The sequence below is a fragment of the Elephas maximus genome, chromosome 11 (assembly GCF_024166365.1).
Source record: "Elephas maximus indicus isolate mEleMax1 chromosome 11, mEleMax1 primary haplotype, whole genome shotgun sequence".
NCBI classification, from domain to species: Eukaryota; Metazoa; Chordata; class Mammalia; order Proboscidea; family Elephantidae; genus Elephas; species Elephas maximus.
Window position 1 is genome coordinate 32,683,652 of NC_064829.1, and position 123,586 is coordinate 32,807,237.

Genomic DNA, 123,586 nt, shown 5'->3' on the forward strand with positions numbered 1-123,586 from the left:
CACCGCAGGTTTGAAATGGAGAGTCTGGGCGGGAACATAGTGGGGTGAGAGTCCCCCGGGGTAATATATTCAGTAAGAAGGGGAGAGAAGGTAGCTGGGATGGAACCCTGAAGGGTATCAGCATTTAAAGGGCAGCTAAAAGGGAGCATGAGGAGATGATGAGAAACAGCAGAGAGACAGGTAGGAATGGAGTCAGGAGAGGGGGCTGTCAGGGAGCCAAGGGAGAAGAGTGACTTGAGAAAGAGAGTAGTAAGAAATGGTACCAAGACGTGGTGACAGGAATGATCCATTCATTTGTGGAATCGTTTCGTTCAATATCCACTGAGAGTTCACTGGCGCTAATTACTCTGGAGTGCTTGGAAATCAAGGGTCTTAAAATGGGACCTTCCTGTTTCAGTGGTTAAGAGCTCGGCTGAATCCACCAGCCGCTCCTGAGACTCCACCAGCCGCTCCTTAGAATCCACCAGCCCGCTCCTTAGAATCCACCAGCCGCTCCTTAGAATCCACCAGCCCGCTCCTTAGAATCCACCAGCCTGCTCCTTAGAAACTCTGTGGGGCAGTTCTACTCTGTCCTATGGTGTAACCCTGTGAGTCTGAATCAACTCGATGGCAATGGGTTTGGTTTTTTGGTTTCAGCCTTAGCAGGCAGAGGCCCAAAATAGCACATACACTCCAAAACGAGGTGCTAGCTGACCTAAGCAGAATGGCTAAGGAGGTGGCTAAGACTTTTATTCCAACACCCACCCCAAGGGCATAAAACAGATGGAGTTCTTAAGACTAGAATACGACACAACCTCCCACTTCATATTTTAAAATTTCTTCCCTTAGTTTCTGTGAAACAATTTCTCCCGGTCTTCTATCTCTTGATTTCTCACATTGTCCCACTAATTCCTCTTTATCTACCTACTCCTGCTAAATGCTTTTATCTCCAAGGATTTAGTCCTCCTTTTTTTTTTTTTTTTTATATTACATGAAGGAGTTCCTGGGTGGTGCAAATAGTTAATGCACTTGGCTGCTAACCAAAACGTTGGAGGTTCTAGACAACCCAGAGGGACCTCAGAAAAAAGGCCTGGCGATCTACTTCTGAAAAAATCAGCCATTGAAAACCCTATGGAGCACCGTTCTACTCTGACACACATGGGATCGCCATGAGTTGGAATCGACTTGACAGCAACTGGTTTCATATGTGTGTGTGTGTGCATGTGTGTGTATTGTGCTTTAGCTCAAGTTAATTTCTCATAGAAAAATTTATACACATTGTTTTGTGACATTAGTTGCAATCCCCACAATGTTATAGCACACTCCCCTTTCCACCCTGGGTTCCCTGTGTCCATTCAACCAGTTCCTGTCCCTTCCTGCCTTCTCATCCTGCCTCCAGACAGGAACTGCCCATTTGGTCTCACGTATCTGACTGAAGTAAGAAGCACACTCCTCACGTGTATTATTTTTTGTTTCATAGTCCTGTCTAATCTTTGTCTGAAGAGTGGGCTTCCAGAATGCTTTTAGCTGTGGGTACCAAAACGTCCGGAGGCCACAGTTTTGGGGGTGCAACTGCTTAGATTACATGACCTCCTCGGGCTCATTCACTCTCATAGCTTCATATATCACCACTGTGTTTTATGGCTCACAACTCTCGCACTCCAGATCCAAACTGTCTCCTTGGTTTTGTACTTAGATTTCCGATTGCCTACAAGCAGCTCCAAGTTAGATAGCTCATGGACTCATCAAACTTGTATCCTTCATCTTCCCTCTAAAATCTTTGTGGGTGTTTCTTAAAATCTTCAATATACATTTACCATAAAACCCAGCAATTCCATTCAGAGATGCTTATCCAAGAAAAATGAAAACATATGAATACACAAAGATTTTGTAAACAAATGTTCGTAACAGCATTATTCATAACAGCCTGATACCGTAAACAATGCAAACGTCCATTAACTGATTAATGGAAATGCAAAATGTGTTACGTCCTTACAGTGGAATATTTATTACTCAGCAAAAAAAGGGAAAAAATACTGACCACACAAAACGTGAATCTCAAAATCATCATGCTATGTGAAAAAACTCAGACACAAATTCTATATATTGTGTAACTCCATTTATGTGAAATTTCTAGAAAAAGGCATAACTATAGCAACAGAAAGCAGAGCATGGTTGCTGGAACCAAGGATGGGAACAGGGATTGCCTATACGTGGGCATGAGGAAATACTTTGGAGTGATGGAAGTGTTATAAAATTGTATTGTGGTGACGATTACCCAATATGGACTTGTTATGTATGCATTGGTTAAAACTCATTGAAGAAATACACTTAAAAATGGGTGAATTTTCTAGTATGTAAATTTACCTCAATAAAAAAAAAAAAAGCTGCTTAAAAAAACCGTTGTGGAGTAATATGTAATGTGCATAGAATAACTCAATCCTTTTAAAAATAAACAAAGATGCAATATTTGTCCATCTGTAGAGCCCAGAGAAAGCTGTGGAACAATGTGCATCATCACATTAATATTGGTTGTCTCATGAGGTAAAAGAGGGGAATTTAAGTATTTTTCTTAAGTATACTTAAATATATTTAATAACAACATATTTGCAATTTTTTCTTAAAAAACTAAAAGGTAAGACAAAAACAAAAAGGGCAGCACAAGGGAACCAAGCAGTGTTAGGCATTTACATATGGAACGAGATGGACTGGACGCAGTGGCTGCAACAACGGTTCAGACATAGCAACAATTATGAGAATGGTCCAGGACTGAGCAGTGTTTCATCCATCGCTGTGACTCAGAACCAACTCGACGACACCTAAAAACAACACAAGAGTAACATCAGCAATTGAAAAAATGAATCAAATTAAAAATTTTTTTTCAGCTAAATACTCCTTTAAAAATAAGAGAAAATGTCTGAGAGAAATCCAAATGAAAATAAGACTGTTCCCTTTACTGCAAGAAAAGCAGTAGTAGAAATGAATGCTTTTGTGTTAAGTAGCAAAGTTTTCTTGAGGTCTTGAAAAATCAAAAGTTTATAAGCAGAATTACATGGCCAGCAAAAAACAAAGTAAAAATAAGAGTAACCAGGTCCCGCTGGATATTCATTCATTGTTATTTATTCCTGTTTTCAATCAATATTTTTTGAGTACTTGTATGTGCCAGGTGCTGCTCTGGGTCAAAACAAAAAACTCAAACCTGTTGCCATTGAATCAACTCTGACTCATGGCAACCCATGTGTTTCAGACATGGTTTTCAGGGCTGTGGTCTTTCAGAAGCAGGCCTTTCTTCCGAGGCTCTTCTGGGTGGGTTTGAACTGCCAAACTTTTCTGCCAGTTGTCCACTGCCTAACCATTTGTGCCAGCCAGAGACTCCCCAGACAACAATAAACATTTATTTAGCTTAAGAGCTTGCAGAGTTCAGCTGATCTGAACTAGGCTTGCTTATGCATCTGTGGTCACCTGCTGGGTGGCTCCGCTGATCTTGATTGGAGTCACCTGGCATCAGCTGTGGTGGCTTGGCTTTGCCTCACGTAGCTCCCACATTCCCCTGGTAGGCAAGCCTTGGCAGGCTTTCACAGCGAAGGCAGAGAGATACAAGTACTTTTACAAGCCCCTGTATGAGTTACATATGCTAACATCTCATTGGCCAAAGCAAGTCACATGGCCAAACTCAGAAACAAGGGACAGTGAGATGAACTGGGAAACCACACGGCAAAGGGGTATGGAGTTACGGAGGGGTAAAAATTTGAGGCCACTAATGCAATTAACCTACCACATCTGTTTACCCTTTGTTCTCACCCAAAAGAAAATGTTTTCTATCAACAATTATATTTGACAAATGTTGGACCCTACGCCTTCCATTTGGATTTTCTTTTTGTTGAAGCACACCTTCTATGGATGATAAACTCTCTTGGTCTTTGTAAGCCTGAAAATGTTTGTATTTTGCCCTCACCTTTGGAATTGTAGTTTAGCTGGGTTTAACAGTTTTTCTCAGTACTTTGAAGACAATTTCCATGTCTTTTGATTGTTGCAGAGAATCCTCCTGTCCAAATCTTATTTTTTAACAGGCAATGTACCTTTCCTCTTTTAAAAAAAAATTTCTAAACAACCATTAATAATGTGTCTAGATATGGATTCATTTTTATTTGTCCTGCTTGGCCTTAGAATTCACTTACTCATTCAATTGTGGGAAATTGTCAGCTTTTAACATATATATTGCTTTTCCACCAATCCCTTCTCTTCCTTCTTCACGAGTCCCATATTAAAGCACTGCATTCACTTCCATCTCTCTTAATTGTGCCTTCATATATTTATCTTTTTCTTTGTGCTCTGGAACAGTTTCTCATACCATCACCTAATTCACAAATTTCCCGTAACTGCGTCCAGCCTACAGTTTATGCCACCAACTGAGCTTGTTTTAAGATTTCTAAATGGTCTTCATATGCACCTGCGGTTGACTTTCTCCATGTTTTTGCTTTGTAATTTCTTATCTGTTTGAGGATTGATGTCGATGGATGAAATCTCTCTTTCAGCACCCAAAACATACATATTTTCAAACCTGTCACTCTGTTCTATAAAATTAATTTATCTAGTACTTTCTGCTAGGCAATTGTAGTAACATATTTTGAAAATTTAGTTCATGAGCTTATTGAAAGTGGGAAATTTGTCTTTTTGTCTCTCTTCCCTGCCCTTCCTTCTATGCTTCCACCCAAAGTCCCCATCAAGTCCAGAACCATGTCATTCAGCACTGCAATAACTTTAAGGATGTTTTAGACCTAATTACTAAGTCTCACAACAGCTTAGTTCAGTTGCTGATCAAAAGGGTATCTTTTAGCATCAGTGGGAGGCATTGGTGGTTCAGTGGTAGAATTCTCACCCCCCAGGTAAGAGACCTGGGTTCAATTCCTGAACAAAGGACCCCATGCTCAACCACTACTCCCCCTCTGTCAGTGGTGGATTGCATGTTGCCATAAAGTTGAACAGGTTTCAGCGGATCTTCCAGACAAAGACAGACTAGGAAGAAAGGCCTTGTGATCTGCTTTCAAAAATCAGCCAATGAAGACCCTACGGATCGCAAAGATCCAGTCTGCAACTGATCGTGGGGAGGGTGCGGGGCCAGGAAGTGTTTCATTCCATTGTACCTGGGGTCGCCACGAGTCAGGGGCCAACTCAACAACAGCTAACAAGAATAAGCAAAATTAGGCTCAGATTTCTCAAAACAAGGTCTCAGGTAGTGGTTATCAGCAGCAAGCTTTTTTTTTTAAGTTTCTTTTTATTAATGGGAACAGTGCAGGGAAAGCTCCATTCCAGCCTCTGGCTTCAAGCTATAAACCCGATTTTGTGTAATTATTTTTAGTCTCTATTACTCCATAGGAACCAATTTCTCAAGTACCACTATCAGCTTCTAGACTCAGAGCCCTGGAGGCCCATGGCTTTGGTCTCACTCACCAATTTACATTTTTATTCCATTTCTGGTCCATAGAGATGTTTAGCTTATTTTGAACCTAACTACCTCTGGTTTGGTCTCTTTTAGTTTTATCTATTACTATCATTATGTGTTTGAAGAGGGTGCACCAAAACATGAAACAGTAAAGCCTTCTTGACCGGAAGCCTACATGGAATATTCATATGGACACACACACACACACACACACATTAACAAGACAAATGAAACCCATACCCGTACTCTCTGGTCTTAAGTGAATGAAGAAAAAAACGGAATTAGTTTTCAATGTCCAAATACATTAAGTCAAAATGTGTAACATATGTTTTTAGTGATACTGATGATTAAACATAAAACATTACTCTCCTCCACTGAACTACTGCAAATTATGGTTCAAGGTCATTTAATCACCAGCACATTTAGGTAGATTTTATTCCAAAGAACCAAAAAGACTTCTGTGCCACTGATGTGCAGCTTGAAATTCAAGTCCTTCTTCTGAAAATCCAGTTATATTAAAACTCAAAATTCTTTTTGGGGGGTGTGGAGGATGAATGACTTTCAGAATAGCCTGAGAGTTGTGAATAAAGAAAAACATTGCTGTGTTTATTTAGAGAGTATTACCCCTTGGAGCCAGCATTTGCACTAATGCATTTTACATTAGCGTGCCGCATCAGGAAATCCTGACTTTTTGGTGCCAAGGGGGTAATTAATATCAGTTCATGTTTTCAAAATGGTTGTGTTTATGTGGGAATGAGGACTGAGCACTAACATGTAGAGCTTGAAGTATGAAAGCTTGCTGTGAAGCAAGATCTTGAGAAAGAATGGAATACTGAAATCGGTGAACAGGAAATAGGATTTCTATGGATAGAATGACATTAGTCCTGAAAAGAAAGCCACAATCATTACTTCCTTGCTCTTAATTAAGCATTAACAGAAATAATCCCCTAAGTTAGCTATATTCATAGAAGATAAAATCCTTCATAGCTATAAACAGTATTTTGATTCACTGATCTCAGTTCCTCAAAGTTATAAAATTTGGCCACATGTATACAATACTAAAAAAAAAAAAAATACCCATGCCATCAAGTTGATTCCGACTCATAGCGACCTTACAGGACAGAACAGGGCTGCTCCATAGGGTCTCTAAGGCTGCAATCTTTACAGAAACAGATCGCCACATTTTTCTCCCACAGAGCAGCCAGTGGGTTCAAACCGCCAACCTTTTGGTTAGCAGTCAAGTGCTTAACCACTGTCCCACCAGGACTCTCACATGTATACAATGGTATCCCACAACAGTATGTGAAAAATAATCACTATTCTAAAATATTCTTCCACAGTGTTATACCTCCTGTAGACCAAAAAAAAAAAAAAAACCTTTATATTGATCCAAGCGGAATAATAAGAGCCACTATAGGTTTTTTTTTATAGGTATAAAATCAAAGTGGTTTTAGTATATCAATTTTTCCCCCAAAGAAAAGTTGACAGGGATACTTAAAATCAAAGTATATGCATCATATAGTGAAAGCCAGAAAATAGCAAGGAAGCATCTGAGGAAAAAATCCAAAGAACTAAAATGAGAGAAGGCCAAATACGAGAATTAATGAGGTCCTACTTAGCCAATTCTCAAAATACGTACTCAGAAAACATCCCATTTATAAAATTTGTAAGTATACATATGCCAAAGAGATCATAAAGTATATTTTACCAATACTTTTTTTTTTTTTTGAAATTAAATCTATTAATTGGTTCTTACATACGCCGTTCTCATTCATTCAAGTGATGGAAAGCAGAGGATGATTTTAAAATACTAAAGAATTTTGTTCTACATCATTAGTCAAGAATATGACCTGAATGACTATGATGTACACTACACACACAATAAACTAACTTGACATTCCTAAAAAATATGATGCCATACAGAATTTACTATAGGGTAGTATGAGCTGATTCTCCACTACATGACCCTACATTACCATACAGGCTTTGCTGGTTTAAGGAGAGTCCCCAAAATACAGGGGCCTTAACCTTTTTGTGACCCATGGCTACCACTTACTTTTTCGGCCTCTGGGGTTTACGAGTGACAGTACCTGCTGCCGGCACGTGCCTGTTTTTACAAGGTATTATATTGGAGCCCTGGTGGTGCAGTGGTAAAGAGCTCCGCAGCCAACCAAGCCCTCTGAAGCAGTTCTACCCTGTCCTACAGAGTTGCTATGAGTTGGAACTGACTCAACGGCAATGGGTTTGGGGATCTTCTTTCTTTTTGATATGAAGTGGTGCTGAATTGTTGAATTTTTAGTAGGAAAAACACAAATTTTGAAATTTTTTAATTTGGTATACATATATACCTCTGGGCTCTGGGGGTAGAATTTGGGGTGTCAAGGGGTACATATATGTACCTCTGGATTCCAAGGGTACGATCTGTGGGATGAGGCATAAAACAAAAACCATATTACCAACCAAAAATTCAAACACACTCAATGATTCAGCATACCCTCCATTATAGAAAACACATAGTACCAACAAAAAATTAAAAGAAAAAATAATTGGGTCTTGAAAGTGTTACTTTTCTCTCATGTTAAAGTCCAAGCTCGTGGACAGTACAGAGGAGCAGACTTGATGAAGTCACACAAGGACTTTCGACTCTATCCAGTTGCAGTGCCAATTTCCAGAGTATTTTTCAAATCTGTAAGGTCAGACTCCCAACCGACTTATCATGTCCCAGTTCACTGAATGGGAAAAGAACGTGGAGCACACCTTTAAGAGTATAACCTAGAATCTGCACAAATCACTTCAGCTCATATCTCACTGGCCCAAAGTCATACCTAGCTGCAAAGGAAGCTGTTAAATGTAATCTCTAGGTAGGCAGCCATGTACCCACCTAAAACTTGGGGGTTATTTTTAAAAGAAGAGAAAGAATATTGGGGGATGATAAGTATTCTCTAAGAGATTCTGAGAATGGTTTCTAATTCAATGTTAAAAATGAAAACATACGATTTCTGAATAGTCCTCACAGATCATCCAAGGTGGTGTTTTAAAGAGTACTTATCTTTTAGACATCCTCATTAAAATATTTCAAAACCCTGGTGGCATAGTGGTTAGGTGCCACAGCTGCTAACCAAACGGTCATCAGTTTGAATCCACCAGGTGCTCCTTGGAAACCCTGTGGGGCAGTTCTACTCTGTCCCATAGGGTCACAGTGAGTCAGAATTGACTCGACTGCAATGGGTAGTGGTAATAATGGTACTAAAATATTTGGGGATTAGATGACACATGAGCCCTGGTGGCACAGTGGTTAAGACCTATGGCTGCTAACCAAAAAGGTCAGGCAGTTCGAATCCACCAGGTGCTCCTTGGAAACCCTATGGGGCAGTTCTACCCTGTCCTGTAGGGTTGTTATGAGTCAGAATCAACCTGACAGCAAGGGGTTTGGGAATTTCTTGTTTTGTTTTGTTTAGATGACACAAGATTGGTCATGAGTTACTAAGTGGGTAAGTTAGGGAACTAGTACATGCGGGCTCTCCACTTTGGTGTATGTTTGAAAAATCCATTTAAAAAGTTAAAAACAAATCCAAAAATAATGTGCCACTGTAACACTAAATAACAGTATTAACAATTTAATTAACAAACCACTAACCTAGCACACTTAAGTATTTTTAAATGTTGATCAATAATCACCCTGCTCTTTTTTTAGTAATTTATTATTTTGCTTCTACAATTTTATGGGATGGTATGATATTTATTATAATACATTTTGATAAAATAAATATTTCAATTTTAGGATATGTAATCTATACGGAAATACCAAATTTGGTAGAGGGCTACTGGTAGTTATTCTCTTACTAAGTATCAAAGGAGTAAGGTAATTTTTGTCACCACCAATTAAAAACTTCTACGAAATAGGACTGTTATAAAACAATTAAACCTTGCAAATGCACTAGTCTCCAGGAAGAAAGTCCTGGAGGAAATTCTGCTTATTAAAATTGCAATTTTAGTTTCCATTAAAAGGAGAATAAGACAACAGAAGACGGGTTGGCAAGACAAATTATTTCTTAATGTCAGTTGAGCTTACTTCAAATGAGATAACATATCTACACCAGGTTGGGTTCAGTACAATTTTGTCTCCTCAACTCATTTATCTAATTCAGTCATCTTGATTATAGCCTCACGGACTTCATTTTCAGAGAAAGAATTCTGTAACAAACAGCCTACACAACATGCTGATTACTGAACAGTTAATTCTAATTAACTTGGGCACGGGAAGAGAATTTTGATCAAGTCCTAGAATACAAATATAGTCTGCTTATACTAGTCTAACTTATATAAAAAACCCACAGCATAGTCTCCAGACAAAACAAGACTCAAAGAGATCTAATTTAAAGAAACAAATGAGAAAATTAAAATCACAAATAATTTATTCTTCCGTTAGAGTTGATACAGTTTTAAATAGCAACAAAGTACACAGTGGTGGAAAATTGGCACAGAACCTACAAGTATTTCAATCACAATAAGGCTGTCCATGCTTCATCTGTTCAAACCTTGATGTCATTTTCTACTGACCAACTTGAAAAAAAAAAGCAAACCTATTTTGATATGAAAACACATACACACTCTCGCTCTGTCTCTCACACACACAGACACACTGAAATTCCTTCTTTTGATTACAGTATGTTGAGAACAGTACATTTTGCTTATTCAAATTTATGGTACCCCTTCTGTTTCATTTCCAGTTAGATGTGAGAAAAAACTAATTCAATTATAAAGAATACATCTTATTCCCTGGGCATAGGCAACTGTGATGAAAATAGCAACTTACCTTTGGGCTAGATGTTTTCAGATTATGCCTAAATAATCATGGTTAAAAACTTCTCTATGCATGCTTTCTCGCCCAATACAATATCCCTGAATTTAGTTAAAATAATCAGGCACAGGACAGTCTCAAATAATGATTAAATATGCCATGCTAATAAACAAGGTGATCTAGCATGCAACCTCTATGCTTTTAATACAGATCAGAATAAAAACCTCATCAACATCTCTGTCTTATACGAACCAACATAAAAAAGGGAAAAGCATAAATGTGTCCCTTTATAAACGGTATTAGTTCCAGTTAAGAAAGTTGAAATAAAGGTTTGTAAAGTCTCCTGAACTATTTTACTATATAAACCAATTACCTTTTAATGTTAAAAAATAAAATTACTGGATCAATGTTGGCTCTTCTTAGATATCATTTATAAAATTCTTTGATATTACTTACTAAATTCCCTGATTGCTCAAAGTAAAATTAATACTTCCATTTTCAGTTATTGCTATTTTAGGGGAGGGAGGATTACCATTTCATCTCCATGAAACTGTTACCAAAGATTCTTCAGATCCAACATGAAGTAATTATTGCCTTACGTTTTAAAACTATATTATAAATGATCTTTATAAAAAGGTTTTAATCCACAAAACTGGAAGGTTTCTAAAAAATGTCTTTTTAGTCAAAACTGTATCACAGTGCCCTTGATTATCTAATAGATAAAAGGGATTTGAATCTCCTCTATAAGAACATAACAGTGGACATATGGTGTGCTTTGTCTCCTCTCTCACCTTTATCTTTATAGTACACCATTTTGAGACCAACACAATCAAGCATCTACCATGCTCCAATCCATGTTAACAGGATTTCTGATTCTGCCTGGTGCGTAGTGTACTGCCTTGCATATTCACATGAAATAAACATAATATACAAAATATTGCTGCTGTAAAAAGTGTACATTTCCCTCTTCCCCTTACAAAAGAATCTGTGGAAAAGTATTAAATTCCCTTAACCTTCATAAACATACAAAGCTGTTCACACCTTTCAGTCTGTAACAGTCCATTTGAAACAGTTCCGAAATCATTGCAAATTGGTTATGTCATTGCATTTTCTGTCCAATGTTGCCATCTAGAGTAGAAATGTGAAATCAAGAGTATTTCTGAGCTACTAAAGCCTTTTACAACTAAGCCACAAAGGCTGTTTACTGAAGAAACAGCCTCATATCCACAAAGTTTTTCCAAAAACTAGATGGAATGAAAAGATCTCTTCACAGGAAGGTGTCCACAGTGATGAGGTGACAATATGGCTGCTAATAGGTACTGGCTATTGGAATGTTAAGTACTTTTTCACTGCTGGTAGTTTCCATACTGTCCCTAAAAAATAAATTTAAAAATGTAATTAGATAATAGTTTTGACCATAATTCTACCATAATAGTTTAGCATAAAAAAATATATAGTTTAGCACAGAAGATTATAAAAAAGTTATTTTTAACACTGGCATACTATAAAAGCAACTGCACCTACAACAAAAAAAATTCAGGTACACAGTGTCACACCATAACTTCTTCTGAAAATATATTAAACTGTAAATTGATTTCATAATTCTAAATATGCAAGAAACTAGCAAACAGCCTTTCACATAGCAGGAATGTCAATGTTTGGTGAATTCTGTTGAACTGAATTAAGCAAGAGTAAATGAGAGATTCTATTTCCTAAACTCTGATGTAGTATTAGTTTTGTGACAACTTTATGACTGCTTAGCTATTAATTGCTATTAATGAATTAACAATAGCAAGCGGTAAGTGAAGATGGAAAGCTATCTTGGAGACTGAGGGTCAAGAACCTTTTACTCATGCTAAAGAATCTGAGCCTTTCCCTGAGGCCAACAAAGTGCCAGCAAAGGTATTTAGTTAGGCAGCTAGGACATAAAATCAAGGAAAGCTTGTTTTGTTTTTGCTGTTTTTAATAAGGCAGACTTGAAAGCCTGTAGATTGACAGGACGGGAGAGAAAAAGAAAGTATAGATACAAAAGAGGTGACAAATGATGTAGCAAATCCCATGGGGAAGGTGAATGATTCCAGTATGCATATGTTAAGATTGGCTTTTGGAGGAGATAAGGAACATCTTCCCTAAAACAGAAGAAAGGTAGAGCAAGAGAATAACATACAGGCAGTCTCCAGATTACAAATGAGTTCCATTCCTAAATCTATCTTTAAGTTGAATTTGTATGTTAAGTCAGAACAGTTAGGTATGGTTCATATCTAATTGTTAGTCAAATGTCTGTTATAATATAGAGTGTACCTTTCTATGTACAAAAATAAAAAACACTTTAAGATGTGCTAAAACATCTTTAACATAGTAATACAGTAATAATAGTGTTTTGATGTGTGTCTCAAAGTAGCATGCATTTCTTATTATGAACCACTGTATGTACGTCAAATTTTTAACATAATAGGCTTTACCGGGATTGGGGTTGGTTCGTAACTACAGGCTATAAGTAAGCCGGACATTCGTAACCCGGGGACTGCCTATATACAAATATATTTCATAAAATATTTCTTAAATATGTTTAAAACTTGTTGTTAGTTGCTGTCGAGTGGGCTCCCATTCATGACAACCTGACGTATAATGGAAACGAAACGTTTGGTCCTGTGAATAGCAGTACCTATTTTCCAGGAAAATTACTCACTGGGAGCACATAATTAGCTAGTTGTTTCCCATTGTAAGTTATATCAATTATTTTATATCAAGAAAGTATTGTAGAGTTGACATATTTCTGTACCATCAGAAATAGTACCTTGGAAGTTTATATTTCCACAAAAGTAGATATGCTTGGAGGACTGCTGAGTGTCATGATACATCTAAAGGAATAATGCACCACAAACAGAATTAACGTATTTTAGATTAATGTCCTTTACAGAGCTGTATTCACCCTAATTTAAGTCATGTATCTTGAAGTATTTATGGGTAAAATGATGCATATCTAGGATTTGCTTTAAAATATTCTAAAAACATAAAATAGTGTAGGGGGAGTGGATAAATAAACAACATTGACAAAATGTTGATAACTGCTAAAGTTGGGTGATAGATTCATGATACTAACTTTTTGTCATTTGCTTTCTTATATAAAAAGTTTAAATAAAGTCAATGTTTAGCATATTGCTGTTATTAGTTACTGTTGATAGGAGCCGATTATTCAACTGTTAGACTACCTAGATACTAAAGCTGAGTTTAAGCTCCAACTCTATTCTGAAGCTCTTTGAGACTCAATTTCTTCACCCCTAAGGTTGGACAATAACACCTACCTCTCTGGATCTCAATTTCCTCTCCATTAATGGCTATATTTAATTCCTATCTCATTTGTTATGCTACTTAAATAAAAGAGAATATGACAAAGGGCTTTTCAAAATTACAAAGAATTATAAATCAGTCAATCTCGATACTGGAGGGAAATGCTGCACTAGTGAATATATGTAGTGAGATATTAACGATGAAAGTGAGCTGCACACATAAATGATGTGAAAGCAGAAGAGAGGCTGAGAACCACTGTGCTATACAAGCTGTAACTTATCTACTATATTATGAATTATTTGAGGACAGGGACAAGGTCTTATTCATCTTTATGCCTCAAGTATTGAAAAGTACCTGACACATAAGACATCTTCAATAATGTATGCCAAATACATAATATTCAAGCAATTATAAACATCTATTGAACAAATATTATATGCTTATCACCGTAATAAATTTGAAAAACACAGAAGGTAAGATTTATAAATAACTAAAGTACAATTACAGAATAGAAAATAAATTCTACAAGACTTCAGAAAGGTAAAAGTTAACATGGGCTAAAATAATTAGAAAAATATTTAAGGGAACATGGGAGCATTAAGGAAGTCGTAAGATTTGAAGAGCAGAGGAGAGGAGAGGGCAAATTAAATTAGAAGCAACAGCTAAAGCAAAGGCATGGGAAAAAATACATACAGAATGTTTAGGGACATGAACAGAATGAAAGAATATACAATAACGAAAAGTAGAAGCTAAGAATCGATTGGTAAAACAAAGTCTGAAGTAATGGAGACTAAGAAGTCTTGTTAATATTAGCAATAGCTAACTTAATACATCTCAATAACTAAGAGCTTACCACGTGTTGGCCACTGTAATAAATGCTGTGCGTCCATCTATATCTATGCAGTAAATATTGTCTCCATTTTATAAATTAAGAAATTGAGGCACTGGGAGATTAGATAACTTGACTCACACACACTTGAACACGGCTGGGACTAAACCAATCACAAGCCCAAAAGGTATACTGTGCATTTGCAACCATTAGCAAATTCCAGTGCACTATGAATGGTTACAAGTATGGGTTTTGAAGGCAGAAACTAATTTCTACTACTAATTCCAACACTTAAAAGCTTCCTGTCCTTGGCCAAGTAGCCTAACATGCCTTGAGTTTATGTGTTCTCATCTAACAGGTGTGGGTAATTAAGATCCCTACACCTCACAAAGTTATTCAAAAAGAAAACAGGGAAGTTTTGCAAATGACTCAAGTACTCATTAACATTACTGAAGGCAATTGGGTACAGTGAACAGAGCCTGGGCTCTCGTCACTCAATATTTATCATGAGCTCCACCACTTCTGAGTTTATCATTGTGGGTAAGCCACTCTAACTCTCTAAGCCCCAGCTCTACCCCTTCTGCCTTTTTTTTTTTTTAATTACAAAATTCCTCTGACTATAGTGTACAGAATGAATGGGAAAAGCCGCAAGAAGATATTAGAAGGATCCTGCTGGAATGAAGACAGGAGATAAGAATGGCCAAACTAAGATAGGACAGTAGGTTAGAGATAAAAGGATGGATTCAGGAGCTTTTTAGGAAGGAGGGTCAACAAGATTGTCATTTATCAGATGTGGGAGGAAAACTGAGAGAGACTTAAAAATCGAATATGTCACTTGGCATTCAGGCTTGGTGATGGTATCCTCTTTGATAAAGAATACAGAAAGGAACAATGGGTTTGGATAGAAAAAATTACGAATACATATGAGGAAAATACTCAAGGCTGGGAAAGATATACCCAAAAGTATTAGAGGAAGTAATACTTGGTGCTCACACAAAAAGAAAGATAGTGCCTATATCCACCAGGCACGGTAAAAAACCTCAGAATTTCCAAGCCACTGGGTAATCAAAGGGTATTATCTTGGAAGTGGGGAAAATTTAGCCTTAGACTAAACATGCTCTGGCGCCTGACTAACAAATCTTAAAAGCAATCCTGAGCTGCCCCTGCGTGGGCACTGGCTCATGGACCTGCTCACTCACCAACCTAAGGCCTAAGGGCAGGTGGCTACCAGGCATGGGGCCTGGACACCCGCAGCCATGAGAAATTCAATTATCAAAATTGTCTCCAGGGAAGAGAACCTATCAGTAACAATGGAAGAAACTGATAAAGTAACCAAACAGCTACCATGTCCCAAAACACCAGACCCAGGTGGTATTATAGGTTTAAAAAAAATTCCTCATGAAGAAAGATTTTAAGCAACATGATAGATTCAGAAGCCCATGAAAAGAGGTCAAGGGGCCTACCACTTCAAAACAAGATACATCACCTCACATTGAAAATGTCGGTCAAATAAAGTACTACTCGTGTGGCAACTATGCAGCTTTCAGTAACGTAACAATAACATTTCCATTCAGAGAGTCTTCTTTTGGCAAAAGCTTTTTGGGATCAAATCCTGGGATGCAATACCTCAGTTGAGGAGGGATGGATTCAGAAACTTGTGTCAAGGAATCCTTCCTCCATTACAGCAGAAGACAACTACACTGGCACTTATATCTGGTCTATATGAGGATTTATCTTGTCTTCTCTACAAACACGTCAGTACCCCAGAGTTTGCAACTCAATGTGGTGGTAGTATTTGCAAGGACAATAGAAACAATTTTTACCCCACTGAAATACTCTGAATATTGCTTCAAGACCACAAGCATCATGAGAAATTTACACACACTTATCAGAATTTCAAGGTCGTGAAATGTCATGGAATTGGAGAATATTACTGTGGCATGGTGCCCATTCTGGATTCAACAATGTCCTTTTTTTTTTGGTCTTTGAGGCCCCGTAAAGAAATATTTACCTACTGCAATGACTTACAGTACTCATTCAGTCAGTGATTTTATCTGTGGAAGTCTATTGGGTGCCATGATGAGATTCTTATTTTTTCTAATTAAAACTATAAAAATTCACATGCAGTGTCAGATAGGTGGGGGTGTTCAGTCTTTCCCTAAGGTTTTTTTTTTTTAAAAAAAATCTGGCTAGAACAAGACAGAAACCTGACAAATCTTTTCAGAGGTGCCAATCTGAATTACCTTCAGTCCCTCATCTCTTAGGGCACAATCGATGCAACTTATGCTTTCCTGTTAAAGGTTATATGAAGGAAATCATCAGTGAAGGGCCACTTATCAGCCGAACAGACCTTCTAAGATTGCGGTTTGGCCTGGATTCCAATTGGCCAAATACAAGCTACTGTCATAAGTGCAGGGCACAATGAATTATAGGCAAAGCTGTTTTCCTTAAGCACGGAACAATAACAGAATAAAAGGTTTCAATAGGATAACAGGAGGAAAAAAAAAAGTATTCCTGAAAGGATCAAACTGTTTCTAACTTACTTAACTGCCTCTCAAAACAAAGGTCAATAATATTTCTAGGAATACAAATACATCTATCACTCAACAAATAAAAACTCACAATACGTAGTATTCAAAGATTTACAGACATACAAAGGAGGAAAATATGACCCATAAGGAAGAGAAAAAAAAAAACCAATGAACTGAAATGGACCCAGAACTGACACAGATGTTAGAATCAGCAGAAAAAAGATATTAGAACAATTATAGTTGTATACCATATGTTCAAAAAGTTAAGCAGAGACATGGAAGATATTTTTAAAAGACCCAAACTGAAATTCTAGAGAAGCGAACCATAATGTTTAAGATGAAAAAAAGAAAAAATACCTTGCAAGGGATTAAAAAAAAGCAGATTAGAAAGTGAACAAGAAAATATTAGCTAACTTCAGGAATGGTAGCTGTTTATTAGTTAACTTCAAAATACCAGTTATCTTCAATGAACTATCCAAATCAAACCAAAAAAACAATTTAAAAAACTGAACAGCTGATCAGTGCACTATAGAGAAACTTCAAACAGCCTAATATACATGTAATTGAAGTGTGGAAAAGAGCGAAAGGGATTTGGGGAGGCAGAGACAGGAAAAACATTTGGCCAAAATTTTTTCCAAGTTTGATGAAAACTGTAATGCCACAGATTCAAGAAGCTTCAACATACCCTAAGCATAGTAAACATGAAGAAATACACACCAAAGGATTGGTGTATTTTGCTTATAACAATTTGAGAGAGGGAATTTTTTTTTCAATCCATCAACTTGATAAAAGAAAAATCCTAAAAGATACACTGACCACCAGAAAACAAAGATCTGACGTAGCTTTGGAAACAACGAAAGCAAGAAGACACTAGAGAAACATCCTTAAAGGAGGGGTGGGGGGTATGGAGCTGTCAGACTAGAACTCTACACCCTGAGAAAATATCTTCCAAAAATTAAGGCGACAACACACTTTCATGATAAAAACATTCAACAAGCTAAGAATAGAATCAAAATCCTTTAATATGATAAAGAATATTTATGAAAAACACAAAACTAACATCATACTCAATGGAGAAAGTAGTTTTCCTCTTATGATCAGGAACAAAACAAGAATGCCTGCTCTTAGCACTACTATTCAATATTGCATTGGAAATCCCAGCCAGAGCAAACAGGCATGAAAAAGAAATAAAAGGTATCCAAATCAGGAAGAAAGAAGTAAAACTGTGCCTATATGCAGATGAAATGATCCTATACAGAGGAAAACGCCAAAGAATCTAAAAGAAAGCCACCAGAGCTAACAAATAAATTCAGCAAAGTTTCACAGTATAAGGTCAAAACAAAAATCAATCCCGTTTCTATACATTAATAGTGAATGATCTGAAAAGAAAATTAAAAAAACAATTCCATTAACGATAGCAACAAAAGGAATAAAACACCTAGAAATAAATTTAACCAGGGAGGTGAAAGACTTATACACTGAGAACTATAAAGCAATGTAGCGTGTTTGTAAGGAAGTGACAAGAGACAGCTAGCAGGCAGACAGTTTCTTTTTCAAGTGGTGAAATGATCTATACTTAGACTGTGGTGATGGTTGAGTAACTCTGAGAATATACTAAAAACCATTGAATTGTACAATTTAAAATGGCAAATTGTATAGTGTGAATTATATCTCAATAAAGCTGTTTAAAAAAACAGGAAAAAAATCAACAGAAAAGGCAGAAGAAGAAAAAACAACAAAGAACAGATGTGACAAATGAAAACAAATATGAAGAAGACAGACAACCATACCAATAATCACATTAAACATACTGTTCAAAACACCCAATTAAAAGGCAGGCATTGTCAGGGTGGATAAAAAAGTAAGACCCAATCATGTGCTGCCTACATGAAATAGATATACTATGGTGAACTAACCCAAAGAAAGCTTGTATACTTATATCAATATCAGACAGATCAGATTTCAGAGCAAAGAATACTACCAGGAATAAAGAAGGGCACTTCTTAATGGTAAAGGGGTAAATTCATCAAGAAGACATAAAAATCCTAAACACTAATACACCTAATAACATAGCTTCAAAATACATGAAGTAAAAACAACTGCAAGGAGAAATACACAAATGCACAATTATAGTCAGAGATTTAATATCCCTTTCTTGATAAATGATAGAACAGAAAGGTTAGCTAAGATATAGAAGACTGAAAATACTATCAACCAACTTGATCAAACTAACATTTACAGAACACTTCATCATAGACCAGATTCTGACCCATAAAACAAGTCTCAATAAATGTAAAAGAATTCAAATCATTAAGGATGTTCTATTATTATGATGGACTTATATTAGTAATCAGTAACAGGAAGATATCTGGAAAATATCCAAGTATCTGGATAATAAATTATTCTTGGGTCAAAGGAAACACTGGTGGCATAGCAGTTAAATGCTATGGCTGCTAACCAAAAGATCACCAGTTTGAATCCACCAGGCGCTCTTTGGAAACACTATGGAAACGCTATAGTGGTGCTATTAGTCGGAATCAAGGACAGCAGCAGATTTTGTTTTGTTCTTTTTTGGGGGGCGTGGGGTCAAAGAAGAAATTAAAAAGAAATCAGAATGTATTTTGAACTGATTGAAAATGAAAACACAACCTGTAAAAATTTGGTGGATGCAGTTAAAGCAGTGCTTGGAGGGAAATTCACAGCAATGAACACCTGCATTAGAAAAAAAGAAAGCTCTGAAATCAATGAATCATCAGTTCCCACCTTAAGAAATTGGAAAAGAAGAGCAAATGAAATCTGAAGTAAGCAGAAGAAAAGAAATAACACCAGAGCAAAATCAGTGGAAGAAAACACAAAAAATTAAATTAAATTCAAAGTAAGCAGAAGAAAAGCAGTAAGATCAGAGTGAAATCAGTGAAAGAAAACACAAAAAATTAAAGGGAAAAAAACAAACCAAAAGCTAGTGCTTTGAGAAGATCAATAAAATAGATAAAAGCTTGTCGTCAGATTAATCAGGAAAAAAAAAGGGGAGAAACAAATTACCGATATTAGAAATGAAAGAGGTAATATCAATACAGATTCTACAGATATTAAAAAGGATAATAAGGAAATATTCAACAACATACATAAAATGAACAAATTCCTTGAAAAGCACAAAGTTTACTCAAAAAGAAATAGTTAATCTGAATACTCCTATAGCTAATAAAGAAATTAAATTTGTAATTAAAAACCTCTCCATGAAGAAAACTCCCGGCCCAAACATTTTAGAAAGAGTACCACTTTTACACAAAGCCTTCCAAAAAAATGAAAAGGGAAAATTCTTCCCAACTCACTCTATGAGTTCAGTATTACCTCAATAATAAAACAAGCCAAAGACATTACAAGAAAGCCCATACTACAGTCCAATATTACTCATAAATACAGATGCAAAACTCCTTAACAAAATTTTAGCATATCCAATAATATAAAAAGGTTAATATATTGTGACCAAGAAGAGTTTATCCCAAATACGCAAGGCTGATTTAAAGTTTGAAAATCTAACAATGTAATTCAACATATTAACAAACTAAAAAAAGGGAAAACCATGACTTCTTCAATAGAGAAATTATGCAGAGGGAGAACACCATCTGACTAATGTTTTTAAAAGATCATTACAGATCCCGTGTGGAAAATATCCTATAGGGAAGCCAGGGTAAGAGTAGGATCAATAAAAGAATACTGCAATTGTTCAGATGAGCGATAGCTAGTGATGTTGACTTAGGTAAGTGCAGGGGATTGAGAAATGGTTAGATTCTGGATATATTTTGAAGGAAGAGGTGATGAGATTTGACGATTTATTGGACATATGATTTGCAAAAAAAAAAAAAAAGGGAGTCAAGAATGACTCCAGGATTTTAGCCTGAGGAACTAGAAGAATCAAGCTGCTGCTTGCTGAGATGGGGAAGACTGATGGAGGAGCAGGAGACTCCTAACAAGGCTCTCTCTCAATTATCCCCCTTTTAATTTATCCTGCACACTGCTAGAAGATTAATCTGCCTAAACCACCACTATAATTACTATTACTATTTGATATAAGAATTTACATAGGTATGAGCCCCTAAAACTATTGCCCTGAGATAATCTTTAAACCTTAAACCAAAAATATCCCCTGAAGTCTTCTTAAAATCAAATAGTTCAGCTTAACTAGTAAAAAATGGGTTTAGTAAAAAATGTCTGCCTTGAGCATTATGCTCTTTTAAGATCTATCTGTATGGGATCAAATTAACAACTACTTGAAAGATTAGATAGGAACCTTAGAGGGGAGTGAATTTATGTTAATGGAGGAGGAACGAGGGTTAGAATGGTTGCACAACTCAAAGAATGTAATCAATGTCACTGAACTATACATATAGAAATCATTGAATTGGTATATGTTTTGCTGTATATATTCTCAACTACAACAAAAAATAAAATTATTTAAAAACAATAAGAATTTACATTGGTTTTCCATTGCTTCAACCATCTTTCAAGAGGTGAACTACTTTCCCTACAATGAAGAGATCAACAGGTGTTTGTGTAAAGGAATACATAAGGTGAAACATAAGATCAATGTGGGGAGATTACTGACAACACAGTAGATAAGGTGGCCCTCTCCTCATATCCTTTTCTGGTAGAAAAGGAGATGGGCTGGCAGCTACCCAAACACCATGGCTCTTTATCCACAGCCCGGTCCCAAATTCCTGACAACTTTAGGGGCTGGAATAATGATGACGATAAAAGGAGAATAAAATCATATATTTATCACATCTACCAAGCGCCAGCCACTGTTAGGTACTTTACATACATTGTTGAAAACTCTTCAAAGGTTCCACACTGGTATCAGGATAAAGTCCAAGACCAATATGGTTTATGAGAGCCTTGATAAATCTAACCCTAATGTCTCCAGTTTTGCCCCTTCTCCCCCAGGCTTCTGCTTTACTAAACAACCTCTTACCATCAGTCCTTTATGAATGCTCTTCTTTCTGACTAGAATACCTTTCCCTCCTCCATTCCTTGGGATCTCACACTCATAGACTACTTCCCAAGTAACATTTTCTCTAAATCTGGGTTAGGAGCTTCCTTCCACATAAATTTTTGTTTTCTTCATCCAACTATCTATCACACTCTATTATAATCATCTGTTTACTTATCTGTATCCTCATCTAGACTTAAGTTCACAAAGGTAGAGTCCAAGTCTATACTATTTCCCAGTATGTACCCCAATTTGAACATGGTACTTAGTATAATTGTTGCTCAACAGGCATTTGCTTAATGAATAGGGGATTTAGAAATATACTGATTTACAGAGAAAAACGGTCAGTTTAGTCCATAACATGCTAAAACGGAGAGAATGGCAAGAAATCCAACAAGAGATATTCTGCATACAGTTGGAAAAAGGAAACTGAAATCGGGTTGAGAAGCAAGAGATAAGGATACTGAAAGTGTAAGACAGGATGACAAGAGAGACGAAGAAAAACAGAATCAAGGATTAATACTGGGGTAATAAAAAGGAAGCCAGTAAAAAAAAAAAAATCATTGGAAATATAAGTGAAATAGAATAGTACATTAGTATAGACATTAAAGGAGACTATTCAAGAACAAAAAAGCAACATGTATCAAATGCTAAAGTTAATGAAGACCAAGACAGCCAGTTGCTCCACAAGCCTTAGGGAACATGTCTATTTTACTCACGTAGGATATTTAGTAATAGAGTCTAGCACATGTAGACAATTATTAAGTATTTGCTGAATGAGGGAATAAATGGCTAGAATCTCATTTTTTTTTTAACGTTAACTTGTGGCTTAGAATGAGCCTAAATTTTATCTGCTCAGGAAATCCTGCCCTTAAAGACTCACTAGCCAAGACTTTACTTTTAAAATTTAGGTTAAAAACTCTGCCTGATACTTTGATTTTGTCCTAGTGGTTTTTGTGTTTGCTTTTTTTTTTTCAATATTATTCTTCTGTCCTTAACTCTTTTAGTGTACCTTATATGTCCTTCGTCTTTATTACTTAAACAGGAAGTGTCAGTATGGGGTGGGGCAGAGGAGAGGGATAGGCTTGAATGACAATGAATAGAAGAACTGTTCATAACTCAAATTCTAATTAGTGCTACATATAAGTTGTTCCTCAGTGAAGATCACCTTCACTGGCCCTAAAACCTCAACTTACAAATCAAGAATGGTTCCATGTAAAAATAACCTATATCTCAGGTAGCTTAAGTGATAAACAGACTAGATTACTCTCACTGGAAAGCCATTAGACAAACTTGAATTCAATCTAAAAGAATTACCAACATAAGAAATTATTTCAATTATAATTCAAAGTATGTATGAGAAAATTTATAAAACAAAGACTGCTATGGATTATAAATCAGAGAAATTTAATGAGGAAAGGAAGGAACTTAAACGAGCACTAGGATCCAAGGTAATACAGTTGTCTTAGGATAAGCTACATGTCTGCATATTGGCAGGTAGAATGAAAGATAATAGAGGGGAAAGATTAATAATACTTGAGATAATGGATATGTGTATGGAAAGAAATAAGAGACAAGTGAAAAGTGTGAATTTAAAGAAATGGGATATCACAGCATCACTATGAGTCAGAATCGACTGGATGGCAATGAGTTTTCAGGATATCACGGATGTGAAGGAAGTGTGGTAGATATGTTGAAATGAATATGAGAGCACTGACACAAGATGGACTACACATCTCAATAGGTCAAGACACAGTCTTCAGCAATAAACATAAGGGAGGTCTGAGAAACTTGGGGCTTTAGAAGAGGAAAGGATGTTTAAAACAGTTAAGAAAAATATTCCTAGGAGTAAAGACAGAATAGAGAGAGAGGTTGAGAGGCTGAAAGAGAGACAGAGAATGAATGAATGCTGGTGTCTAGAGATAATACATATTTTACATGTCAGAGTAGCTATGATTGGCTGTGCTAACATTCTATGAAAGAGACTTTAATGCATTTTCTTTGTTAATTCATGTACCATGAACAGAAGGGAAAAATGAGTCCTCCAGTGAAAAATATTTAACGTAATCAAGAGAGAACAAACGATGAGGCAATCTCACAGCTAGCCAAATAACTTACTTGGTCGTATCCATAAGGCCTCTGTTGGGGTGGCTGTGGTGGTCCAGGCTGTGTTGGTCTATATCCTCCATACTGCTGACCTTGTCCCTGTGGGTAGTTGGGATACTGAGGACCTGGACCACCCTGTGAAGGACCTGCAAAATAAAAAACACAAACAAAAGTCCAGATAAAAATGTAACAAGTCCCTAGAACTCTGGCAAGCATTGAGAACTAGATGTTACCATATTTTTTATCCAAATTTAAAAGGATAGCTTCATATCTTGATTTTATCAATGCTTTCTGGAACAAATGTAATGGTTCTAAGAAGAATGAAAATATTGTAATGCTACTACCGCATACCAGATGCTTTGATTCAGTGTAACTACTGCACTACTACTTAAAAAAAAAAAAAAACTACTTAGCCATTAAAAATTTACATGTCAAAATTGTAAGAGACTCAAGAATTGTAATGTCAGTTAATTCCACGGTAATAAGAAAATTCATCTATACCTCTACTGGAGAGTTAACCAGTGTAAACAAAAGGCAAAACAAAAAGCAAGAAGCAGGTCTAACTGAAAATATTGAAATAATTTCTGAAAAGTCTGGGAGCCAGTGAGATTTACGTTTGCATTCACCAAAAGAATCACATGGCTATGTTCTGTACTGATAAACTTATCATAATAATTTAAAATTTTAAAATAGAAACTAAAGGAGCCTTGAAAGCCAATGGATACGTGTGGAAAAAAAACTTAATTTGAAAATTATGCTCTAAGTACCAATGATCTTTAATACTTTACCCATAAAAATGAATGATTTCAAATTCCAGAGATGGCAAGGGACTGATCTGGTTTTCCAAACAGGTATGTTGGTTTACTAAACTCTACTATAATCTATAATAAAAAACACTTTAGAAAGTGTAGGCTGGAAAGCTTTAACACTTACATTCAAACTCAGATATAAAAACAATGATCTCAGAAGAAACTGTCAAAAGAGGATAATACGTTTTCAACCTTAAATAAATTCCATCAGTCTAATTATTAAAACTCTACATTTTCTATTAGGAGAAGGTCAATAAGCTGAAGTCTATGGAGAAGCAAAATGGAAACTTCTCTACTTCAGGATTCCTGACTTTTTACAACACAGCATTAAACTACTCAAAAACGAAAAATATTACATTTTCTTTTACCCTTTCTTTCCACTGAAAATAATATTTCTCTTAAGTCAATGAATTTAACCTTATTTAGGCACATATTTTCAAGCAAATGCAATAAAAAAAACCAGAACATTCTATTCATTCAAAGTACAAATGCTAAATAGTCATGAAATGGAAATGCTATTTGAGAAGCATGAGAAAGTCCATTGTGAAAGCAGAAAATTCATGGAGTATTTCTAAAGCCACGTCTGGAATAAGAGGAGCAGAACTTATCATTCTGGGGAAAATACCTGGTTTAGTTTCAATGTGTACGTCGAGGGGGCAAGAGAATTTCAACCTAATCTTGGTTCTTACATTTACTATCATAGGTATGCATAAGTGCCCACAATAACAAAGGTAGGCATAAGTGCCCACAATAACAGCAAAGCTTAAATCAACGAAAAATAAAACACTACGGATGTGAAAAAGAGACAAGTTACCAAAAGAGCAAGTCAGTACTAGCAAGCAGCTATCTCTCTGCTATTAGAGCCAATTTCCTACATCTACATTGGTTATAAACCCAAGCCCGCTGCCATCGAGTTGATTCCGACTCATAGCAACCCTATAGGATAGAGTAGAACTGCCCGATAGAGTTTCCAAGGAACACCAGGCAGATTCAAACTGCTGACCTCTTGGTTAGCAGCCGTAGCACTTACCCACTGTGCCACCGGGGTTTATAGCAGCCTGAAATTTGAGACTGAGATAATTTCCCCTCACGTCCTCATCATTCCATACTCTCTAATAAATTAAAAATTATTTTTAAATAAAATCAGATGTCCAGCTAGTAGACATAAAACCAAACCTGTTGCCATCAAGTCAATTCCGACTCATAGCAACCCTACAGGACAGAGCAGAACTGCACCACAGGGCTTCCGAAGGGCAGCTGGTAGATTCAAATCATCAATCTTTTGGTTAGCAGCCAAGCTCCTAACCACTGCACCAGCAGGGCTCCAGAGTAGACAGCACAAAAAAAATCAAAAACAAAACCCACTGCCATCGAGTCAATCCCAACTCATAGTGACGCTACTGGACAGAGCAGAACTGCCCTGTAGGGTTTCCAAGGAGCAGCTGGTAGATTCAGACTGCTAACCTTTTGGTTAGCACTTGAGCTCTTAACCACTGCACCACCAGGGCTCCACAGTACACATTATAGGGAGTATATAATAGGAAAGTATGGTTACATTTCCCCAAAATTCTGCAAGAAACATAACTCTGCAAATAATACACTTGTACATAGTGTTACTTAACTAGAAATGACAAAAACATTTTCTTTATGCTTTCTGAATAGATCTCTTTATTTGTACTCCAAAAAAAAATCAATGTTATTTTTCATAGTAACAGTCTTCAGTTTTAGAAACAAACTTGCTAAGCAGATTATGTAGTTGTGGTCAATAATCACCCAAACCATCAGTTTTCCAAGCACATACAAAGGTACTGGTGGGTTATGAATGGGAAGCAGGTTTGAGAATTCACGTTTTTGTCTCTTAAATAACTATACACCTTACCTTCGGTCAATGAATCATCTCTGTGGTTCTTTTCAAATGATTCACTATTTTGTCTAAGAGCAACATTTTAATAAATACCCTAATAATAAGTAGACTGAGCTAAAATTATGGATTTTTAAAAGCGAACATTCTTAGAAATATAAATATTAAATATCTACTTCTATACTTTAAAATGGTAGTTATCACATTTTTTGTGACAAATGATCTGCAGCGAGCTCCTTACCGTAGCCCTGCTGCTGTCCTGGATAGCCCTGCTGCCCCGGGTACTGCTGTTGCTGGGGTGCATATCCCTGCTGTGGAGGTGGTCCTTGGTAAGCATCTTGCTGTTGGCCATATTGGGAATTTCCTATAGGGTAATTGGAGAAGAGGAAAAAAAACCTGAGAAATTTGTTTAATTAACCTTTTTCTTCTAAAATGCATAGCCAACAACACAAGAACAAAATGAAATGCCATATTGATTTTAAAAGTTAACAAAACAAAGGAAAAACTCAAACCAAACAGAAGGATTTCGGCCAAACAAACTGCAGTTAAAGCCAATTTTGCAAGGTTCAACTGCAGCATTTTCAGCGTCTCTGCCATACGAGCATTACATTTACTGGAACATCACAGTCATAAGATCATGACTATGCTAAATAAAATAAAAAAGACAAAATTAAAGACAGCTACAAGAGCACACACTAGCTACACAAGATCAGCAAGCTGTTTCCTAAAGGCACTATACTTATATGTAAAATTATATATATATATATATGTAAACACACACGAGAAAAAAAAAATTGGATTGATGGATTTATGTTCAAATAGAAAATTTCCACTGAGGAAAATTATTTTTAAATGTTTTAGTCTTTTTACTGTTGTTAGAAATGAGAAGTCACGGTTATACATTTTAAATATTTGTAAGGAAACTGATTGTTTTGGGCTCCCTATAATTTTCAAGACAGCCAGCAGCTAGTACTCTACAAGAAGCTTTGCATGGGTAGAAGCTGTCTTAATGCAAGAATGTTCATTCCTGTGGAAGGGGATGTGTGTGTGTATATGTGTGAAGGTATATAGATACCTCCTTCGTAGTAATGTTGTGAGGAATCCTCATAAGGCCTATCGTAGCCTTGTTCAGGATACGACGGTTGCTGATAACCGTAATCATTATGACCTACATCAATTCGACAAGAGACAGGAAGAAACGTTAATGGCCACTGAGTGAAACCCTAAAAATATTTAAACTTTCAGATAAAATTGAAAAAAAGAAAATGAACTGGAAATAACATAAAAAATAATTTCAATTGCATTAGCCAAATATTTACCAATGTGACTGTTTTCATACTGCGTTAACGTGCAATTTTTTTTTAAGCAAAAAGCAGTAGTTTTAGATACATTACACTTATTGTCTTAACTATGATAATCCTCATCGAAGGGAAAAAAAACTTTAATTCCATTTTTTAAAAAGGAGAGAATGAAAGCATTTAGGCCTTTCACATGTAAATAACTTGAATTAAATTAGAATGAACAAAGGAAGCAATTATCATATTTTGTCAAACACCTGTTCTGCTGATCTCCAATTCCACAGCATATGCTAAAAACAGTGCAAAATATAAAGAGCTCCATAAGTTTTTTTCCCCTGAAAGAAACTGAAACATATCTTTCACATTCTATTTACCTGCATAAAGTATATGTATCTCAAAGTATTTTCAGATGCAAAAATTATTTTTAATGTTGCCATTTTATGTCTATAGAAAATATCTATAAAGTAGTGTAAAATACTGTTTTAAGTGCCAGAGTACACCTTTAGCTTAGAAGCTCCAACACATAAGAAAAGCCCCACCTACATGTTGTTTTAAGACACAAGTTTCATATGCAAGATGTCTAGAATCTAATGAAAAATAATACTCATATTTTTAATTAAGTTTCACAAAGAAAATGCAGAAAATAATCTTTCCATTAACTAGAGTCTGAATGAACTAAATTTTAGCAAAGTGCCTAATTAAGGAAGAGGAAAACCCACTGCCATTGAGTCAATTCCAATTCATGGTAACCCCATAAGGAATATAGTTAAAATAAATCTTATACTCAGTACTCTAGTATACCTACTCCTCACTTATCGACTATCTTGTCATCCAACATTTCACATTTACGACAATAGTAAAAAAACCTACTATCTGAGTATTTTGCATACTAACGACGTACGTCTGGCAGTAACAAATGCGAAAGTGCAAACGAGGAATGCTGGCTTTGATGGTTAAGGTTATCTGTCAGCTTGGCTGGGGCCATGATTCTCAGTGGTTTAGCAGTTATGTAATAATGTAATTTGGCAGTTACGTAAAACGTAACTTTGCAGTTATGTAATGATTTTAACTTGGCAGTTACATAGTAATGTAGTCATCCTCCATGTTGTGGTCTGATGTGGTCATCCTCCATTTTCACATAACACCAATTTTACGTAACGGCCTGATCTTTGGAACCTAACCATGTCGATAAGTGAGGAGAGGGTGTATTTGAACATTCTCAAACTACCTCATAAATATCTGTATCAAGGGTTGGCAAACTACAGCAGGTAGCCCAACGACCTGTTTTTATAAATAAAGTTTTATTGGAATACGGTAGTTCCCCCTTAGCCACTGGAGATATGTTTCAAGACCCCACACAGATGCCTGAAACCATGGATAGTACCAAACCCTATCTTAGCAACCTTAGCATATGATTTTTTTCTCCTTATTAAGTTGAGAATGTTTACTTTTTCACTTAAAGAAACCATATCTGAATTGCCAGCATCACTACTCTTGTGCTTTGGAGCCATTATTAAGTAAAATAAGGGTTACTTGAACACAAGCACTGTGATACTATGAGAGTTGATCTAACGGGCGGGTAGCATATACAGAGTGGATACGCTGGATGAAGGGATGATTCAAATCCTGGGCAGGGCTGGAGCAGGACAGTGTGAGATTTGATCACCCTACTCAGAATGGTGTGCAATTTAAAACTTATGAATTATTTCTGAAGTTTTCCAATTTAGTATTTTCAGACTACAGTTGAGTGCAGGTAACTGAAATCACAAAATGCAAAACTGTGGATGGGGGGGCTGCTGTACAGTCATGCCCACTCATTTACCTATTGTCTATTGCTGCTTTTTGCTCCAACAGTAGAATTCAGTAGTTAAGACCAAGAACGTACAGCCAGTGAAGACTAAAATATTACCTGGCTCTTTACAGAAGAAGTCTGCTGACTTCTGATCTATATATATTTACTGGCATATATAACTAAACACAATGACAGAAAATACCCAATGCTATTTAAGAAAATTACTTATTGATGTAAACGTAATAAATACTCTATGTAAATATCAAACACATGTATTAATACACGCCTATGCAAAAAAGATACCATTTAACTCAATAATCCTTCACTAATGAAATAAAATTAATTACTTATAGCAACCTTAAAGTTTTGATATTTGGAAAAATATATTTATAACAAGTTTCACATTTCAGGAAGTTAAGACTAAAATAACAATGTCAAGTTTAACTCAATTACTTAAAATGTATTCTTAAAATTAAACCATTAAAACAATCATTTAGTTTTCAGACGACTTCCTAATGCATATAATTTAAGAGTAGATTTCATCTTTTTAAAATATCTACAGTCTACTATAAACTTTTATTAAAGTTTTTAATTAAAAAAATCCTAATAGCATGTCAACATGGGAAAGGAAAAAGAAAAAAAAAAATTCTGAATAACTCAGTGCAAGAAAATCTGTGGTAAATAATGCATTGTTTTCTGACCAGAATTATCCTTACGCATCATCACTATCACTAACAGACATTTATCGTGTGCAAAAGACAATGATTTCTACAGGTGTATGTCTGCTCTGCCTGTGTAGTCACAGCCTCGACAGTAAAAACTAATATTCTTAAGTACTGTTATACCTTTATTCTTCAAGCCTTTACAAAAAATGGCAGGCAAAATGATTTTTTAAATACACCAACTTATATCTTGCTGACTTACATTAGCTTCTTGTCAATGGCTTCCAATACTCTAAGTTTCTTAGTTTCTCAAGTTTCTTTGGGAATACACCAAGGGAGCTTACTTTATAAAAAGAGCTTTTGGCAAATCCTTTCATAGCAATGTGAGTCGTTTTGTAACGTGAATAATCACCTCTTAACTTATTGGTTTTATATGTCTGAATAATTTTTTGTTCAACATTTTAAAATTTTCAAAAATATAAAGCATGTAAAGAACTGTACAGTGAAAATCTCTATGTATGCCTGGACTATTACTGTTTAGATTTTCTTGAAGTGCAGTTTATTTTTTTACAAGTCACCTTCCCACTAAAAACTTTTTAAAAAACTAACTAATACTAAAACCTGGTTTCTAAATGTCTGTTCTATCCTGCCAAAGCTATAAAAGCTATATTATGAACATAATTTAGCTTCCAGATTTTTTCTCAAATGGTTAATGTATATAAACCATTGTTCTTTGAGAAGTATACAACACAAAGTTGGAAAAACACCTAAGAGTTATATTCTCTATGTATTTATACAATGCATAAACATAAACCAACAAGTGAACTTTATGGTATGTGAACAATTTCCCAATAAAGCTGTTATTTAAAAAAAAGAGTAAATCAGTGATACTTGCTTTGGTTGAAATTAACAATTCTGAATAAAAAAGGGCCCTCTTTTATATAAGCAAGGATTCCAATGACAGAATGTGATTCCTGATGGTACTAATATGGAATAGCTACACAAAATATATTTTAAACTAGGTTATAAACTAATGCTATCATTGATGCTTCAGATTACTTAAAGTGTTCCTAAATTCAGAAGAAACAGATTGTTAGTTTCTTCATCCCTGTTAAAATGTTTTCAATAGCTATCTCCATTAATACTGGGCAGGGATAGAAAATGGGCAAGTTAACATTAGGAGAGATTACCATCAGGGTAATATTGCTGGTTCATGCCTTCTGGAGGACCTTGTCCACCATGACTGTACTGGTCCCCATAATAGTCCTCCTGGCCTGAGTACTGCTGTGGTGGGCCTGAAAAACCACAACCAGTCAAGATGTAAATAATTTGCTCTCTATGTCATCAAAGGCTTGCTTTCTAATCTGATGTTACGAGAGATTATTTATCAGCTGTAGATTCCCCTCCCATTCCCTGGCATTTCAGATACTTTTAACTATTTTTATAACACTCATACACACACACATAGCTCCACACACATTCCACTAAAATTAATATGAAGACGATACATGCAATATCAAACAATACCAATTCAGAAAAACAAACACTAAATTCTTAAAAAGAAGTTCAAACTGGTAGAAAATTAATTTTGGTATTAGAGCACTATGAAATAAGATGGGGTTTGTTCGTGACCATATATTTAGTAACTTTCAAAAACAAACTAGTACCTTCTGCCATTAATTAGTGAGTTTTTGATATAAAATTTATGATGTAACTTAGTACCAGAAAAGGACAGATAAAAGAAATCTATATAACTGGAAGTCCCTAACCACTATATGACCCTTTGCACCTACTATATTTACTACCTTTTTGGGGGTTTAAAAAAAAAAAAAGTCAAGGCAAAGAAGCCCCAACTCTGCCTAATTATGTTTAAAAACCAAAAGTTTACTAAAATGTAAAGCCTTTCAAGTTCTCTTATTTACATTAAGCAGGAAAATTTTCAAAATGGAATCTTACCCTGTTGAGGTGGTCTATAAGGAGGGATCTGTCTCTGACCCATCATATGATTGCCTTGATTAACTTGACCCATCATTCCCATAGGTGGCTGCTGTCCTTGGTAATGTTGCCCACCTCCCTGTGGCATATTATATTGTTGAGAAGGAGGCTGTTGATGCATCATTGGACCTGAAAACAGACACAACATTACACATACAACATTTCTGCACATACGATTTCAACATCTTAAGAGAAACTGAAGAAATTTTTTCATATAATCTCAAAAAACACCAATGCAAAAAAAAAAAAATCAGCTTTAAATAACAAAGAAAAAGTTTTAAAGTTCTCATGGCTAAAACTATCTACAAACAAAAAACAAAGCAACTAATCAATGGTAGATGATTTGAATACCACTGGAAGAGTATTCTAATCATTTTTTAAGAATCGAAAGATACAATATATGAACATCCTGAACATATGTTTTCCGTTATACTCTATATACTTACCCCTAAAAAATCTTTCCAGAAAAGATATAATCCTTATGCTATACACTGACAACAAAATGAATTTAACAAAACACACAGTAAAATGAGTAGTCAAACCAAGGAAAAAAAAAACAAATTTCTGCATTTTCATTATTGTTTCCTTTTCCAAAAGCACTCATTACATAATGGTAGATAGGGAAACCATACGAACTTTTATAAATATGCCTTCATCAACAGAATTTCATAAACTTTAATTTTGGGGCAAAATTTTAAAGGCTCTTCTTTCCTTTTACAACAATAAAATTTAAAAACTAAAAAGGTTTTCTTGAAATCAAAGAGCTGATGCACTTTTTAACAAGTCTCTCTCTCTACCCCCGCCCCCACATGCACACATCAAAAACTTCTTAATAAAAACCATAGGCTCGGAAATCAGTACTATGCAGTTTTCAAAGTGAACAATACCGTAGTAGCCAAACTACCACTGCTATAGTATCACAATGACAACAAAAATATATCACATGAAATAATCAACAATGGCCATAAAGTTCCATGTTGCCATCTAACAATGTAAGCAGCTCCTCAGAGATTCACTGGGCCAAGTAACTGTGTGGAGCTCATCATTCTGCCATTATAACCATTACTGTCTCAGATGTATGAGTCATCTCCCAGTTTACTGCGAAGATAGCTACACTGTTGTTGTTAGGCGCCCTCAAGTCAGTTCTGCCACACAGTGACCCTGTGTACAACAACTACATACTTCCCCCTTTACCGACTTGGGGACAATTTAAGAAAAAAAAACACAAAAGGTAAAGACTAAAAATACTGGAAAAGTTTTACAGGCAAAATCACCCAGGTGAGCCAAAAGGTTATTTAAACAAAACAAAAGCCCACCTCTTTAAATGTATCACTGACCTACAACAGCACAAGAAAGGCTTCATTTCATTTCCAACTTAAAGAACGGTTTTATTTGAAGATGTGCTTTATCTCAGCTCTTCTTGTTCCTATTCACCTGCTTCTGTTCTTTTCTTTCTTTTCATATTCCTTTTTCACTTCTCCCTAATTCTATTATCAGAAATGTAAGCTTTTCAAAGATTGCTCTGGGACCTTTCTGACAAGGTAATAAACTATTACTAGTAGAGATAAGGTACAGAGAAGAAGAGAATGTATAGACACTGCCAGAGTCAGATATTTATTTCATGTAAATCACTAACAACATCCTTATTTTCAAGTTTTCAGGTGAGGAAACCAAGGATCAAGATTACACAGCTAATATATGTTAATTGAGAATCAAACAAAACTCGAGTTTGGTTTTAAAACACATGTCTATTTCCCTATTCTTCACTACTTTTACTCAAAAATAAGCTACAATAAAAATGGGCAAAGGACTTGAATAGACATTTCACCAAAGAGGACATTCAAATGGCAACCAAAAACAAGAAAAGATGCTCAGTGTCATCAGCCAGCAGAGATGCAAATCAAAACCACAATGAGCTACCATTTCATTCTAACTAGGATGGGTAAGATTTAAAAAAAAAAAAATGAAAGTAACAAATGTTGGTGAGGATGAGGAGAAACTGGAACCCGTACCCAATGCTGACAGGGATGCAAAATGGCATAGCCATGGTGGAAAATAGTGTGGCAGTTCCTCAAAAAACTAAAAACAATTACCATACGACCCAGCCATTCTACTGCTGCATATATACCCAAAAGACTTGAAAACAGAGACTTGTACACCAATGTTCACTGCAGCACTATTCACAAAGCCAACAGATGGAAACAACCTAAATGCCCATCAACAGATGGATGGATAAACAAAATGAGGTGCATACATACAATGGACTACTACTCAGTCAGTAGGAGAAATGAAGTCTTGATACACTTTACAATATGGATGCAGTGAAATTATGCTGAGTAAAATAAGTCAATCACAAAATGACAAATATCATATGACCTCACTTATATAAAATGACAAGAAAAGGCAAGTGTATAAAGAACAAAATTTATTTGTGGTTACCAGTGGCAGGAGGAGGCAGGGGGGCTAACAATGACGGAAGTATCACACTGGTTAAGGGTAGGGTTGCAAAGTCAATTACTATAATTGCTGTCAATAAGTTGTACACCTGTAAAAAGCTGAACTGGGCAAAACTGTGTGACAGATATATTTACAACAACAAAAATGAAGAGTAGCTGTTTAAACTGCTTATGTACAATCAAACACCTCATGGGATTTGGTTTCTTGGTTTGGAGGTTTAGGGTCATGGTTTCATGGGACATTCCAGTTAACTGGCCTAATAACACGTTCGGTGCTTCTGTTCTACCTCCTAGTTCATTATGTAGTACCTGGGGTCTTAAAAGCTTGCAAGAGGCCATCCAAGGCACAACAATTGGTTTCTAGTAAGCTGGTGCAACACAGGTAGGAGCATCAGGATTAGAAGGAGACTATAGAATATGTGGCTAATTATTTCCATAAACAACTACTTCCTTTGCCATGAAACCAGAAGAATTTGATGGTGCCAGCTGGCATTACTGAACATTTTGATCAAAGATTCTAAAGAAGAATCATGATTAAAAGGGGCAAAGTGCAGAGCAGAAGTTCAAATTCTTATGGACTCCAGACTTCCTCGGGCTATGAAGGTTGGATAAACCCCTGAAATTACTGTCCTGAGATCATCTTTAAACCTTCAGTCAAAAATATTCCCTGAAGTCTTCTTAAAACCAAGCAATACTTTAGCTTAACTAGCAAAAAATGTCTGTCTTGAGCATTACACTCTTTTAAGAACTATCTGTAAGGGATCAAACTGACAACAGCAACTTGAAAGGTTAAATAGGAACCTTAGGGGGCACTGAATTTAATAGAAGAGGATTTACTCAGAAAAGGAAGGTGAGCATGGCTGCACAACTCAAAAATTATAATCAATGTCACTAAATAGTACACACAGAAACCACTGTTTTGCTGGGTATATTCTTAACAAAATTTTTAAAAAATAAGTTGTAACAAAATTAGTAATTCAGAAGCAAAGCATGGCATGAAAACATTCTAAAGCACTAATTAGTTTAATTAAAGCTACAATGTTTTAAATATATTTTGTATATAATAAAGTATTGAACAGTCAAATTCATAATTGTGTTCAATAATACTAGGCAACATGACTGGGCATTATCCATTTTCAGTAAATGAAGATTTTGCCTTGTCTCTCTTCTCCAAAAGTATCAGAAGAACTGTCTAAAGACCTCTTGTCTTAACAGAAGATATCTATTAAACTAAACCATATAAAACTTAAAGAGGGAAGAAAGCAAAAACATAATAGCCGGAGGGGGAAAAAATCCAAAAGGATATAAATAAAAACAAAATGCTAAGCTTTGCTCTAAAAGAGAAAAGTCATTCGAGCTTAAGCCCTAGACAGAAAAGGCCGTGTCTTCTGCACTTTATCTTCTGAGACTATTAGCAGCTCCAATCCCAAAGAGCTCAATTACACCCTTTTTTTTTTTTCATTGTGCTTTAGGTTAAAGTTTACAGTGCAAATTAGTTTCTCACTCAAAAATTTATACACTAATAGTTTTGTGACATTGGTTGCAATCCCTGCATTGTGTCAGCATTCTCCCCCTTTCCACCCTGGGTTCCTCATGTCCATTCGTCCAGTTTTCCTGTCCTTTCCGGCCTTGTCTTTGCCTTTGGGCAAGTACTGCCCATTTGGTCTCCTATACTTGACTAAACTATGAAAAGAAGCAGTTCCTCATGTGTGTTATTGTTTGTTTTATAGGCCTAATTTTTGGCTGAAAAGTGGACTTCGGGAATGTCCCGGGACCACAGTCTCTCGGAAGTTCCTCCAGTCTCTGTCAGATCAGTAAGTGTGGTCCTTGTGTGTGTGAGAATTTGAATTTTGTTCTACGTTTTTTCTCCCGCTCTGTCCAGGACCCTCTAGTGTGATCCTTGTCGGTGCAGTGGGTGGTGGTAGCCAGGCACCATCTAGTTCTTCTGGGCTCAGGCTGGTAGAGGCTGTGGATCATGTGGTCCATTAGTCCTCTGGACTAAAATCTTCCTTGTGCCTTTGGTCTTCTTCAGTCTCCTTTGCTTCAGGTGGGATGGAATCAATAGATGTGTCTTAGATGGCTGCTCACAAGCTTTTAAGACCCCATGCGCTACTCACCAAAGGAGGTTTTCTTTATGAACTATGTACGTTATTACAATTGACCTAGATGTTCCCTGAGACAATGGTCCCCAGCCCTGTCTAAGGGCTGCCTCAAAGGACTGACACAAGATACTCTTGAATTTGTCTCAAGTTCATGCAAGGGACAGGAGCAGAAAGTACAGTTGGAAGGCTTTAAGAGCCTGTAGCCACCAGGAACTAGAGTACCATTACGGCATACAACAGTTACCTTAAAAGACTGGAAGAAAATAGGGAAGAGTTTCATTTGGAAATTATGGCTTTCAAAAGCCCTGTGAATAAGAGGGAGGTGAAAGGGTCACACATACCCCCAGGACAAGATGCATGCTCAGAAATTACCTAAAAAGAACCTATGCTTTAATCTCAGTCTAACCCCTAGACTCAGTGCACGCCTCATGAAGTGCTGAGGGTAGAGGAAGTGGCACAGAGCCAATATGTAAACAGTGTGAAAGGTTTTTGTTTTGGAGTCCCCCCTCCCAGCGTTCAAGAAAATCACTGTCAAAAGACTAGCTTAACACAGGCTACAGAGAGTTCAGTGTCCACACATGTCTAAGAGAACAGTCTTTGCAAAAAACAGTTAGAGGAAGTCATTAAACGGATTAATGCAACTTTCAACAATTAAAAAAATAATAAAACAACAAACCCTGAGGAAGGGAGAGAATCTGATATCCAGAATAACATTATGTTATTCAAATGTCTTGTCTGTAACAGAAAAAAATCACAAGGCATACAAAAAAATGGAAAGAATGGCTCATTCGGAAGAACAAAATAAAGCAACAAAAACCACTCCTGGGGAAACCCAGACAATGGACTACTGTATTTTTACACAAACAATATGTGCATTCTATGTTTGTTTGCCAAGCGCATCCTCCTCCTTCAAAGTATCTTCCTAAGTGTGCTATGTTCATTTTGTTTACCTGTTGCCATAAAAAAAAATAAATGAGTATGGCTTGCTTAAGAAAATACCTCACAGGGGGAGGGTGCAGTTGGCAAGCAAACATAACACACACACATTATTTGCATAAAAATACAGTAAATAGACTAAGGCTTGAACACAATATTAAATATGCTCAAAAATCTAAAGGAAAACACAGATGAAAAACTAAAAGAAATCACAGAAAAACGATACATGCATGCAACAAAAATGTCAATAAAGAGATACACATTATAAAAAGGAACCAAACAAATACCAGGACTCAAAAGTACAATAACTGAAATAAAAAATTCACTGGATGGGTTCAACAGTAGATTTGAGCTGGCAGAGGAAAGAATCAGTGAACTGGATGACAGGACAACTAAAATTATAGTCTAACAAGCAAAAAAGAATGAAGAGGTGAAGAGACTTGTGGGACATCATAAAGTGGACCAATACACATGTAATGGAATCTGAGAAGAAGATAGAAAGAGACAGAAAGAACATTTGAAGAAATAATACTGGGTTTCTGTTTGGAGAAATTAAAACCTTCTGGAAATAGTGGTACACAACATGGTAAATATAATTAATATCACTGCATTATACACTTTAAAAAGGTTAAAATGGTCATTTATTTTGTTATATACAATTTACCACAATAAGATTATTTTTTAAATCCCTATAAAACAGGTAAGAAGCCCTGGTGGCGCAACGGTTAAGCAATCAATTGCTAACTGAAAGGTAAGCGGCTCCAGGGAAGAAAAGACCTGGCAATCTGCTCCCATAAAGATTACAGAGTAAGACACCCTACAGGGAAGTTCTACTGTGTCCTGTAGGGTCACTGTCAGTCAGAATTGACTCAAGGGCACATAACAACATAAAACAAGAGTATTAGCAATCTCATTTTACAAATAAGATAAGGCTCACAAACATTAAGCATCTTGATCAAAGTTGCATAGCTGGTAAACGGTGAGAACTCTAAAGCCCATGCCGTTAACCACTATGTTGTACCTCTTCTGCAAGGTAAGATCATTCTCTCCTTGTGTAATTATCTACCATGACAACAGTTCCATATAACATATCTCTATCACTATAATATAAAAATCCTAGAATACAAAAAAAATTTCTTCACCCAAACTCCATCCGTCCATTATAATAAGAATTAAACACTGAAGCTGTGTAGATAATACCCCGGCCTATTTTAGGCATGTTCTCCATTCAATAGCATACTAAATCATTCATAGCTCCATTTGAAGATATTACTAAAATTTTATTTGAAGGAGAAAAATTCCTGTATTATAACAAACTCAATTAGCTAACCTACTATCTATTTAAATAGACATTTTTCACCTAAAATGGATAGGATCCTTCATTTATTCAAAATTATATGTCTATATCAAGAATTTTTAAAAGCTTATTATAAGACATTCAGGCATCAAGAACAAAAGAACAAGAACCAAGTGACCAAAAAATTAAGGATGATTTTCCCAGTTAAGTAAATCAATGTAATCGATGCAAAAACGGAACCACAACAGTTTAGCTGGTAAAAAAAATTAACAGTACGGAGCTTCTGTTGAGGGTGATGAAAAAATTTGGAAATGGATAGTGGTGGTGATGGCCGCACAACATGGTAAAAGCAATTAATGTCACTGAATTATACGTGTAAAAAAGGTCGAAATGGCAAATGAATTTTATATTTATTTTTATAATAAAGTTCATTATGAGAAGCAAACTTTCATAACATGAAATTTTTAGAAAATTTTTGATGAAAGTTTTAAAGGTGTTAATATAATAGTATCAACAACAGTTTTGTTATTGTCATTTGCTTCTTTAGTAACAGATTATTTTTATATGCATTTCCTCTCATTAACCACTAAATAAAGCAGTGATTCTTAACTGTGGACAATTCTGCCCACCAGGGGTCACAGTTAGCAACATCTGGAGATATTTTTGGTTGTTACAATGGGGATGGGGTTTGCTACTGCAACCTAGTGGTTAGAGTCCAGAAATACTGTTAAACGCATCGTACCATACACAGGACAGCCCCTCCGCCCCAGCAAATCATTTGGCCCAAAATCTCAACAGTGGCAAGACTGCAAAATCCTGGATTTCTCCAGGGTATAATTTTAAGTCATGGGTATTTCTACATAATAGTCTGGGAACTAGATTACGTACTTAGCTTTCCATTGATCAAAAATTGGAAAAAAGGATGTTGTGGCTTCATTATTCCAGCAAAACAAATGGCTAGGCTATGCCTTAAACAATCCCTCTTAAGTAGCAACTGCTTCGGCTATACAATCAAAAACAAAGTCATTGCCAAACATCTATTGTAGACTGAAAAGAACTCCAAAAAGCTATAGATTTAAGTAGCAAAGGTAACAATCTACCACGAAGGTAAAAATCCTAACTTGCCCAGGTAGAAAGCCATGGATACTGGCTACATTAGAACGTACAGTTTTGTGTCCCTTAACATTCAAAGCTGAAGAATTATGAACCATCTGACACAGAAGAGATTATTTTGTCCAGAAAAATTCTGAGGAAGTGAGCTATGAATAAAATCATTTGGAATATTTGTTAAAATATAATTTGCAAAACCTACCACTAGAGATTCTTGTTTAGCAGTTACAAGTTGGGGCACACAAACCTTTATTTTAACAAATACCCAAGGTGATTCTGACCCAGGGAGTCCTAGGTCCACACACTGAAGATACTGTTCTAAGGAAAAGTGTTACCTCTTCGACTATAAAAAATCTAGACTACAGTTCATATAAAATATTTAAATTGGAATAGGACTGCATTCCATAAGGGCCCCTAGGATAAATCAGCCGTAAAATGAACCCTAAGGGGTCTGTGTTATATGTAAATTTTACCTAAAGGGAAATAAAACATGAAAAAAAAATTTGAACTCTAATGATATGCAGGCTGAAGCGTTTAAGGGTGGAGAATACTGGTAACTGTAAATTACTGTGAAATGCACTTTAAAAAAGATTTACTGATAGATGAGTAGATGGATAGACAGCTGTGAAAAAGCAAATTTAGAAAAATATTAACTGTAAAATATGGGCGGATGGGTGTACAAGTACAATTCTTCAGCTTTTCTGTGTTCAAACTTTTACATAATAAATTTTTTTTTTTTAATTTTGAAATCAACCCTAAGACACATACCTAGGAGGATATATAAAAACCTTTCAAAACTCAACAGTAAAAAAAAAAATAAACACCCCAACCAGAAAATGGGCAAAAGACATGAAGAGACAATGACTCAAGAGGATATACAGATGGTAAATATGCACATGAAAAGATGTTCAATATCACTACCCAGTAAAACCCACTGGCCATTAGGAAAATGTAAATAAAAATAGCAGTGAGATATCACTACACACCTATTAGAATAGCTAAGAAAAAAAAGTGACAATACAAAATGATGACAAGGATTTGGAGAAAAGGATCTCTCACACATTGCTGGTGGGATTGTAAAATGATATAGCCACTCTGGAAGTCTGGCGGTTTCTAAAAAAGAAACATAACTTACCATATGACACAACAACTGCGCCCCAGAATGTTTATCCCTGAGAAATGAAAACTTATGTCCAGATAAAAATATGTGTATGATTGTTTGCAGCACCTGTATTTTTAACAGCCAAAAACTGTAAACAATCAAAATGTTTCTCACTTAGGTAAATGCCTGGTACATCCACATCATAGAATACTACTCGGCAGTAAGAACCAACGAATTGATACATGCAGAAACTTAGACAGATCTCAAGGGCATTAAGTTGAGTAAAAAAAATCCAATTTGAAAAGGACACATACTGTTATGATTTCATTTATATAACACTCTCAAAATGACAAAATTAGAGAAATGGAGAAAAATGGGAGAGTGGTTTCCAGGGATTAGAAATGATGGGGGAGGACACACTGCATCTCTCTGTACTACCTTTGTAACTGCATGTGCATCTATAATTATTTCACAATTACAAATTTTTAAAAAAGTGAAACCTAATAAAACTGAGTCTTTAAATCTGCTGAACAGAAATTCATCTGGATGTTGCTTCTCAAACCCAAAAGGTTTTGGTGTAGCTGGCATTGGTCTGTTTCATCTAATGGTAACGTGACGTCAGCTCCTTCTTTGTTCAGTCTTGGAATGACAGCTGATGGATGACAATACTACAGAGAAAGATGCTGATTTTATACTTTGATATGGCAGGAGGACTATATCTAGCTAATCAGTTACTCAACAAATACAATAAACCAGTGAACAAAACAAGTTCCTGAACTCATGGAACTTAGAGTCTAGGAAAGAATAATTAAACAAATTAACTACAAAGAATCATATAATTACAAATATTTAAACTGCTGCTACAAATCCCCTAAGCATAGGTTAATATACTTAAGCGAACTTTACCTAGTCAGTGGAATAATTAAAAACATGGAAAACAAGGTTACAGATAATTTTTACTTGATTCTGTTCTATGCTTTTCTAGTATTTCCCAGGTTTTTCATATTAAACATTAGTTCTTTTTATACCCAAGAGTCTCTGGGTGGCACAAGCTGTTAACACACTCAGCTGATAACTGAATGATGGGAGGTTTGAGTTCACTCAGAGGCACCTTGGAAGAAAAACCTGGCGATCTACTTCCAAAACATCAGCCATTGAAAATCCTATGGAGCACATTTCTGCTCTGGCACACATGGAATGGACATGAGTCTGAGCCGACTCATTGGCCAATGACAATACATCCAGAACTCTTTATAAGAGGCGCTTGCAGTATTAGCAATATTTTATCAATTTACCAGTTTTAACAACAAAGAAAGATGCAGGTATGGACAATTCTCACTCATTCAAACCCACTACATTTCGAAACAGGGCATCAAACATGACATTTTTATGGAATAAAATATTTGAGATAATTTCTGCATGGATTGAATTGTCACACCTCCCTCCTGCCCCTCCCCCCCCCAAAATGTGTCAGAATCCTAACCTCTATACCTGTAGCTGTAAAAATCTCTATTTAAAAAAAACAAACCCATTGTCACTCAGTCAATTCGGACTCATAGCAACCCTACAGGACAGAGTAGAACTGCCCCTTAGAGGGTTTCCAAAGCTGTAAACCTTATGGAAGCAGACTGCCACCACATCTTTCTCCCACAGAGTGGCTAGTGGGTTCGAACCACTGACCTTCTGGTTGGCAGCCAAGCACTTTAGCCACTATGCCACCAGTGCTCCTCACTGGGGTCCTTAATAACCTGTATAAGCCAGAAGAAAAAAACCAAACCCACTGTCCTCAACTCGATTCTGACTCATAGTGACCCTATAGGACAGAGCAGAATTCCCCCACAGGGTTTCCAAAGAGTGACTCACAGATTCTAACCACCAATCTTTTGGTTAGCAGCTGAGATCTTAACCACTGCCCCGCCAGGGTTCCAATAACCTCTGTACCTGTCTGGAAATAAGGTTTCTTTGGCATGTTAACAAGCCATAGGGTGTGTCCTAAACCTAATCAGTACTGAGTAAGGTAAGCAGAAGCAGACACAGGACAAGGAAGCAAAAGCGGGGAAAGACAGACACTATCTGAAGACACAGAATCTAAGAACCCAGGAACTCTAGCGAAATAGACAAAGGAGGACCTCCCCCTAGAGCCACACTCTGAATTCAGACTTCTAGCCTCCTAAATTGTGAGAAAATAAATTTCTGTCCCTTAAAGCCAACCACTTGTGGTTCTTCTGTTACAGCAACAGCACTAGGCAACTAAGACAGTTTCTTCAGTTGTAAATGTTCTATGTTGTATTTGCAAAAAGAGACATTCATATAATATCATGTGTTTTTTTCTTACTGAAGATTTACTCAATTTAGGATTTCTGCTGTTCCTGGACCCAGATCCAGGAGTTACATTTCTATTTAGAATTTTGTCGCTTCATTTCATTAATAATAACAAACACTAATATTTAATGAGTATTAACTATGCATTCATGTATTAACTCATTTAATCTGCACAACTCCATGAAGATTTACCCATTTTAAAGGAGGAGAAACTAAAGCACAGGCACATTAATTAATTTGTCCAACGTTGCACTCTTAATATGTGAAGGAGCTAGGATCTGATACCAGGGAGTTTAGCTTCTCTTAACTACTTCCATATAATTCTACTTTACAGTATTTGATCACATACAATAAATAGAAGAGATATGTTTTTTTTTTTAAATACTTTTCACGAGAATAAATTTGACTCACTTTGTTCCAAAAGTATATAGTTTACAAAAACAGGAAAACCATGGTTGCTCTCACTGCTAGACCAGAGTGATTATTATATGCCAGACAGAGTTACTCAGATTGATACCTGGTAAAATCTCAATACCCATTATTGCATTTAATCCTTTACAGTATTACCTGTCAGATGCTATTGGCCTCTTCAATTAATAAAAGGAAAAAAAAGGCTTAAACAACTAACTTAACCAAGTCACACAGCAAATCAGTGGCAGAGTCAGGATTTGAACCTTGATCTCTGACAAAGTCTCAGCTCTTAACCCTTGCATTCTATTGCTTCTTTTATAAATTTCAGGAATGTAAGACTATCAATTAACTGACAGATTTTTTATAAATCTGTAAATGATTATTTTGAACACATATACCAAATAGCAGACAAACTGAGAAACCCTTAAAAACAATTACAAACTTCTTGGCAAATCTCAAGATAACTCAAACTGGACAAAAATCCCACAGTTCCCTAGTCAATATATTCTCTTAATTCTCGAAAGGATTCTTCCCTACCCTTTTTTCTCTCCTGAGGTCTCCAACACTTACTCTGCCCTCCTCACAATTCTAGCTGATGATTCTGCTTCTTATTTCAATAAGAAAATGGAAACAGAAAAGAACACTCACCACTAAATCAACCAGCCTACCTGCATCTGTACCCACATACTATGCCTTGAAAGGGACAGACAGCTTGAATGGATGAATATATGAGTCTTAAGACCAATATCTGCGTTTGTTTCTGTACAACATCCCCACTAAGTGAATGTATAGTAAAAAACGTATCCTTGCTCAAAAAGAGGTCTTGCTTTTGTCCTGGGCTTCTGAGAGGTAAATTCTCTACGATGTCACGCCTGAATACCTTTGTTTGCCTTGGGGACTTGGGCCTGGATTGTCAAATAATATGATTTAGAGTCAGGGTTGGCCACACCAATAGTCTTAGGGTGGGGGTTGGCCAGGCCAGAAAGACCAACCACGTGATTTAAGGTGTGAGCTCTGGGTCACACCTAGAGGGGCTGGAGACTAGAGACTGAGATCAACCATGTGAGCAATCAGTCAATTAATCAGTCATGCCTATGTAATGAAGCCACAGTAAAAACTCTGAACACCGAGGCTCAGGTGAAATTTCCCTGGTTGGGAATACTCTACAATACTGTCACCTGTCAACGTTCAGGAAGTAGTATGTCCTGACTTCATGGGGAGAGGACAACAGAGGCTCGGTGGCTGGTACTTCTGGACTCTGTCTTGCGTACTTCCCTTGGCTGATGTTAATCTGCATCCTTTCTCTGTAATAACCCCTAACCGTGAGTGTAACGGATTTCACTGAATTATATAAATCATTTCAGCAAATGAGGAAACCTGAGGGTGGTTTTGGGAACCCCTTGAAATTGTAATTAGTGTCAAAAGTTAGAGTGGTCTTATGAATTGTGCCCTCTAACTTTGCAGTAGGCCAAACTCGCACAGCTGGTGTAATAGGTGAGGGCAGTCTTTGGGATTGTACTAACCCCACAGCAACTCAAAAACATTGCTCCTGCTATTACCCCTTTCCTCTCTCACACACATCATCAATTTCCCCCTCTCTAATGGATCATTCCTATTGTCATACAAGCATGATTTAATATCTTCCCACCTTTAAAGAATCTTACTTGATGTTACATCTTCCTCTATCTATTAACCCATCGTCATGGATGGAATTCGCTCTCCAAAAAATATGGGTCAACTTGGCTAGGCAATGATTCCCAGTATTATGTGAACTGTCCACCATTTTATTATCTGATGTGATTATCCTATGTGTTGTAAATCCTACCTCTATGATGTTAATGAGGCAGTACTCAATCTATAACATTAGGTTACGTTTTAAGCCAATCTCTTGAGATATAAAAAAGAGAAGTGAGCAGAGAGACATGGGGACCTCACACCACAAAGAAACAAGAGCCAGGAGAATAGCGCATCCTTTGGACCCATGGTCCCTGCGCTGAGACACTCCTCAGCCAGGGATGATTGATGGCAAAGACTTTCCCCCACAACAAACAGAGAAAGCTTTCCTCTGGAGCTGGCACCCTAAATTCAGGCTTCTAGCCTCCGAGACTGTGAGAGAATGAATTTCTCTTTATTAAAGCCATGACTTGTGGTATTTCTGTTATAGCAGCACTAGATAACCACGACACCCATGTTTGTTTCAGAGAAATTACTGAAAAGGATTGTTACCACTTTTCCTCCCATTTTCTCTTGAATACATTCCATTAAGGCTTTTGTCTCTATCCCTCTACCCAGACTGCTAAAGGTCATAAAAGCCAATGGTCAGTTTTCAATCCTCATGTTCCTTGACCTATCAGCAGAACTTAACACATTTAATAATTCTCTCATTTTTAAACACTTTCTTCAGTTGGCTTCTAAAACGCTATATTCTCTTGGCTTCTCTCCCAACTCACCGCTATCCCTGCTCAATCTTCTGAGTCTTCCTGAAAGGAAACGCTCATCTTGCCAATGTCTAAATACTAGACAGCTCAGGGAATGAATCCCCAGACCTCTTTCTCTTCTTTACCTTTACTCACTCTTTAAATAATCTCTTCCAATCCCATGCCTTTCAATACTCTGACCTCTCCTCCTCAACTCCAGACTAACATACCTACTCGATATATCCACTTGAATATCAATAGGTGCTCAAATTTAACATGCCCCAAACCAAAAGCTTCTCACTACCCTTAATCTCTTCTTCTCTCAATGTCTTAATCTCAGTAAATAGCAATTCCATTCACCCAGTTTCTTTGAACTTGGACTCATACTTAATTCTATCCCCTCTGTGTACCCCACATATGATCCACCAGCAAATCCTAGCGAATTCCAGCAGCTCTATCTTCAAATACATCCTAAATATTCCCAAATTATTTCTCATTACCTCCAGAGTTGTCCCATTCAAAGCCACTATCACCTCTTACCCAAATATTGCCAGAGTCTTTTTTTAAAAATATACATAACAAAACAGTTGCCAATTTTTACATACATAATTCAGTGATGCAAGAGCCTTTTAGTAGGTCCCTTGCTTCTAGCTTTGCCCATCTATACATAGTCTATTTTCCATACAGCAGCCAAAGGTATCCTTTTAAAACCTTCAGATCATGTTATTCTTTCACTCAAAACTCTTCAGTAGTTCTCCCTCTCCCTAAGAATAAAATGTAAAATCCTTATGGGATATAACACTAGGTCTTTCACGGTCTAGCCTTCAGCTACCTCTTGGACCTCATCTCTGACAACTTTCCACCTTCACTCATTCAGCTTCAGCTAGGCTGGCCTCACTGCTTCAGCCTCAGGGATCTTGCTCACTGTTCCTTCTGACTGTATGTGCTCACCAACCAACATCACCCTAACACAACATACACATCCTCCTCTTCCTCCTTCCCTTAGTTTGCTTATTTTTCTTCAAAGCACTTACCGTTACCTGACATATTTGTATTTTATATGAAGTCTTTAGACAAAAATCAAAAGCTACTGACCTAAAAACGTTTATAAAAAGTTAAAAACTTGAATAGCATTTCCAAAAGCTATGTAAAATTACAGGCAATCCTCACCGTGCATAGTAGTATGCGACCATAAAATGTGCAAGCTGAAACCATGCAAAACAATCTTAGCAATCAACAGAAGGAACTGCTCTTGTTCCACAGCCTATAATTTTGTCAAAACATTTAAAACTCTATTAGTGTCCGTTATAAATACATAAGTAAATGAAAAATAACTAATATTTATTTAGTATTACAGTAAAGTACTAAAATCTTGAGATTTAAAATGTTGCTGTTGTTGTCAGGTGCCGTCAACTCATAGCAACCCTATGTACAAGGGAACAAAACACTGCACAGTCCTGCGCCATCTTCAAAATCGTTGCTATGTTGTGAGCCCATTCTTACAGCCACTGCGTTCATCTATCTCCTTGAGAGTCTTCCTTTTTTTAGATGACCCTCTACTTTACCAAGCATGATGTCCTTCTCCAGGGACTGGTCTCTCCTAATAACATGTCCAAAGTACATGAGACAAAGCGTCGTTATTCTTGCTTCTAAGGAGCATTCTGGCTATACTTTTTCAAGACAGACTTGTTCACGTTTCTGGCAATCGATGGTATTTTCAATATTCTTCGCCAACACCATAACTGAAAGGCATCAATTCTTCTCCAATCCCCCTTATTCACTGTCCCCTTGCACATGCATTATGAGGTGACTGAAAATACCATGGCTTGGGTCAGACCTACCTTAGTCCTCAAAGTGACATGTTTGTTTTTTAACACTTTAAAGAGGTCTTTTGCAGAAGATTTGCCCAATGCAATATGTCATTTGACTTCTTGACTGCTGCTTCCATGGGCGTGAACTGTGAATCCAAGTAAAATGAAATCCTTGACAATTTCATTATTTTCTCCATTTATCATAATGTTGCTTATTGGTCCAGTTATTAACAAATTATTATTGGTTCTAATTTAAAACACTGAAAATTAAAGTAGTTTGTATTTTTGTAAAAATATTATCGAAAGTAGTCTTTTTATCATATAACTGATGATGCAGTGAGCATGAGCATCTTTTCTTCTATGATTCAGGGAACTGACATATTTGTTTATGAGTCTGGATTAGCTTCCAGCATTTTATCCTTTGTGCTGTCAGTGCTGTGCACTATCTCAACTCCTTTACATTTAATCTGAATTTCACTTCCAACATTTTCACTTTTCATTTTTTTGCTGCATTTTCATCTTTATTCATTGATTCCTTCTTTCAAATATCCATTTTTGTAAAATGTCACATAAGCATATTACTGGGAGCCAAACGAGAAGCACAACTACATGCTTTGCTGTCTGTGTATGAACTAAATAACAGATGCACAAGGACCAATCACTGACATAACTTGAAAATGACGTGAATAGCCAATGATCATAACGGGCATCTGTTATTTACTCAGTAATTTGTGGACTAAAGAGCTAGCCACTAAGTTTGTACCTCATGCAATTACTCACACTTAATATGCCCTGGTAACTGAAATGTGAACCGCGGTTTTTGGGAGACAGGTGTTTTATTAAACTAGACTGTGGTAACTGACATTCATGCATATTGTAACTGTGGAAAGTAAGGCCTACCTATCACACAGAATGCCTATTTCCTCATGCACAGAATGAGGTAATAATAGTAACTACTACCTAAATGATGTTGTAAGGATTAAATTAGACATGTAAAGCACTTAGTCACAGTGTCTGGTACTAAAATGGACTCAATGAATATAAGCTCTTATTTTTGATATGTGATGTGGCAAATAAAAACAGAGAAGAGTTCAATGGTAATACACACTTTAGATACACTCGAGTTAACCAAAATGGGATAGGTTTCTTTACTGCGTTATTGTTAGGTACTATCAAGTTGGTTCCGATTTACAGTGACACTAGGTACAGCAGAATGAAACACTGCCCGGTCTGTGTCATCCTCACAACCGTTGCTATATTTGAGTACAGTGCTGCAGCCACTGTGTCAATCCACCTCACTGAGGTCTTCCTCTTTTTCACACAACTCAAAATGAGAAGAAAGAGCTGCAAACATCCATTAATAATTGGAATGTGGAACGTTCGAACTATGAATCTAGGAAAATGGGAAGTTGTAAAACAGGAAATGGAACGTCTGAAGATCAATAGTCTAGGCATTAGTGACTTGAAATGGACTGGCATTGGCCGTTTTGATTCAGACAATCATATGGTCTACTATGATGGGAATATCAAATTGGAAAGGAATGGTGTCGCATTCACCGTCAAAAAAGAACACTGCAAGATAATGCTGTCCGTGATAGGATAACATACATATACCTACAAAGGCGGCCAGTTAATAGGATTATTATTTGAATTTACACACCAAACACTAAGAATAAAGAAATTGAACATTTTTACCAAGTTTTGCAGTCTGAAATTGATCAAACATGCAATCAAGATGAACTGATAATTACTGGTGTTTGGAATACAAAAGTTGGAAACAAACAAACAAACGAAAAAGGTAGTAGTTGGAAAAAATGGTCTTTGATCCATTCTAAATTAGTTTTTGCGTATGGTGTGAGGTATGGGTCCTGTTACATTTTTTTGCAGATGGACATCCAGTTTTGCCAGCACCATTTGTTAAAAACACTGTCTTTTTCCCATCTGGTGGACTCTGAGCCTTTGTCGAAGATCAGATGAACCACAGGCAGGTGAATTTACATCTGAGTTCTCAATTCTGTTCCATTGATCAACGTGTCTGTCCCTGTACCAGTACCAGGCTGTTTCGACTACCATAGCTGTATAGTAGGTACCGAAGTCTGGTAGTGTAAGTCCTCCTACTTTACTCTTCGGCAATAGTACTTATTCAGAGCCTCTTCCCTTTCCATACAAAAATAATGATTAGTTTTTCCATCTCATTAAAGGATGTTGTTAGTATCTGGATCAGGATTGCGTTTTATTTGTAGATTGCTTTGGCTATAATCGACATTTTCACAATGTTGAGTCTACCTATTCACGAGCATGGTATGTTTTTCCATTTCTGTGGATCTGTTTTGGTTTTTTGCAGTAGTGTTTTGTAGTTTTCTTTGTATAGTCTTTTACATCCCTGGTTAGATTTATTCATAAGTATTTCCTTTTTTTAGAGACTATTATAAATGGTATTTTTTCCTGATTTCCTTTTTGTAGGTTCTCCTTATCAGTGTATAGAAATTCAACTGATTCTTGTATGTTTATCTTGTATCCTGCTACTCTACTGAATCTATTAGTTCCAGTAGTTTTCTTGTGGAGTCTTTTGGGTTCTCTATTTGTAGTATCATATCATTCACAAACAGAGACGGTTTTACTTCTTCCTTATCAATCTGGATGCCCTTTATTTCTTTTTCTTGCCTTACTGCTCTAGCTAGGACTTTCAGCACAATGTTAAATAGGACTGGTGATAAAGGGCATCCTTGTCTTGTTTCTGCTCTCAAAGGCAATGTTTTCAGCCTCTCTTCATTAATAATGATGTTGACCACGGTTACATGCCCCTTATTATGTAGAGGAATTTCCCTTCTATACCTATTTTACTGAGAGTTTTTATCATGAATGGGTGCTGAACTTTGTCGAATGCCTTTTCTATGTCAACTGAGATGATCCTGTGATTCTCTTCTTTCCTTTTATTTATGTGGTGGATTATATTGATTGATTTTCTAATGTTGAACCATCCTTGTATACCTGGTATGAATCCTACTTGGTCGCGGTGTATAATTTTTTCGATATGATCCTGAATTCTATTGGCTAGAATTTTGCTGAGAATTTTTGCATCTATCTTCATGAGAAATACTGGTCCGTAATTCTCTTTTTTTGTGGTGTCTTTGCCTGGTTTTGGTATCAGGATTATACTGGCTTCATAGAATGAATTCAGAAGTATCCCCTTCTTTTCTATGTACAAAATAGTATGAGTAGTACTGGTACAAGCTCCTCTCTGAATGCTTGGTAGAATTCTCTAGTGAAGCCATCTGGGCCAGGGCTTTTTTCTGTTGGGAGTTTTTTAATTACCTTTTCAATCTCTTATTATGGGTCTGTTCAGATTTTCAACAACAGTTTGTGTTAGTTTAAGTAGGTAGTATACTTCTAGAAATTTGTCCGTTTCCTCCAGGTTTCAAATTTGTTGGAGTACAGTTTTTCATAGTACTCTGTTATGATCCTTTTATTTCAGTTGGATCTGTTGTAATGTCCCCCATTTCATTTCTTATTTGGGTTATTTGCATCCTCTCCAGTTTTTCTTTTCCAATTTGTCCAGTGGTTTGTTGATTTTCTTGATCCTTTCAAAGAACCAACTTTTGGTTTTGTTGATTCTTTCTACTGTTTTTCTATTCTCTATTTCATTTCTTTCTGCTCTGATCTTATATTATTTCCTTTCTTCTGGTGGTTATTGGCTTCTTTTGCTATTCTCTATTTGTTCAAGTTGTATAGCTAACGTTTTGATTTTGTCCCTTTTTCTTTTTTGGTGTGTGCATCTATTGCTATAAACTCACCTCTGAGCACTGCTTTTGCCGTCTCCCAAAGGTTTTTGTATGATGTATTTTCATTCTCATTTGATTCTAGCAATTTTTTGATTCCATCTCTGATTTCTTTTATTAATGGGGAGAAAATTTTTGTGCAGCTTTTTAAAATGACATTTTGTGTGGTAAGTCTGTGTTTTTGTTATATTAACCTTTGCACAGATTTTCTTTCTTTGTTTATTTTGTTTCATATACCAATTTGCAGGAGGTGAGGGTGGTGGAGAATGCATGTATGTGTGGAAGGGTGGGAGTAGGGTAAGATGTCAAAAAACAAAACCACCTCAAAACTACCCAAATGAATACATCTAGACTTTGCCTCGCAATGTTTTGCTTGGAAAACTAGTACCATATAATCAATTAAACTTTCTGAGAAAAGTCACTTAAATTAAAATGTCCTACATACTGCCATTTAATTATTCCTCTTCGAAACGAAATTTTCTGCATTAGTCTTTTCCCATTTTTTTTTGTCACTTTACGTGTTTAATCTAAGGAATCCATGAGTATTTCTTTTCTTTGGCTAATAAACCCTACTATCATGAGCCCTACTATCATTTAAAAAGTAACCCTGATAGTGAAGTGGTTATGTGCTTGGCTGCTAACCATAAAGGTCAGCAATTCGAACTCACCAGCCACTCCATGGGACCAAGATGTGGCAGTCTGTTTCCATAAAGACTACAGGCTTGGAAACTCTATGGAGCAGTTCTACACAGTCCTACAGGGTCATTATGAGTCAGAATTATCAGCAATGGGTTTTGGGTTTTGGTATCACTTAAAATTGTTCAGTAGTTTTTTTTTTTTTTTCCCCCTATTATCTCTTGATACAGAGATAAATATGTAGAAATAAGGAGATAGCCAAAGGAAGGTTGTGACATTTAGACTTAAAACATTATTAATAATAGAAAAGAGAAAGTGGAAGAAGGGAGCAGGCTGTCTCATTAGGGGGAGAGGGATTGGGAGTACGTAGCAAGATGTATGTAAGTTTTTGTGTGAGAGAATGACTTGATTTGTAAACTTTCACTTAAAGCACAATAAAAATTATTTTTTTTAAATAATAATATTTCAATAAACATTACACATAAAAAAGAGTCAATTTTTTTTCCTTTTACAGAATGTTGGTATTTTTCAGGCTTTTTCTTTAAGATTTATTTAAAATATATTTGTCTTTAATTTCTTCTACCTATTTATCTATGAAAACATAAATTTTAATGTAACATATACAGTTTTTATAAAACTATTTAGAAAAGCCCTTTATAATGGAAATATTTAAATTTCAAATAAAATGTTCACAATACTAAACATTTTTTTCACCCAACAGGTACCATACAATTAAAATGTTTTTATAAGAAATGTATATGATTAAGAAACTGGATGTTGACAGTACTTTGTATAATTTTCTTTTTTTTTTTAAATTGTAATTTTCTTCTGTGATCTTTTGATTCTAAAATATTTAACTAAATAAAAACTTTTTCTTCCTGGACAGATTTGTAAAACATTAAAAATTTCCTCAATGTTTCTACCCTACTCTCTAATTTGAAAGTATCATTTAGATCTTTACATCAGATCTCTGCATAGTAATTTTCTGTATTAGTCTCTATTTTCTATTTAGGAATTCAAAAATTATAAGAAGCAAAAAAGTAACATAACTATATATTAATACAAAATATGGAATTTTTAGAAAAAAATAATAGTTGGTCCCTAGGTTTAGAACAAAAAACTTCTGTAAACACATCAACTTCTTTTTCCACAAACAGTAATTATTCTCTACATGCACACCACTGCCTGCATTTTTTTCTTCTTCATGGCTTACGATGAGTCACATCAAACTATGTTGCTCATCTATTTTTGTGCACATCCTACCTTTTCTTAACTATAGGGTTCTAAAAAGTGTACCATCATTATTGCAGTTGCTATCAGTACCATTATCAATTTTCTTGATAACCAAAGTGTATGGAGAAATGCCTGAACTCCCTTCTGATCTAGCACTGACTGGATGCTGCTTTGTTTTGAACCATTAATTGACCTAATTAAAAAAAAAGAAGAAAACATTCCATCATGGGTGCTAAATAACCTTGGGAAAAAATATAGAGGGATCAATTTTGTGAAGTGACATTCACTAAAAATTTATTCTTTTCTCTCCCTTTGTTTTCAGTATCATCATTAGAAAAAATTATCTGTATTAATACTTTAAAATTAGAATATATTATTTCATCATGAGTATTATCAACAGATTAACATTATCTTCCTTCATCTGGGTACGAAATTTAGTGATTTGTTTTTCGTAAGCAAAATCTAGGCAGCTATATCACAAATACATTTAATTATATTTTAAACTTCTTAACCTCACCACACTTCATAATTGAAATAGATTTAGTCTGGCAATACGCCAAATATTTTAACAAGCAATTAGCTGAACAGAGTGCCACTTACTGGTTTTTAGTTATTAGTCATATGAATACTTAAAAGAGAAACAAGATAACAATTTCATTCAGAGATCAGCAGTAAATTTTAATAGACTCATACCACTCTAAGAAGACAAGAGTAGAGCAATACCTCCACTGCACATTTTAATAGCAACTTATGTTAGAATTACTTTTTAATGCTAAAACTTAGCGTCAGAAAACACCCTTATAAATCAAAGGAAAACCACATAAATTAACACAATCTTAATAAGTAAAATGAACCACAGAAGTAGATGTTTATGAAGAGACTGCGCTTGCAAAGACAGTACATAAAAAAACTTACTTTAAAATTATATTTTTTCAATTTTCTAGCTCTTAACCAAATGTTTCATTATTTATGGATTAGCTTTAAAAAACAACTCAAAAATAATATTAAAACAAACAAACCCACTGCCATCAAGTCAATTCTGACTATAGCAACCCTATAGGACACAGCAGAACTGCCCCATAGGGTTTCCAAGGAGCGGCTGGTGGATTTGAACTGCCGACCTTTTGGTTAGCAGCCAAGCTTTTAACCACTGTGCCACCAGGGCTCCGTGATTCAACGATATAGAACCCCAAATAAACTGTCCAAAAGACAAGTACCCCAACAGACATAAAAGTAAATGAGCTTTAAAAAGCAAATTAAGCAATTTATTTTCTGAATGTAGAAAATAAAAGAAAAAAGTTTAAGCTAGTTTCAAACTCAACCTTCCCTTTTTATGGGTATGACTATCAACTCATTTCAACCATGCATTTTTTATCGTGTTACTTTCAAAGGCATCCTAGTCCAGAATGATATAAGGTTTATTTACCTTGGCTGGGCTGCATATTCATATTTGGTCTGGGGCCATAGTTTCCCATTGGCTGTCCTTGACTCATCGTCATCTGATTCTGTACTGGCATGCTCTGTGACGATGGCACGGAATGGTTATAACCTCCCATGGATCCATGGCTACTTGAAGGCATGTTCATGGAACTATTCGTCATATTGAGTTGATTGGGTCCAGGTCCCTGCATAGGCATATGGTTAGGCCCTTTGAAGAAAAATGATCAGAAGCAAAATATGAAAGTTAAATTGATGGTCTGTACAAAAGTATCTAAAGAAGTTTTCTATTTTTTGCATTATTGTTAATAATATCTGATAATAACTTAGTATTTACTCAATAGCAAAGTAAATGCTTTACATGAATGACTGCAAACCTGTGAGGTAGACGTTATTTATTATTCTCATTTTACAGATTAAGAAACTGATACTGAAAAACTAGGAACATTCTGAAAAAAAAGAGTAATAAGGCAGGACCAGCTTTATAAGAGAGAAAAACATATCATAAGGCTGGAATAAGTAAGTGCAGTACTAGCATATAAATGAACTGATTAACAGATCAATGGACCAGAACAAAGTCTAAAACACATACTCAAATGCATAACTTAGTAGATGATAAAAGTGGTTATACTAAGTATCAGTTGGCAAAAGAAAGATAATTCAACAAATGGTGACAACTGGGTAGTCATTTGGAAAAAACTAGGCTGGACCCCTATCTTAGTTCTTCCACCAAAACTAATACTAAATGGATAAAAAATTTAAAATTAAAAAAAGAAAAAGAAGAGAAATCATAAAAGTACTACAATCTATGAAAAAAATATTTAATAATCTTAGAGAAGAAGGGCCTTAAGTATGCCAGAAAACCCAGAGCCATAAAAAGCTGATAAATTAGGTAACATAAAAATCAAAAATTGTACATGAGCAAAAAAAACCCCCAAAAACTGTAATAAGATTAAGGGGGGGGGGGATCATTTCCAAAACATACAGCAGACTGAACAAATTACTTAATATATAAAGTTAAGTAAAAGACCACCACCAGTAAAAAAATGAACAAAAGACATGAAAGACCATTTCACACAGAAACCGCAAAAGGGCTCACATACATGAAAAAGATTGATTGCTTCACTTATACCGGAATGGCAAATTAAAACTATGAAACCCTCTTTTCATTTCACAGATTTGCAAAGATCAGTTGGATCCAGGATGCAGACCTCAAATTCTCATAAAAAGACCAGGCTTAATGGTCTGACTGAAATTAGAAGAACCCCAGAGGTCATGGTCCCTAGACCTTCTGTTAGCCCAAGACAGGAACCATTTCCAAAGCCAACTCTTCAGACAGGGATTGGACTGGACTATAGAATAGGAAATTAAACTGATGAGGAGTGAGCTGCTCGGATCAAGTGGACACATGAGAGACTATGGGGGCAGCTCCTGTCTGGAGGGGAGATGAAAAGGTAGAGGGGGTCTGAAGCTGGCTAAATGGACACGAAAACAGAGGGTAGAGAGAAATGTGCTGTCTCATTAGGAGGAGAGCAATTGAGATTATACAGCAAGGTGTACATAAATTTTTGTATGAGAGACTGACTTGTAAACTTTCACTTAAAGCACAATGAAAAAATTTTTTTTTTAAAGTCTAGATCCAACTATATTATGAAGAAAAATGTATTCTGAAACATTGTTTGAGGAATGCAAATATAAATAACTACCAAATTTTAACACACACATGTATTTATATATAAATATATTTATGTATATTGTATATAATATACACTACATATATATTTATAAACTATGCTGCCATGGATATAGATATCCATGGATACAGATATCCATGGCAGCATAATTTATAATAACAAAAGACTGGACACAACCTGTATTTTCACCATAAGGGAACTATTAAATTAAATTAGAGTACACCCATAAAAAAGAATGTGATGCAGTCGCCAAAAAAAAAAAAAAGAGGCAAGCTCTTTATATACTAAGTGGAAAGATGGTCTCTAAGATACATCTTTAAGAGGGCAAAAAAAAGATACACAGTAGTATTTAATATACACTACAAGTTGTGTTGAAGGAGAAGGAAAACAAAGAGGACAACAAGCAGGAAGAGGAGGAGGAGAAGTAAGAAAAAGAAATAAATGTACATATGCATGTCTTTATATACAGAAAACATCTCTGGAAGAACAGTTAGAAGCCAGTGCCTCTCTAAAATGAAATATCTAGAAAGACAGGAGCTACTGTATACTCTTTGGTACCTTTTGATGTTGATATCACCAGCATGTATAATCTAGTTTTCAAAAAATCAATTAACTGTTTTAAAAAGGCAGAAATTAAGACTGAGATTATATGTCCAAGATCAAACACCATACAAGTAGCTCTGACATTTAATTATAAAATATTAAAAATAAGACTAAATTTGGAAATTAAGAACCTAGATGTAAATTTGTATGCATAAAAATGTTGGCTAAATGTTATAACAAATTTATCAAATAAAGAAAATAAATTACTAAGCTTTCAATTTCTCCTACAACTAACTATAATTCTCCAACTATAGTTTTGGAAGCTATACAGTATTCTAGATAACCTGGGTCCTAACAGGTTAATAATCTCTGGCTTATTAAAGAACATAACTATTGCAGATGGCCTTACATAAAAGCAAAGTGTTAACTTTTCAATAACTGCATTGCTGCTCAACTGCTTCTTGGCTCTTAGGTTTAAGTGTTGCATGGAGAAATTAAGTCAAAATCCTAATTAAAGGTACAACCATAAAAAGTCACCTAACACCAAGCTTGCTAACCTATACTAACAGTATCCTTCCAGTTTTAAAAATAATGTATCCTGATGAGCTAAATGTGGATTTACCAAAAAGTTTTCTCCTGACTACAACCTGAGAAATGGTTAAGTCTTTATTCCTACCTCCATATTGGGGTGTGGGTCATGGATGTTGCAAGCCTGAGCAAGAAATAGGAAATAACCACCAAAACATCACTTCAGTCTTCTATAAGCCAGGCTACCATGCCTGCAACCAAACAATGTGCTCTTTTCTTCTTTTTCTATATCCATCATCCCTGAACACCAATTTTACCAACTCCACATATCATCTAGAGTAGACACTATCATAAAAATGTTAATTACTAGTTTTAAAAATAAACTGTTGTATTTATTTCCATTACCGCTGTTTATATACATTGTTTGATAATGAAAATAACTCTTGTCTTTACAAAATAAATATATTCTTATATTTAATGTAGCTCTACACTAAAAATTAACCCCACACTAAAAATTATGGATATAGGTTATTGCTGTTGTTACAAAAACAAAATAATTTATAAAGATGTTTTTCAGATTAAAAATTCAAACCAGCAAAAGGTAAATAAATAACCATTCAAAGGCCTGGAAGATATTCTAGTGGCTCAAAACTTAAAGTGGATAAATATTAAAGGGAGTGGCTCATTATACAAGAAAGCATATAGCATTTAAGATCAATTTCCATATTTGTTACGCTATAAACAGGTATTCAAAAAATCCGTAACATCACTGAGGAAATACTAAGTACACTAGCACTTTGGCGAGTGTTTTGTTTCTTTTTCTGGTGTGTTGTTTCCAATGACACTTTCTGAAATCAATAAATGTTTCTGTAAATACAAAACTAAGGGAAATGTTGTAATACCTTTTTATAAACAGATTTTAAACCTTAACCACGGTGTTATGCATTTTTTCCAAAAACCTTCTAAAGCCAGCTGTATCGCATAGTTTCAGACAGACTAAATTTAGCCAGTTCTGTTCATCAGAGGAATGCTGTGTGTCAGCTACATCAAAGCCCAAGGGCAGCCTGATAAACACTGAATACAGGTCACGTAGCTCTGTAGCTAACAAACTCTAAGAGAGCTTGTACTCGGGGGCATTCAAAGCAGTTTTGTCATCAACAATCTAGTATCCCTTGAGCCCCCATGTCGTTCCAGTTGCTAAGCAACTCTGGTGTTAATGTCTTAGAGGAGAAAAACTTACCAGGCATCTGGCCGTTCATCTGGTTCTGCATGTGTGGTGCAGGAGGACCCCCACCTACAATTCCATCTGAAGACATGTTGTGAGAGCGAGGAGGTGGGGGAGGGCCGCTCTGATTCATTCCTCCAAGACCCATAGGCATATTCTGTGTGGGTGGCTGAAAGGAGACAGTTTAGTAAAACAAGAGAAACAGACTAATACATTAAAGATGCATATGGTGTAACAGTTGCCTATATTTAAGCTGGATAAAAACAAAAACACAAATGTATTTCAATCTATTCGAATGCATTTTAATCATGGACTTGTACCATCATTATTTAATATCCTCCCAAACTTCACAAGATGGTTAACATGAGCACAGCATCAAAGCACCTTAGACCAAAAGAACACCACAATTAAAGCATATTTTACTTTATATAAACGCAATAGTAAAAATGAAATTTTTAACATTCTGTACAAAAAGAATGCTTATTTGTATATTAAGGAGTCTTAATCCATTATTATTTTAATTGCATTTAAAAATTATATCTTTTTATCATTAATATGTATGGATATATTTTTACTAATGATGGATTTTACCTGAAAGGTACAGTAACAAAAAACAAAAGGACTGATAATATTTATTTCATTCTGTTTCAGGGGAAAAAGTGGTGGGCAAGGGAGTATTTTAAAATGCAAAGACCCAGCTGAGCTCAGTCCAACATTTCTGTGCCGATGACTACTATAGATTGCAAACATTACTGATGGCCTCCAAGGGTGCAGAGACAGCTGCCTCAAAAGGATGTCTTGGCAAATTTCCTAATGAAATTGTGAAGAAAATAACTGACTAACCTTGAGAGTTCAAAAAAGGGCAAAAGGAAAAACAGAGATACAGGATGGTCTGCCACATCTGGCTCTCTTCGTAGGGATATTTTCGTGGAAAAAGCAAATGGTTAGTTTCTTTCCAAACTCCCATTCTTAAGCCTGCAGGACAGGGAGGAAGCATTTTTCTCACAGATCTATTTCGGCCTTCTTTCTCTACTTCTCCATGTTCTAAACATAATGTCCATTCCTCTAACTTCAGTCATGCTCTTCCTTCCATATTTTTCGATGGCCAGTTAGTTATTTTATCTGTACTTTTCCAGATCTGTGAACACAATTCCCTCTGGCACACTTAACATATACAACATTACTCTTCAGCCATCACATGTGAACACTCAAACCTCCGTCATTTAATAAGCACTAACAGAAATAACTTGATTATTTGCAGAAATAATCAAGTACTACTCTAATAGCAAGGAGCCCTGTTGGTGCAGTGGTTAAAGCGCTCAGCTGCTAACCGAAAGGTCAGCCGTTCAAACCCACCAGCTGCTGAACAGGAGAAAAATTTGACAGTCTGCTTCCGTAAAGATTATATGTGACAGTCTGCTTCCGTAAAGATTACACAAAACACCCTTGGAAATCTTGTGATGCGGTCCTCCTCTGTCCTGTAGGGTTGCTATGAGTCAGAATTAACTCAATGGCAATGGGTTTGGTTTTGGGTATTGTAGTAACACCCATTCAAAATTCAGAATCTTAATTTCTTCACTAACTACATCCAAACAATAACTCTTCTTTACTAAATATTTTCTCAAAATCACCATTAACACTTCAATTCTCATATTAAATTCTTTACCCAATTTATTTTCTTTAAACAACTAAAACCCTTATTCAGTTTAAAAACAAACATACATACATCAGCTCAGCTAGTGTCACATCTTACTTTTAATTATCTTTTATTTGTTATCATCCTTCAAACCTGGCTGGCCTTGATGTGTTTGTTTGAAAATGAAAATCCTTCCTCCTACGTTCTAGTCCAAATAGTCTCTCATCTGTTGAAAACTCATGTTCTCACTCTCAATAGGCATCAGGCTTTCATTTTTTGTGTGACTCAAGTTGTAAAACATCATTATTCACAGTTCCCATCATGATGGAGTACCTTGCATCAAACTAACTCTCCTGATAATAAAAATAATAAAATGTAAAAAACTGTTTGAAGGCATTGGAGAGCAACTACATCAGGCAGGAGCAGAAGGAGCTACGTTTCTTGAAAGAAGGGAAGTTTATAAGACCAGCTCCTCAATTACCTTGGCTTTTTTCTGAGTCTGCTATGTAAGAGAAGAATAGAGCTCAAGAAGAAAGCAGCAGTTCTAATGGACTGAGGAGAAAAAAAAAGTCAGTTTTTGGCTATCAGAGAGCTAGAAACTAAGGGACAAAATTCCAAAGAAGAAAACCACAAATAGGGGGGAAATTCAAGAAAACATCTATTAGGAGGCTAAACAGAAGAGCAGAGATTTTAGATGCCGTCCCATGCTAGGGAGATAAAAATTGGAATGTAAGCTCCAAGTTAGATACCTTCATGTACAACTCAAGTTCTCTGCTGAAAATTCAAAAGAGCCTCTCCTCCGGATTAAGGGCAAAACTTAAATAGATCAGCCCTAACAAGGTTTATAATCAACCCTCAACAGTTTCAAGATGATCTCTTAGTACTACTTTGCCTACCAGAAGAAAAACTTAACCCTCTTTAAAGAAAATAACAGCAACTAGAGCCCCTGCAATTGTTCATTCACAACATCTGGCATTCTATCAAAAATTATAAAGCATTTTAAAAAAACAAGACTAAATAAATGGCTGACAGCCACTAGGATGGCCCTAATTATAATAATACAAAAACAAAGAAGATAACAAGTGTTGATGGGAATACAGAGAAACTGAATCCCTCACACGTGCTGAGGGTACAGATGCTGCCGACAACAGTCTGGCAGGCCCTCAAAAGGTTAAACACAGAGGTACCAAATGGCCCAGCATCTACTCCTAGGTACACATACACAAAGAACTGAAAACATACAGTCACACAAAAACATGTAAATGAATGATCATAGGAGCATTATTCCTAAGAGCCAAAAAGTGGAAACAACCCCAATGTCCACCAATAAACGCATAAACAAAACTTTTGGTATAAAGCCTTACAATGGAATATTATTGAGTCATAAAAAGAAATGCACTGATGCTACAACAAAGAAGAGCCTTCAAAACATGCTAAATCAAAGAAGCCTGACACAAAAGGCCACATATTGTAATTTCCATTTTTATGAAATATCCAGAATAGGCAAAACCATAAAGGCAGAAAGTGGATGTCAGGGGATGGATGGAAGAGGAGAAACTGGGACTGACTATTAACAGATACAAGTTTCTGCTGGGGTGATAGAAATGTTCTGGAATTAGATAATGGTGAAGGCTTCATAATATTGTGAGCATATTAAAAACCACTGAATTATATACTTTAAAATGGTTAAAATGATGAATTTTGTGTTATATACCTTTTACCTCAATTTAAAAAAAATAAATGGACAGCCAAGAGAAATAACAGGAAATAGAAAAAGGCACATAGGTAGCTAGATATAAGGTCAATATATAAAAATTAACTGTATTTCTACATACTTCTAACAAATAGAAAATCAGATTTTAAAGCCAATAGCACTAATAACAGCATCAAAAATAACTAATAGCTAGGAATCAATCTAACAAGATATAAAATACCTCTACACTGAAACACTGCTGAGGAAGAATTTGACTAAATGGTGAAGATATCCCATATTCATCAAGTGGAAGACTCAATACTGTGAAGATTTCATCTCCCTCATGTTACCTAGAGATTCTATGCAATCCCATATCAAAATCCCAGCAGGCTTTGGGCATAAACTCACCAGGTGATTCTAAAATTTATAGAGACAGTCTCCACCAGACTGAGTCCAGCACAACTTGATGCCCAGCCACCACCACCGACTGCTCTGACAGGGATCACAACAGAGGTTCCAGACAGAGCTGGAGAAAAATGTAAAACAAAATTCTAACTCACACACACACAAAAAAAGACAAGACTACACTTACTAGTCTGACAGAGACTGGGAGAAACCTTCAAAGTATGGCCCCCGGATACCCTTACAGCTCAGTAATAAAGTCACTCCTCAGGTTCACCCATCAGCCAAAGATCAGTCAGACCCATAAAACAAAATAAGACTAAATGGGCACACCAGCCCAGGGGTAGGACGAGAAGGCAGGAAGGGACAGGAGAGCTGGTAATGGGGAACCCAAGGTCGAGAAGGGGAAAGCGCTGACATGTTGTGGGGCTGGCAGCCACTGTCATAAAACAGTACGTGTATTAATTGTTTAATGAGAAGCTATTTGCTCTGTAAGCCTTCATGTAACGTACAATTTAAAAAAATTAAATTAAATTAATACAGAAATGCAAAGGACTCAGAATAACCTAGGGCAATCTTAAAATACACTACGAGATATGAATATTTACTATAAAGCTACAGTAACTAGGGAATGTGGTCAATGCAAGGGTAGATCAATGGCACAGAACAGAGTTGAAAAAGAGATCCACACATACAGTCACCTTACAACAAAACAACTTACATTCAATGAGGAAGGGACCATCTTTCCAATTAATGGCACTGGATCAATTGAATATCATATGAGAAATAAATGAACCCTGAATCCTAGCTGAGATCATCTGCAAACAAATTTGCGATGAATCATGGATAAACAAACTTCTACAAGAAAACGTAGGCAAATATCTTCATGACCTTTTGATAGGAAAATACTTCCTAAACAAGATACAGTAAGAATTGCCCATAAAAGATTCATAAATTGGGCTTCATTTAAATTATGAACTGTGTTCATCCAAAGACACCACTAAGAGAATAAAAAGGCAATTTTCAAATTGGGAGAATATATTTAACCCTGGTGGTGTAGTGATTTAGAGCTACAGCTGCTAACCAAAAGGTCAGCAATTTGAATCCACCAGGCGCTCCTTGGAAACCACATGGGGCAGTTCTACTCTGTCCTACAGGGTCACTGAGAGGGAATCAACTCGACGGCAACAGGTTGGGTATAGCCAGCAAAAGACTTGTATACAGAATATATAAAGAACTACAAATCACTAGGAAAAAGACAAACAACCCAATTTAAAAATGGTAAGAAATGAAGGCACTGGAAAGCTTTCTGGGATAATAAAACTGCTCCATATCTTTAATATAATGGCAGTTACACAGACTTGTCAAAACTCATCTATCTGTACACTTAAAATGGATGCATTTTACTGCATGTGAATTATACCTCAAATGTCACTTCCTCAAGAAAGTATTCCCTGACCACAAAAGTAATTAGTACCCCATCATCCATTCTCACAGCTCCAGATGCCCTTCCTTCATTGCACTTACAACCAAATCCAGAAAACCCATTGCTGTGGAGTCAATTCTGACTCATAGCGGCCCTACAGGACAGAGGAAACCTGCCCCACAGGGTTTTGAAGAAGTGGCTGGTGGATCCAAACTACCAACCAGCTTTTGGATTAGCAGCCAAGCTCTTAACCACTGCGCCACCAGGGCTCCGCACTTAGAACAGCTGTAATTTTAAACGTGTTTGTGTGCTTACTGGGTTAATATCTGTCTCTATCACTATACGTTAAGTTCCATAAGGACTGGGTCCATAATTTTATCTGCTTATCATTGTAGCCCTCAATCACACAGTATCAAATAAAGGTACTCAATAAATATTTGCTAAATGAAAGAATGATTTTGAAATATGAGCAACATTTCAAAATTAAATTAAGGATCAGTATCTTTTTAACAACTTTCATATATGCTTTTTAATTGTCAAAATTCCCTACTCTACCTCCACCACATCTGCATTTGGACTGCTTTCAGACATATCAAACTTACTATCTACAAAACTGAATCCCTGATCTTCTCCCATCCCAAACCCCAATTCCCTTTACTCATAGTCTCAGTTGACCGCAATTCCCTCCATCCAGTTGCTCTGCTGAAAACCATGGTGCTATCCCTTATACCTCTCTTTTTCTCACATCCCCTAATCCCCACATCCAATTCAGTATATCCTTTAGGCTCTACATTTAAAATATACCCAGAATTTGACCACTTCTACTACCACCTCCTCTGTTACCACCTTGGTGTAAGCTACCACCATCTCTCTCACACTGAAAATTCCAATAGCCTCCTAACTGGTTTCCCTGCTTCAATTTATATGCCTTTTTATTATATTCTCCACATAGAGTCCGAAGAAACTTCAATTCATTCTTCTGCTCAAAATCCTTCAATGGCTTCCTATCTCACAGTAAAAATCAAAGTCCGTACAATAGCTTATAACCTGTCCACACCATCCCCCTACCTTATTCTGCTCCAGCCACAATGACCTTCTTGCTGTTCTTTGAACACCCCAGGCAGAGTTTCACCTCAGGACTTTTCCACTGCTTGCTTCCTCTGCCTAAAGCACTCTTCCTCAAGTCTTTGCTCAAATGTCACCTTTTTAATGAGGTTTTACCCTGACAACTCTTTCATACTGCAAATTCCCTGCCCCCACCCAGCATTTCTAACATACTTTACATGCTGTATTTTTTCTTCCTTTTCTTTAGCTCTTATCATATAACATGTTACATGACTGACTTATTTATTATGCCTCCCTTTCTTGGTAGAATGTAAAACTCAGAGAATAGAAATATTTATCTGTTTTGTTCACTGATGTATCAAAAATACGTAAATACTGCCTAAAACAATAGGTACTTTAACATTCAGTAAATAAACTCCTGAATTAAAATGTTTATCATAAAACTAATTCTGATTACAAAACTATCTTCAGTGTTTCTCTAAAATATAAAAAACCACTGCAGAAATTTTAGTTCAGAAACCTTTCATCTGTGTAATTATCACTAGCAGAACTGCAGACAGCATAGTTCTCCACAAGGAGGCACTAAAATGACACACAGAAATAAACAGGAGAAAGATGTATGTAAACCTACATGTGACAGACTGATTGGAATGGTAAATGTTCACTTGAAGCTTAATAAAAATTAATTAAAAAAAAAAGAAATAAACAGGGGATTCAAAATAAATACATTCAAAATAGAAGATATGTTCAAAACTTCCTAAAGTTGATAAAGAGATAACTTCTACACACACAAAGAAACCTTGACTAGGTGACCAAGACTGGCTTCAAAAGTCCTATGAGTATCATAGCTACCATACTGTCTAGTCCTAAATCAGTATCCCCAAAATGGGTTCTACACATTATCTGAAATAAGTTAGAAAGATCTCTCTTCTGTTCCTCATTCATCCTCACAAGAAATTTTAGGACACGATCCTGAGTAGCCTGGAATCTATGCAGGCTTTAAACAACACCAACTCGTTTCCCTAAAAGAATAATCTCATTAATTGTCATCCTGTCATTTTGGCCAAAGAAATATAGCTAACAGAGAACTCACTCATACCATAAAACCTGACTAGCTGAACTTCCATAACTAGTGATATTTCCCACTTATTTCCAAAGTATGATGGTTCCCCAAATTTCCTCAGGGATTAGGCCCCAGATTTACTTATCTACTGATCACACTGCCCTCAATTTTAGTACTAGCTCTCAACTGCCTGGCTCCCCATTAAATCCCACCTTTCTCTATTTTATGAAACAGTGAGCAATCCTTCCTAAACAAATCCACCAGTTACACTTTATCTGAGCTAGAAAAGCTACATCTATGCAACCCGGATGACGTCAATTACTCAACAGTTATTCCAGATCCATATAATCCTACATAACAAAAAGTAAACACCTTCCTCTTCGCAGACCAGGCATATTCTCAAGTACGTTTCCAAAAAATACTAAGTCCCTCCTCAAACAGCATGCAATAGGACTCCAAACCTTTCACAAAGTTGTAACAATATCACGTGTTAGGAAACAGGGAGACGTATTTTTTTAATTTTGCATTTCATATTGTTTTTATATCTACACCAATTCGATTAAATTGCAAAAGTAGTATGCGTTTATTCATTCACCAGCAGAGGAATGGATAAACAAAACATGGTATATACAGACAATGGAATATTACTTGGTTATAAAGAGAAATAAAGTCCTGATACACACCAAAACATGGATGAACCTTGAAAACATTATGCTGAGTCAAAGAAGTCAGTCACAAAAGGACAAATACTGCACAATCCCACTTACATGAAATAGGCAAATGCATAGAGACCAAAAATTTATTAGTAGTTACCATGAGTGGGAGGGAGACTGAGATGGGGAATTACTGCTTACGGGACACTGAGTTTCTGTGAACTGTCATGGAATAATTTGGAACATGGCAGTGGTAACAGTTATATATAGCATGGTGAACATAATGCCACTGTTATTATAGACATTATTCCTTATCAGTATATATAACTTGATCTCATTCACAAGTGTAGATTTCAACTGAATACCTGTAATAGTTTTTAACCCATTTCTAATACTAACAGTTGTTTCTAATTTTTTTTTTTGTTAACGTAAACAATAGTTCAACAAATAGCCTTGTGCAAATACTTTGGTTTACATGTGCAATTAAGAGTGAACTACTTAAATTCCAATATTCAGTTCTTATTTTATTTCAAAATTATGTTTGTAGTAGCGGTGAGCTAGACTTATTATTTTCAACTCATGTCAAAGAGACAATCTTTAGATTCCCTCATGCTTTTGGTAGCTACTTTCACTGATTTTAACGTAGCTCTGCAAAAAAGTAAAAATAAAAAGTTATATATTTTTATGTGTGTACGCTAACATTCTAACATTTATATTCCTTTCATTAAGAGACGTTTTCAATCTCTACGTATCTAAACTCAATTAGACAGTCTACTGTCTAATTTTATATATACTGTCCAGCAAATAGTTAACATGATTTTTTTTTTTTAGGATATCTGAAAGATAAGAGGAAACCCTCGTAGCATGGTGGTTAAGAACTCGGCTGCTAATCAAGAGGTGGGCAGTTAGAATTCACCAGGCACTCCTTGGAAATCGTATGAGCAGTTCTACTCTGTCCTGTAGGGTCGCTGTGAGTCAGAATCAACTCAACAGTAACAGGTTTGGTTTTTTTTTGGTTTGAAAGACAAGATAGACAGTGGTTGGCAAAATGTTCCCTATAATATTAATCCAGAGGAATGTGCCCCCATGGTTAAGTTCTCTGTGAAATACAGCATTACCTCCTTTATGAAACTTTTCCTAATCTTAAATAGCAGAACTAATCACTTCTTCTACTCTATTTCAAATGTACTTTGAATACACAGCGCTTTTAAAACAGTGTGTATTACACTGTAATTATTTGTTGACTTGACTTTAATTTCACTAAAAAAATTTCTGGCATGTGAAATGTTTTGTTTTACATTTTTAAAGGAATTAATAGCTTTCTTTAGTTTTCTCCTTGGCTTTACTCTCAACAAAGCCTTCTTCACCTGAAGATCAGATAAATATTGATGTCTTAATTTGTATTGAATCTCATAAAAATAAACATTTCAAAGGCATTTTACCTGCAGTCCTGCTTTCTGTTTTTATACCAAAATGTTTTAATGAGACACTTTATATTGTGCACCAGCATGCTAGGCACTAGAGAAAGAAAAGGACTTGGAGAGGAAGCTGTGGCAGGTGAGAAACAAGGGGAGAAGTCTGGAATAGCCACCAGGCTTCTGACTACAAGACCTAAGTATGCATACTCCTCTCTTGAGATAGGAAATCTGAAAAATGCAAGTTAAGGACTTTTTTTTTAAACCAATAAAGAACAAAAGTGGAAGGTGAGAAGAAATGAATTTTGACCATACTGTGTTGAGAAGCCTGTGGAATACCTAAATGGGTATGTCAACAGGAAACTGGATTCATGTCTTACACTCAGGCAAGGACATATATATTTGGGAACCATCAGTCCGTAGACGAAACCTAAAGTCAGGAACGGAGGAAACCAGGGGTCTGGATGAGATCTCCCAGGCAGAATGTGTGTTGTGAGAGGATGTTCAAGAACAGAACATCAACATTTGATGGGCAATTTAAGGACGATGAACTGAGCAGCTAGAGAGGTAAAAAGAACTATGTATCACAGAAGCCAGAGGACGAAAATTTCAAGGGAGAAAACTGTCAACATTATATTTACCAAACATTGTTATGAATGAAATTTTAAATATTCCTAAATTGATGCTAATATTAAAGAAAAGTTCTTTTCATAATGCGAAATGAAAATGTAAACACCTCTGATTAAAAAAACAAATTGTAACAAAAACACAGGATACAAACAATACGCATGGTAAGGTTCCACTTGTATAGAAAAGAAGGGGAAAAGATGTATTTCTATCAGCTTTTATTTGCAGAAAAAGCAGGTGGAAGAGGTAGCAACAGACTTTTCTATGATTTTTTGTTGCTCTTCATGTTCTAACTATGTCAAAGTATTACCTACTCTAAAAATTAAGTTAAAATTTATAAATGCAATATGTATAGTCTGCTAATCTCCAAAATGTCCACAGCTTTAAGTATATGTTCCTCCACGTCACTTGGATCGCAATTATAAAAAAAGTAAATTCTTTAATATCAAATTTTTGTCAGTGAAGTACCTTAACAGGTGTTCTGCCAGTGAGATCACTGAACCTGAAAACTAATACAATTTTATACCGAGGACTGTGTATTGAGCAGCTTATGAAGGGCTGCCCAAGGGTTGCCCAGAACATCAGGTGTGGCATTACGCTAAAAGCAATTTAGGAGATGAAAAGCAATATATAAAATATAAGACTACTGGCTCTAAATCAATTTTTCTTAATAGGCTAAACTTCTATTCTTTGTAGATAAAAACCTATTAAACAAAAATTATCGTGCATAGTAAATTTAAAATTCAAGAATATCTGGCTAAATTAGGAAATTTTTAAACTTAATACTCACATAAACTAAGTAAAACACAAGATAAGGAATTCCAATCAGCTTTCAGCCTTTTTCTAAGATCAACACATGCTTAAATATTCAAAATAGGCTGTAACTGTTTCATTTAAATTTTCTTCACTGCAGTTTTGCTTGTGAAGTCAGCAATGCAAACCTACTTCCTGGGTAAGTATCTTATCTTTCTGTCATGCAGATCATTAGCGTCGCTATGAGTCAGAATAAACTCAACAGCAATGGGTTATATTCTAGGCCCCAAAAGATAACGATGTCCAAAAGTCAAGCCACTAATTAGCAAAAAAAATTTAGAAGACTTAAAACATTTTTTAGATCATCAAATCAAACCTTTTGATATTTCCATTATGTGGCAAATGCTAACGAGCTGTCCTTCAATAACCATTCTCTTTGTTCCTTCAATTATACTTGTGCACATGGTCACCCAGAATCAAGATTTTATTTCCCAAGCTTTTAGCAGCCAGGTGTGACCATGTTATAAAATTCATGTGAATGGGATGTAAGCAAGAGTGACGTGCACAACAGGCAGTACCCTTAAAGAGAAGCAAAGTGCCTCTAATTCGTGTCTTTCACCTTTCCACTACTAGGACTGTGGACTCGGTGGTAACACACCTGCAACCATGCAAACGACAGTAATTCCCAGGACACAGCAAATCAACGAGGTAGGAGATTGGACAGTTATCACCATAGAGTCCCATATCAACCCTAGACCGCATACACTCAGGCTGTTACTTTATAGAGAAATAAACTTCCATCTGAAGTCACTATTATTTTAGGTCTTGTATAGCAGCAAAACCTAGAACCCATCTAATACGCACTACTTCAAACTGCCTCCCTATGGTTAGCACTCTTCTGTACAAAGAAACAAAATCACCTAAAGAATCCACACCTCTATTGGTGTACAAACGGTGGCACGGGGACGTCTGACCTCCTCGTCTAACTTCACAGGAGAATGGAGAGAGAACCATTATCAGCATAAGCAGCCCAAAGCTGATTCCTATCAAGCAGAGGTCAAACATACCTCCGCTCCCCAACCTTTTTACCAATTCAGACACTAGCCGTCCCTCCCACGGCACTCTCTACTTCTCCACTGGGTTCAGTAATTTGTTGCAATAGCCACACAGAACTCACAGACCCTACTCCCAGTTATGGGGTTTATTAGGGAAGTAACAGATTACAATTCAGGTTCAGGAACACTCAGGATACAGTTCCTGATCAGGAAGCCTCTCCTCAGCCATGTCCGCAGGCAGGCCGCTCTCTGGCCCTTGGCCTCTTGGCCCAACCTCTGCCCAGCTCGGGCAAGTGTTACAAAGCTCTTTAGCGCTGCCAGTAAGTGCCCGGGGGCATCCCACTCCACTAGAAAGCCTCCTGCCCAAAGGCGCTCACCTCTCTCACTCCGTGGGTCAGCAAGCCCAGCTCTGCTGACAAGTGTCGGAGGCGCCCCACTCCACCAGGAAGCCTCCTGTCTGAAGGCTCTCAGCTTTCTCGCTGTGTGAGTCTACTAGTTCTGCTGCCGCTATTTCTCTAACAATGCTTCTTGCTGTCTCCAATGTTACAGCTCTCTGTCTCCTGGGTCTATGAGGTCCTCAGCACAGGGGCCCTAGGTCCAAAAGACATGCTCGGCTCCCCCATCTCCTCTTCTTGGTGGTAGTGAGGTCCCCCATATCTACCTCTGAGATGGCTCATTTAAGCCTAGAGAGATGGCAACACAGACCAATCCCTTCATTAGGCTTCCATAACCTTATCTGCATGGTCCCACCCCTGCAAGGGTACCATGCACCTTTTTTGCATCATTACCAAACAGCCAATCCCCTTGGTGGGCCACAAGAACCTTATTTGCGTAGTCCCACCTAGTCATTTGGTAGGAGTTACAAGACCATGGCAAAAAAGGCCATATAAAAGCGATTCGTTCTACTGCAATCTGAAACCCTACATTAAAATCACACAGAACTATTCCAAATTAGCAAATGTAAATCAGAAAAATAAAAAAGGGAAAGATCCATCAATGATAAAGGGGTATCAGGAAAAAAAAAAGTTACTTAAGGACTCTAAGTCTCAATTTTCTCACTGCCAAAATAAGGACAGAAATAGAACCAAGAACCAACTTTATCATGTTATGAAAATGAGATAAGATAATGTACACTTAAGACAGCAACTGGCATGTTAAGTACTCAATGCTAGTTCCTCCATCTCCATCGCTGTCATCGTTGATAAGCATCTCTCAGAAAGACATCTAACTCGGATGATTTTCTATGAGACTCCCTTGAAATTTATGTTGTAAAACTTTTTCAGAGCATTTTGACATTATACCACTGTTTCACCAATTAGTCTATGTTCTCACTAACTTACTCCTTAAAATGCTTTTATACCCAATCATGAACTCCAGACCCAAATCTGCTCCCTACTCTTCAAATTTCAATGAAGTGTCCTCTAATAATATTGCCTGCACCAAATTTCATTTTTTTCTTTAATTGTTCTAAGGAACCATAAATTTATGACTTCAGTCTCTGCCAATTCCTAAACCAACCCAAAAGAATTAATTCAATCTTCTGCTTTTTCTGCCCCTACAAATATATTACAAAAAGCTACTGGAAAAAAAAAAAAAAACACAGCAGTGACAAGTAGCAAATTCCAGCCTTAGCTGGTCACTCAAAGCTGTTTAGCAATCCTTTTATCACCTGATATACCTACGTGTTCCTCAAGCAACTCAAACCTAATATATCCAAAACCAAACTCACTATTATACCCTCTAAAACCTTTTCAATCTTAAGTGAATGGCAACACAGTCAGCAAAGTCTCCAAACTCTTTCCCTCATCCTTCATATCCACTTGATTACTGAATCCTGCTAGTTCCACTTGAAGTAACTCCTAAATATGGCTGCTCTTTCCATTTATACTAATCGTGCACTACCTTCATCATCATCATCATCATCAACATCTACGGAGTTCTTCTACATTCTGGATACTGTGGATTATTTTATTTAATCCTCTTAACATTCTAAGTTATCTTTCTCATATTGTAAAAATAATGATGCATGCTACTCTGCATCAAATGAACTCCAGGAATATGAATCTATTTTTCTGAAGTTTTGCATATCCTCAGAAATATGAGATACTCTATTTGAAAAGCACAGAAATGCAAAGTTCTCAATCCATAGCTGCACATTAGATTTACCTGGGAAGCTCTGAAAATACTGTGACACGGACCCCATACCCCAGGCCAATTTAGTTACTGGTATTTTTTTAAAGGTCTACAGATCACTCTAATCTGCAGCCAAGGTTGAGAAGCACAAGACTATATGATTATTTTTAGAGGTCTAAAATTTTTGATTCTATAGAAATATTTCTTGAGTGTGCACCTTAAAATGAACTACTACAATATGAACTAAAATCGAAAGCCCATTTTCCCCCCAAAGTTTATTCCAAAGAAAAATAAAATGGTTAAGTTTTTCTTCCCTCATACTTCTTTCCTAAACCAATGGTGCCTACCATTTCATATATGCTACTAGTAGCAAAAAATACAAAGTTAAAACTTAGAAATGCTATTTCTTCAAAGTAAGCTTGAAAATGAAAGTCTTGCTGTACACATAATACACAGTCATATTTTTTACTAGTAAAATTGTTCCTGGTTCCTATGATGAAAATAATTAGGTCAACAGTTTATGTTGTTTCAGAAAGTAAATACCATGTCTGAGAACCAATATTCATTTGACTCCAAGGTTTACCAAAGGAAATAGGGCCATAGATACTGAAACTAAACGGAGCCAGAGTATTGTACATTTTCAATTACTTCAAAGCACCCCACTTTGGAGAGTGGCGTCTGGAGTCTTAAACACTAGCAAGTGGCCATCTAAGACGCATCCATCGGTCTCAACCCACCTGGATCAAAGGAGAATGAAGAACACCAAAGACACATGGTAATTATGAACCCAAGAGGCAGAAAGGGTCACATAAACCAGAGACTACATCAGCCTGAGACCAGAAGAACTAGATGGTGTTCAGCTACAACCGATGACTATCCTGATAGGGAACACAACAGAAAACCCCTGAGGAAGCAAGACAGCAGTGGGATGCAGACCCCAAATTATCGTAAAAAGACCAGACTTAATGGTCTGACTGAGAATACAAGAACCCCGGGGGTCATGGTCCCTAGACCTTCTGTTCCCCCAAGACAGGAACCATTACCAAAGCCAACTCTTCAGACAGGGATTGGACTGGACTATGGGATAGACAACGATACTTGTGAAGAATGAGCTTCTTGGATCAAGTAGACACATGAGACTATGCTGGCATCTCCTGTCTGAAGGGGAGATGAGAGGGCAAAGGGGGTCAGAAGCTGCCCGAATGGACACGAAAAGAGAGAGTGGAGGCAAAGATTGTGCTTTCGGATTAGGGGGAGGGCAATCAGGAGTACATACCTAGGTGTTCATAAATTTTTGTATGAGAGTCCGATTTGATTTGTAAACTTTCACTTAAAGCAGGATAAAATTTTTTTTTAAAAAGGCAAACCATCGTACTGCACAATGGTAAGCTCAATTTTACCACATTGACTTCCCTTGGAATAGAGCAGAACTGCCCATAGGATTTCCAAGGCTATAAATCTTTAAGGAAGCAGGCTGCCACATCTTTCTACCGTAGAGTGGCTGACAGGTTCAAACTGCCGACCTGTCGGATAACCATTAAGCACTTTAAACACTGCACCATCATGGCTCCTTCTCAAGAATACCACCTTTAAGGAAGGGCAAGAGAAATACACGATCTGATCAAAATTTTGTTTTGTTTCAAAATGCTAGAAAGAAAATAGGACATGTTCAAGAAGTTGTAACATTTAAGACTTTAAGATATTTCCACTTTGTGTTGGGATGGTATTTCAAATCAAGACAAACTTATAAAATCCAGAATTGACCAGTATCCTAAGTTATACAGAGAATCTCAATTGGCTGATGGTAGAAGGGCTATCAAAAAGGAACAAATCAGAATCACCTTAGGACATTTTGCAAACTACACCCCTCCTTCAACCACCCAGGAGATTCTGATAAGACTATCTTAGAAGAAAATGTTCCCCTCTTCACCCTCATTCAATGCCCTGCCTTGAGAATCCCTGCCATAGCGAGTTACTGTTACTGATAAGAATGTAGTAAGAAAGTGTCATATCTTTCAGGTGTGCTGGAATAAGGGGGGAAAAAGTTTCAGAACCACTGAATTATGGTGATAATAGGGTCCCTGGATGGTGCAAATGGCTAACAGGCTCAGTGGCTAACCAAAAGGTTGGAAGTTTAAGTCCTTGGGGGTGCCTTGGAAGAAATACCTGGTGATCTACTTCCGGAAAAGCAGCCAATGAAAACCCTATGAGGCACAGTTCTACTCTGACACGTACGGGGTTGCCCTGAGTCAGAACAGACTCGACAGCAACTGGTTACTGGTTATGGTGATAACAAGCTAAGTTCTTAACCTACCACTTAAACCTATAGCTTAGTCTCCAACCAGAAACTCCTAGAACCAAACCAGAAGCATATCTAGTCTTTTAATTTTTTTTAACTAAACATTTATGTGCAGAAACAATGCTAGACAACAAGGAAACGAAAATGAAGAAGGCATTAGTTTTCTTAACAACACGATAAGCCAAAAAAAAAAGAAAAACCAAATGCGTTGCCGTCGAGTCAGTTCCAAATCAGAGCGGCCCTATAGGACATAGTAGAATGCCCCACAGAGTTTCCAAGAAGCACCTGGTGTATTTGAATAGCAGAGCTTTTGGTTAGCAGCCATAGTTCTTAACTCCTACACTACCAGGGTTTCCAACAACACAATAGGACAATCAGCATACCACACGTGGTAAAATTTAGATTCAAGTTCTTTGAATGCTCAACCGAACCCCTAGCCTAATAAACAAACTTAAGAGTCCACTGGGTCAGGTTTTTCTTTCCATCTCACCCTAAAAGTAACATGACGTGACAGCAGAAAACACAAACTCTGCTTTAACTAAGGCCTGGGTCCAAATCTTAGTGTTACCAATTCTATTAATCCCTGGGCAAGTTAACTAATGGATCTGAGACTCAGTTTCCTCAACCGCAGAATGGGTTCCAAGCGTGAAAGAAAGTACTTAAAGGACCCAAAACATGGCAGTCATTCACCAAGTGTTAGTTATATATCCAAAGAAACAGTCATATTTAAGAAGCCATAAAAGTAAGTAATATGAATAGCAAAACACAATTCAATTCTAATACTTAAAGAATCATCTACAGTGATGGCAGACCAAGAAAATTAAACAACTGTCCACTAAGGACAACAATAAAAGAAAGACACAATATTTTTAAAATAAAGTTATGGAAGAGCTAACAAACTAGTTACAGTGAACAGATCAAGATCCAAGAAAATAAAAACAATCCAGAGAGGTATGCCCAAATTTGGGGTACATTTGCTATGGTGTGTTAGCCAATCCAGAAAGTCCGTTGAGAAGTTCAGACAGTACTATGCACAGGCTAAAGGGACAAAAATTAAAGTCAAGGGCCCATCAACAGTAGAAAAGCCCTGGTAAAACACAGACATAAGGAAATACCAGATATATAACAAACTTTGCATGGTCTGTATTCCAGATTTGATTCTTCTGAGAAACCAAGAAAAATTCCAATACCTAAAATTTAATTATACTGTATGAAACCACTATTATGAAAACTCACGAAACGGTTTACACACAAAAAGAAACATCTTTGATGGTGACTAGGGAGGGGAGGGGCGGGGAGGGAAAACACTAACTAAACAATAGGTGGAAACCCTGGTGGCGTAGTGGTTAAGTGCTATAGCTGCTAACCAAAAGGTCGGCAGTTCGAATCCACCAGGCGCACCTTGGAAACTCTATGGGGCAGTTCTGCTCTGTCCTATAGGGTTGCTATGCATCAGAATCGACTCAATGGCAATGGGTTTGGGGTTTTTTGTTTTTTTTTTTTGGTTTTTAGAGAATAGGTAAGTGGTAACTTTGGTGTAGGGCAAAACAGTACACAATACTGGGGAAGTCAGCACAACTTGACCAAGGCAAGGTCTTGGAAGCTTCATAGATACATATGAACTCCTTGAGCAGCCAAATTACTAGGCTGAGTGCTGAAGACCATGGTTTTGGGGGACATCTAGCTCAACTGGCATAACATAGTTTATAAAGAAAATGGTCTACACTCTACTTTGGTGAGTAGTGTCTGGAGTCTTAAAAGCCTGTGCATGTCCATCTAAGATACTCCACTGGTCCCACCCTGTCTGGAGCAGGGAGGAATGAAGAAAACCAAAGACACAAGGGAAAGATTAGTCCAAAGGACTAATGGACCATAACTACCACAGCCCCCACCAGACTGAGTCTAGCACAACTAGGTGGTACCTAAGCTACCACCACCAACTGCTCTGACAGGGATCACAATAGAGGGTCCCAGACAGAGCTAGAGAAAAATGAAGAACAAAATTCTAACTTACATAAAAAGACCAGACTTACTGGTCTGAGAGAGACTGGAGAAATCCCAAGAGTATGGCCTCCAGACACCCTTTTAACTCAGTACTGAAATCACTCCTGAGGTTCACCCTTCAGCTGAAGATCAGACAGGCCCATAAAACGTAAGGAGACTAAATGGGAACACCAGCCCGGGGGCAAGGATGAGAAGGCAAGAGGGGACAGGAAAGCTGGTAATGGAAATTCGAGGTCGAGAAGGGGCAGGTATTGACATGTCATGGGGTTGGCAACCAATATCACAAAACAGTGTGTATTAATTGATTTAATGAGAAACTAATTTGCTCTATAAACCTTCACCCAAACTACAATAAAAAAAGTATACTCTAAAATAAATACATAAAGAAAATACAGTTAAAGTGGTATCAGAATGCCAGTGTCCCCAGTGGGAGAAAGAAATGACAATGCTCTCTGGAGCAAGGTACTATCATCTTAGGTAGCAAATTACTTCTACAACAATTACAGAAAATAATTTCTGAGTCACTATCAAGATAAGCAGACACGAGATGGCAATACAACTCTAAACAAGAACCAGCAGAAATAAGAGACCAGTGAAACAGACTCACGAGAACTCCAAATATTAAAATTCTCAAATGCAGACTTCAGAATAACAATTTCTTCCAAAAAATTAAAAATCAGACTGATGGACAGACAGACCACATAAAGCAAATACACTAAAATATTAATTGTAAAATCTAGGTGGTGGGTATATGAATGTTCTGTGTAACACTCTTAGAATTTTTAAGTATGACTGAAGTTTTCATAATAAAATGTTTTTTTAAAAATAATGCTTAGTACAGTCACAATTTCAGCACAGAGTAGAATTTTTATTTTAATTTTGATGTGAAAAAGAACTAAATAGAAGAGGTCGAGAAGAGGAGGGTGTTGACATGTCATGGGGTTGGAAACCAGTATTACAAAACAGTGTGTATTAATTGCCTTAATGGAAAACTAATTTGCTCTATAAACCTTCACCCAAAGTACAATTAAAAAAAAGTATACTCTAAAATAAATAAAGAAAATACAGTTAAAGTGATATCAGAATGCAATAAAAATTCAGAATACAACAGATAGGCATAACATCAAATCAAGCCCAGTGAAGAGAAATTAGTAAACTGGAAGATAGGTGTCAGAAAATAAAAGTCTAGAATGACAAAAGGTTGGAAAAACTGGGAGGTGTTAAGAGATAAAGATACAGTAAAAATGAGAAACTAATTTGTGCTGTAAACGTTCACCTAAAGCACAATAAAGTTAAAAAAAATACATAGTAAGAAGATCTAACATAAATTTAATTAGATCCTCAGAGGAGTGAAAAGAATTATCTATTTGAAGAGACAATGACTTCAGAATTTCCCAAAACTGACAGAACACGTCAATCTACAAATTTCAGAAATACCAACAAACACTAAACCCACTGCCATTGAGTTGATTCCAACAAACACTAAGTAGGATAAATTTTTTTTTAAATCTACATCTACACATATCATAGTAAAACTGCAGAAAACCCTAGATAAAACAAAAACACAGGCAAAGAAGATAGTCAGATTACTTTCAAAAGAGCAACAATTACTACATGACAACTGAATTTTCAATAGATGCAAGCCAGAAAACAATGGAATGATGAATCAGTGTGCTGATAGAAAATAACTGCCAACCAAGAATCCATCTCTAGGGAAAATACCGTTTAAGAATAATGTTGAAATAAAGGCATTTTCAGACAGACAGACAGTAAGAAAAGAAAAATATGTAGAAATTTGTTACTAGCAAACCAGTGCTAAAAGAAATACTAAAAGATGTTCTTTATGGAGAAAAAAACAGATGAGACGGAAGGCTGTAAAAGAAGGAATGAAAAACAGTAACCATGTGGGTGAGTCTAATGAACACTGACTTACAAAACATTAATAATAATCACTTGTGGGTAACATATAAACCCAAACCAAGCCCACTACCATCAAGTCCGTTCTGACTTATAGTGACTCCATAGGGTTTTCAAGGCTGTAAGTCTCTATAGAAACAGACTGCCGCATCTTTCTCCAACGGAGCCACTGGTGGTTTCGAACCACCAACGTTTCGGTTAGCAGTCGATCGCTTTAACCACGGCACCACCAGGGCTCCTAGGGTACCACATTAAAAAAAAAACCAAACCCATTGCCATCAAGTTGGTTCTGACATAGCAACCCTATAGGACAGAGTAGAACTGCCCCGTAGTTTCCAAGGAGAACCTGGTGGATTTGAACTGCCAACCTTTTGGTTAGCAGCCATAGCACTTAACCACTATGCCACCGGAGTTCCCAGGGTAACATACAGAGACTTAAAACACACGCCGACAATACATAAGTCATTAAGAGAACGACAGACTTAAAGTGTATGATGGTCCTTAGATACAATCTGTATCGTAACTACTAAAAAGGATAAGTGTGTATAATTTCCAAACTCATAAAAAAAAAAGGAATAATTAAAAAAGAATTATAAAGAAGGCAAAAAGAACAGAAAAAGGGAGTATGAGTGAGCAATAGACAAGACAAATATGAAGCGCACTGTATGATAATATGTTTAAACCCAAATATACGAGTAGTATATATAAACGGATTTATAGTTCTAACTTACATACAGACTGGATTGTCTTTTTAAATCCAGGTAATGTTCATAAGACACATCTTTAACACAGGAAAGAGAAAGGCCATGCAAACTTTAAAGAAAGCTGATTTAGCTACAGTAGGTGGCGCCAACAATTTATGCTTGACTACTAGCCTAAAGGTTGGTGGTCCAAATCCACCCAGCGGTGCCAAGATAGAAAGGTCTGGTGATCTGTTTCAGTGACGATTACAGCCCAGAAAATCCTATGGAGCAGGTCTACTCTGTAATGCAAGGGGTCACGATGAGTCAGAACTGACTTAACCAAGTGTTTGGTTTTTTTGTTTAATTAGTCTCAGACCAAGTAGATAATCATAAATGTTACAAAGAAACAGAAAGTTGTAACATTTCCAAATTTATATACTCCTATTAACAGAGCCTCAAAATGTGTTAAGAAAAAACTTGAAAGAGGTACAAGGAAAAACAGTCAATTCACTATGTGCATGTATGTGCATATTCTAACATACATCTCTAAGTGACTAACAGAACAAATAAAAAAAATCAGTAAGGTTAAACAAAAAAAATCAGTAAGGTTAAACAAAAAAAATCAGTAAGGCTATAGACTATGCTAACAAGATTTACACACTTGACCTACCAGACCTAACAGCTGCATCCAGCACCTAACAATACACATTCCTTTTAGGTACACAAAGAACACTTATAAAAACTGACCATATTCTGGACCATAAAATAATTCTTAAAAAATTCCAAAGAACTGAAACAATATGAAATGTTATCTAACCAAAATGCAATGAAGCCGAAAATCAGTAAGAAAAACTATAAAATTCCCATTTTTTTGAGATTAAGAAATATATTCCCAAACATCTCATGCATAAAAAACAGTGGAAACTAGAAAATATTTGAAACTGAATAAATATGAAAATAATACATATCAGAACTATGATTAGAGAATTTATGCCCACAAATGCAAACAAGTGAATGGAAGAAAGGCTAAAAATGGATTAAATAGGCATTTATCCCAAAACTCTGAACAAGAACAAAATATTCTAAAAAGAAAATATTAAAAGATAAGAAATTAACTATAAACAAAACATATAATAAAGCAATTGTTCTCAAAATATAGTCCTCAGGATCCTTCAAGGGCCTGTAAGGTCAATACTATTTCCATAATAATACCAAGATGTTGTTTGCTTTTTGTACTCTATCGATATTTACAATGTGGGTGCAAAGGCAATAGTTAACGTAACTGCTGGAGCCATAGTATGAATCAGGGCAATGGCTGTATTCTTCATCATCACACAATAGCAGTTAAAAAAATAAAGTCATTTTCATTTAAGAATATCCTCTGATGAAGCAGGAAAAACTACTAATTTATTATATTTTCCATATCTTTTAAATATTTTGTGTGATAAGCGGGAAGCTGCAAACCAAAGTAAGGTACTCCAGGAAAAGCACTTTGTGAGTGAGTTACTAGGAAAACTAGACACTGTTTCATGGAACACCATTTTTACTTGAAAAAACAACTGCTAGACTAACTATACTTATTTAGACTTGGGTATTTGGCAGACATTTTCTCAAAAACACACTACAGACTGTCCTTTCAAGGAAAACAACGAATAGCATTTTTACCAAGAATTTGAGTTTTTAAGCAAAAATTGGGAATTTAGCGATATATCTACTACCTAGGGCTTCAAAGCATCCTAGTAAGTACAGACTTCTCTGATGAGATTGGTGGTGATATTAACAAATGTGATTTTTTATATCATACAATGAAATATGTAATACGTCAACATGTGGAAGATCCGCAAATCTCAGTGAACCTGTGTATTTTCCAAATGACCGAAGCATAATGTTACAAAATCATGCATAAGTAAATGATCCACTCAAAGTGCAAGACAGACCAATGGACTTTAAGATACCGGAGTGCGACAAATTCATTGATAAAGTTTTCACATTCCATGCTACAAATAACCTTTATTAAAAAAAACCCTTGGGATTTGCCGTACAACAAAGCCGATTATCCACAACAATATGAAAAGGCTATTAAAATATTCCTCCCTTTTCCAGCGCTGTGTCTGTGTGGAACTAGATCTTCTTCTACTTTAACCAAACAAATATATTACAACAGATCATATGCAGAAACAGATATGAGAATCCAGACAGCCGTGAAACCAGACATTTAAAAGAGATTGGCAAAAATGTAAAACAATGCTATTTGCCTCACTAAATCTGTTCTCAAAGATAGTTATTTTTCATTTAAAAAAGGTTATTTACATTAACATGCAATGGATTTATTATTATTTTTAAATGAATTAGTATTTTTTTTAATTTCTAAGTTTTAATTCATAAACTGAGGAAAATGTGTAATTCATATCGATGGATGTAACCTACATAAAGATCTTTGGAGTCTTCAATAATTTTTAAGAATGTGAAGGGGTCCTGACACCAAAAAGTCTAACAACTGTTGCAACAGAGAAATACCAAAGCAAAAATTCATTTATCATACATATATGATAAACACTTGGCAAGACTGATTTAAAAAAAATTTTTTAGGGGAAGGCATAAATAAGCTATGTTAAAATGGAAAAAGAAAATTCCACTACAGATTCTGTACACTTTAGAAAGATAAGATTATTGCATGAACTTTATGCCAATAAATTTGAAAATTTACACAGAATGCTAAAAAAAAGCAACTTACCAAAATAGGCAATATATAAAACAGGAATATATAAGTTGTTTTAACTAATGAAGAAACTGAATAAGTAAATAAAAGCCTTCTCACAAAGAGTACTCCAAAGATGGCTTTTCCTATGAATTGTACCAATCACTTAAGAAAGAAATAGCAAAAATACTGCGTAAGGTCTCCCAGATCAAAAAAAAGTGGGAAAAATCTCCAGCTCATTTTACGAAGCCAGCATAAACTTGAAATGAAAACTACACAAAGGCATTACAAGAAAGGAAAATTAGAGGTCAATCACATTCATGAAGATGCAAAGATTCTGATCAAAACATTAACAAACTGAACACAGCATTATTTTAAAAACACCATGACCAGTGGGTCATGATCAAGTGGGTTAATTACAAGAATGTAAAGTTGATTGAGCATTAAAAAGTAAATCAATGTAATTTGCCACATAACAGATTAAAAAAGAAAAATATTATTATCTCATTAGATTCAATAAAAGTCTGTGATAAAATTTACCATCCATTCAGGATATAAACACTTACTTATCAGAGCACATCAAAAATAGAAAGGAACTTCCTTCAGCTGATAAAAAGTTTATCTAGAAAAAACTACAGCAAACATCATACTGGCCATTAATGGCCAAACAGTGAAAGCTTTCTCTTGGTCCTGATCAAGGCAAGGATGTCCTCTAGCACCACTTCTATTCAGGACGGTACTGGAGGTCCTAGCCAGAAAAGTAAGGCAAGAGAAAGAAATAAAAGGTGTTAAGGATTGGCAAGGAAGAAACAAAACTCATTATTCACAAATGGTATGATCGTGAATATAGAAAACTGAAAGTAGCCACAGAAAAATTGTTAGAAAAGTTGAACAAGATTGTGAGATTCAAAATCAACTGCATTTCCACATAAAAAAAAAAAAAACAATAGCAGTTAGAAAATGAAACTTAACAAAGATTCCATTTGCAAAGACTTAAAAAAAATACGAAGTATCTAGCAATAAATCCAATGAGATGTGCAAATCCTCTGAAGGAAAACCACAGAATTGTAAACTGACAGACACTAAAGAACTAAATAAATGAGAAGACATGCAATGATCATGATTTGGAAGACTCAGTGTATTATAAAGATATCAATTGTCCCCAAACTGATTTAGAGTCAAGGTAATCTCAGTGCAAAATCAACAGGATTAGGTATGCGTGTATAACTTGAGTTGCCAATGTTTAAGTATACATGGAAATGCAAAGGACTAATAGCCAAGACATTCTTGAAAAAAATAAGGAATAAGTTAAGAAACTTTCCTAAAATACATCAAGACTTACTAGACTATGAAAGGTGTGGCAAGATAGTAGAATTTACAAAAACAAACCAACTGAGCAGAACAGAAACCAGACAGAGCCACACATGCATAGACATTTGATACAGACACAAGTGTCAGAGCAAAATAGAGAAAGGATGTTTTGACTTGCTTTTCTGATAAATAATGCTGGAATGAGAACTATTCACATAGAAACAAATGAAACTGAACTTATACCTCACACCATTCACAAAAATAAATCCTACCTAACTGATAAGCATTTGGCTACTACTGACTGAAAGGTTGGTGGTTCAAACTCACCAGTGGCTCTGCAGGGAAAAAAGACCTAGTAATCTGCTCCCATAAAGATTTACAGCCAAGGGGGAAGTTTTATTCTGTCATATAGGGTCACCATGAGTCAGAACTGATTCGACGGCTCCAAACAACAACTAGTAATCAAGTTCACGACAAACAAAAAACCAAACCCAGTGCCGTCGAGTTGATTCCGACTCATAGTGACCCTATAAGACACAGCAGAATTGCCCCATAGTTTCCAAGGAGCGCTGGCAGATTCAAACTGCCGACCCTTTGGTTAGCAGCCATAACACTTAACCACTACGCCACCAGGGTTCACGACAATAACCACATGACAAAGAATTACGTCAAGCTTAAAACAAAATTTATTGATTATATATCCCTAGTGGGATAGTCCTTAGAGATAAGCATCTTATTGTCAGAGGCAGTATTGGTATGGGGCCCCTGGGAGGTACAAACAGTAAACCCACTTGGCTGCTAACAGAAAAATTGGAGGTTCAAGTCCACCCAGTGGAGTTTTAGAAGAAAGTCCTGGCAATCTACTTCTGAAAAGTCAGCCACTGAAAACCCTATGGAGCACAGTTTACTCTGACACACATGGGGTCACCATGAGTCAGAATCAACTCCATGGCAACCTTTTTTTTTTTTAATATTGATATTGTTATAGTGGAATTAATTTTAATATATTACTCAGTATAAAGCACATATAGAAATACCATTAAGGAGCCACAATTTTTAGAGTAAGAGAGAAGAAATACTAATACATAAAATCAAAGTTAGTAAAAACCCTGTAATCTTTCATTTAAAGTGGAAATAACACTAAAAACTCAGTATTTTATTTACCTTTCCAAAAAAAATGTGTTTGCTAATTTTGTCCAGTGAAAGGCTTAGAAACAATGAAAACCCTGTAATAATAAATGCTCCAAACACCCAAACTGTGGTCTCTTAATACCAATTCCCATAAAAAAATAATCCTTAGAAAAATGGCCGATTCCTGTCCTGGGGTAGGAATCTACAGAATGAGCCTGATATCACTCTCAAATTCTAAAAGTAAATAAGCCATATAAGAACACTGAAGTCATGTCAAAAGAACATAGGAGTCAAATGAAGAGGCTCCCACTGATCAAAGATAATTCTAGCATCATAAAGAATGGCTACAATGGATTTAAAGACATCAAAAATATAAAAATCTGCAAATTCAGATGATACTGCAAACAAAAATAATTGGTCACCTTTGCAGATTGCTAAGGACCAACTCATTTTTCTGAAAACTGATTGAAAGGGGGGTGGACAGAATCTTGGCTTGCCAGTAGGGACTCTCTTTCAGAGTAACCAATTCAACGATGAAAAACATTTTTTCTTGTTAAAAATAATAACAAATGCAGAAGGAATTGTAAAAGTAGAAATCCCCAGATCTCATCAACAAGCCTCCATTAAGGGGAACTCTGCAATGGATTACTCAGGCTGAGGTCAACTGTATCCATTGATCAATCTTAACATTACTAGAAATGCAGCAACCAAGCATGTTCCTCTTGATACAAGAAATACACAGCACCACCAATGAAATACTCTTGACAAAAAAAACTAAACCTAACTTCAATCAAGCCTCTCTAATTATCAGTTTACAGGCAATTAGATTGAAAAACATGTTAAAGGACCATGAGGATACAATCAACCAAATTCAGAATGTGAGAAATTCTACAGAACATATGAGCCAGTTTTTTCAAATAAATGGAGAATGAAAAAGAGAAACTGATAAAGATTAAATGCAACTTAAGACACAAATCAATCAATGTAATACAAAGACTTTGTTTGGATCTTGGGGCAAATAACAGTTAAAATATATTTTTGAGATGAGAGGGAATCACCTTCTAGATGGTAGACATTTGTTACTTTTGGTGATAGGAAAGGCAATTCCAAATATGGGTGAAACCAGCATAACCTGACCGGTAAATAAACACACTAAGAAGGGTATAGCAAAAATGGACAATTTTGGTAAATGCTATGGCATATACAATTTTGGAACAACCAAAAAATGTACGTGTGGTGACATAGGTAGATATGGATGCATATATATGTGTAGGAAGATATATGTGAGCAAATGCACGTGCATGTAGGTGCATCTGTAGGCCCATGTATATATATGTTTGTGTGTGTGTATATCCACCTATACAACAAACCACATAGACGGCACATTTATGGAGGCTTCCTAGATATCAAACAACTTACAGGATTGGTTTGCTGGGTCCAAAGCCTTGGAACCACAGCCTTGGAGGACAACTTAGTCACTTGGCACAACACAATTCACAAAATAATGTTCTATATCCTAGTTTGGTGAATAGCGTCTGGGGTCTTAAAAGCCTGCCAGTGGCCATCTAATATACAACTCATTGGTCTCTACTCGTATGGAGCAAAAGAGAAGGAAGGAACTCAAAGGCTCAAAAAAGAAACAAGTCCATGGGACTAACAGCTCATACAAACCACAACCTCTTCCAACCTGAGACCAGAAGAACTAGATGGTGCTAGGCTACTACTACCAACCATTCTGACCAGAGACACAATAGAAGGTCCCAGATAGAATGGGAGAAAAATGTAGAACAAAACTCAGATTCCTATTAGAGAGGCCCATAAAACAAAGTGAGACTAAAGGTACACACCAGCCCAGGGGCAGAGACTAGAAGGCAGGAGGGGACAGGAAAGCTGGTAATAAGGAAACCGAGGTCGAGAGGGAAGACTCCCGACATGTCGTGGGGTTGTTTATCAGTGCTGTAAAACAATATGTGTACTAACTATTAAATGAGAAACTAGTTTGTTCTATAAACCTTAATCTAAACCACAGTAAAAAATTTTTAAAAATCCTCAAATTCCTAAAAAAGGCCAGACAGAGACTAGAGGAACTCCCAATACTATTGCCCTAAGATACGCTTCCAACCTGGAATTGAAGCTATTTCTGCAGGTCACCTTGCAGCCAAATAATAGACTGGCTTATAAAATAAACAATATCACTCACAATTAACGTGCTCCCTTAAACAATTAACTACGTGAGACCAAATGGTCAACAGTTACCCAAAATCAAAGATGAGAAGGCAAGGAGGGAAAGGGAAATTCAATCAAGGGAAACAGAACAAACAGAATGGAAATAATGAGAATGCTAACACACTGTAAAAGCTATAATTAATGACATGGAAAAATCTGCATAAAAATTGTTAAAGGGGAACCTAATTTACTATGTAAACTCTCACCTAAAACACAAACCATTATTAAAAAAACTTTTTTTAAATAAAATCAGGGAAAAATTAAAATAAATTGGTTATTATAAGATATTAAGAAATTATGGTTCATTTCATTTGGTGGAATAGTGGTATTTTGATGATGTTAAATAAAAAAGTCCTTATCTGCTAGAGAGGCATACTGAAGCATTTACCAGTGAAATTATATGATGTTTGGGATTTGCTCTGAATTACCCCTAAAATTAAAAAGTAAACGGGTGGATGGGTGGATGGGTGGGTAAAACTTCTTTAGGGAGGAAATCAATTCTAGGGAATTAATTCAAACTAAATATGAACGCAAAACAAAGCATCTAAATAATACCAAAAAAAACCTTCATAGTATCAGAGTAGAGAAGATACACTAAACAAAAACTCAAAACTCACTAAATAAAAATGTGTTATACAATACATAACTCTAGATACTGGCAACTTCACGTTATTTCAAAGGTACTTACCGCTGGTAAGAGAGACTGCATATTTTGATTAGAATCTGCTATTGTAGCAAGGTAGACCAAGTTTGTATGCAACATCTGCTGATACCTATTAAAACAAAAGAAATATCATTAAAAAATAATTTTATTCCCGTATGCTTAAATACAAACAGCATTCTAATCATATCTAGAATTTAATAGAAGATTTATGTTATCTGAACATCAATAGTACTTCCAATTTTTTCTATTTCCTCTGCAAAAGAATTCCAAATAACACATTAAACAATAATAAACAGAAATCTTACTGTATGCCACATACAGTTATAATTGTTTTATACACACATAGTAATTTTTTAAGTTAATTTAACCTCAAGCCAACATTATGAGGTAGGCATTCTCATTTTTCCCATTTTACAGGTGAGAAAACTGAGGTTTAGAAAGGTTAAACAATTTGTCCAAGACTGCACAGCTAGTGAATAGAGACATGTACTCTCAGTAAACTGAAATATGTACTAGCTCCACACATTGTACAACTTGTTTTTTCCCCCAAGAGAACTAAAGTGAAGGAATTCAACAAAACTGATGCCCTTATACACTTCCACTGCCATTTACATGTTGCTCAGAATGCCAAACCCAAGTATTCTGCTAAACTGTTAGAAAGGAGGTAAGAACCACACATTTCTTCCCCTTCTCACTCTTGCAGCCATGATCAGCAATTTCCACATGCCTGCTTCGGTTATGGAGCCCTGGTTGCTCAGTGGTTAAGAGGTCAGCTGCTAACCAAAAGGTCTGCAGTTCGAATCTACCAGCTGCTCCTTGGAAACCCTGTGGCGTAGTTCTACTCTATTTTATTGGGTCTCTCGGAGTCAAAATCGACTCGACAGCATCAGGTCTGGTTTGGTGAGTTTGCTTGCTTCAACTACACTGCAAATCTACTAGGATTCATCATATAGAGAAGACGATGAACAGATTATCCCCTCCGTCAGCCAAAAAAAAAATTGTATGATAAACCACAGAGATGGAGGAAAAAATAGGACTTAAATAAAATCCTCATCATTCAAGCTAAATAGTTAAACATGATTATTGTAACTTACATTACACTGCATTACATTAGCTTATGTAAGCCTTTCTTCAAGGCCTGTCAAACTGCTTCACAAAAATTACAACCAAAAAAACCTTACGGAGCAGCCCTGTTCTGTTACACAAAGGGCTGCCATGAGTCGGGGTTGCCATGAGTCAGAGGCCGACTCTATGGCAAGCTAACAGCAACGACAAACCTTTCCTCAGAATTGTAAATTAACCCAAAAGACACCAGATTAAAATTAGCAGTGATCCAATTACTGACGTTTGGTCTCAGCATACGTGAGTGAATCAACGCAATTCTGTTCGGATACCAACTGCAAATGCAGTACTTTTTCCTCTGACTCTAACTACTAGAACTAGGTTAGATTTCACAAGTAAAAGGGCACAGTCCTCCAGACTGCCAAGTCTGCCCAAGGCTTCACATGCCAGTCATAAACTTGGGGGTCCCCGTAACACCCTCACTTCTGACCTCTGGCTACAAATTCGGAGTTTCCAATGCCCTTTGGAAACCCCGGTGGCATAGTGGTTAAGAGTTCAGCTGCTAACCAAAAGGTCAGCAGTTTGAATCCACCAGGCACTCCTTGGAAATCCTGTAAGGCAATTCTACTCCATCCTCTAGGGTCGCTATGAGTCCGAATTGACTCAAAAACAACAGGTTTGTTTTTTCTGTTGTTGTTGTTACTACCCTTTCAGAAGGCCAGCCATAAGCTAGGGGGTCTCCAGGGACCCTTCATTTATGACCTGCTGGGTACAAACTCGGGGGTTCCCTCTACTGCTCAGGAAGTCAACCATAAACTTGAGGATTCCCAGGGTCATCATCATTTCTGACCTGCTGGCTACAAATTCATAGATTTCCATTACCGTCCTCGATAATTCACTAGATTAACTCACAGAGCTCAGGAAAGCACTACACTTACGATTAGTTTTAGCATAGCAAAAGGGATAAAAATGAAGAGATACATAGGACAAGGCCTGAGAGGGTCCCCAACGCAAAGTTTTCATGTCCCAAAAAAAGGACACGTCACCCTCCCAAGAACCAGTGTCTTTTACCAACAAGAAAGCTCATGGATATTCAGTGTCCAGAGCTTTTACGGGGATCTTAAGTAGACATGAAAGACTGAATTATTGCCCACATGTTTGAACTGAATCTCCACCCCTTTCACTCCCATGGTCTGGCTAATATCACATGGTGGGTCTTTCTGGGCCAGCAAGCCCCCATCCAAGAGTCACCTCATTAGTATAAACCCTCAGGTGTGGTCTGGATAATATCACAGATAATAAAAACTCCAATCACTGTGAAAATTCGAAGGTTTTAGAAAGAATAAAGACCAAATTCTTTGGGTAAAATTCATTGTAAACCCCAAAACACGCATGTATTAAACCCCATAAATACAAATTTAAAATCTGTATCAAACTGTTTAGCTGCTTAGAATTTATTTACTAAAAAATACTGAATGCAACCAGAAAAACTAGACGGTATCCAGCTACTACCAATGACCACCCTGATAGGGAACACAAAAGAGTCCCTGACAAAGCAGGAGAAAAGTGTGGTACAGAATTCAAAAATCACCTAAAAACAGCAGTCTTAACGATCTGACTGAGACTAGAGGAACCCAGAAGACGTGGTCCCTGTACTTTCTGTTAACACAGAGCTAAAACCATTCCCAAAGCCAGACCCTTCAGATTAGACTGGACTATAAAAATAATGCTCATGAAGAGTGTGCGTCTTAGTTCAAGTAGTTAAAAAACAAGAGTAAATCGGCAGCTCCTGTCTGGAGGCGAGACGAGAAGGCAGAAAGGAATAGGAGCTCGTTGAATGGACATGGGAAATCCGGGGTGGAAAGGAGGAGTATGCTGTCACATTATAGTAATTGCAACTAGGGTCACATAACTATATGCGTATAAACTTTTTAGTGAGAAATTAACTTGAACTGTCAACTTTTGAATAAAGCAAAAAAAAAAAAAATACTGAATGCAAATTAAAATAATGAAAAAGCCAAAAGAACTTCTTCAGCTAAATGAGTAGTCTAACATTCAGATCACCGATCAATTATATTTTCTAAAACAGATACCATTAAAGGAACCCAAGCAAATTCACTGTGTATACTCTTTTCCTATTAAAAACACTCATCTTCACTACTTTTTTCTTTTTAGAAGGGAAAAAAAGTATTTCTCACTGACCTTAAAAGTAGTTTCCCTGGATGGCACAGCTAAATGCTTGCTACTACCTAAAAGGGTGGTGGTTCAAACCCACCCAGAGGCCCTCAAGAGATAGGCCTGGCAATCTGCTCCTGAAAGGTCACCGCCTTGAACACCCTGTGGAGCAGTTCTCTGCACACAAGGGGTCACCAAGAGTTGTAATCAACCCGACAGCAACTGACAACAACGCTGACAAGTCTATGCTCTCAGTGCTTCTCCTGACGTGTACACTATGCTATCCAACCAGACATTTGATATTTTTCTGTTATAGTGACCTTTATATAATCAAGGATCAGGGAAAAAATAACTATTATATTGTACTGAATTATGCATAATCGTTAATTATTGTTGAAAAATTTCAAACAACACTAACAGGGACTACTACCTGGAACTACTTCACTCTTATGTAGGTATCTTGTTACTTAAGATACAGGGTTCCATAGTCCTGCCGTTTTCTAAAACAAACCAATTCTTTTTAATTAGAACATATAACTCATTTTAAAGTCTAGTCCTTCAATTTTTCCTTTTCCCTCCTTAGTACTTGAATGGTTGTATATACTCAGACATGAGACTTGCTAAGAACCACTGACCATGCCATCGAAACTAAAAAATGTCAAACCTTACTAAGAAACTATGGTTTGCTCATAACCTGTTAAGAAAAAAAAAAAAAAACTTAGTATCTTTTTAACTGGCAGTTAACAAACTATCATTAAAAAACTGTTATATCTAATCTGCCATACTAAAGCTTTATTTGTAAAATAATGGAGAAAGAGCTCTAAAGTCCCTTTCAGTTCAAGATACCTGTGAACCTATAAATATAGCATTTATTTAGGGAGTAGTTTAATTTTAAGACATTTCTCCAACTCCCTCCCTACCCACAAAATCTTTTTAACATTTAATTTGAAATAATTTCAAACTTATAGAAGTTTCAAGAATAGAATAAAGAACTCTCATATACCATTCTCCTAAATTCCCCAATTCTTAGCATTTGACCACATCTTATCATTCTGTCTCTATACCTACACAGGCATCAATGTACATAAACATTTTTTTTCAAAACCATCTGAGTCAACTACATACCTAATATTCCATTACTTCTAATAATTCACTGTTAGCTTCCCCAAAACAAGGATATTCCCCTATATAACTAGAGTATAACCATCATAACCAGGAAATTAACAGGTAAAAATAATTATTCTAGATCAGTACCTCTCAACTTTTAGCATTCCATGGATGACTTGAGGTATCGATCTCTTTACCACTGATGATTATCTCCATAGTTAACTAATTTTTTCTTAATCTTTTCAAACACAAACAATATTCATCAAGAAACAATTTAAAATCATCTGCCCTGCAATCATTTTTGATACATGGTGACCCCATGTGTTGAAGAGTAGAACTGTGCTCCACAGGGTTTTCAATGACTGTGACTTTTAGGAAGAAGATCCCAGGCCTGCCTTCCAATGTGCCTTTGGGTGGATTCAAGCTGCCAACCTTTCAGTTCATAGTTGGGTACTTGCTTAACCATTTGCACCACCCGAAGCCTCCAAGAAACAAAATACATAAAATAAATAGAAATAGCCATATAAAATGCAAAATAAACAAGACATTAAAAAATGTAACCTGACACCAAGATCTTAGTTTCTAAATATTGTTTTCCAATAAAAAGAACCAGGACTTGGAGAAATGAGTGACTGCAGGTTGAGGCTGGAAAGTACAAAATAAGCCTAGAGCATTTCATGGTGCAAGAAAATACTCAAAAAATAATGCAGACACATCAAAAAGCTTGAAGGCTCCCAGTGACAAAATTTGAGACAGTCTGAGAAAGAAAACAACAGAATAACCCAGCAATATAATAAGAATCTATTGCTCCATTCAGATATAAATAAATGAATAAATAAGTAGGTGGAGAGGAGGGGAAATTTCTCCTAACTGGTTCCAAGTAAATGTAGAAAGAATGACAGATTTATTTACCATTTGGCAATCACCACAGTATTAACTGCTTCAGGCCAAGAATCACTAGTGGATGCTAAATTTGCTGTTAAAGTGTGATGAGAAACAGTGAGTCTCAAGGTATCTCCCCGATATGATATGTATTAATTACAAAAAGAGAAACAATAACTGTACAGAGAAAAAACTGACATGTACCACCTTAATGAAATGATCAAAAGCATCACTAATATTGGGACGAACCGACACCATGTGGCTACTATGGACACACAGAGGATACAACATCCTGTCTGTGGCACACCTGACAAAAATGCAATCTGAATCTAATCATACGTAAACACCAGTCTCACTTAAAACGAAGGCTATTCTACAAAATGTCTACATCAATAAAAATAATACTGAACTTAAAGCATACTAAAGAGACATGACAACAAATGTAGCATCTGATGCTGAATGGGATCAAGGACCAGAAAAAATACACTTCATGTATGATGTGGAGATATAGTATGGCATTCTTGATTTTAACAGTTATACTGTGGTTATAGAACAATAGGTGCTTGCTTTTAGGAAATACACATTGAGGTTCTTAAAGGTAAGAGAGAAGATACTTCTATTAGTCTCTACTTGTCAGGTGCGAAAGAGAAAGAAGGAAACCAAAGTTTCGGAGAAGAACCTAACCTACGGGGCTAACAGCCTACAAAAGCCATGGCCTTACCTACCCTGACACCAGAAGAACTAGATGGTGCCTGGCTACTACTGCCCACCATTCTAATGAGAGCCACAATAGGTGGACCCTGACAGATGGGAGAAAAACATGGAAAAAAAAACAGGACTCAAATTCTTAAGAAGTCCAGACTTACTGAACCACTTGAGACTGCAGGACTCCCTGAAACTATCACCCTGAGATATGTTTAAACTTTGAACTGAAACTATCCTAAGGTCACCTTTTAGCAAAATAACAGATTGGCACACAAAACAAAGGATATTACCAAAGAAGAAGGTACTCTGTTAAAAAACTAGCTATATGAAACCAAATGATCAACAATTACTATAAAGCAAAGATGAGAAGATAAGGGTGCAGGGAAACTAAAGTATTGGAAATAGAACCACCAGAACGTAGAATGTTGACACACTATGAAAAATATAACTAATGTCAGGGAATAATTTGTGTAGAAATTGTCAAATGGGAACCGAATTTGCTGTGTATACTTTAACCAAAAACACAATAAAATATTATCCAAATAAAAACAAGGTAAGAGAGAATTATATCTGTACTTATTATCAAATATTTTAGAAAAACAATGTGGGGAAAATGAATGATGAACTATGTTAGCATTAATGGAATGTTAGTGGAAGGTATACAGAAATTTCCTGTACTATTTTAGAAACATTTTTGGGAATTATTTCAAAATAAAAAGATACTACAACTTTTCATCCATTGTTGTTAGATGCCCAAGTTGGTTCCACCTCATAACAACTCTATGTAAAACAGAATGAAACACTGCCCAGTCTTGTGCCATCCTCACAATCGTTGCTATGCTTGAGACCATCATTGCAGCCACTGTGTCAATCCATCTAATAGAGGGTTTCCTCTCTTTCACCGACCCTGTACTTTACCAACCATAACGTCCTTCTCCAGGGACTGGTCCGTCCTGATAACACGTCCAAAGCATGTGAGACGAAATCACACCTTCCTCGCTTCTAAGGACCATTCTGGCTGTATTCTTCCACGACCAATTTGTTCGTTCTTCTGTCAGTCCGTAGTATATTCAATACTCTTTGCCAACGCCATAATTCAATTGCATCAATTCTTCTTCAGTTTTCCTTATTCACTGTTCAGCTTCCGCATGTATACGAGGTGACTGAAAATACCATGGCTTGAATCAGGCACAGCTTAGTCCTCAAAGTGACATCCTTGCTTTTAAATACTTAAAGGGGTCTTTTGCAGTAGATTTGCACGCTGCAATACTTCATTTGACTTCTTGGCTGCTTCCAAGGGCGCTGACTGTGGACCCAAGTAAAATGAAATCCTTGACAACATTTTCTCCATTTATCATGATGATGCTTATTGGTCCAGTTGTGAGGATTTTTGTTTTCTTTATGTTGAGGTGTAATCCATACTAAACACTGCAGTCTTTCATCTTCATCAGTGAGTGCTTCAAGACCTCTTCACTTTCAGCAAGCAAGGATGTGCCAGCTGCCTATCAAAGGTTTTTAATGAGTCTTCCTTCAATCCTGATGCCATGTTCTTCTTCATACAGTTCAGCTTCTTGGATTATTTGCTCAGCATACAAATTGAATAAGTATGGTGAAATAACACAACGCTGATGCACACCTTTCCTGATCTTAAACCACGCATTTTCACCAATTACATGTGCAAAAATTTTTTAAAGATACCCACTATCCATTAAGGAGCCCTGGTGAAGCAGCGGTTATTTGGTTGTTTACCAAAAGGTCAACAGTTCAAACCCACCAGTCACTCCAAAAGATGTGGCAATCTGCTTCCATAAAGATTACAGCAGTTCTACTCTGTCCTACAGGTTTGCTATGAGTCAGAATCGACTCAACAGCACGTTACAACAATAATATCCATTGCTGACATCGGTGGCTAGAAACCGGCGATCTGCAAAGACACACAATCTTTTTGCAGGATAATCTGGCAACTTACCATGGTCTTTAACCCAGCAACTGCATTTATAAAACTCTAACCTACATACCCACTAACCTACATAGATACTAAAAACAGAACAACTACATATATGTTTATTTAGATGTGAGTGCTTATGTGTAAATGCACAGAAGAATGCTTATAAGGATACATGCTACAGCATTAAAAATAGTTACCTTGTGTGGAGAAGAGAGAAAAATAAGAATGAGAAGTAAAAGACGACTTACTTTTAATTCTACAAACTTTTATAACTTATGGCTTTTTTACAATGACTGTATATGATGTTTCTAATTTTAAAATAATTTTTAAACATGGGGAAAAAGAAAAGTAATAATGAGAGACTATAAAATAGATAACCAGTTACCATCAAGTCAACCCCAACTCATAGCTACCTCTCGTGTATCAGGGTAGAACTGCGCTCTACGGAGCTTTCAACGGCTGATTTTTTGGAAGCAGACTGCCAGGCCTTTCTTTCAAGGCACGTCTGGGTGTACTTGAATCTCTAACCTTTCGGTCAGCAGCTCAGCATGTTAACTATTTGCCCATCCAGTGTGCAAATTGGATAAAGGATGAACTCAATAATAGCAGGAGACCGGCACAACCATGAAAACCACGCAGAACAAAAGTCTGGGTTGCTGGGAAAATCTGCCTGAGACTGAACTACCAGCAAGCTCTCTAGGAAAGACAGATGCGCCCCAAAACAATGGTGAGAATAAAATATCCTGGAGCTGTACCGTCAATGTGGTAGCCACCAGACACGTTTATTCTCCACCTGAAATGTGGCTAGTCCAAAATAAGATGCGCTACATGAGTAAAGTATACAATAGATTCCAAAGACTTAATTTTAAAAAACATAAAATATCTCAATATTTTTATATGGATTATAAACTCAAATATTATTTTACAAGTATTAGGTTAAATGGAATATATGACTAAAACTCTTTTTCACTGGGGTTGGGTTGGGGATTAGAAAACTGGGTGCAGTGGTGGTTCAATGGTAGAATTTTCACTTTCCATGTGGAAAACCCAGGTTCAAGACTCAGCCAATACATCTTATTTGCAGCCACCTCCCATCTCTCAGCAGAGGCTTGAGTGTTGCTATGATGCTGAGCAGGTTTCACAGAAGCTTCCAGATAAAGACTAGGAAGAAAGGCCTGGCAATCTACTTCCAAAAATCAGCTACTGAAAATCCTATGGATCAAAACAGTCCAATTCACAACTAATCATGGGGATGGCACAAAGCCAGGCAAAACCCCACTATACATGGGGTCGCCATGAGTCAGGGCTGACCCAACAGTAGCTAACAGCAACTGCGCTAAAAAATTTTAAATTATGTGTATCGTTCACATTCTATTTTCTATAGGACAGTGCTATTTTAGAGATTTTTGATAAAATATTCAACTTGTTCCACAGTATCAGATTCTACTAGGAAATACTGTTTACTTCAGACACATCACTTCAAAATGAGAAACTCTGGTCCTTTATGAACAATAATTAATTCCCTATTTATGAGACAAGCTTCGCTTTCTCAACCACATAAATGAATGCAACTCAGTATCTTATATATGTGAAGATCTAACTTTTCCACACATAAGACTATACACAAACAAAGTCACTATTTTATAACGTAGGATAAAATAAGGAAAAAAAACTTACACCTCCTCTACCCACCTCCTAAAGAGCAAATTTTTCTTTTGCAAAAATCAAGAAAAGTCACACCAAAACTTGTATACAAATGTTCACAGCAGCATTATTCATGAGAGCCAAAAACTGGGAACAACTCAAATGTCCACCAACTAATACATAAATAAAATATGGTATAACCATACAATACAAAATAATTCATTAGTAAAAAGGCATAAAGTACTGATACATGCTACAACATGGATGAACCTTGAAAACATTATACTAGGTTAAAAAAGAGTCAATCACAAAATATCACATACTGTATGATTCTATTTACATGAAATCTCCACAATAGGGAAATCTACACAGACAGAAAGTAACCCAAATTAGTGGTTGCCTCAGGCTCAGAGGTGGGAGGAATGGAATGATGAGTGACTGTTAATAGGTTGGGGATTTTTAGGGGGGCTGATGAAAATAATAAACAACTGATTGTGGTAATGGCTCTACAACTCTGTGAATATAATAAAAACTACTGAATTGCATACTTTAAATAGGTAAATTATATACGTGATCTGTATTTCAATTACGTTATTTTTTTTTAAAGTAAAGCAAAAAATAACACAGAAAAATCAATACAAAAAAGGTTGCATAGTAATCTTACTGAGAACATTCTGAGGTCTTTCCTTTATTTTGATAGTCCATTATACACTGAATAAGATGGTTATTTTCATCCAACATCTGAAATAAAATTAGAAAAAGTTTATTACAAGTTTAAAAAACTAGAAAACTGGGGGGGGGGGTGTTAACAAATACTGTTTTTAGAAGAACTTTAAAGTAGATTGCCTAACGAATCACTGTTACCCCAAAGCAATCATTACACATTATTAAAAATCATTAAACAAACATGGTAATATAAAAAACAAAATTCCCTTAAAATTATTTTTTGTTAAATGTTGCTACCTGATACTACAATCTAGATATTTTTTAATTCATTTTAATACCTTAAATAAAATTTCAGAGATTAGTGAATTCAGCTTTCTCATATATATTTCATCATATATTATGAAATTAAATATTGAACTGTTTAAGTATATTGATTTATATATTAAACTGCTTAAATCTACTGAAAAAATACCGAATGCACAGTTCATATATATAGCTCTTTTAGTAACTGATTTTTTCCTTAGGTTTTTTGAAATGTTTTATCTACATAGGAATTGAATCCACTCAGATCTATTACATATATAATATATGGTTCACCACAGAAAATCTTATTTTACATCTTTGGAATGATAATTTGTTTAATCAACAATTCTTTTAACACCTCTATGCCCATGTTCTCCCTCTGAATTTTTACCTAAAGCCTAGAAGAGAAAATCGGGAGTTTTTTTTTTTTTTATTCAAATATTTCTCTCTCCTCAATAGAAAAAGCTAGCTGTAGTTAATTATGACTAAAAGTTAAGAGTCCAAGTTGACTTTGCAGTAAATTCATGAAAACATCAGTCCAGCAGACTTGACATGTTTGCTGGCTAGTTGCCAAGTGTTGTACAGTATGGTTTTGCCATTCCCCAAATACAGCATAATAATCAAATACAATAATTTCTATGCATGTAAAATACTTACGGCAAACTTTATGAGCTTCTTATATAAGTTACCCCAAGAGTTTTTAAAAAAAGCGTATCAATTTATCATTCTACCATCTTATAATGACTCAATGGAATCCTGGCTTTAAGGGCTAAATAATTAATCTACATAAAAGGGCACTGAGGAAAAAATACTGATGTAGCAACTGGAAAGCTGGTTAGTTTCAGCGCCAGCTTTGCTATCCTGAACAAAGTACTTAACTTTTCAGGCGCTCATTCATCTGTAAAATCAAGGGACTAGAGCAGATGAGCAAGTGTTCCTCCTGAACTTGCCATTCAATGAAAACATGGGGCATAGCACCAAATCATTCTATCACAACTATCTAGGTAGCAATTTAACTGTTGCAGGAGTAAAGACGTGGCAGTCTCCTTCAGTGAAGATTTACTGCCTTGGAAACCCTAAGGGCAGTTCTACTCTGTCCCATTGGATCTCCTGAGTCGGAATCGATTGGATGGCAATGGTTTTGGTTTGATAACACTTAATTAAAAAGAAAGACCCACTTAACATTAATTGTAACTTTTTTTCTGCAAATGAATCACTCTTCACTTGTTAGAAAAAATTAATATACCCTTCTAATTACTGCAGTTATTTCTTAAACAGAATCACATAATGCAAAAATAGAAAAAAAAACCCTTGAAATGACATTAATCTAATCCTCAACATAAAATTTCTGCAACATATCATTTCAGTATATTCCTCAACCTCACAAACTTCACCGTTAAGAATGTCTTGTATCTAACGTCAATCCCTCACATTGCAGAATGAGGCATTTAATTTGAAATCCACTTTCTCTTCTCATCTGGGGATGAAAAATAATTGATCAGCATCCTTTAAATTATCACCCATGACAAATATCTTAAGAAAAATTCTTTACAGGAAAAAAGTAAATATAGAAAAACTCGGGACTGTTTCTACATCCTAAAAAGAAAAACAAGCGCCTTCAGAAACATGTGCCTGTGTGTGCGTGTGTGTGCGCACACGCACGCGCGCACACGCTGTTTGCCAGGCTGCAGATTTAGCCCAATGCACTATATGAAGCACCACATTTCCAGTCACTGCCAAGACAATTTATTCATAAAATTAAGCAACAGTTGGGCAAATGTCAAACGCCACACTACATAGAAGCTTAAAGTAAACAGAAGCCGATTAACATACTCTATTGGGGACACAATGGTGTCCTAAGTGGTACTAAAAGCTGACTTCTATTTTCATCCTTGCTTCAGTGCATAAAACCAAATCGAAACAGCTAAGGTAAACACTTATTTTAGGAAGTAATTTTTTAAAGTCCGACTGAGTAAAATTTAGAATGCAGCCTTGCTCACAGGCAACGAGGGGTAAAAAAAAAAAAAAAAAAGGACAATAAAAAACCTTTGTGTCCCAAACTGGCAGCTACACAACAGAAACAGCGGTAGCACTACACTCTAACGGGGACACAGCTCCCTGTGTATTTATCACAAATTATAATTTGTCTCGATCATCGGAGTGTTTCCACCACTGGACTGTACACGCCATGAAGGCAGGAAGCATGCCTCACCACTGTAGCTTCACCATCTAAAATAGGCGCTCAGTAAATACATGCTTCATCTGTAAACGGTTATGGGGTGACTCAAGACAGGGGAAGGGGACTCCTAAGGTAACCCCGAAGCCCGTAGGGTCCTCCCTCGCCCGCCCCTCAGTGTCTCCCGAGTCCTCCTGGGTGCTCCCCAACTCCGTTGGAGTCTGGGGGCAGGCAGAGAGGCGGGGTTGACCAGCGCTTCGAGTTTCACCCCGACTCACGCGACCCGAGGTCGGGTCTGCGCCAAGCAGCAGCGCGCGGGGCGGGGCGACGCCAAAGTAACTCCGGAGCTACGCGCGGGGGCGCGGGGGGCGCCGACTCCGAGCAACAGCCTGTCCTCGCTCGGCCCCGCCGCTGGGCGCACGCGCCCCGCTGCCCAAACGCCGCCCCATCCCTAGAGAAATCAGGCAGCGCTTAATTGGGCTTTTGTGCTTGAAGAAAAGAGCCTAAACACGCGAAGACTCCTCGAGAAAACTGGTTCGGCCTCTTCGCCACCCACTCGGGCACAGCCCGCGGCTCTGGTTCCCACACGACTGCTTCCCAGCAGGCCCGCCTCCGCCCCCGGCCGGGCCGACTCCCGGCCGGCCCTGCCCCAGTGTCTCTCCCAAAGGCGGGGTGGGCCTGGCATCCCCGACCCGCAAGGTTTCACCTTCTGAATAGCAGCGGGGGTGATCTCCCCCTTGCCTCGCTGCCTCGGGGCTGCGAACGCCACAGACATGTTGCCGCCGTCACCACTATCAGCAAGTCCCGAGCGCTCCGAGTGAACGGCAAACTGGGGAAAGACGCCGGCCTCCGGGTTAAACCACCTCTGGAAAAAGGGGAGGGGGGTTCTCCGGTGCCGAACAAACCATCAGCCGGTCTGGCCCTAAGAAGAAACTCTCACCCGCGAAATTTTTGTTTTTACTTATTATTTAGGAACGACAGCTCCAGTATAACTTCCCTGTTCTTGACTGTCCCCGCATCTCTTAGCCTTTCTTTATCCAGCTCCCCCCCTTTAGTTTTTGCCAATGGTAAGGCCGCGCCCCAGCCCTCCCTCCGCTTCAGCGATTCAGGAAATGGTCCCGCCGCCGCGGGAGAGAGAGAGGCTGGGGCAGCCCCTGTCACAGGAAATGCTAGCGACCCGAGCCGGCCCGCCCCTTTCGCGTTGCTGCAACTTGCCTCCCTCCCCGGCGCGCTGAAGCGTCGGTCCAACTGCGTTTCAGTGGTCCGTTTTGGACCTAATTCAGTTTTCCTAACTCCCTTCTCACTCCTGGGAAGAAGTAGCCGACTGGACTTGTCCGGGTCCTCGCCACGGTGCGGGGCAGGACGGGGCAGCCCGGAGAGGGGTGGATCAGGACCTGGGAGGTCATGCAAACCCGAGTAACAGCAGCCAAGATGAAGCAGAGGTGCAAGGAGTATGTGAACGCGGATTCGCTGGTTTAAACAGCTCGGCTATGCCCCAGATGCGCACCTCCGAGTCCACGGTCTCGCACGCGCACAAAGTCGAGCCTAACAATTGAAAAAAGTAAGCCTGACGCAAAATAGGGAAACGAGGGTTGTGTCCTGTACTTAGGGGCAGTCAACCACCTTGACCAGGGCGACCATAGGAGCACATCTCTTGAGACAAACCCTTGCATAAGTGATGATTTCAACTGAGTTGGATCTTTGGAACTGAATTTTGAGATACAGTACCCTCACTGTTTCCTTTTACAGTTATATTTTGGTGGTGGTGTTAGTTGCCCTGGAGTCCATTCCGGCTCAATGGAGACCCCATGTGTGCAGAATAGAATTGTTCCATAGGGCTTTCAAGGCTGTGACCTTTCAGGAGCAGATAAGCAGGCCTGTCTTCCAGAGAGGGCTGGTTCCAACAGCTTAACCGTTTTTGCCGCCCTAAAACCAAACCTATTGCGGTTGAGTGGATCCTGACTCATAGTGGTTCTGTAGAACAGAGTAGAACTGTTCCATCTTGTTAATGGAAGCAGGCGGCCACATCTTTCTCCCTGGAGCAGGCAGGTGGATTCTAACCGGGTGGGGTTCTTTACGAAACCCCATCTATAATCAGATAAAACGAATCAACAATTACTTAAAACAAAGGTTGGAATCCATGGCCTTTTGGTTAGCAGCCAAGCACTTAACCACTGCTCTGCCTTCAAAAACAAACAAAAAAAAAACCAAACCCAGGGCCATCAAGTCAATTCCGACTCATACCGACCCTATAGGACAGAGTAAAACTGCCCCCATAGAGTTTCCAAGGAGTACCTAGCGGATTTGAACTGCCGACCCTTTGGTTAGCAGCCGTAGCTCTTAACCACTAAGGCGCTAGTGTTTCCTGTTCTACCTTAAGCTTATAAATTAGGCCTAAGCTGCCAGGCTTCAAGTCAGTGTGAGGAAAAAAAAAAAAAAAAAAACCCACGTTTTCAAATTATGGAAGGAACACAGATGAATGGGGCTTATGTGTTGCTGTGTTGTTTTATTATTAGTCTGTAAATTTGGACTTCCATGTAGGGTCACTATGAGTCAGAATTGACTCCATGGCAGTGGGTTTGGTGGGGTTTAAGCCTTGAAGAAAGCATTCTGGTGTATTTGGACTTAATGTCATCATTTCTTGGGAAAAAAATTCTATTGAATTCAGAACAGACACCAAATCTCATCCATCACCATGTGTCCAACACCTGGTATTCATCATTGTGTCTTGATGTTTAGCCAAAAGTGCCTTAGCTAAGAAGGATTTTTCTTCTAAATAGTCCTACTGCCCTGATCACTCCGCTTGGCTTTTTTCAAGGCAGTACACCAAGCAAAATTTCTATGAGTCTTTGTGCCCTTTGTTAATTACAAAATAAACCATCAGGTGAAGACATCTTTCCTTTCATTGGTTTTCCTATAATACGAGAGCTGCTAAAATAAAAAACAGTTGCCATCTAATCCATTCCAACTCATGGCAACCCCATGTGTGCAGAGTAGACTGTGCTCCATAGGGTTTTCAAGGCTGTGACCTTTCAGAAACAGATCACCAGACCTTTCTTCAGGGGAACCTCTGGGTGAGTTTGAACCACTAACCTTTCAATTAGTCCACTGTTTAACCCATTGAGCCACCCATGAACTCCTACGTTAGCTGCTAGGGCCATATTTACTTACAACATGCCACCAAAGCCAAGACTACATGATTTTTATATTTTAAAGAGAAATATGAACCAATGGCAACAATTGTCTAAATCCCTATATCCCAGTTAAAAAAAATAAAAATAAAATATGCCCAAGGATAGGTACTTCCTTTGTTAAAATTAGAGTTTCCCAACAAAATGAATAGGAATTCAACTGGGAATAGTTCACAAGTCCTTCAGAGTAGCAGGGTAGGGCATAGGGCACACATAGCCCCTAGGCATGGATAACCACACCTTTTCTGTGACTACAGTATGCCATAAAAATCTTATTATCTAGTGCCCTATCTTGGGAATTGGGAAACAGTGGCTTAGAGGTCCAGCCAGAAATGCAAATCCACTTGAGCGAAGCACCACCTAAAGAAACCCTTTTTCAGCCTCTAGCTTTCTTGATAAAACCCAGTCTATCAGCCTCACCTAGAAAGTAGAAGATTCAGAAAACGAGAGGGGTATTTTCAACATCAGTGCCTTGAGGAACTTGCTTAGAGTTTTGTATTCCCTCTGGAAATTTAAAAGCCCTGAGTGAAAAGATAAGTAGGGAGGAGACCTAGTATATCATGTCCATCGCTCTTCACCTTTAGTTTTTTGTTTTAAGGGTTTTTTTTAGGAAAGTTTTTTTAATTTTTTCATATAATTTCATAAATATTTTTTATTTTATGATGTAAAGAAAAATTTGGATTTTACTTTTCTATATGTGTATATTTTATGGCATTTGAGGTGAAAGTGTACATAGCAAATTGGTTCCAATTTAAAAATTTTATACAACTTGTTCCATGACATAGATTACATTCTTCACAAGGTATCAAAAAAAAAATTTTCCATTCTTTTTGTTCTGTCTCCATTGATCTAGCTTCCCTGCCCCTTAAAGAAGCCTTCTTATCTTTGTTTTAGGGTAAATGTTGACCTTTGCTCTCTTTATAATCGACCATTTAAAACAGCACAGTATACATAGGTTATGTTTATTTTATAATCCAGTCTATTATTTCAATGAATAGTGACCACTGAGAGTGACTTCAGTTCCATATTCAAAGGATATCTTAGGGCAATCCTCTCTGGGGTTCCTCTACTCTTTATCTGTCCGGTAAGTTTGGCCTTATTTAGAAATTTGAGTTTTGGTCTACATTCGTCTCCCTTTCTATCCAGGGCCTTCTATTGTGCCCCTAGTGGTAGCCAGGCACCGTCTAGTTCTTATGATATCAGGCTAGATGAGGTCATGTGGTTCATGTGGGCTGTTAGTCCCATGGACTACTTTCTTTTTTGAGTCTTGTTTTCCTCCATTCTCAATTTTGCTTTCCAGAAATTAGGACAACATGAAGTACTTACGATGAAGTCAAAGAGTACAGCCTTCAGTACGGATTATGCCTGAACATGAAGAAAATAGAAAATCTTACAATTGAACCAATAAACAACATCATGTTGTTGATGTTTTTGTTAGGTGCCGTCGAGGCATCTCTGACTTATACCAACACTACGTATAACAGAACGAAACAGTGCAAGGTCCTATGCCACCCTCACGATCATTGTTGAGCCCACTGTTGCACCCACTGTGTCAATCCATCTCATTGAGGATCTTCGTCTTTTTTGCTGACCCTTTTTAGTAAGCATGATGTCATTCTCCAAGGACTAGTCCCTCCTGATAACAAGTCCAATGTACATGAGATGAAGTCTTGCCATCCTTACTTCTAAGGAACATTCTGGCTATAGTTCTGAGAGAGTCCATGGTATATTCAGTATTCTTCACCAACACCATAATTCAAAGGCATCAGTTCTTCTTCAGTCTTACTTATTCACTGTTCAGCTTTCACATGCATATGTGAGATGACTGAAAATACCATGGCTTGGGCCAGGTGCATCTTAGTCCTCAAGGTGATATCTTTGCTTTTTAACAATTTAAAGAGGTCTTTTGTAACCGATTTGCCCAATGCAAAATGTCGTTTGATTTCTTGACTGCTGCTTCCATGGGCATTGATTGTAGGTCCAAGTAAAATCAAATTCTTGACAAGTTCAATATTTTCTCCGTTTATCATAATGTTGCTTATTGATCCAGCTGTGAGGATTTTTCTTTTCTTTATGTTGAGGCGTAATCCATACTGAAGGCTGTGGTGTTTGATCTTCATCAGTAAGTGCTTCAAGTCCTCTTCACTTTCAGCAAGCAAGGTTCTGTCATCTGCATATCGCAAGTTGTTAATGAATCTTCCTCCAATCCTGATACTGCGTTCTTCTACATATAGTCCAGCTTCTTGGATTATTTGCTCAGCATACAGATTGAATAAGTATGTTGAAAGGACACACCCTGATGCACACCTTTCCTGCTTTTAAACCGCACAATATCCCCTTGTTCTGTTCAAACAACTGTTTTTTGGTCTATGTACAGGTTCCACCTGAGCACAATTAAGTGTTTTGGGATTCCCATTTTTCACAATGCTATTATCCATAATTTGTTATAATCCACATGGTGGAATGCCTTTGCATAGTCAACAAAACACAGGTAAGCATCTTTCTGGTATTCTCTACTTTTAACCAAGAGGGATCTGACACATCCTCTTCTGAATCCAGCTTGACCTTCTGGCAGTTCCTGTGGATGTACTGCTGCAACCATTTTTGAATTCAGCAAAATTTTACTCTGTGTGATGTTAATGATGTTGTTCAATAATTTCCGCATTCTGTTTGATCACTTTTCTTTGGAATGGGCACAGATATGGATCTCTTCCTGTCATTTGGCCAGGTAGCTGTCTTCCAAATTCCTTGCCATAGATGAGTGAGCACTTCCAGCGCAGCATCTGTTTGGTGAAGCATCTCAATCGATATTCCATCACTTCCTGGAGCCTTGTTTTTCACCAATGCAAGGACTTCTTCCTTCAGTGTGTTGGTTCTTGATCATATGCTACCTGTTGAAATGGTTTAGACAAAAGCATCAACATCTTAGGGACATCTAAGTCAATTGGCATAATAAAATCTATTAAGAAAACATTCTGCATTCCACTTCGGAGAGTGGTGTCTGGGGTCTTAAGCGCTAGCAAGCAGCCATCTAAGATGAATCAATTCACCACAACCCACCTGGAGCAAAGGAGAGTGAAGAACACCAAAGACAAGGTAATTATGAGCCCAAGAGACAGAAAGGGTCACATAAACCAGAGACTACATCAGCCTGAGACCAGAAGAACTAGATGGTGCCTGGCTACAACTGATGACAGCCCTGACAGGGAACACAACAGAGAAACCCTGAGAGAGCAGGAGATCAGTGGAATGCAGACCTCAAATTCTAGTAAAAAGACCAGACTTAATGGTCTGACTGAGACTAGAAGGACCCCAGAGGCCGTGGTCCCCAGACCTTCTGTTACCCCAAGACAGGATCCATTCCCAAAGCCAACTCTTCAGACAGGGATTGGACTGGACTATGGGATAGAAAATGATACTGGTGAAGAGTGAGCTTCCTGGACTAAGTAGACACATGAAACTATGTGGGCAGCTCCTGTCTGGAGAGGAGATGAGAGGGCAGAGGGGTTCAGAAGCTGGCCCAATGGACCCGAAAAGAGAGAGTGGAGGGAAGGAGTGTGCTGTCTCATTAGGGGGAGAGCAACTAGGTGTGTATAGCAAGGTGTATATAAATTTTTGTGTGAGAGACTGATTTGATTTTCAACTTTCACTTAGAGCACAATAAAAATTGAAAAAAAAAAAACAACATGATGATGTTGTCTATTGGCCCAGTGACTGTGTATTCCTTCCATCTTCTTTTGATGCATCCTGTGTCATTCAATATTTTGCGAATAGAATCCTTCAATATTACAATTCGAGGCTTGAATTTTTTCTTCAATTCTTTCACCTTGAGATATATGGAGTGTTTTCTTCCCTTTTGGTTTTCTAACTCCAGCTCTTTGCACATTTCATTATGATATTTTACTTTTGTCTTCTAGAGCTGCCCTTTGAAATCTGTTTAGCTCTTTTACATGATCATTTTTTCCTTTTGCTTTAGCTACTGTGCATTCAAGAGTAAGTTTCAGAGTCTCTTCTGACATCCATGTTGGTCTTTTCTTTCCTATTCTTTTTAATGACCTTTTGCTTTCTTCATGTATGATGTCCTTAATGGCATCCCACAGCTCATCTGGTCTTTTTAGTCTGTCTTAGTCTGGAAGCTCTGCTGAAATCTGTCCACATGGGTGACCCTGCTGGTATTTAAAATACCAGTGCCATAGCTTCTAGCATCACAGCAACACACAAGCCACTACAGTATGACAAACTGACAATGAGTGTTGCAAACATCACGATAAATAGAGAAAAAAATTGAGGTTGTCAATGATTTCATCTGTTTAAAGAAATCAATTCAGTGATAAAATTAATCAAACGAGGCTTATTCTCGCAGAAGTTTCTCGAATCGGGTAGTACCAAACCACACGTGGCAAGATACTCTGTCAATTATCCACAGTTACTGTCGTCTTATTGGTAAAATACAGAAGTAAAAGAAATTTATTTCTGATTGGCTTATATAATTTACAATTGAAATAGTGTCAGGATTTCCTTAGTCAACAAGGATAGAAGTACTGTCACAACCAATTGGTCAATGAGGGTGGCCTGATTTATAGGAAAGCTACACTTCAGTTTTAATAAAGATAACTCTTAGGGGCATTGTCCACTTGACTGCCAATGCCATTTTGTCAACCACATGACTCCATCTTTATTTCATTTAACACATTCTACTTGGATCAATAAGCAATGTCCATGGAAGCAGCAGTCAATAATGAAAGGACGTATTGCATTGGGCAAATCTGCTACAAAAGACCACTTTGAAGTTTTAAAAAGAAATGTTACTTTGATGACTAAGGTGTGCCTGACTCAAGCCATGGTCTTTTCAATCATCTCATATATATGCAAAAGCTAGACAATGAAAAAGGAAGCCAGAAGAAGAATTGATGCATTTGAACTATGTTGTTTAGTGAAAATCTTTTAATATCAGCATACCACGGACTGCCAGAAAAACAAACAAATCAGTCTTAGAAGGCATACAACCGGTATGCTCCTTAGAAGCAAGAATAGCGAGACTTCAGCACGCTTATTTTGGGCAAGTCATCAGGAAAGACCAATTGCTAGAAAGGGACACCATATTTGGTGAAGTAGAGGGTCACTGAAAACAAGGGAAACCCTCAAAAAGATAGATTGACAAAATAGCCTCAAACATGATGCACTCAAACTACCAATGATCATGAAGATGGTACAGGAGTGGGCAACATTGTATTCTGTTACACATAAGGTCGCTATAAGTTGGAGCCAATTCAATGACAACTTACAACAACAACAAGGTTTTTTGAAATAATCTTAATGAAAGGACATATATAGTAGCTCAGAATAGGTGAAATAGTCTACATTACAATATATTCTTCATTATTCATACCAATGATTTTTTTATTTTGTTTTTTAATTTTTTATTGTACTTTAGATGAACGTTTACAGAGCAAACTAGTTTCTCATTAAACAATTAATACATGTATTATTTCTGACATTGTTTACCAACACCGCGAAGTGTCAACGCTCTCCCTTTCTCAACCCCAGATTCCCAATTACCAGCTTTCCTGTCCCTTCCTGTCTTCTTGTCCTTGCCTCTGGGCTGGTGTGCCTATTTAGCCTCCTTTTATTTTATGGGCCTGTCTAATCTTTGGCTGCAGGGTAAACCTCAGGAGTGACTTCATTACTGAGCTATAAGGGTGCCTGGAGGCCATACTCTTGGAGTTACTAATGATTTTAAGTAGGACATATTTAACTGAAAGTAAACACTAACATAAATATTACCTATGCTTGATTTTCAAATGTTTCACACAAATTTGTTGGTATTCCTTAAATGTACTTCAATGGACTAATAAAGCGAAGTGCTCCAGGAATGTGCTCCATAGTTAGTAAAGGTATATAATAATGACATTAAAAATTATCTTAAACTACAAAAAATACATCATACATGGTGCAGATAATTGAAATGATTTTACTTTCACAAGGCATTTCTTTAATACTCTTTTATAATCAATAGAATATATGTGCCATCATATTTACTGATATTTTAAGCCCCAATGCTGCCATAAATTCTTAGAATGCATTGAGAAGGCTTAGACCAAGTCTGTCTGCATCTAATTGGGCTCAGACCAAAACCACTCAGGCAATATCTTTCAAAATATTTCTGCTCACTGTCTCCATGGCATTTGATGAGTCATTTTGAGTTGTGGTTTCCACAGATTTCAAGACTATAAGGAGAGCAGCATATATCTGTGTATATAATCATTCTTCCAGGAAAGAACAAATCAGCTTTCCCAATTCTCTATAAAAGACTTTATTTTCAATACTCCAGCAGATTTCATTAAAAGTAAACTATAGCAATATGTATCTGGGGCATTTTCATCTCTCCTTGCAATATCAAACATTGAATGAATTAAGGATGAGCTGAATCAATTGCCTTTGGAGGTTTAATGCTAGAGAAAAGTATTCAGTTGTTTTTAAAAATTAGTTTCTAAGTAAAGCTCTGTCCAATCTAAACTCACCAAAAAATGCACATGATTGGAGTTCCTAGTTGCTCCTATCACAGTATGACACTAGGTGTTATGGATTGAATTGTGTCCTCCAAAAATATATGTCAACTTGGCTAGGTCACAATTCCCTGTATTATGTGATGGTCCACCATTTTGTCATTGGATGTGATTTTCCTATGTGTTGTAAACCCTACCTCTATGATATTAATGAGGTGGGAGGGATTAGCGGCAGTAGTGTTAATGAGGCAGAACTCAATCTACAAGACCCATACCTCACTCCATGCACAAAAGCAAGCTCAAAATGAATCAAAGACCTAAATATAAAATCAAAAATGATAAATATCATGGAAGAAAAAATAGGGACAATGTTAGGAACCCTAACACATAGCATAAACAGTATACAAAACATTACTAAAAATGCAGAAGAAAAACTAGATAACTGGAAGCTCCTAAAAATCAAACACTTATGCTCATCCAAAGACTTCACCAAAAGAGTAAAATGATTACCTACAGACTGGGAAAAAGTTTTTAGCTATGACATTTCTGATCAGCGCCTGATCTCTAAAATCTACATGATACTGCAAAAACTCAACTACAAAAAGACAAATAACCCAATTAAAAAATGGGCAAAGGATATGAACAGGCACTTCACTAATGAGGACATTCAGGTAGCTAACAGATGCATGAGGAGATGCTCATGATCATTAGCCATTAGAGAAATGCAAATCAAAACTACAATGAGATACGATCTTGCCCCCGACAAGGCTAGCATTATTCCAAAAAACACAATAAATGTAGGAGAGGTTATAGAGAGACTGGAACACTTATACACTGCTAGTGAGAATGTAAACTTGTACAACCACTTTGGAAATCAATTTGGTGCTTCCTTAGAAAGCTAGAAATAGAACTTCCATACCCAGCAATCCCACTCCTTGGAATATATCCTAGAGAAATAAGAGACTTCACACAAATAGATATAGTCACACCTGTGTTCATTGTAGCACTGTTCACAATAGCAAAAAAACATGGAAACAACCTAGGTACCCATCAATGGATGAATGGGTAAACAAATTATAGTATATTCACACAATGGAATACTACACAACAGTAAAGAATAACGATGGATCTGTGAAACATCTCATAACATGGATGAATCTGGAAAGCATTATGCTGAGTGAAAATTGTCAGTCATAAAAAGACAAATATTGTATGAGACCACTACTATAAGAACTCAAGAAAAAGTTTAAACACAGAAGAAAACATTCTTTGATGGTTACGAGGGTGGGGAGGGAGGAAGAAGGAAGTTCACTAATTAGGTAAACAAACAAACAAAAAAAAACCCCATTGCCATTGAGTCGATTCTGACTCACAGCGACCCTGGTGGTATAGTGCTCAAGAGCTACGGCTGCTAACCAAAAGGTCAGCAGTTCAAATCCACCAGGCATTCCCTAGAAACCATATGGGGCAGTTCTACTCTGTTCTATAGGGTCGCTATGAGTCAGAACTAGATAGTAGACAAGAATTCTCTGAGCTGAAGTGAAGGACAACACACAATACAGGGGAAATTAGCACCACTGGACTAAACGAAAAGCTAAGAATTTCCTGAACAAAACCAAACACTTTGATGGACAGTATAGTAGGGGTGGGGGTCTGGAAACCATGGTTTTAGGGCACATCTAGGTCGATTGGCACAGTAGAGTTTATTAAGAAAATGTTCTGCATCCCACTTTGGTGAGTGGCATCTGGGGTCTTAAAAGCTAGCAAGCAGCCATCTAAGATGCATCAATTGGTCCCAACCCACCTGGAGCAACGGAGAATGAAGAGCACCAAAGACACAAGGAAAATACTACCCCAAGAGACAAAAGGGGATACATAAACCAGAGACTCCATCAGCCTGAGACCAGAAGAGCTAGATGGTGCCCAGCTACCACCAATGTCCTCCCTGACAGAGAATACAACAGAGAGTTCCCAACAGAGCAGGGAAAAAGTGGAGAAAAGAACTCAAATTCTCATTAAAAAAAAAAAAAACAAACAGAATTAATGTCCTGACTGAGACTGGAGGTAACCGAGAAGACAAGGTTCTCAGACTCTTTGTTAACCCAGAACTAAAACCAGTCCCAAAGCCAACTCTTCAGTCAAAGAATAGACTGGATTATAAGACATAAAATGATACTCGTGAATAGTGGGCTTCTTAGTTCAAGTATATACAGGAGACTATGTGGACAGCTCCTGTCTAGAGGCGAGGTGAGAAGGCAGAAAGAATCAGAAGCTGGCTGAATGAACACGGGAAATCCGGGGTGGAAAGGAGGAAAGTGCGGTCACGTTATAGGGATAGTAACTAGGGTCACATAACAATGTGTATATAAATTTTTGTATAAGAAACTAACTTGAGTTGTAAACTTTCACCTAAAGCACAATAAAATAATAATAATGGCATTATATCATGGGATTTATAATGCGTAGAAATAGAAGGGTCCGGCAGTCTACTTCTGAAAAGAATCAGCCAGTGAAAACCTTAAGAATAGCAGTAGAACATTGTCTGAAACAGTGCCGGAAGGTAAGCCCCCCAGGTTGGAAGTCACTCAAAACACAACTGGAGAAGAGCTGCCTCCTCAAAGTAGAGTCCACCTTAATGACATGGATGGAGTAAAGCTTTCAGGACCTTCATTTGCTGATGTGGCACGACTCAAAATGAGAAGAAACAGTTGCAAACATCCGTTAATAATCAGAACTGGAATGTACAATGTATGAATCTAGGAAAACTGGAAATCATCAAAGATGAAATGGAACACATAAACATCTATATCCTAGGCATTAGTTAGCTGAAATGGACTGGTATCAGCCATTTTGAATCTTACAATCATATGGCCTACTATGCTGGGAATGACAACTTGAAGAGGAATGGCATTGCATTCATCACCAAAAAGAACATTTCAAGATCTATCCTGAGGCACAACACTGTCAGTGACAGGATAATATCCATATGCTTACAAGGAAGGCCAGTTAATACGGCTATTATTCAAATTTACATACCAACCACTAAGATCAAAGATGAAGAAATTGAAGATTTTTATCAGCTTCTACAGTCTGAAATTGATCAAACATGCAATCAGGATACATTGATAATTACTGGTGATTGGAATGCGAAAGTTGGAAACGAAGAAGGATCGGTAGTTGGAAAATATGGCCTTGGTGATAGAAACAATGCCAGAGATTGAATGATAGAATTTTGCAAGACCACTGACTTCTTCATTGCAAGGACCTTTTTTCACCAACATAAACAGCAACTATGTTATGCACATGGACCTCTCCAGACGGAACACACAGGAATCAAATCGACTACATCTGTGGAAAGAGACGTTGGCAAAGCTCGATATCATCAGTTAGAACAAGGCCAGGAGCTGACTGTGGAACAGACTATCAATTGCTCATATGCAAGTTCAAACTGAAACTGAAGAAAACCAGAGCTGGTCCACGAGAGCCAAAATACGACCTTGAGTATATCACACCTGAATTTAGAGACCATCTCAAGAACAGATTTGACACCTTGAACACTAATGACTGAAGACCAGATGAGTTATGGAATGGCATCAAGGACATCATACATGAAGAAAGCAAGAGGTCACTGAAAAGATAGGAAAGAAAGAAAAGACCAAGATGGATGTCAGAGGAGACTCTGAAACTTGCTCTTGAATGTCAAGCAGCTAAAGCAAAAGGAAGAAATGATGAAGTAAGAGAACTGAGCAGAAGATTTCAAAGGGCAGCTCAGGAAGACAAAGTATCATAATGACAGGCTCAAAGAGCTGGAGATAGAAAACCAAAAGGGAAGAACACACTTGGTGTTTCTCAAGCTGAAAGAACTGAAGAAAAAATTCAAGCCTTGAGTTGCAATAGTGAAGGATTCTATGGGGAAAATATTAAATGACACGGAAAGCATCAAAAGAAGATGGAAGGAATACACAGAGTCATTATGCCCAAAAGAATTAGTCAACATTCAACTGTTTCAAGAGGTAGCATAAGATCAGGAACTGATGGTACTGAAGGAAGAGTTCCAAGCTGCACTGAAGTTCTTGGCAAAAAACAAGGCTCCAAGAATTGATGGAATATCAACTGAGATGTTTCAACAAATGGATGCAGCACTGAAGTGCTTACTTGTCTATTCCAAGAAATACGGAAGACGGCTTCCTGGCCAACCAACTGGAAGAGATCCCATATTTATGCCTATTCCCAAGAAGGGTGATCCAACTGAATGTGGGAACTATCAGACAAAATCATTAATTTCAGACGCAAGCAAAATTTTGCTGAAGATCATTCATAAGCGGCTGCAACAGTATATTGAAAGGGAACTGCCAGAAATTCAAGGCCGGATTCAGAAGAGGATGTGGAACCAGGTATATCATTGCTGGTGTCAGACGGATCCTGGCTGAAAGCAGAGAATGCCAGAAGGATGTTTACCTGTGTTTTATTGATTATGCAAAGGCATTCGACTGTGTGGATCATAACAAATTATGGATAACATTGTGAAGAATGGGAATCCCAGAACACTCAATTGTGCTCATGAGGAACCTTTACACAGATCAAGAGGCAGTTGTTCGGACAGAACAAGGGGATACTGAGTGGTTTAAAGTCAGGAAAGGTGTGCATCAGGGTTGTATCATTTCACCATACTTATTCAATCTGTATGCTGAGCAAATAATACGAGAAGCTGGACTATATGAAGAGGACCAGGGCACCAGGATTGGAGGAAGAGTTATTAAAAACCTGCATTATGTAGGTGACACAACTTTGCTTGCTGTAAGTGAAGAGGACTTGAAGCACTTACTACTGAAGATCAAAGACCACAGCCTTCAGTATGGATTATACCTCAACATAAAGGAAACAAAAATCCCCACAGCTGGACCTATAAACACCATCACGATAAACAGAGAAAAGATTGAAGTTGTCAAGGATCTCATTTTACTTGGATCCACAATCAACGCCCATGGAAGCAGCAGTCAAGAAATCAAAAAATGCATTGCATTGGGCAAATCTATTGCAAAAGACTTCTTTAAAGTGTTGGAAAGCGAAGATGTCACCTTGAAGACTAAGGTGCACCTGACCCAAGCCGTGGCATTTTCAATCGCATCATATGGATGTGAAAGCTGGACAATGAATAAGGAAGACTGAAGAAGAATTGATGCCTTTGAATTGTGGTGTTTGTGAAGAATATTGAATATACCATGGACTGCCAAAAGAACAAACAAATCTGTCTTGGAAGAAGTAGAACCAGAATGTACCTTAGAAGCTAGGATGGCGAGGCTGCATCTTACATACTTTGGACATGTTGTCAAGATCAGTCCCTGGAGAAGGACATCATGCTTGGTAAAGTAGCGGGTCAGCAGAAAAGAGGAAGATCCTCAAAGAGATGGATTGACACAGAGGCTACTACAATGAGCTCAAGCATAACAACGATTGTAAGGGTGGCACAGGACCGGGCAGTGTTTCGTTCTGTTGTGCATAGGGTCGCTATGAGTCAGAACCAATTCAATGGCACCTAACAACAACAACAAAAGAAATAAAATTTATGATAAAAAACAGCAAAAAGGATGGAAGGAAATGAAAGTACACTGTTGTAAGCTTCTTATTTTTTATATGAAATTATAGAATATTATTTGTAGGTATAATATGATAAGTTAAATATGTATACTACAAAACCGAGTTGTTCTCAAACTATTGGGTCTCAGGAAGATCTCAAATCTTGACTTTTTTTTAATATCATATAGACATTTTGTTTACATGGTCTATCTCTCTCAATATTTACTTTATTAAAAGTTAAAACTGAGAAACTTTTAAAACAAGCACACGTTCCATTAACCACCAGAACAATTAGATCCTCACATATCACATAGCCTCTGGAAAGCTTCATTATATACTCCTAAGGGAAAGTAAGTTTAGAAAGGTGAAAAAAAAAAATCTCAGTATTATCACAAAAAGAGTTTTGACTACCTCGACTTCTAAAAGAGTACCAAGATGCGCGAGGAATCCCCAGATGACACTTTGACTAGAGCAACCATCAGTAAAGTAAAACAATAAATAAAATAACGGTGGTACAGCTCGTAAACCAATGTTGTTGTGTGCTGTCAAGCTGATTCTGACTCAGCGATCCTGTATGACAGAGTAGAACTGCCCCATAGGGTTTCCCAGGCTATAATCTTTACAGAAGCAGATTGCCAGGTCTTTTTTCCCACAGCACCACTAGTGGTTGAAATCACTGACTTTTCTGTTAGCAACTGAGCACTTAACCATTGTGTAACCAGGGCTTCTTAGTAAACAAATAAGGGAGATAAAATGGAATAGTAAGAAGTATTTGAATATTTTTTAAAAGGCAAGAGGAAAAAAATAGAAGAATAGATGAGACAAATACAAAACAAAGGATAAAATGGTAGATTTCAACCCAATCATATTGATAAAAACATTAAATATGGATAGCATAAACCCTGCAATTGAAAGGAGGAGATTAGGAGAAGCAGTTACAGAATGTCAAGGTCAGGACCTCCAAAAATCTAATCCTCTATAAAAGCAACAAGAAAATTGGAAAAAATAATAAAAATCAACTTTTCAGAACTCTGGAGATTAACAAAAGACATCCAACTATAAAAAGAATATTCATTCTAGAAAAATGGCTAAATCTCAGTAAGAACTGTGAGTTTTGTGGCATTTTAAATTGCCCTATACTGATCCACCTTGCCCTACCTGTCAAGGCTTGGAAATCAGCAGTCCTGTAACCAGAGTAGTTGTGAAAACCAGCAGCCTAGCAGTAGCTATAGCAAGAAAAACAGGTTTGGAGATCCCAAAATAAGCCTCACTCCCAGAATATTGTCACTATTTGTCCTGTTTGGCAGCTCCTTGGAAAAAACTGATTCACAGGACTTGTCTTCATTTGACCTGACTCAGAGTTTTCTCAGTGGGAAAAGCTGTATCCCATGGGCATTTGTTGAAATCAATCAGTGGCAATTGTAATATTATAGTTGCCTGAAAGGGCAATACCATTTGGGGCAAAAAAAAAAAAAAAGGCTGTCTAAAACTTTTGGAAAAAAAAAACAAACTGGGGAATGAGATGTTAACATTGTTGTTGTCAGTTGCCTTCGAGTCAATTCTGACTCATAGTGACCTCATATGTACAGAATAGAACTGCTCCATAGGGGTTTCAAGGCTCTAATATTAGCGCGAGCAGATTGCCAGGCCTGTCTTCTGAAGATCCTCTAAGTGGGTTACAACTGCCAAACTTTCAGCTAGTAGTCAAGTGTTTAACTGTTTATGTCATCCAGGTACTGAAATGTCTATGGGGGAATTGTTTTGTAAAGGTCGGACATATTCCTGGAGATCTAGAAAGCCACCTGCATGTGCAGAACTGTGCACATGTCCAGGAAATGCCCAACGAGGCCCTTATTTCTCACCTCTGGCTGACCTTGAGGCTGTGAACAAGCAAAAAAATGGAAAATAAGACGTAATTGTAATCCACTGAAGCACTGATATACTCTCACAAAATGTGTGGGCACAAATTGTGATGGCACAACACATCATATGCTGGGGCAATACATTATACCCCAACAAAAAGACTTATTGGTTCAAAGCATTTTTTAAAAAATCCTTGTTCATTCATTAGCTGACCAAGCAGAGAAATCAGCCAGCATATATCTATACAGACTACAGAGAATTACTCTAGGAAAGTTACCTAAAGACAACAACAAAGTTGTTAGGAAGAAAGTATCTAATTTCCAGAGTTACCACATTGTATTATTTAAAATATCAGATTGTTAACAAAGAATTGTGAGGTATGTAAACAAATAGCCTATATACAGGGGGGAAATCAGTTAATAGAAAATATCTATGAGGAAGCCCAGATATTGTACTTAATGACAAAAAGTTTAAATCACATTCAAGGAACTAAAAGAAATGTCTCAAGAATTACAGGAAAGTATAAAAACAGTATATCACCAGAAAGAAAATGTCAATAGAGAAATAGAAACTATAAAAAAGAACCAAATACAAATTTTGAAGTAGAAAAAAAAATACAATAGCTAAATTAAAAATTCACTGGAGGGACATGAAAGCAGATTTGAGCTGGCAGAAGAAAAAATCAACAAATCTGAAAATATGTCAGTTGCAATTACCCAGTCTGAGGAACAGAAAGAAAAAGAATCAAGAAAAATAAAAAGAGCCTCAGAAACCTATGGGACACCATCAAGCATACCAACATATACATAATGGCAGATCCAGAAGGAGAAGAGAGACAGAAAAAAGAAAGAATATTGGAAGAAGAAAAAAAGGCCTAAATCTTCAAATTTGATGAAAAATATTAACTAAAAAGATCCATCCTAGGCATAATATAGTCAAACTATGAATATTGAAAGAGAGACTACTGAACGCAGCAAAAGAAAATAACTCATCACATACAAAGGATCCTAAACAAGAGTAACATTTGACTTGTCACCAGAAACCACAGAAGAGAGAAGCAGTGAGATGATGTATTCACAGTACTGGAAAAAAAAAAAAAAAAAAAAAAAGAATCCCAACAAAGAAGTCTATTATCTCTATCCAGTGAAAACCATTCTTTAAAAATAAAGGATATGGGGAGAACCCTGACACATTGTGGGGAATGAAATCAAGGTCATGAAAACACTTTATGTACAAACTATCAAATGAACAACTAATTTGCTCTGTAAACTTTCACTTAAAGCAAATACAAAATAAATAAATAAGGGATAAATTAAGGCATTCCCAGAAAACAAAAACTTAGAGAATTTGTTGTTAGCAATTTTATTGTCATGGATTGAATTGTGCTCCCCAGAAATATGTGTCATCTTGGTTAGTCCATGAATCCCAGTATTGTGTGGTTGTCCTCAATTTTGTGATTGTAAATTTATGTTAAAGAGGATTAGAGTGGGATTTGTAACACCCTTACTAAGGCCACGTCACTGATCTAATGTAAAGGGAGTTTCCCTGGAGTGTGACTTGCACAACCTTTTATCTTACAAAAGATAAAAGGAAAGGGAAGCAAGCAGAGAGTGGGGACCTCAAACCACCAAGAAGAAGCACTGGGAGGAGAGCCTCAGGGAAGCTCCTAGTCCAGAGGAAGATTGTTAAGAAGGACCTTCCTTCAGAGCCAACAGAGACAGAAAGCCTTCCCCTGGAGCTGACACCCTGAATTTGGACTTCTAGCCTACTAGACTATGAGAAAATAAATTTCTCTTTGTTAAATCCAACCACTTGTGGTATTTCTGTTACAGGTGCACTAGATAACTAAGACACTTATCCTATAAGATTTGCTAAAGGAAGTCCTTCAGGCTAAAATAAAATGATAGAATCCTTTAAGACCAATTTCGCAAAACTTATTTATTGTAAATACTTAAACACACACACACACACACACACACACACACCATCAACTTCTATACATAGAGACCTCACCACATGGACTATATAGGAATCAACTATGTGAAAAGAGGCAATGGAGAAGCTCAATATCATCAGTCAAGACAAAACCAGGGGCTGAAGAACAGACTGTGAATTGCTAATGTGCAAATTCAAGCTGAAGCTGAAGAAAATCAAAGCAGGCCCACGAGGGCCAAAGTACAACCTTGAATACATTCCACCTGAATTTAGAGACCATCTCCAGAACAGATTTGATGCACTAAACACCAGTGACCAAAGACCAGAAGAGTTGTGCGATTATATCAAAGACACTCATACATGAAGAATATGAAAGGTCATTAAAAAGAGGAAAGCAGGAAAAGGCCAAAATGGATGTCAGAAGAGACTCTGAAACTTGCTCTTAAGCTCTGAGTAGCTAAAGTGAATGGAAGGAATGATGAAGTAAAAAGTGTTGAAAAAACTTCACAGACTTCAAAGGGCACCTCAAGAAGACAAGGTAAAATATGAAATATGCAAAGATCTGGAGTTAGAATACCAAAAGTGAAGAAAACAATCAGCATTTCTTACAAGCTGAAAGAACTGAAGAGGAAATTCAAGCCTCAAGCTACATTACTGAAGTATTCTGTGGGTAAAAAATTGAATAATATAAGAAGCATCAAAAGAAGATGGGAGGAGGCGGGGCCAAGATGGCGGACTAGGTGGACGTTACCGCGGATCCCTCTTGCAACAAAGACTCGGAAAAACAAGTGAATCGATCACATACATAACAATCTATGAACCCTGAACAACAAACACAGATTTAGAGACAGAGAACGAACAAATACGGGGAGGCAGCGATTGCTTTCAGAGCCTGGAGCCAGCGTACCAGTCAGATGACCTTCGGCGCCCGATTTGGGGCAGAGCCCAGAAGGGCAGACGGCACAAACAAGGGGCCCAGCCCTGGCCCCCGAACTCATTCCGGGAGGGGGCAAAGCCGGTTCACGCGGGCGGCGTGGCGTCGCAGCCGGTGGGAGAAGTCCCCGGGAGGCAGTGACTGGTCTTAGAGCGGGGAGAGCAGCGTCTCAGCCGGGGAGCCGTCCCGCCGGGATTTTGGCAGGGACCGGGCACGGCATAAGCGCTGGGAGCTGCTCCACCCCCCTGAACTAACCCCGGGAGGGGGCCCAGCCGGTTTGCGCAGGCGGCGTGGCGACGCGGCCGGTGGGGGAGGTCCCCGGGGGGCAGCGACAGGTCTTGGAGCCGGGAGAGCGGCGTCCCAGCCGGGATGCTCAGTCGCGGCACAGGCACGGGGAGCCGCTCCGCTCGCGTGAGCTGACCCCGGGGGGGGTGCAGCCGGTTCTCTGCGGGGCCCGGCGACGCGGCTGGCGGGATGGGGAGTCCCTGGGAGGCAGCGAATAATTTTGGAGTCGGGAGTGCACCGTCCCAGTAGGGGAACCTTGACGTTGGGCATGGGGCTGGCAGCGGAGGATCTGACCGTGACTCCAGCGGGCCAGACCCACCGAGGGCAATCTCCACACAGCCAGCACACATAAGCGACGCGCCCCGTGGAAATCTCAGATATAACGCTCATTCCAAGCAAGACAAGCAACTCTGGCTATATTCTGAGCTGCTACTCTCCTATCTCTCTGATCCCTCCCCCACACTCCCCAGGGGGCTTCATTAACATCCGAATAGCCTGAGCCAGAGGGAGAACTCTGATAGGGATCTGACTGCATTTTTTTTTAGCGCATTTTCTGGAAAAACTAGTTTCCCAGTGATGGCTCGGAGACAGCAGTCCATATCAAACCACATAAAGAAGCAGACCATGACAGCTTCTACAACCCCCCAAACAAAAGAATGAAAATCTTTCCCAAATGAAGATACAATCCTGGAATTATCAGATACAGAATATAAAAAACTAATTTACAGAATGCTTCGAGACATCACAAATGAAATAAGGCAAACTGCAGAAAAAGCCAAGGAACACACTGATAAAACTGTTGAAGAACTCAAAAAGATTATTCAAGAACATAGTGGAAAAATTAATAAGTTGCAAGAATCCATAGAGTGACAGCATGTAGAAATCCAAAAGATTAACAATAAAATTACAGAATTAGACAACGCAATAGGAAGTCAGAGGAGCAGACTCAAGTGATTAGAATGCAGACTGGGACATCTGGAGGACCAGGGAATCAACACCAACATAGCTGAAAAAAAATCACATAAAAGAATTTAAAAAAATGAAGAAACCCTAAGAATCATGTTGGACTCTATCAACTTGCGGGTGATTGGAGTCCCAGAACAGGGAGGGGGGACAGAAAACACAGAGAAAATAGTTGAAGAACTCCTGACACAAAACTTCCCTGACATCATGAAAGACGAAAGGATATCTATCCAAGATGCTCATCGAACCCCATTTAAGACTGATCCAAAAAGAAAAACACCAAGACATATTATCATCAAACTCACCAAAACCAAAGATAAAGAGAAAATTTTAAAAGCAGCCAGGGAGAAAAGAAAGGTTTCCTTCAAGGGAGAATCAATAAGAATAAGTTCAGACTACTCAGCAGAAACCATGCAGGCAAGAAGGGAATGGGACAACATATACAGAACACTGAAGGAGAAAAACTGCCAGCCAAGGATCATATATCCAGCAAAACTCTCTCTGAAATATGAAGGCGAAATTAAGATATTTACAGATAAACACAAGTTTAGAGAATTTGCAAAAACCAAACCAAAGCTACAAGAAATACTAAAGGATATTGTTTGGTCAGAAAACCAATAATATCAGATATCAGCACAATACAAGGTCACAAAACAGAACGTCCTGATATCAACTCAAATAGGGAATAAACAAAAACAAACAAATTAAGATTAATTCTAAAAAATAAATTAATTAATTAACTAATACACATAACAGGGAATCATGGAAGTCAATAGGTAAAAGATCACAATAATCAAAAAGAGGGACTAAATACAGGAGGCATTGAACTGCCAGATGGAGAGTGATACAAGGCGATATAGAACGATACAAGTTAGGTTTTTACTTAGAAAAATAGGGGTAAATAATAAGGTGACCACACAGAGGTATAATAACTCCATAACTCAAGATAAAAGCCCAGAAAAACGTTAACGACTCAACTAACATAAAGTCAAACACTATGAAAATTAGGATCTCACAATTTACTAAGAAAAACGTCTCAGCACAAAAAGTATGTGGAAAAATGAAATTGCCAACAACACACATGAAAAGGCATCAAAATGACAGCACTAAAAACTTATTTATCTATAATTACGCTGAATGTAAATGGACTAAATACACCAATAAAGAGACAAAGAGTCACGGACTGGATAAAGAAACACGATCCATCTATATGCTGCCTACAACAGACACACCTTAGACTTAGAGACACAAACAAACTAAAACTCAAAGGATGGAAAAAAATATATCAAGCAAACAATAAGCAAAAAAGAAGAGGAGTAGCAATATTAATTTCTGACAAAATAGACTTTAGACTTAAATCCACCACAAAGGATAAAGAAGGACA

General features: G+C 37.1%; 2 protein-coding genes across 3 annotated transcripts; one reads left to right on the forward strand and one right to left on the reverse strand.

Moving 5' to 3' along the window:
* Window positions 1-9,819: 9,819 nt before the first annotated feature.
* Window positions 9,820-101,788, reverse strand: SS18 (SS18 subunit of BAF chromatin remodeling complex). Of its 2 annotated transcripts, XM_049900304.1 has the most exons (11): window positions 101,655-101,788; window positions 98,468-98,544; window positions 88,305-88,389; window positions 59,442-59,595; window positions 55,426-55,647; window positions 32,349-32,516; window positions 31,583-31,687; window positions 27,716-27,808; window positions 26,882-27,004; window positions 23,983-24,116; window positions 9,820-11,596 (listed from the first exon to the last, which is right to left on the reverse strand). In XM_049900304.1, the coding sequence occupies exons 1-11, from the start codon at window positions 101,721-101,723 to the stop codon at window positions 11,570-11,572; spliced, it is 1,257 nt and encodes a 418-aa protein (XP_049756261.1). In that variant the 5' UTR covers window positions 101,724-101,788; the 3' UTR covers window positions 9,820-11,569. The 2 variants fall into 2 exon arrangements, with proteins under 2 accessions (XP_049756261.1, XP_049756262.1); XM_049900305.1 differs by lacking the exon at window positions 27,716-27,808.
* SLC25A52 (solute carrier family 25 member 52) lies at window positions 15,764-16,652 on the forward strand. Its single transcript, XM_049900306.1, is given in 5 exon segments — window positions 15,764-15,797; window positions 15,800-15,910; window positions 15,913-16,312; window positions 16,314-16,512; window positions 16,515-16,652. Coding segments are annotated over 5 exon segments (882 nt in total).
* Window positions 101,789-123,586: the final 21,798 nt, after the last annotated feature.

Bases quoted from the DNA above. Each gene is read 5' to 3' on its own strand.
- SS18 (XM_049900304.1), bottom strand. From the start codon at position 101,723: ATGTCTGTGGCGTTCGCAGCCCCGAGGCAGCGAGGCAAGGGGGAGATC. The intron at 31,688-32,348 runs GTAAGATTCCAT...GTGGTTTTTCAG, and splicing joins TTATAGACCACCTCAACAGG to GCCCACCACAGCAGTACTCA. The intron at 11,597-23,982 runs GTAAGTTATTTG...TTTATTTTTTAG, and splicing joins GGCCTTATGGATACGACCAA to GGACAGTATGGAAACTACCA.